Below are 105327 nucleotides of genomic sequence, written 5' to 3' on the forward strand. Positions count from 1 at the left end.
AGAAACCATTCTACTGAACACTGGTCGCCAGCTTTAAATTTCTAGTCGCCAATGGCGACCTGGCGACCGGGAATTTTGCGCCCTGCAATTCATGTTTTCTTCTATTTAAATTTGTGTTACAATACTTTTTATGATAACAAGTGATCGTTTTAGTTTTGAGTTACTTCGTTAACATACAGTTTTAGAGTGGAAATAAAATAAACATGGACATGTACGTATATAGGGTGTTCCGAAAAACTTCAGGAATTGAATACTTAGACGTTAACATGAAAAAAAAAAAATCAACATGGGTACACAAATGTGGTATTTCGGAGTTAACGTGTATAAGATTGGTCAGAACTATAGAATTAAGGACTATAACTTGAGAACGAATTTCGGATCAAAATAGGGTAGAGCATAATCCTTATTAGAATCACTCAACTGAGACTTTCAATATTGTAATGTTAGTAAGTACGTCCGTTACCTAAAATAATAACTCTTGAAAGAAAACCGAATTTTTTAAATCTAATTTTTTGTTAATAAATAACTAGAGTAATTATCTTGGGCGAGTTCGTTAATGGAGCTAATCTGTTAATGAATAATTGTGACTTACGTCCGTCCGTTAATCCACACGATAACTCGTGGTCATGAGCAAAGTTTTGAGGTCTGTTTCTTGCATTAGAGCGACTGTCACGGCGAGTTCGTTAGTGAAATCGATCCGTTTAAATCTGCATGGTAACGGTGACTTTAACTGTAGATATCCATAGCCCATTTTCCACTATTTAAACAAAGGTCACACATCTCGCCGTTAGATGCCAGTAACCATTCTATATGGTTGACATCTACCGGACGGAATTGAAGCTTCTAGTGCGTGATCCTTTTTACTGTCAACCGAGATTCCAGAGTTTATTTCCAGCCGAGATTCCATTAATGTGCCAATGATTAAGATTAGGAAGTAAATTTCTGGGATTTCGTCATCTATGGCCATGTTAGCGATCACAATGCCTGGGGAATGGGTAGGAAGGAAGAAAGCGATCTGGGACCAATATATTAGGTACCACCCTGGCATTTGCCTGGTGTCAATGAGGAAAACCTCCCTCAAGATGGCTGGCCTGAAAAAGCTTGTACACTTTTCCGACCGAGTATCCTCACCTAGAATCAAACCAGGGACCGCAGTGTGTCAGTGATGTTGAACAGAGTTAGCATAGAAGGAAATTCATGAGGTCTTCTAGAAACGAAAATGATGTTAATGAGAAACTGAAAACTGGATCAGATTTCCATAGTCACTGGTACATGAATGGAACCTTGGCACAAAATAATCATTATGTTCTTTTACTTGAGCTTCATCCGACATTTTGTTGTCGATTTACGATTTTTTTTTTTTTTCGTTCTGACCAATTTTCTGGCGGACCATAATTCCGAAATGACGCATTTGTGCACTCATGTTGATCTATAATTTTTGTAAATGTTTTCGTGTGAAGAATTATTTCTCAAACATTTTGTGTGTGTGTGTTTGTTTTTTTGTGTATTGTTCCCGAATACCTAGTGTATACACATGCATGCATCCATGGATCACGTAAGGACAACTAAATTTATATGTAGCACATATACACCATAAGGTACACCATAGGCCTAATTACATTAATACTTGCTTTTAAGAGAGGCATAGGATAGAGCATTTGATAAGTTCGAAATAGACACAAAATAAAGCAAAAACGTAGTAACGCCGAAATAGAATACACAAGACAGTGATGCACATTAAAACTGTGTGATGTTACATATTAAATTCAGCATGTAATACAATAATTTCACCGATAGCAGCCCACTTGGTAGGCGGCGCTCTGTAAGCTAATGGTTGGCACTGTTAAGAATTGATAATTACAGAAACAACGTTGAAAAAAATACATTTGGTCTATGTAGTTTAAAGTTTTCTGTTCGCCAGCCAACATTTGGCCGTCAATTAGCCAATAGTTTCGACCTCACACTCCCAAATCTACTTCTTTCGTAGGGGTTATGTTGGCAGATGATTGATAGTGAGACCAATTACAACATTAGACCAACATTGGCCGTTGGCAGTGACGGATCTAGCCCGGGGTCGGCGGGCCTAAAATAATTTAAATTATTATTTATATATTTTTGAAAGTACAGTATATAGTAAATTAAGATGTACCTATCATAGTCTGGATTGAGTTGATTTTGAGTTTAACGTCCCTTTCAGCAGCTAGGCTATATGAGACCGGACCTACTGATTAACGTAGAATCCGAATCACATGAACTCCCATCGGGAATCAAACCGGGATCTCCCACGCCAAAGGCGCATCTCTAACCGCTTAGCTACGAAGGAGCTCTATCATGATCTGGAGTGTAGCTTTCCTCCCCCCAGTTTTTACCTACTAGATCCGCCTCTGCCCGTTGGCTAATTGCTACTAGGAAATTTTTGAATGATTTTTTAAAAAAAGTTTTACGTCCAACTTTTATGCCGGCTAGGCCAAAGGAGATGGTGATAATGAGGAATGAATAAAATGGTGGAATGAAGAGTGGGAGAACCCCGAGGAAACCCACGCATACGGTGTTTGTCCATCACAAAGTTCACGTGGCGGGAGCAGGGTTTAAACTCGGGACCCATGCACTAGAGGTGAACGCTCTACCACTGAGCCACCGCGTCCCCTTCTGTGCTACTAGGGTACATACTTCCTGATATACCAGTTGTGTTAGAACTATCATTTTAGTAAAGGAAATGAATGAAATATACCGAACTTGACCTCCTACTATACAAGTCCACGGTGTTAGAATGGCGGATTTTAGCAAGCAAAAATTAACTAAATATACTTCACTTTACCTCTCTCTATATAATAGATGAACAGTTTTAAGGGACTTTTCAGGGAAGAAAAATAATTTTGGATACCTTCTTGCATGAAACTACGTTTCCACACAAAGAAAACTAATGGACGTACAAAATAAAAGTACACACTCAAATTGACATATCCTGCGACTCCTTACCACGAACTCAGACGTAGTACTGTCCTAATCACGATTACTTTTAAGTATATGAACGGTTGTTCAATTTATTAAATAGAATGCATCGTGAATGTTTGTATAAAAAGTTGATTCCAGCAAATATTGATATCCATCTTTTGCTTTACAGTCAATACTCCCTCGCCAGCAGCAAGTACGACTGATTCTAGTGATAAACAAGAAGTGGACACTGTCACTGACAATAGTGATGATGACGTCAGAGAAACTAGTTCAGTGTATAATAGGAATCAAAATACAAAAACAACAGCTGAAAAAACAAAGACTACGAGAGAAAAAGAATTAGTTCTAAGTAAATTGTGTAAAACAACAGATTCTAAGGACACACATCAGCCATTTGAAAGACTGGAATATGAGGACGTGCATCAACAGAGTGAAATAGCAGAATCTGAGGACATAGATCAATCGTGTGAAATACCAGAACCGAAGGACGTAGATCAACCGTGTGAAATAGCGGAATCTGAGGACAGAGATCAACCGTGTGAAATACCAGAACCTGAGGACGGAGATCAACCGTGTGAAATACCAGAATCTGAAGACGGAGATCAACCGTGTGAAATACCAGAATCTGAGGACGGAGATCAACCGTGTGAAATATCGGAATATGAGGGTGTAGATCAACCGTGTGAAATATTAGAATCTGAAGACATGGATCAACCGTGTGAGTCTGAAGACATACAGGAAGTTAAAATAGATAATGTAGTGAATGAAGATAGTAGATCGAGTCCAGTGGGTAAAATTTTAAATTCATATTCATTAAGAACCAGTGATAATAGTAACCCAGGTTTTTCTGATAATGAAAATTCAAATCAGTCACAAAACCGTACTAATCATGAGGACAGTGCTGTGAAAGAAAATGAAAGCACTGAGTTTTTTGACTTAAGTGTAGACGACGTCCAAGAATCCTTTAGTGAAGCTGATAATCAATTGACTAGCGATTGGGGATGTCATTTTTTAACTACCAGAGAGAGTGATGATGAAGTAATAGTTTTGGACGACGATTAAATGTGTGTCCATGAGTGTTGTGATGTAAACATAGTGAAATAACACAACTACTCAAGAAGTGTTGCCAGAGAATTCAGTGGCGACCACAGGAAAGGAAGAAGGAATGTCACCAGAAACGACTTTTGTCTAAGAAACACTTTTTGTGTTTTGTTTTGTTTTAAGATCAGTGTTAACCATTGTTTCACAGGTTAATGTTTTTTTTTTTTTTTTTCATTTATCCCAGTCAACAAAAAGATATCCAAAACTGGCACCAGGTGTCAGAATTACCTCAGTTTTCGTAATTTGTGGCATTCTATTCCTTGTTTTATATGTATTTAAAAAGAAAAAGAAATCTTGTTTGAAATAATTTGTAAATAATTGATTTCTTAAAGAACTCGTAAATAATTTAAGGTTCTAATTTGCCATTTTTGAGATTCTGGTATTAGGTTCTCTAATGTTTTTGTATTTATAATTTAAATTATTCTTGCGATATACATCTGTGACTAGCGTATATTTAAATATCATGTTAATATTTAAGTATTCATAAATGTATTGCAGTTTTCTTGTTGTCAATACGAAAAGTAAAATAACAGTTAATTTAATAGAGAATTAAAAAAAAAATATTGGAAACTATATTTGTATTAACCAGTGCAGGAGCGAGTATAGTAGACACTCTACTTCAGTAATTAATTTAAATTATGTATTACTTTTCCTGGCTAATTTGGTATACCTTTCGTCAGTCAATTGTTATTATTAAGGTTTACATTTATTGTATTTGATAACGAACTCACATGTTGCGAATATGTGAGTAATGAAATCGATATTTATCACCAGAAATCAACTTAGAATTATATTTATTTTTATAAGTAAAAAATTATGCATAATTAATTATATGTGTATGTATATATGTGATTGACTGGCTGCGTTGCAGTACATGACAAACAAACAAAAAAGATTGGACGTTAATTAGGATTTAGACTTGCATAATATAATTATTATTCTTAAACCGAAGTTTGTGTTTTGGTTATTTTCATAATAAATATTGAATTCACTTTTTTTTTTTTTGTTGAATTCAATATGGTTTGATTTTATACATTTGGTACATTTCGTATTCCTTTTTATATGGAAGTTAAATCAATTAGATTCATTGAAACACTTCATTGAGCCATTAAGCAGAATTAGCTACAATAACTTGCTTGAGATGTCACTTCAGTTCAATTACGACGAATGATCGGAAAAAAAGGTTACAAAGCCTATTATAGTTTATGTGTGAGATATAGCTGGATTATCAAACACCTGATGATAGAGGGCATTTAACGTGAGTGTTCGATGTAATGTAATCACATTTTTTGTTCATGCACTTGTTAAAACGCTGGATAAAGTTCTCCATACCGGTTGCACAGATATCAGCGTCAAGTTCTCGTAGCCACCGTGAGGCTATGGTTTTGACATCATCATATACCCGGTCATGTTCTGCTTTAGATCAGAGAAAATATGAAAGATACAGGGATTAAATCAGGACCCTAGGGTGCTCTAGTCGTTCCCAACTAAACACTGAATGCACCCAAATTTATTTATTTTTTAATTTTATTTATTTATTTATTTATTTATTTATTTATTTTTTCTGAATGAGGCTGGTATTATCGTTCAGAAGAATCACACCACGGCGGAGGAAACCAGGATATTTTCGTCTGATGGCATCTCACAACTTCAAACGTATCCTGTAATACCTATCAGCATTCGTGGTTTCTCCCTGTTCCAGGTAATCGATCAGAAGCACACCTGATACATCCCAGAATACAGTGTACATAATTTTCCTGAACGAAGTGATCACTTTGAATTTCTCTTTCTGTGAAGAAGATGCCTGCTTCCTTGATGGAGTGAACAAATGCATTATTGTTTCATCACTAGTCAGTACCCAATGAGGAAAATTGTTCCCTTTCAATGCATAACACTGCAGAATATTCAGTGATGTCACCATTCTGGTTGTCTTATGGTTCTCGGATAGTACCTGTGGCACCCATTTTCTCACACTTAACTATACTTAAGGACATTAATCGCAGTGTTCTGCACAACACCATATGGTAATCCCGGCGCAGCTGATTTTGAGCGTAATATATTTCTTCTGTACACAGGTACATGTACTCCTGCACATGTATTAAAAGCGATCCAAAGAATTAAATCTCAAGCCACTGGTACAGATGTTATTTCAATAACCATAATCAGGAAAATCCTACCGCATGTACTTTTAATCCTATCACTGACATATTTAATTACTCTCTTTCCACAGGTACTTTTCCCACAGTATGGAAACTCGCTAAGGTCCGCCCACTGCCAAAAAAGAACAACGCTGACAATGTTGCAGACTACCGTCCTATCAGTGTCCTTCCCGTGCTTTCTCAAGTTTTTGAATATATGGTAAATTATCAAATTCGGGACTACTTAACAACAAATAATTTATTCGATACATTTCAATCTGGTTTTCGAAGCAACCATAGCACATGCACTGCGCTAGTAAACGTAACGGATGATATAAGATCGGCTATTGATAACAGAAAACTGACGCTCCTGACTCTACTTGACTACAGTAAGGCATTTCAAACGATTGATTTTGACATGTTAACTTCAGAAATTATCATTATTGTTTAATTTTTCTGAATCAGCCTTTAAATGGTTTCACTCTTACCTTCACGAACGTAAACAAAAAGTAGTGATCAACCAGGATCACAAATCGACATGGCATTGTATCAACAGTGGAGTGCCGCAAGGTAGCGTACTAGGTCCCCTTCTCTTCGCCCTTTACATTAATGATCTCCCTAAAATTCTGACATATTGTAAATACCATATTTACGCTGACGATTTTCAGTTATATGCATCTCTTTCCCAACAAGATATTAATAATGCGATTGAGAAAATAAATACCGAATTAAACAAAATCAGAGACTGGTTTACGGCTCACGGGTTAAAATTAAATGCAACAAAATCGCAATGCATCGTAATTGGCTCCCCAAGAATTATCTCTTCTATTAATATCTATCAGCTCCCAAATATAAAATTGTCCAATACTGTTATTCCATTCTCTACCACTGTCAAAAATTTGGGAGTCATACTAAATCAAAGTCTCTCCTGGTCAGTTCAAATAAATGGAGTTCGTAAGAGCATTTGGTGCCCTGCATACATTAAATCAACTAAGAAATTTCTTACCAATATCTCTGAAGATCAAACTTGTCAAGGGACTGGTGTTTCCACATCTGGACTATTGTGACTCAGTCTATTCTGATCTACTCGAAAATCAATCAGAGCGCTTGCAAAGAGTGCAAAATGCTTGCATTAGATTCATTTTCAATTTATAGGGAACATCTCACATCATTTTATAAAAAACTGTCGTGGCTGACGTTAGTTGAAAAAAGAAATTTACATAATCTTACCCTACTGTACAAAATAACTACGTCAGAACCATCGGACCTAGCACGAGATTTTTATATTTATCGGACTTTCATACTGGAAGATCACAAGATAATTTCTTGCTCTCCAAACCCAGTCACAATTCTGATTCATACTCAAAATCCTTCCCACGTCTCTGGAACAGTTTACCTCAATTAATACACAATGTTTCAACAGTTGCCAAATTTAAAAAATCTGTAAATTCCCTTCTCTTAAGTAAAGATAAGAATGCCAGTAGCACGTGAGGCATCTTCGTCTTACCATAATTACCTGTATATGAACACACAACCAATTAGTAATCCATGTTAAGTTGTACAGATTATTTATTCATACCTCTAGTACCATTATATGCTATATTTAATTTAGGTTTTTCCATGTTATTTTATTTCAGATCGTATTCCTACATAGACGTCTTTCTTGTTCCCTCTCTTGTATATTTTCATTTTTTTGCTTTGAAGTGTTTTTTCTTTTTACTTAAGTAGTGTATTCTTTTTTATGTAGTTCAATACATTTTTTTTAGTTGTTAATGTTTTCTATGTATTGGTGTCTTTAAAAAAAGAAACAATGTATGCATGTGGTTAAGTGCTCGTAGAAGGCTGCAGAACCTTAACTTCGCCACGTAAAAGAAGTCATAAATAAATAAATAAATAATGTATACACTCATTCACACAAGCACAGTTCACGTCATTGGTTGAGGGACTGGTACTACTGCCGTGTCCAGGGTTGGCGTTAACAATACTTGTCCGTTCTTCTGTGAAAGCATATCACTACTTCGCCACATGTTGCCTTGAAATTTGTCAATCAGTTGGTTTAGTTTTCCGCCGACAAAAACCGTACCACTGACGTCACTTCTACTTTTGACCAATTTTCCAGATGAGTCACTATTTTAAATGTCCAGTTCTCCAGTATACATGGTCAGAATGCGAAGTCCTCAAACTTAGAACAAGAAAAACATGTTATTGATCTACAAAGCATTTTCACTAAGTTTTTATTAACAATAACAACAGTTATAGGCTTTGTAACTTTTTTTTCAATCATCCCCCGTATTATCAGAGTAAATAAAAGTTACATCAGGGTGTTCACATTCTGGAAAGTCAGGGAAAGTCAGGGTAAAATCAGTCCATTATGCAGTTATTGAATTCATCAAATACTAGTAAGTGTAATATCGGCGTAATGCATATACTTATAAATTTACATTCTTTTGGATTAAAAAGGGGGCTGCGGTGGTTCAGTGGTGGCCCACCAAGTGAACTTTGTGGTGGACAAACACTGTGTGCGTGGATTTCCTCAGGGTTCTCCGGTTTCCTCCCACTTTCTTCATTTCATTCATTTATCATCATCACCGTCTCCTTTAGCCTAGCCGGCATAACCGTGGGACGTAGAACTCAAAGATTGCATTTCATTTTTTTTCTTTTGGATTAAAGAAAATTGTAAAAAGAAAGAAATACAAGAGGATAGAACACAAGGCCAGCTATGGGGAAGGTGGAAACTGAGGTTTCTTTCTTTTTTCTTATTTTTAAATTACACAATGGTCAGGGAAATCTGAAACTTTGGTCATGGAAAGTCACGGAATTTATTTGGCCCAATTATGTGAACACACTGTTACATAGCAGTCATCTTGGGGGGTATCTGGGAATTGTTTCGAACATCTTGGTTGGATAATCGTCAGTTTTAGCGTTCTTTAGTGGCCAGCCTTACTCGTACGACTTCCAATTTACTCCGGAGGTGATCACACATATTTTACTTTTAATCAACATGAAGTACCTATAGCACCGAATAAAACTTTTTAATGATTTCTGCAACACCTTGCGTCTCAAAAGCGACTAGTAAATTTCATGATTATGGAGGAAATATTCATTAACAAACCTTTTATTACTAGTACGCACCTCATTTCCTTGAAGTTTATTTTCAGATTTACTGTTTAGCATGATTATTCCATGTACAGGGTGATCCGTAATTATGTATGTGATGTTTCAAAGACTGTGGTAAAGAAACTAGCAACATTACTTGAAAATAAAATTAAACAAATACACATTACTCTCATACCTTCCCTTACAAGAATTTTAATCTTTGTTCTCCATGCATGGCCCACCAATGCATCATCTAAACCGATACATGCCTGGAGACGAAGAACAACGTTGTCACAAGCAGTTTGGCAGACGTACTGGTATCCTGTGGAACTCTTCTGTTACAGCTTCTCGTAGTTCGGCCAAATTGCTCATATGATGTTGATACACTTTCTCCTTTAAAACACTTAATAAGAAAAAGTCAGGTGGTGGCAAATCGGGAAGACGAACCTCCGGGTAATTGTTCGTTGCTGAATACAAACGCAAACAACACACACATGTTGTTTCAGAGACAACTGTTCCGCCATCTGTCTGGCATAGTGATGTCAACCGGCTCGGCCCGAGCCCTGAGCCACCGGCTCAGCTCGAGCTCCGGCTCGTCTCGGGTGAGCCATCGGCTCGAACCGGTTCGGTTGCGATGAGCCACCGGCTCGGTCCAAATGAGCCGAGGGCTCGAGCCGGCTCGATTTGGTGAGCTGTTGGCTCGGCTCGGTGGTGACTTGAGCCGTGAGTCGAGCCGTCGACAACACTAGTCTGGCATACACTAACGGTTCTAAGTCCAGTGACCGTTATCCCCACTCTCAAGCTACACAGTGTTGCCATATCGAAATTTTTGTCCAGAATTACAAATACTACAGTCAATCAAACGTCATGTACATAATTATGAGTCACGCTATATTTCTCCCTAATTCTTGTTTTAAATTGCTTTATTTTGTATTTGACTAAGTCTGAACCCCAACTTCGATGGGCCTTCTCGGAAACCAGATGCCTGTATAGGAAAATATTTCACACTCACTAAGAAAGTTATGGCATAACTTCATGCCAGGGATGGTCAGGATCGATTGATTACTGTAGAGCGCGTACTGCGAGGTGCATTCAAGTTATAATACTCCATTTTTTCCCTTAGACTGTTAACAGATAGAAACGTGCTGTTCATTTTAAGAACGCGAGCACTCGTTGTCAATGCGTGAGAGACATGATAACACCGTACGGCACACAATTCTAACGGCAGCGGTGAGAGTGTTGACTGTTTTTGATACAATACTCGTAAAATGGCGACGTTTTCATCATAAGAACAGCGTGTAATCATTCGTTTTCTCTGTTTACGTGATGTGACACTGCTTGAAATTCATCGCCAGTTGAGTGAGATATGTGATGATGGTATCATGGATGTGTCTGATGTGCGTTCGTGGGTGCGACAGATCAAAGAAGGCATAACGTCGTTTTACAACAAACCAAGACAATCTTGGCCTCGCACAAGCCGGTCTAACACCATGATCAAACGAGTGGAGAAAGTTGTTTTGGAGTATCGCCAAATGTATGGTGAACACATTCGCCTTCGAAGTTGACATTTCTGTAGGATCTATGCACACATTGCTACATAAAGACGAAAACTGTCCTCCAGGTGGGTGCTACGAATGCAAACGAACAACTGCATGACATTTCAGGCAATGTTGACGTGTGATGATGACATGAATGAAAGTTTCTTTTCATCGTTTGTGACAATGGGTAAGACATGGATGCCGGTTTTAATCCTAAAATGAAGCGCCAGTTGCTTAATAGAAACAGATTCACCGCCCTTCCCCCCCAAACAGCGGGTAAGTACCAGTGCTGAAAAAATGATGGTGACTAAGTCCTGGGACACCGATGGAGTAATCCTTACTCATTGCGTTTCAAAAGACACTACGGTGAGACCGGTGCATCCTACGAAGATGTTTTGAAGATGATGCTCCTTCCAGCATTGCGTGAAAAACTGCCGGAAAAGGCTTCACATGTGCTCTTCCACCAAGACAGCACATCGGGCAAACGTGACGCCGTAGTTTCTTCGTGAACAATTTCGAAGTGATTTTTCTCAAGCTCCCTACTCACATGACCTGGCTCCTAACGATTTTTGGCTGTTTTCAATTGTGAAAGACACTCTTCGCGGTCGCACATTCACTATCCTCGTTTTTTCATTTTCCATCCCCACAGCGATTTTCCAGTGGTCGAAACGGGCACCTAAAGAAGCGTTCGCTGCAGTCATGGAATCATGGCGTCGACGTTGTGAAAAATGTGTACGGCTGCAGGAACATTACGTCGAGTCCTATTAGTACATGAGTTATTAATTAAAGGTTAATATCTTATCAAACAGCCAAATTTCAGAACACAAAAAGGCGTAAATCAAGTTACATATGTCATCTTGAAAATTGTCTCTCGAAAGTGTGTGAATTGATTTTTTATGACTTGTACCATTTTCATTTCTGAATACAATGAAATCATCGCGTAATAATACAAGAAATGTATTGTTTATATACAGGGCCGACAGCACATTAAGCGATTTTGCAACACTGTTTTTTAAAGGATAGGGTTGAATGAGGATACTATTGCCAACTTGTAGCATATTGAGAAGTATTTATTTGTAATGGAGCAGTGGATTGGAGAATAACGTGCTTTTACTGTGGATGCGTTTTACAAGAACTGTGATAGTTACATAATTGCTCAGCGTGGATTTCGAAAACATTACGCAATAGATAGGAATTGCGCTGTTCTATCTGCGCATGCCATTAAGATTTCAGCTCGAAACATACAAGATGGCAGTAGTGGTTTCAGTCCCACTGAACTCCACTCTTAAAAAAGCAGTGTTGCAAAATTGACCGATTTAATGCAGCACCCTGTATAATAGACTATTTTGAAATAATCTTTTCCTCTATGTTTATTATTATTATTATTATTATTATTATTATTACGTATTATCATTATTATTCATCAAACAAGAGTTTTAAAAGAGACGAGTAAAGATTGGCTTTTTACCACCTATGATAGACATAAAAAGTAAAATTTCATAATAGCAGTATCGTATGAAGTTGAGGCATTACATCTATGCAAGGTGCATGCGACACATATAGTAGCAAATCACTTAAAGTACCCTGGGAGCAAAGCATAGTGGTTGTATTTTGCCAATTTGGACGTTTTTGTATTTGCGACAATTTCAGCATGAGGCGCTTCCATCAACTATTATACTTCCTGTTTTCGTGCAAACTAAATTAATAAGAATATAAACAAGCATTCGCGTAATATGGTTAATAAGTTAAATACATGTCTTAAATAAATAAAAACAGTAAATAGGCGCCTTAAATTTACTACAGTATTTGTTTGTCAGCTACATCTACAGGGTGGCCCAAAAGTAGGTATACAGTCCTACAAAGTATGACATTTTAGTTTATTAAGATAATTAGTTTAATTGCTTCTATTCCAAGCTTAAGGTATGAGTGAAAAGAGATTAAAAATAAATAAATAATAAAGTGTAAGTCAGTGTTTGTATGGATAACATTAAGTAAATTATATGAAATGCCATGAGCTGATCAGTACGGGACTGTATGAGCAGGAAGAAAATAATGACGGAGAATCAAAAACTAACGTTACAAGGCCGATATTCTTAGAGTTTCGTTTGTTATAGAGGAATGAGGAGTATGCGGTAATTTTAATATATGGAGTTGACAACTGTGAAAAGTTTCAGGCATCCACCACCTACAGCGCTAGTTGTAGGTAAAAACAAATGGCGACTCGTTTGTTAAACTGGTCTCGCGAAGAAGTCCGCTCAGTTATTCAATTTCTGTGGGCGAAACATGTAACCGCGGCTGAAATTCACCAGCAGCTGGTAGATTTACGGAAAGATTAACGTCCCGTCAGCACGTCGCAAAATGGTGTCGAAAGTTTGCGGCTGGTAGAGAAAACGTCACCGACGAGGAGGGCATACAGCTCAGAAGACCAACACGCTGTTGAAGCAATTTCGCTGGGATATCATCGACCAACCTCTTTTCAGCTCGGACCTCGCTTTCACCTGTTTCCGCACTTGAAGAAACACGTAAGAGGTCGTCACTTCGCTTCAGACGAGGAGGTGAAACACTTCGTGACAACATGGCTGAACGCTGAAGAACAAGATTTTTACCATCGGGAAATTTTCAAACTCATCTCACAATGCGACAAGTGTCTCAGCCGATATGGAGACTATGTCGAAAAATAATGTTTATAATATGTGTTGGCTGTGTTGGTTGTATGAAATAATATATATACACGTTTGTAAATTTACATTCTGATTTCGCCTCGTAGTTTCAAATGTCGAAATCAAAAATTACTTTTATACAAAGAGAAAACTAACTAGCCTTCTCGTTAACTTGCTTCGTTACTGTATGTAATTATTTCATGGTACGGAAATCACTCTTGAAAAAATGAACGTAGGAAATTCAGGAAGGCTGTAGGTGCCATGTTCTCTGTACTCCCTGTTCCTGGGATGAACAATTTGCCCTTCTTTGAAAGTGCACCTGGAGAAGTTGAAAAGGTCAACAGAAAAAGGGTAAATTAATAAAAGACCGCACAACAATGCCGATTATCTGGAGAGGCACACATGAAGCCTAATACAGTGAAACCTCTGAATAACGGACACCAATGGGACATGAATTTTTGTCCGTTACTGAGAGGTGTCCATTACAGAGAGGTTACAGAAATTTAATTTCTCACAACGGTAATTGCGTGCTGTAGTAAACAGTAAATACATTATATATGAGAAAAAATACGTAAAATTCAATATGAAAATACTCTATTTAGTACGTATTTGAATTACTGAGAGGGATGGAGAAATTCATTTCTGTTAAATAATATTGCTGGAGTTGTGTTAATATATTCGTATACTGCAAAAGATAATGCGTGTATGGTAATTTTCTTAAGTACATGTCATCACGCTGTAAAAAATCCATTAATTCACCTGTTACCTATGAAATTGTCGGGAAAGATGCAAGGTCCAGAGGAAAAAGGATTAATTGTTAGAGAAGGGAAAATCTTTCGCATAGAATTCTCGGCCTTACGACTAACGCTGTATCAGTGTTATTGCTTGTTGAAGGTTTTCTAGGATTTCCTCCAGAAAGAGTTCATTGCGGGTAGAAAATAATAATAATAATAATAATTTCAAGTTCAGCTTGAAGCTGTTCTGTTTGATGGTTCACCAGGTCTAGACTCATCATGATAGATACACTTGTGGGAAAAAGACTTTTCTGTCTACTGTAATATATCGCAAAACCGAGAATAGTTTCTGTCCGTTATGAAGAGGTTATTGAAACGTTTTGGGTGGAAAAAGGACTGTCCGCGTCCGTATCTGAGTGTGTTCGTAAAAGAGAGGGTTTTGTTCCGTAAGAGAACATATATTTTTGCCGGGACAAAAAAATCTGTCCATATTATAGAGGTGTCCGTTAAGGGAGGTTTCACTGTACAATGAAATTACCGCCACGAAGACTTCGAAACGCAATGTAATGGAAAATTTTGCCAAAAAACATCAGAAAGTGTTCTTTCATCTACGAACAACGGGACGAAATATTATGCACATTCTATGGTCTGGGAGATCTGCAATTTCAAAGAGAATATATTACTTCTAATCCAAACAGAAGATAGCAAATCAGAAAACCAGTTGGATACATCTTTATCTGTATATATTGAAATATTTTACATTTCTAGTAATTAGCAAATTTGATTTCTTTTGTTTTTATTCGCATAAGTAAAAGCTGCGCTTGTTATATATACAAAAGACGTTTAGGCATTCTATAACGAAACTGATCACTAAAGGACTACTTTTGAACTTCAGTAAAGTGAAATTGTTGTTATGGTTACGAACAAAAGTTTGGAAGTGATTTTTTGTAAGACCAATGCATTATGTATGACAACAGTAGTGTGTACTACAATCTTACATGTTATTATTGTCATGAAATTACACAAAGTTATGTAAATACAGCCTAGAAAATTATTTTATTTCTTACATGTATCTTAATAAAACATGTAATAAAGTCAGATCAAAAAGATTACAAAACGAGCGTAATCTAAAATACCATCATTTTAAATAGATAGATAAAATAAAAGAGAAAATAAAGTGTGAAATAATCAATTATGAATAGTCAAAATAATCAATGAAGAAATAATTACTAATTTATTGTTACTTAAAACTGTTCCTCTATTAATAACGAAATCTCCAGCTGAGGCAAAATTTTATTTTGTTCTTCTGAAAATAGCTAAAATTGAGATGTGTTCTGTCGTAATCACTTAAAAAAAAAAAAAAAAAAAAAAAAAAAAAAAAAAAAAAAAAAAGCTATTGATTAACCCGTCTTTACAGTTAGGACTATTCCTTCGTTTTACCTGGCCATTTCAATATGGCTAGGCAATTGAATCTATTTTGGGGTAGGAGAGTTAACTTGTATGAAGGACTGAAATAATTCTTGAAAAATGTACTTCAGATTCGGAATTAGCACATGCGATTTACTAAACCGTTCCTATTACCGCTTCCTGTCTAGAAGTGACGTTGCCAGAAATATATTCCCAGTGGTGCTATTCTAATTTGTTAACAACCGGTTCTCTATATACCTAAGTGTATATATATATATATATATATATATATATATATATATATATATATATCGGGTGTTTTAAAAATGGCGCCCACGGACTACGGAGCACTATTTTACAAGTCAAAACGAAGCAAAAATATATATAATTGTATACCTTTCGGGTCCTCGTTTGGAGATGACTTTCACTATGTGGCAACGTCACAGATAAAGAACCACAGAGAAGATCTACCAATCTGTCAAATAGTTACACCGGTTCTTTCCAGATGGAAGTTAAAGTTGACACGAGAAGCACTTACTAGCATAACAATCGATGTAACTGTATGGTGGATTCGTAGAGCAATGCTAATGGCAACGTTGTCTCATAGTGAAATTTTGATTCACTATATCGGCTGAAAGAGACCTTGGAAAGTATGCCATTATATAGGATTTTCGCTTTTTTTTGACCTGAAGAATAGCTGTCTGTTGTTCGTGGGCGCCATTTTTGGACATATATATTGTCCTTATATATGTTGTTCGTGGACATATATATTGTCCTTATTTTTCGAACTAAGAACTATTTCTATTGTATTTTGTAGCGTCACGTTCAAACTAAACCGCATTTAGGATGGGGAAACATATGACAGAATATACAATAGTATATTATTGTTAGTGAGATTTAGTCAAAGTTTTACCAAAACCAGTCTGTTAATATCTGGAAATTTCAAACGTTTATTCTACAAATATGGAGCATTCAAAAGAATTAACAATTAAGATCTGGAAACCTTTTGTTGACATGACTGGAAAACTTTATCAGTCGCATCAGATAAAAAAAAAATCTTGGCGCCCGCCCATTCAAATTTCTGTTTGCCCATTGAATTGAAACAAATCAAAGTTGCTCGTTTTCACAACAACGCAAGAGAGCGGGAAAAACACAGAAATGTTTTCTCAAATTTCGCTTCTTTATTTCACTCTTGGTTAGGTCATGCATTATGTATATATGTGTGTGTGTGGGTATAACAAACGGTTCTGCGAACTCGAAATATTTTAACAACCGGTTCTCGCAAACCGGCTGAATAGCACCACTGTATATTCCGTACAGTTGCTTTGCATGTCGTTACATTTGCTATTTGTAACACCCAGTATCTTATTCGTAAACGAGCAGCTTCAACTAGAGACTACTTTGGATCTATGTGTCTTAAAATATTGGGTATATACGTATATACATACAAAGGGAAGTTTTACAATACTTCTTTTATGATTATTATTATTATTATTATTCAAAATAATTTACACACAGATAATACAGTTCTACATCCTCCGATATCAGTCTTCAAAGAAACCTTGCCAAGCTTTGTCGGAGATCTGGGCGCATTTATCGTCCCAGCACCTTCAGAAGTTATTATCTCTCAAACGCCTGCTTTTCAGTTTATTCTTCACCTGGTGAAACAACGCAAAGTCCTGTGGAGCACGATCAAGACTGTAGAGAGAGTGCTCTGACAGTCCTGGATAAATACTCGAATCAAACTTTGGAGCGTTATCATGGTGAATGATCTATTTATCCATCCTTGAGTTTAGGCGCAGCTTTTTAAGAGCTTCAACTTAAGACAGGAGTTCCTCAGTGTACCACTTCGGTGTGTGGCTGATATCTTTTGTTCGCTCGCCCTAGAACTCCCCTACACTGAAGAACATGGCCAACATTCTTTTCCTCAGCCGTGGTCGGAATATCATAATAGTGCAGCTACTCCCGTTTTCTCCCACTTTCTCATTCCACCAATTCTTCGATCATCATTCACTTGCCTTAGTAATCCGTCTCTCTCAGCCTATCAGGCATAATCGTGCGACGTTAAACTGAAAGATTTAATTTCAGTTTTTCACGTTTTGGTTCGGAATCCACGTTAAGAGTAAGTCATGTCTTTCTCAACGTATAAGAACAACGTAATCGACTTCAAAAGAACGTACAACAAAAACTCAACTTCTATATAAATTCTACTCAAAAACCAAAATGCTTGGGAGACCAATTTGGAGACGTCTCTTGATTTGTAGAAGAAATATTTTATCAAGCTTTTGTACTGTGGCAACTTGAAATGGATGAAGGTGATAGGATGAAATGATTATGGATAAATCGAACAAATAAATTAGCTTTAATGTATTACAAGATTTTTCATAGTATTATTTTCATAGTAGATATTTCATAGTATTTTACGCACTAGTGTTATGTAATAAAATGTAAGTTATTTTACGTAGTTTTTCTTAAGTTCTGTCTTCACATATTTCACTTCGTCACTAGACGTGTTTTCTGTGCAAACTCAAGCTATTCCTTTATCACATTCTTGTATGTTCTTAATGCAGAATATTTTTATTTTCTCGTATAAGAATTCCTGTTTTACTTGATATCCACATCCACTGGATTTTATAGTTCTACAAGTACATCCCACAGTTCTGCTTTTCAAAATAATGGAGACGATAAGGAATGAATGATTGGTAATGTAATGAATGCTGAAAGGACGTATCATCTATGCCCTGGGAGGGAAATGAATCCGCGAGAGACATCCTATGATCGCCAGTCTAATACCCTAGGCCAGTGATGGCCAGTTGATAATATACTGCAGGCCAGATTAAAAAACATACTTTGCGACCATATACCATTATTTTTGCCGCCACCCTTGGGGTAACGATTCACTTAACGAGCGCTGGTACCAACGTGAGAATAGGTTTGGTAACGGCAAGTTAAAGAAAATATTCTCTCAATTAAAATGTTGATTCAAGTATATTATGATGGTCAACTTCCCTCTTCCTATCATACACAGAGTTCAAAACAGAATAATATATTTTTAACTTTTTTAAGTTTAACATCTCACGATTATGCTCCGAGGCTGAGAACGAAATAGTGGAATGAAAAAGTGAGAGGAAAAGAGAACCCGAGAAAACTTACGCACAAGATATTACATCAGAAGTAAGCACTCTACTAATGAGCCACGTGGGCCCATTTTTCAATTTTATTGACTGGTCGGGTAAAACAAGCTCACAGGTCAGACGCGGGCCGTATTCCATACCAGCTGGCTACCCACTACTTTCGGGATAGCTCGCAAATGGGCAAGTAATGTATCTCCTTGTATCCGGGAGATGATGTTTGGCTCCATACGTGGTACCACTGCACTGACTACTAAGTTTGTACGTTCAAAAGTAGAAAGGGACGGGAATTAGCATCTCCTCCTCCTGGAATTTCTGGTTCCCGGATTTGGGTTTGTTTCTGCCGGCCTGAGGTCATAACCTTGAGATTTGCTAACCTGGAGAGACTGTACACATGGGGGAGATAAGCGTGCCCGATAACGCTCGGGTGTCAAGATTGCTTATGCTGGTAGACTTCTTGCCCTCTAGGGAAGTCCCCTTGATCAGTAGTTGGGAAAGACAGGGGCAGTATAGACGAATAACTAGAGATTATGGTCGGTCAAGCTTGATGGGCTTAACCCATTACTTTCTTTGGAGGTTGAAGATTGATTGGAAAATTGTAAGAACAGCACATACTGGGAAATCACAGACATGCCATACCTTGACCGGGAACACACGAGTGAGGTGGACACTATAGTACATATCCGTTCCCTTACGTTCTCATTACAAAATAGACAACTGTTGAAGCAGATACTTCGTAATATTGGTTTTCCTTAATGGTTAATTTTTGTTCTATGTAGCAACAGCTAAAACCGTTATCAAGAATGGGGAGCTCAGTAACACAGCGCTTACTCCTGGTGCGCGGGGACATTTAATTCGATTTCAGGACAGGTGGGTTTGTAACGGATAATATCGTATTCGTGGGTCTTTCGGCGTTCTTACTTTTTAATTATACGAGGGTCACTATGAAAGTTTTGAGATACGCATTGTTGTGGCACAGTATTTGAATTCCAACAATTGCGTTCGGTAGTGGTATCCAGAGCGAAGAAAGTTTCAACTCGCCTCGCTTATCGGCGTGGCCGTATCGCCTTCGCTTGTTTGTTGATGTGAGCAGTATTCGGCTGTCTAGAATGGAGCCCGAAATGGAACATTTTCGGGCAATGATCCTTTACGATTTCAAAAGTGGTTTGAACGAGACACAAAGCCTTGACCGTTTGCAGGGGGCATTTGAGGACCTTGCTCCTTCCCGTACTACAATTTTTCGGTGGTTTGGTGAATTCAGAAGAGGCCGGACATCGCTTAAAGATGAAGAGAGAGCTGGACGTCCGGCAACAGCTGTGTCAGATGAAAACATTGCCGCTGTGGAACAAATGATTCGAGAAAATCCTCGAACAACTTTCAAGGACATTGAATCTACATTGAACATTGGATCGCCAGCAGTAACAACAATTCTTCATAATCATCTTCGGATCAGGAAGGTTTCATCTCGTTGGGTGCCTCACACTTTGACTGAACAGCAGAAGCGCACGCGTGTGGAATGGTGTAAAGAAATGCTTGCACGATTTGATGGAGGCAATTCTCGACGCGTATCTGACATTGTTACTGGTGATGAGACTTGAATCTATCAATTTGACCCTGAAAATAAAGGTCAGTCTACAGTTTGGATCTTTCCAGACGAAAATCCACCCACGAAAGTGAAGCGACCGCGAAGTGTGCGGAAGAAGATGGTCGCAACTTTCTTCTCCAAATCTCGCCATGTTGCAACTGTTCCACTTGAAGAACAAAGGACTGTTACTGCTCAGTGGTACACCACTGTTTGCCTAACAAAAGTGTTCCAGAAGCTTCAGGAACGGCGTCCAATAACTGGATTGCGTGGGATCCTGCTTCATCATGACAACGCGTCCGCACACACGGCCAACATCACAATTCAGTTTTTAGATTCTACGGAGGTCAAACTTATGACTCATTCGCCGTATAGCCCTGACCTGGTTCCGTGTGATTTTTTTCTGTCCCCAGGATCAAAGATCGTATGCGTGGGAAGAGATTTTGCAGCCCTGAAGAAGCTGTAGTGGCTTACGAGAATGAACTTTCAACACTTGAAGACAAAGATTGGCAACACTGCTTCCAAAAGTGGTTTTCGAGGATGCAAAGTGTGTACAGTGTAATGGTGAATACTTTGAGAAAATGTAAGGGTTAAATTGATTTTAAGTGTGTAAGTTATTTCACATTTCATAACTTTAGTAGTGACCCTCGTATCAGTTCTTTTTCTAATATTCGTAACTTTAATTGAAGAATTAAATAAAAGATCTTAACCTTTAATGCGAAAGTAGAAATTTCACAAGTTTTTAGCCAAAAAGTTACGTTATTTCGCAGTATACCAAATTAATTGATGAAATAAATAAGCTAACACATGAACTATAAATAATCTTGAGTCGTAATCGGATATCGAAGTCTGCCACACTGATTAAGAATTTTGCTCAGCTTAATCAGACAAACGCTATTAACACATCTTGAAATATGCAGAACCAGATAGACTTCCTTGCAAAAATTCCATCTTTCACTGTAAATCCAATACAAAAACCCATATCTTGAATAATTTTAATCATATAAACTTAAAAAAAAAAAAAAATACATGAAAGCTTTGTAAAATGATCAATAAAAAAGTACTTTTTTTTTGGAAAATACATGTATTTTCAAATAAAATATAATACATGATTTGAAATGACGAAACTGACAATATTCTACTATGCGATTACGTAGTAGGCATAATATTATTACAAAACATCTCGACGGGATAATCTACTTACTGTATGTATTACAATAATATTTACAACATTCGTGAGCTGTGAAATGGCGCCAATTATGCTATCCTTCAGATTGCGTGAAGTAGTGTTTCATTTTTTCTTTAAATTTCAAAAACAAAAAAATACTGTCTTTCTGTACAAAGACGATGACTACGTTACAGTCAGCATATTGTATCTACTTCACCCATTTTCTGTTTCATTCAGATAAATGGAATACAGGGGAAGCAACATCTTACTTTCATTATATTCTTATTACTTCTTAAGTTCATTGAGAAAACTAATTTACATCAGTCCAACTGCAGCCGAACATCCCCATTAGAATCTTAAATGAGGTTTGTTCTTGATCATGTGTCTGAAAAGAAGGGGGAAAAGGAAACCATTAATTCATATCACTTTCATATGAAACCAAGCTTAAATACAATACTAAATTAACAGCAAATGTAGACATATAAAATTATTTAGTTCGTTCAATAATGATTGGCACTCCCCCCTATAACTGGTGCCAAGTAGCAATTTGAAATGTTTGTTGATATATGCATTAAGATAGACTACAGTACTATCAAACCCCAGTAAATGGTTTTGTTTCTTTCAGTAGGTAGCACATTTTATCAGCATTTGCTCCAACTTGCGAGGGCGCTGGTGGACAGCGAAAAGACAGCATGGAAGCCGACACACATGGGCAACGGTGGACAGTATGGTTTTTCTGGAGGGAAGGAGTGAATACTTCAGACACCCACAACATAGTATAAGCCTATGTGGGGACACAGCACCAAGTCGCAGATCCGTGTTTCGTTGGGTATCCGAATACAAAGAAGGCAAAGACAGTGCTGTAAAAAACAAAAGCACTGGGCGTCCTGCAACTGCACGCAGACCAAGCAATGCCGCGCGAGTGAATGATTTAATAATGGAGCACAGGAGAATCACGTTTAATGAACTAGAGAAAGAAATAGGTCTATCACGGGGTTCCCTCTACACTATCATTCATAAAGATTTGAAGCTGCACAAGGTGTGTGCACAATGGGTGCCTCATGACCTCACCGTTGCACAGAAACAAAAGCGTGTGGAGATTTGCCAGCAGTTGATGCAACAGTACAGTGAAAATCCGACCGACGAAACTTGGTTCCTCTACGAGACTCCAGAAAAGAAACACCAGTCCATGGAATGGAGGCATACTGGAAGCTCTCGTCCCAAGAAGGCACGGATGGGACTATTCGTGCGGAAACAAATGGCGACCGTTTTCAGGGATCAGGAAGGGATACTGCTGGTGGATTGGCTCCCTCCCAATACGTTTATCGACAGTGAGAGCTACTGCAGTTCATTGCACAGACTCTGCCGACGCATCCAACAACGCCGACAAGGAAAATAGGGCCGTGGCGTTCTTCTGCAACACGACAATGCACGGCCACATCTCAATCGCCAGACAATTGCCACAGTGCATGAACTAGGGTTTAGTGTACTGCCGCATCCTCCATATTCGCCGGATCTGGCTCCTAGCGACTATGCTTTATTCGACACAATGAAAGAGGGCATGAGAGGTAAAAAGTTCAACACAAATTATGAACTCCACGCATTTGTCCGCCAGTGGCAGAAAGAGAGCCCCAAATAATGGTTTGCTACACAAATAAGGAAGTTTCCAGAACGGTGGCAAAGGTGCATAGACATTGCCGGGGAATACCTCTAAAATAAACTGTAATCGTTTGTTCAATAAATGATTCCTGTGAAAACAAAAATATTGTAGTGCCAATCATTTCTGAACGCCCCAAGTATTTAAATTATTATTTTTGAATATATATATATATACGTGGGTGGTTCAGAAAATAATACCTTCCAGCCAACTACTTAGCCAATAGTACTACAAACATTCTACACTGTTTATCATTAATGTACTAATGTTTAAGCTATAGAATGTCATTTGCTTCACCTTCCTATCTCTTCTTCCTCCAGAATAATGGAGCAATCCATGGCATCCAGTGGTGACGTCCCATTGAATTTCTGATTGCGGAAGGTTGTACGCCCAGGAACATTCATCGCCGGCGACAAGTGGCGGATTCTCCGTTACGACCCGGAAACGAAGCGTCAGTCGATGGAGTACTCCCACACGTTCCCCTTCGCCACAAACATTCCAAGTTATCCCCTCTGTTAGCAAAGTGTTGTTGACATTCTGCCTCATCTGTCTATAGTTTGCGTCTTGCGCCCTGCGACTTGTGGCTCTTCCCCAAACTTAACGATCACCTTAAGGGCCAAACCTACAGTTGTGACGCGGAGGTGGAAACAGCAGTTCGGCAATAGTGTCGCCAGCAGCCACCACAATTCTTCGCCAACGGCATGAAAAACCTTGTTTCGCGTTGGCGCAAGTGTGTTGCCCGTAATGGGGGACCATGTTGAAAAATGATGCCACCATTTGTAGCTGACATTGCAAGCTTTCCTCTGATACCTGTATCGGTGCTATCTGTCAAACACAAATAAAGGTATCACCTTGGAGGCATTACTTTCTAAATCACCTTCGTATATATATATATTTGGTCTAGGAATTAATTCGTGCGGGTGGACAAGAGATGGCGCAACGAACGGAGCGTCCCACAGTTCCGTGTATCCACACATGTGTTGCAAACCCCTGTCATCGCGTATCGTTCGTAGTATAGGGCAGTGGATTAAAGCGTCAACAACACCAGTTTGTAGTTAAGTGAACATGGCGAAATTTGTGCCTGATAAAGTGTTTTTGCGGGGTGTCCTGCTGCATTACTTTAACATGCAGAAAAGTGCGACTGAAAGTCATCGTATTTTGGTGGAAGTGTATGGTGACCATGCTCTAGCTGAGCGAACGTGTCAGAAGTGGTTTGCACGGTTTAGAAGTGGTGATTTCGGCTTGGCAGACCAAGAGCGAACTGGACAGCCAAAAAAATTTCAAGACGAAGAATTGACAGCATTGCTCGAGCAGGATTCGTGTCAAACGCAGGAACAACTTGCAGCAGCATTAGGCGTTGATCAAACAACAGTCTCCAAACACTTGAAAGCCATGGGAATGATTCAAAAGATGTCACATTGGGTTCCACATGAATTGAAAGACAGAGAAGTTGAAAGACGAAAAACCATTTGCGAATTGCTGCTTCAACGACAGAGCAGAAAGGGGTTTCTGCATCGAATTATTACGGGTGATGAGAAGTGGATCCATTACGAGAACCCTAAACGAAAAAAGGCCTGGGTGAAACCAGGTGAACCAGGTCCATCACAACCAAAACGAGATATTCATTGTGCAAAGGTTATGCTGTGCATATGGTGGGATATGAAAGGTGTGGTGTACTATGAGCTGCTGCAACCGGGTGAAACTATGAATGGAGAACGTTATCGACAATTAATGCGTTTGAAGCAAGCTCTGGCCAGAACACGACCAGAATGGGAGAACAGACATGATAAACTTATTGTTCAACATGATAACGCTCGCCCACATGTCGCAAAACCGGTCAAAACCTATTTAAAAAATGTCGGATGGGAAGTTTTACCCCACCCGCCGTATTCACCAGACGTTGCTCCTTCGGACTACTACTTGTTCGATTGCATGAACAACGATTTGATTGGACAGCGGTTTACTTCTTCAGAAGATATCGAAACATGGGTCTCTGACTGGATCGCTTCCAAGGATGAGGACTTCTTTCGCCACGGAATCCGTACATTGCCTGACAGATGGGCGAAAGTGGTGGCTAGCGATGGACAATATTTTTCTTAAGGTATTTATGTATTTTGTGTTTGTACTACAGCTTCAATGTGTGCGTACCAACCGCACGAATTAATTCCTAGACCAAATATATCAGGACCTTATGCACTATACTGATCTCGCATACCTGTGAATATTTTAAGTCACATCAGAAGGACAAGATACTTAACTATACAAGTGAAATCACTGTACAGAGTTATACACATTATTAAAATAAATGCAATTTCAAAAGACTGCAGAGTATCGATGTAATTTAGTCCAAGTTAGTTCAGTGAGTCAGTGAGGCAACTTACTTTATTGATATGCAAATTAAGTGAATGAAAATACGACTCATTTGAGTTCACTCTGGCTCAACCATTCATACATATACAGAACATACTTTTGATTTCAATAAATCACTTATATTCATATTTCCTGGGTTTGTAATATATGAGGAAAGATCTTGAAAATAGTTTGAGATACGCGGGAACATCACCATGAAGTTCACATAATCTGTAGGGGTTTTGCCTTTAAATTTAATTTTATTATTATTATTATTATTATTATTTAAACCCTTTTCTAATACTTGCTTTAAACCAGCGAACGCTGCTTTTAAAATCTTTTCGTATGCAACGAAAAATATATGAAATAAATAAGCATAGAAGTCCAATTCAACGCAATTTTATTAATGCACTAATTTTTATTATTATTCAATACATTATTTAAGCTTACAGTACGTGAGGATCCTTATAAAAGTCGACAAACACATCCAAGCATATTACGATTCGCGCAATAGATGGCATAAGCGAATGAATTTCTGCCACCGGAGTCGACGGCGACATTTTTACTGTTTGATCGATTAGTACAGAGAATACTTTGAAAATTCGTTACCATCAACTGTTCGAGGAGTTCATATAATCTGTGATTGAGTTTAGCGTCCATTTCAGCAGCGAAGCTATATGAGACGTGAATATATAGCTTAACGTGGGATTCGAACCATATGAGCTCCTGCCGGGAATCCAACCCGGGTCTCCCACACCAAACACGAAAGGTGCATACACTAACTGCTTAGCCAGAGGGAGCTCTCAACAAGTTCATAATTACGGCCTCTGCTTATCTAAGAACTTGTTCATTTTTCTCATGTATATACTGAACTAGAATACATATTTTAAATCACGAAATGTATGAAACATAGTGTGTCGTAAAATACTTACTTGTCTAGATGTTCCCAGAAGACCATAAGAGCAGCTCTGTCCAGATGCCTTTTGGTTCGAGAGAGATTTATAACAGTCACAGCCCATCGTCCGACGTTAGAATCTAACTTCATTTCATCGTACTTCAAGTGAAACGCACATACTTGAAAAAGAACAAAGAAATATGTAGAACAAAGGAATACCAGAAATAAATAGTTCATATGAAAATCGAAATGAAAGGAACTTTGAAATGATTTTTACTAAAAAATCCTTGTGTCCTGGGAAGACAAATACACTAAGTATATTCATGCGTAATACGTGATACAATACTACTTTAGCATCAAGAAAGTTAAACACCTCTCCATCTTCAAGAAGCTATGTTTACTCTATTTTTGAAGTAAGGATTAAATTTATTTATTTCTCTTGAGAAAACCAACTCCGAGGAAATGAAAGAACTCACTATATATGACCAGTCTAAAAACGAAGTTCATCACAATGATAAAGCTACCAGGGAGCAACATAACCGTATGGAAAAGCACTTTTGTCCCCGAGATACAAGGTAAGGTCTTAAAATCTCTTTTAAGTATTCAACAGGTATCTTATAGCTACCATTTGTAAACATACTTACATAATCATAATGAACAAAAACACAGAGGAAACAACGATTGTGTAGAAATAAGTGATGAAAAACAATACTAGAGACGAAAATTTGGTCATGGTCAATGTTAGTCGTATTCAATATAATCCACTGCCCTATACGAGACGTTAAAAAAAATGTTATAAAATCTGTATTACTCATTTCACAACATTTTAAGTACTAGTCCCCTCTACTGGCAATACACAATTACCAACTTTTATTATTATTATTATTATTATTATTATTATAAGCCTCCTGGAACACACTTTCTCGGATGGTGAGAAGTCTCTTGATGTCCTGGAACTCCTCTATGATTTGAAAATGACGTGCTTTCAAAGTGATTTTAAGTTCGGGAAACAGGAAAAAAAAGCCCGCTGGGGCTAGGTTCGAAGAATAGGATGAAGGGGGCACAACGGCAGTTTGAAGTTTTGCCAGGTAATTGCGGATGAGGAGGGAAGCGTGAGTAGGCGCATTGGCACGGTGTACCATCCAAGTCTGGTTCTTCCACAATTCAGGCCTCTTCCTAAGCATAACATCCCTCAATCGCGCTAAAATGTCCTAGTACAATTTGTTTGATTACCATCTGACCAAGTGATAAGATAATGCCTTTCCAATCAAAAACCACAACCATCATCATCTTGATCTTTGACCGACTTTTTTTTTTTTTTGTGAGGGAAGGGGGGGGATGAAGAGACCCTGAATGAATTGAAAAGCAACTCAAATATGTAAATGTTTTGCCAAGTTTGAAGCAAAATTTCACACACACATGTTGTTCTTCACGCTTCTGCATTGTCAGTATATCATTAATCCGACGAACAGCTAATGCACGTGCTCGGTAACTAATGGTCAGAGCGAAACGAAACAAATGGTAATTTGTTGTCTAAATCTGCCGCTAGATGCATTCAGTAGCCGCAGCGCGCTCCCTCTGCGGTTAGCGCGCTATTTCAAAAGTTCTGTTTCTTTTTGAACATACACCGTATATTGGGGAAACCTAACTTCTCTATTTATATGCACCATCATTGTTACTCCTATCTGCCCAAATTCCCTAATTATTTGAAAATATAGATCATTAGAACTCTTATCTTTTCCCGTCACTCACTGATAAGAATCCATATATTGTTTCCATTATATCAACTGTGAGCCCGAATTAAACCGCCTGCAACCTTCTTCCTTATCCTCTCTCCTTTCTATTTGTCACATGCGAGTAATAGTCACAAGAACAATTAAATCAATATCACAAGTAGTATGAGGGTTATCGTTAAGAGTATGTGTCACACAATTAGGAGAAAACAAGTAACAATATATACAAAATCTGCTACTAAACACTATTTTATGTATACATAGTAGATGCATAATCAATCTGTATCAACAGAATACAAGCCATCAATAGTATGACAACGAACGATATATTTTTAGCGCCTCAAAAAACCCCTTTTTCAGGGTTTTCTCAAAAACTGCTCATTAGAATTTACTCTGAGGTATGTCATTCTCTTCAGCTCGATGTGATGTATTAATTGGTATAGTTCTGATATTTGGATTTTTCTTCGTTATGCGTTAACGTCCTGTAGAACTACTGTGGCACCTGTTTTGAATGAAATCCCACGCTATTTCGCAATCGATAAGTTTCTGCCTAACATACGTTCCATTAAACTTTAACAATAAAACCTATGTATAGTACTAACCACGGTATTCTACAGTTCGATAATTATTTCAGCAGTTGAATATTGTATACTCTAGTATGGTATTACGAGGAGTGATCAGAAAGTAATGTTACAAAGCCTGCAGTGAAACGTGTATATATTGTTTCATACAGCCAACAGGCAGTACACACACTAAGTTATTTTTCGAGACATAGTCTCCATATTGGCTAAGATACTTGTCGCATTGTGGGATCAGTTTGAAGATTTCTTCCTTGCGTGTTCAGATACATTGTCACGAAGTGCTTCACTTTATCGTCTGAAGTGAAACGACGGCCTCCTAGGTGTACCTTCAAGTGCGGAAACAGGTGAAAGTCGCTTGCAGCCAGGTCCGGAATGTAGGAGGGTGGACCATGATGTGCTCACACAAACTGTGTTCAAGTCTGTTGATGCCGTGCTCGGTCGGCCACTGTGCTCCTCGTCGGTGAAGTTTTCCCTATCAGCTACCAATGAATTTTAGCCGCGGTTACACGTTTCGCGCACAGAAACAGAATAACTGGTGGACTTCTTCGCGAGACCAGTTTTCCAAAGGAGTCGCTATTTGTATTTACATACAACTAGCGCCCTAGATAGTCTGAAACCCTTCACAGTTGCCAACTCCATGTATTAAAATTACCTCAGGGGGTCGCGATGGCTCAGTGGTAGAGCGTTCACCTCTGGTGCTTGGCTTCCCGGGTTCGATCCCAGTCCCCGCCAAGTAAACTGTGGTGGTGGATAAACACCGTGTGCGTGAGTTTCATTGGGGTTCTCCCGTTTCCTCCCACTTTCTTCATTCCACCATTTCATTCATTTCTCATAATCACCGTCTCCTTTAGCCTAGCCGGCATAACTGTGGGACGTAAAGCTTAAAGATTTTATTTATAAAATTACCTCAGACTCTTCATTTCTCTCTAACAGACGGAACTCCAGAAACATCAGCCTTGTAACCTTAGTTTCTGAACCTCCCTCGTATAACCCTATAGTTAATCATCTCCATACTTTGTATTTACTATGCTTGCTTATCAATTATTATTATTATTATTATTATTATTATTGGTGTTGTTGTTTAACAAATACACCACATACATATCTAAGAATTTAAACTTGCAACGTCACGGCGACTTTTTTTTCCAAAGAAAAATTCTCATCCAAAATGTGTTTACGGGTATGTAAATGCAGTATCACTTTTACTACTAATTTATGGATGCTATTTTGATGTTCACTATGCATTGCTAATGCTCGTGTACTATTTTGAACGTTAATTACTAAGATATCTAAGCACTAGTGTTTTCATTAAACTTCGTAAATTATACTACTAGCAGATTATAAACTATTTGCCTTCTAAAGTACAAAATGTAAATTTCCGTATGGAGTAATGTTCGTCAATTCTTCCAACTCTTGTTTCACTTAATGTCATGTTAACTTTGACTTTCCTTCACGATGTCGCGAAGCAATTCATCTTATAATGTGTTATGTGCGATAAATTCCAAGTTTAAAGTTTGATCTTAGAGAATGAAATTCTAACACAGATACTACCACCACTGACTATTGCAGAAGAACATTAGTACTTGCTACGCACAGGGTCGGATCAAGGATTTTCTTACGGGGGAGTGCACCATAAATACCAAAATAACCAGTCTCTTTGAAACTCTTCAAAGTGACATATGACAATATTATTTACACCTAAATGGGGGGGGGGGGGGTTAAAGAGGGTTGCAAGTGATATGTAAGAAAAATTGTTCTCTCTTCCTGGCTTCTGTTTTCTTCCCTACTTGACAAATGTTATATAGCTTGGTGAAACCTTTTCCTTCAACCTTCAGAAAATCAACTTAAAACTATTGCTTTTGCAAAACCCCTCTTTCTTTTACGCCCCAAACGGAAACATGACGGGAAAAAGTTTCGGAAAATGTTACTATTTTCAGTGCTAGCTTCCCATTTTAGATAATGTACATTTACAACGAAGAAAGGGGGTACACGTGCACCCCCTCTAAATCCGGCCCTGGCTACGCATATTTCATATCAATTGCTACGTATAATATAAAAAAACCATGTCAATCAAAGGCATTTCCTGTAAGTGTGGAACGTAAATAATGAGGAATAAGAATTAATCTACTTCTGAATAACGTTCTGAAATCACAGATTGAATGCAATGTGTACTTATAAAATCAATAAAGAACGAACGATCTTTTTCGCAACAGGAAAGCTTATTAGTTTTATACTTTCTTAGTGTGGATCAATAATTCTTTAAAGACTGACTACACTCATACTCCCATCTTATTTCTGGATGTTAAGAACCAACATCTATTGAGTAACAATTACTCGTGAATGCGCTATGAGTTAGCAATTGCACTCCAAGAAACTTCATTCTATCGTAATTAAAGCATAAAGACTTGGCAGGAACTATGAAATATTTGTCACCAGTGATAAGCATGCTTGCAAAAATAAATATTGTCAGTGTATGTGAAAAATAGATTGCAAAATTTAACTTAAACAAAAATAGCAAAGTTATAAACCTTAATTGTGACAAAATTACGTATAACACCCAAGTCAAAAATTACGAGTGCCGTTATCCAAGATAAGTATGACCGCAGATTTGATCCACAAACACAAAGGGAACAAGTAAGGTAAGGTAAATAAAATCGTGGAAAAATGAAAGAAAAACATCAATACTTACTCTTTGAGAATATATCTACAGGGTTACCGTCCCAAGGCCATCCTTTGAACTGCCACGCTGGCCCCATAACGAATACTGCAACGACTCTATCCCAATCGGCATTAGTTAATTTCAAAGGATTGTCGATAACTCTATAGGGTACGGTCAAGGCACCCTCTTTACGTCGCTGAAGAAGTATTTCGTTCTCCCTCTTCGCGCCTTGAGTTTTTTTCTCCTCAGTACTTACAAACCTACAAAACAATTGTTGATACTTGATAAATGTGTTAACAACACTTTGATTAAACGTTGAATACAATTATGGCAGTTACAAACTAAATATGATCTTGGATGATACGGTATAAACATCAGATTTGGAATAGCTATGTTATTTAATAGGATGCATATTCATTATTTGTTAAAACTGTACTTGCCCAGAAACACCAAATCTATAACTGAACTGTCAACTTTTTGGCAAGAAAATGTATTACAAGCTTCAGCACAGATCCTTTCAGAAAACTAACGTTGCTTGTAGAGTTTTAACGTCAGTATAGCACATGATTTTTCTTTGCTATGATTAAGACTCGCATGATTTCCAAGGATTCTATCGTCGGAACAAGCTACCAAGGCCTTAAAATTCTAATGGGACAAGATCATGTGCAAAGCTTATTAGTTTTATATTTTCTTAGTGTGGATCAAATAATTCTTTAAAGACTGACTACACTCATACTCCCATCAGATTAAAAAGTTGTCGGACTGAATTTGTATAATAAATGTTCTATGTACCTAATAAGAAACAGTATGTAAGTAAACGTTTTCCACAATCTGAAGGTTATAGTGTGTGAGAACGGGAAAGCTGAAGGCACAGATTTAAAATCTGTTGGCTGATTCAAGTTTGATAATTCAAGGCACAGTTTTAAGTTTTCTCAGCATATGTTCTAATGAACTAATGGAACAGTGTTTTAAATTTGTAATTCAGAAGAAAGCAAGGTTCTCTAGGAAGAGATTAAGTTTCGTCATTTTTTTTTCGACCAATTTAATTTACTAGTGAATGGAATGAATGAAGTCGGTGAAACTAAAATTACTCCAAAACAATGTTTCACTAACCGAATGACTGAAAACCATAACGATATAATTAACACTAGAAGACGAAGAGATCTAAGCAGAATAATGATATTTCCTAGAGATATAGTTGTTTATAATCGCACTTTTCTTAAGACACTTACGGGATCAACCAACTTTAAACTTGTTTTGCTCGGAAGCAAGATTTCTGTACTTATATGTTATGGTTTTAAAACATTCATTTATCAGTCCCCGGTTTCATATGATGACGGTTAATGCATAAAAAAAGAGGAATCTTAAAGGATCTGTGTTGAGGATGGTAACCAATTTTTGCCGAAACGCTCATCCTGTTGAAATATTTTTGGTTGTATTTATCCAAAAACACCCAGATTTAGTAAGTACATGGAAATTCTCTGTGACCGTAATACTGCAAATGATGGATACGTAAAAATTTCAAGTAACACTTTCGACAAAGTGGACACTTTTAAATATCTAGGATCAACATCAACAGACCAAAACTATATTCACGAAGAAATTAAATGTCGAGGAAAGCAGGGAATTCGTGTTATTATTCAGTTCAAACTCTCTTTATCTTCACATCGAAGAATTTGAAGCTTAAAATATATCAAATTATAATTATGCCTGTTGTGATGTGTGGCTGCGAAGCATGGTTGCTTGCCTTGAGGTAAGAACGCAGACTGAAAGTATTTGAAAATAAAATCCTGAGGCGAATATTCAGACCTAAGACGGACGGACGGAATAGGGAATGGCGAAAACTTCATAATTTATACTATTGACCTAATTCTGTTAGGCCATTAAGTCTAGGAGGCTCACATGGACAGGTTTTGTAGTCAGACTTGATGAAAGTAGAAACTAGAAACGCTACAATTAAAATTGTAACTGGAAACCCAATCGGAAACAAGAGATCATTAGAAAGTCCTAAGCGCAGATGGGAGGATTTAATATGAAACTCCAAGCAATAAGAATAGAAAGTACAAATGGATCAAGTTCGCTAGCGGAGAGATTTTCAATGGAGAGATTTTGAGAGTGCGGCACTAAACCTGAGAGTTCCATAAGCCATAGAGTTAGTTCACAGTTTTAATAAATTAAAGCATTACACTTCTTTCAAATAAGAACTAGTATTCTTCACTGTAAATTTTCTATATGTAACTCTCTTCAGGAATTAGAATAACAGTTAGCAACAAATATGCCAGCCACATTTAAAGCCATTATCCCAACATTTGTCTGTTGAAAGAAGAAAATCATCTTACGAAAAAAAAAAAAAAAAAAAAAAAAAAAGTCGGGATAGTTGGCCATTTGATTAAAACGTAGGACCAACAACTACGAATCAAGAAAACAAAAATCATTTATTTTTTTATACATACCTTAAGTCCTGCAAGATATCCTTAGCATTGTACATGGTAATTAACGAGGTAGTGGCTGACGGTATGACAATGATTGGCGTCCTGGATGGACGCTTGCCTTGTGGGGTATTTGTTCGAGCCTGGAAAAATAAAACAATTACACATATATTAGTTACCATTTGTGCAGAGATTACGCAAATAAAGCAATGACAATACGTAGAAAGCTAACTAAATTATCGCTCGACATCTCAATTGCCTTCTAAATGTTGCCGAATGAGATCTGCAGTTGCACGGATATTGAAACGAGGAAAATATTTCGTAAGACGATGGATGTATGTTCACTGTAGTATGTTTGGATAAGCGAAACGTACGTATATTTTGATTATAATCCAATATGTTCCCCATTATGCTTCTTCCAAACCACTGATGGACAAATGGCGGCCAGCATGATCATCGTAATATAACATGGTGGTCGTAGCGTTTTACATGTGATTAGCATCTTGAAATTAGGACACTTAAATCACAGTGTACAAATGGAAAAACTAAGATGTGTATATATAAGAAGTTGCACAAATATGCAAAATGTAACTGATTTTCTGTAAGATGTCATGTTTCATTGACAGCAATGATGGCCAAAGTAAGATCAGAGATGGTACTTTTACAGTCTAGGCTTGCACATGCTGAGGCCCACTAGCCTCAACGAAACTCATGCTCACACTTGCTGGTCCTCGCACTCACTAGTCTCATACACGTTCCTGTTTGCTCGGATTCAGGGTCTGATTCACTATCAACTTATAGGGTTCGCGTTCAATTACCGAGCCGAACTCACCAGCTTGCACATCTCTACGTTTCACTTAAGGCTATACCGATACTAAAGAGGCCGATTCCGATACTTCTGGATACATTTCTTACATATTATCAGGAATTTTCAGAATAATGAAATGGTCAACATTGTAATAGGGTATATTAGATATAGGCCAAAATTTGACATACAAAGACAAAAAACAATTTCATATTAGGTTCCTTTAAATTTAATCCAGCTCACACAAAATGAACTAAAAAGCAGCAAATACTTATATAGTGTAAACTTAATTCTAAGAGTCAGTGATTAATATTTAGAGTGACAATGTACTTTGATAGTTACATTGTATTTACTAGTCTGTATTACGTACATATAATGCAAACGGATCCTACCGTTACGAATTTTTATTGTTTACAAAATTATGCGTGCTGAACCAGATGTTGCTGTGTATACCATAAAAAAATAAGAGGGTTATTTAAGCGAAGTCGAAAACGATAAAACTTGTATTAACTTTAGAACTAACTGTTTTCAACCAGCAAGTAGGAGAAAATAATGACAAAGCGACCGTCTTGTGTGTTTTTTCCATAGCATTTTTTTCTGAATCGAAACCTCTGTCTCGTTTGGGATTCAAATTACGGGTCTGCTATCCTGACCATAGGCGCCCGAAGGGGGAGGGCGGGGTGGAACCCTTCTGGCTCACGAAAATGTACACGTAATACCGTGAACCACGTATATAAAATACCCGACTAATATAGCAACCATGGAATGCTGCTCCCCAGAAAATTTTCTTCGGGCGACCATGATCCTGACTAAGGACATTTGGTTATTTTGGCATCGAGAGATTAAAAATATCAGTTGGGTACGAGTACTGCAAATCAAAGGTGTACACGTACATAAAGAAATCGATTGTACGATTGATAATTTAGATCAACTTTAAGTCTAACAGAAACCGATGAAATATAAGTGTCACTATTAATATTAAACAAATTGAAAATAGTACGGAACATGTGTCGGTGTCCTTTTGCCGATACCGTTACTCCCAAAAGTGGCCGATACCGATACATCGATACACCCTAGTTTCACTGTACCTCTATGTAGTGTTTCCTTGAATGCAGTACCATTTGTCAACGAACAAGATCACACTAGTGGGTCTTATATAACTGTAATCTTCGTATGTCCGTTAATTCACACGATAGCCCTTAATCGAAACCGAATTTTTGAATTCAGTTTTTTGCAATAGACACCTAGAGTGATTAGATCGGCCGGCTTTGTTAATGGAATCAATCCGTTACCGTTTTCACGGGTAATGGTGGTTATTCATATCCCCTACATGGAAATATGTGCTGACGTTAATTTTTTTTTCTTATTTTTTTAAGATTAAAACATAAGATATTTTACTTTAGGTTAAAGTTTATTAGAGATAACTTTTTATTTTTTTGGTTAAACCTCAAAAATATTGGCGGTTAAAATTTGACATCCTTGGGGTATGAGAAAATATATAAAGTTTGAAGTGTTTTTGTTGTCTAAACTGATATTAAAAAAAAAAAAAAAAAAAGTCCTTCGCAGACTTTAAGACATATAAAAATCATTGGTGAGGCGTATGAGCATATATTTACTCTTACTATAAATATATAAACAGCATATTAAAAAAAAGACTTTCTTACTTGGATAGTGTTCGTTGGTGGAGGAGCTGGACTAGGCGTTGGGACTACCGGTTTCTTTGGCTGCGTTCCTTCCGTCACTGACTTCAACGTCATTCCGTGATATGTTCCCATAGTGTCGATTTTGAAACCTTCAGTCTCTGTAACGAAAACACAAAACAACTATCACAATCCAATATCAAATCAATCCGCTAACTTTAAATCATATTGACAGGCAGTGGAGGAAGTCACTTGTAGGCCCTGTTCAAATTTCTAGCTTCTAAATTTAGCGGTTTGGCCTGAGCGTTGATCAGTCAGTTAGTTACTCATTCAGTTAGAACCTCTTTCATACACAGAGGCTTACTTTGCGGGTAAAACTGCGGATATCAATGGCAGATTAACAATTTTCGTGATCATTCTAAGAAGCAACATTAATTATTATTAACTTTTTGTAATTGAGTGTAATTACCTATTTGGGCAGGAAGATGTGAACAATGGGCCTTTATGTTCAAGATCATACTTGTTATTTATTTATTTGTGATGATTAATCCGAGAAACATTTATACTTATTCAGAACAAACAAGGATCAAGAGTTTGGGGAAACAGAAAACACAACAAGGATGTAATCCATTGTAAAATATTATTTTGGTCGAAGTTTTCATTCCTCGCAAAAGGTAACAGAATAGTTACTGAAATATAAAGTATATTAAAAACTAAAGAAGACGTATAGTTAAATAAAAATCAATACTTCATCGTTTTTATACCAACATACCTTCTTTTCCGCGAATGAATCTTTCTTGATCGTATCTGTTATATACAGCTGGTTGTGGAATTGAACGCATGGGAGTGGCACGAGGCGTTTGTACTGGAGTTGGCTGTGGAGGCTTGTGTCTGCCCTCTTCGCGGGCTTTGATGGATTGCAGAATGGCAAAAATATTTTTAGCGAAAATCTGAAAAATACAATAAAATAAGAACATACAAATTACTAGAAATGTCTTGTGGATAACTGCAGTCAATAGTTTCACCTCCTCCTCTTCCTCCCTTTTGCGCATCGGTTATTATTGGATTAGTTTAACAGCTGGGACACAAAAGTCTATGCACCAAATTTCTTGCGTTTGTACCCAGTGGTGGTAAAGAAATGTGCGAGATCAAATTTTCACTATGCCTTCCCCATTTCACGAGCATCTGATCTGCTTAGCTGCTAATGTTGCTAAGTACTCGGTTTTACTCCTTATAAGTTACCCTCATACCCATATCTACTAAATAACCATCTATGTAGTGCAGTATACCAAAATTATAACTCGCTTATTTTATTCTTCCAAACACGCGTAATATAAAAGTTATGCTGACGGGGACGCCCGAAGGAGTTTTCCCAGGAGGGGAGAAAAATATCGATACCAACCGCAGTCGCGAATATATGTACACTTTGATGCATGCGTACACATAATACACTCATGTCCGAAACTTAAAGGAATGCTAATTTCGAAAAGTAACTCTTACGTCATATTGACCATGTGAATAGTAGACATCAAGCTGGTACGTCTGACTGAAATGAATTGTAGTTTTACGGGTGCTCAATAAATAATAAATATTAGTCTCTTCACAGTAGGTATCAGTCCGATGGGCGATACACGTGGCAACTACGGCTGCGATAACACGAAGAACGTCCGTAACAGAAGAAACACGTAATGGTTAACGGTTATAATGAACGTGTCCTATGAACACATGATGGCCCAGAGAACAAGTGTGAATGCTGTAATGCGCGGTAGAATCATCAGCAGATTAAAAACTGGGCAAGTCAACTGCGTGTTGTAGTACTTGAATGCTTCTCTAGTGTTCTCTAGACAATGGAATCGTTTCCTTGCTGATGAAAACACCGAAAGGCAGTATGGTGGAAACTGTCAGTGTGCAACAACGCTGCGTGAGAATCGTTATCAGACCAACGAGCTCAGCAGGTATACTACCTCCAAAGACTTGCAGCTACCTCTGAGACCCACGTATTATGTCAAACTATATACCAGCGGTTACATGAATGCATACTGTATGCACGCTGTCCTGCCAGGTACATTTCCCACACAGCAGTAGCGCTAGGCACGCCTACAGTGGTGTACAGCCCACAGTGAGTACAGCTCAGAACAGTGAAATGGTGCACTCTTCAGTGACAAAGAAGGGCACCAGGAAGACGTTACCACCACCATTTGTTATTGAAAGGGACAGGTATGGAGGCCTTGGTGTCATGGTATGGAACGGGGTCATATTAGAGGCCTGTAGACCACTTCATTTGTTCCAGTAGCGGAGAAAACAGTTGAGACCTACAAGAACGCCATCCTTAAACAGTACATCCGACTGTCCCGTCGTGCATACGGTCTCGATTTTCGTTTTGTGGATAATAATTCCTTAGGGAACAGTTGGTGGGGGATTACCTGCAGCATGAAAACATCACGCAACTCGAGTGACCACGGCCAACTGCTGAACTGTGCAGGTTGCGTATGCAAGAATGGAATACTTTACCACGGAGCTGCTTCATGGCCTAATCCGTAGTATGGGAGAACGCTGTGCAGCCTGCATAGCTATTCACAGTAACCGCACAGTATTGAACACTTCTGGTAACAAAAACTTTTTTTTTTTTTTTTTTTTTTAATGGTCAGCAGATAGACTCGTATGACGTAAGTGCACCCAGTCAGATTTTTCAGTGTTCATATGTCACCACAGGCGTTTGTTTTCACAGGTATATGTTCCACGCTTCTGAGTACGCAGAAACATTTTTTGTAACAATTGTCCAAAATGTCAGTTATTGCCACATTCTCTTAAGTTTCGGACATCAATGTACTTAATATAAAATAACAGCTATTTACGCAATATCCTTATTAACTACAGTAAAGAAACTATAGTACTATAGTATTTAATGTAAATATATTAAGGATGTAAGTAAGCAAATAAATATTTCTTGACATGTATTTCCAAGAGCTCAACACCCTTCGAACATCCAGGGAGGGCAACTGCCTCCCTTCTCACATCACGGGCGGCTATTCATGCAGAACACATTCCAATATTTCTTACAAACGAACATACTGGATTGAACATATCATCAGTCATTCGTTCCTTCGACTCCGGAGGATTTGCTATTTGTCTACAGGCGACGCAAGTCTCAGTGCCGCCTTCAAACGTCTAGAACAGCTGCTAGTGAATCGCAATTTAAGTGACTTTACGTATTACCTTTTCGGATTGCTTTTCAATCCCACATCTCGTATATATGAACACCAATTATATTCATTACGCTGCGAATAGTTATGGCATTAAAACTTCCTTAGCAATCTATTATTAGACGAACTTTCTTCATTACACTTTGTCTCTATTTCTCAAAAGATTCTGAAAGTAATTTAAAATAAGTTTAAAGGAGCGTTAATCATCAACAGATGACAGCACAATTTAAAATAAGTTTAAAGGAGCGTTAATCATCAACAGATGACAGCACATTTTCCGTTATCTTTCCAATTTATTTTGTAGGGAAAGACTGTATTCACAATAACTGAATCAAGTTTACGAAATAAATATTCGAACTTTATCCAAAGACAGACTGAATAAATAATTAAAATAAGCCGTGCACTTTTCTTGACACATTCGTTACTTTCATTGTTGAGAGTGTTTTATTGTTGGAATCATAGTTCCGTAAGTAAAATTAAGTACTCTATACAATGAATAAAATAAAATAATCAAAACGTACACATATTACACAGTCACTCTCTCTCACACACATACACACACACAAATGTTCATTTTTTTTACCTGGAATCGAAATTTCGAAACCCCAGGAAGATTTATCGTGTCAATTTTTTTATGGGCGAAAAGCTTGAGCAATTTTGGAGACGGAGGACATACATTTTTCGCCCATTAAAAAAACATGATCAATCGTCCTAAGGTTTCGAAATTTGGATTTCGGGTAACACAATACATCGAATCCATGACCTGGGGCCCGCTGCACAGTTTTTATTATTATTATTATTATTATTATGGCTGTGTTACGTATATCTTGACTATCCAAAATGGCTCAAGTTTTTCGCCCATTAAAATGACAGTCAATCGGTTTTTATTATTATTATCATTATTATTATTATTATTCTGTGTAACAAAATACATCGAACTCATATCCGGGGCCCGCTGCACGTAACTTTTTTGTATGGTTTTGTTATTCTCTAATTACTGACTCGGTATCATTGTCTCTCGAAGTTGATTCAATTATTGTGAATACTGTCACGCCCTACAGAATACAATGGAAAGATAGGAGATACTTGCTACCATCTGTTGCCAACGGTCTATAGCCTTTACACCTACCTTAATATGATATACCTATTAGACAGATCGAAGACCGACAGTTAGGAGTTCTAGTCTCGGCTGAAGATCTAGTTATTTTCACAGGATTTCAATAGTACAGTTTCCAAAATTAACTTGGTCATAATACTGTTGCTTTCTCGTTTCTGTGGGGGAACGAAAGATTTGGAACTTCTCGTAACGCTTAAATTTGGTTTGTATAATATTTTCCTCTATTGAGAAGTCGGCCATAATAACTGACTCAGTTAACATTTACGCTAAAGCTCACTTTCGTGCATCTCTACAGTTACCGGTACATGTAACTTAAAGACAACCAGTGAGAGTAGTCTTTTCATTATCAAAATAAAAAGTGTTGTTATAGCCTTTTTAATAGAAGTCATTAAAGATGTATGGTATTGTATTGTTAGATTTCATATGTAAGTAATGATACAGTACAGTAGCCAAGTTCATAAAGTAAGAATTAATAATACGTTAAGATATGCATTTCAACTTGCTATTCTCTCAAAGTTTACAAGTTTACCTGAATGGTGCGTCGTGGCAATTGATGTTTTTTTTATTTTATTATATATATATATATATATATATATATATATATATATATATATATATATAAATCAAACCCCACGACACGATGCACCACTCGGAAAAACAACTTCTTGGATTTTTAGTAAGAGTTGATATTCACAATTGCCGGCCCGAAGTCATTTCGAAGAATATGAAATTAACTTGATTTTCATCTAGTGAAATCTTGGGATTTCCACGAAGAGAAATTTCAGTGAAACCATAATGACTGACTACTGAGATAGTAAAATGAAATGAAATCTTTTAGTTTTACGTCCCACGGTTATGCCGGTCATGATAAGAATTACGCCCCACGGTTATCAAGGAGACGGTCACAAGGAGGAATGAAATGGTGGAATGAATGAAGAGAGAATCTTGAGAAAAACCACACACACGGTGTTTGTACACACAATGCCCACTTAGCGCGAACTGGGATCGAGCCAGAGATCCCACGCAACAGAGGTGAACATTCTACTACTAAGTTGCGTGGCCCTTAGTGAGACAGTAATTACGTTATTAGGAAGGATATGTTCTTACAAGAATCTCGTCATTTAGTACGCTAATTACTTAGTTATGATAATGTTTAAGTGCAAATGTAGTTACCCAAATATACTTTTGATTTATTCACCTACTCAGAGTGTATCAAATATAAGAAGGTAAGAAGTGAATTTCATATTATCATGTTTCTTGAAGTGAGTGAATTCAAAAAATGAGAATCTCCCCTACTGTTGCACTCAGGTGCGGCTTTCGGATTTTAATTTTGGGTAGGCCCGCTCCCTTGCGTATGGATCATATACATATTTGATTGATTAATGACAATAGGAAATTACTTTCACAATAGTGGTTGATGCTGCTTATTATATAATTATTTACCATTAATATAAAAAGTGGAAAATATATTTACTATTTATTTATCTTTTAGTGTTTATATATTTGTCAAAATTTTTGGATAAGTCCGTGCCTACCCGCTAAAACCGCCACTGGTTGCACTACGAAGGAACATTCGTAATCAGGGAATCTAAGATGTTGCTTCCATTTCTTATTCTGCTTTCTTGACGACAGATGATAAATCCTGATAAAAAGTGCACCGAAAGAACTTTCCAGTTATTCTGAAGCAATTAAAGGAACGCGAAGTAAAGGGACTACGTGAATTTGTGCAGAGAAGTTACATGGTGAGTATTATAGGTGGAAAGTTGTTAAAATTGTAACATGCTGCTTATATTGTTATACTTTCACCAAGCTAATTACATACAAAACGGTAAGTCATATTCTGTATTATTTTCTTCTTCCACGTATCACAATAGATGGATATAATTCTGTAAGTTCTAGAAAAAACAGGCACATCCTTGTAATTATCTCATCCTTACTGGCTCTTAGTTCTTTTTTTTTTTTTTTTAAAAAAACTTTGTAACTTGAATTCGATTGTCGTTTGTTATAAATTTCTTGCAAGTTTTCCAGAAGACGACGACTTCGAACACGTGAAGGACCAAATCGGTCAAGCCGGTTTTACGTAACAAACTGAATTTCAAGTCCCCTTTTTTGTGGCAACCTTTTTGACTTTCGCGTTAATATGAATATGTATTCCTCTGAACTTTCCTCAGACTAAAGATTTACTCTTGTACCAGGAATGTTCAAACCGTCGAACGTATTTTGCATAACACTGTTGAATTTGTATTTTAAGCTTCCTCATTTACGTTCTCCTCTGTTTCTAGCTCTGGAATGAATATCACATTTGAATTTTGCTACAAATATACACCTTTCTTCGTCATCCGTCTGCACTAAAATAAGCATAAGTAATTTTTCCAAATCCGAAGGACTAACCTTGTGACAATATAAACATCCATCATTATATCAATTTGTTCTTCACCTCACTGTTAAAAAAAAAAAAATCGTATATTCAGAATTTGACAAAGGTATTAGTGTTAAATGTTGTTACACGGCATATATAATACCATGTAAAAGTGTCTAATCCGCCCAAAAGAAGTGAAAACAAGTCCAAAGAACCGCGATGAATCAGTGGTAGAGTGCTCAATTCTGACGTGTGAGGTCCCTGAGTCGACCCCAGCTCCCGCCAAGTTGGCTTTGCGATGGAAACACATCATGTGCGGGAATTTTCTCGAGGTTCTTCCGTTTCCTTCCACTTTCGTCACTTCACCATTATAATCCATCTCATTGTCATAGTCTTCCTTAGCCTCGGTGCATAATCGTGGGAGGCTAAGCTCAAAAATAAAATTTAAAAATGTAAGTCTAAAATCTCGTTTTAAAAAATTCAATGTGATAAATGCAGCGTGCTTGTACTAATAATATACTAATGAAAAGATACCATTGGGTTTTCAAGCTTGCTTTAATTTTTTATTTTTTCCAGCCGTGTCTACGGATTGAGCCAGTCAAGCAAACGCTGCAGTGATGCTGATGATGGTAAAGAAAATTCCGCTAAGAAAAATTGGTGATACATATCAATTAGTGATATACAGGGTGGCCCAAAAGTAGGTATACAGTACCGTACTGATCAGCTCATTGCATTTTATACCATTTCTTATCGTTATCCATCAAGTAGACTTAGTTTCTTCATTGTTTGTTCTTAATGTCCTTTTACTTATATCTTAAACTCTGAAGAGCCGAAGCAAATAAACCCATAAACTGTCATACTTGATCAATGCAGGGGTGTATACCTACTTTTGGGCCACCCTATATATATATATATATATGAAAAAAAACTTCAGTTAAGTTTATTTGAAAACAGGCTTTTTACATTAAGTCAACAAATATAGTTTATTTCACTCGCAGTTAAGTAAAACAAAGCCATTACTTCAATGACAACAGGGTTGAAGACCCTGCCACTCTAATTTTGTGTGAGAATGCTGACGCCAACTGTCTCAGTCATTATTTTCTCCTTTTAAAAGAAGGCCAACATCAAACTTATCTACTCAATTCAAGATTCTCCTCATACTGAGCAATTTCTGCTCATGTTTATTTATTTATTTATACATATTTCTGAGTGCTAGCAGCATCTATGGCCTTAAGCCCGTCACGTATGATGGATGACGCCCATCGGCGAGCACATTATCCAGGAAAGGAGGAAGTAGCCCTGGACCTGTATGTTAGGTAACAAGGTGGAATTTGCCTGATGAGAATGAGGAAAACCCAGAAAAAAACCGCAGTCAAGATGACAGTCCTGAAAAAGATCTTACACCTTTTTCAATCGAGTTTCCCCACCGGGAATCGAACTCGAGACTGTTCGTACCAAAGCGAGCGTTAGCGACTGCGCTACAAATGGCCAATGCTCATGATCATCAGAAGAAAAGCTAAATTTTGTTTTACGTCCTACGGTTATGCCCTTTAGGCTAAATGAAAACATGATTAATTAAAGCGAATGATAATGGAAGAACACGATGCTGTCCACCACGAACTCACTTGACCTGAGATCGAATCAGAGACCCTTAGCGCCGAAGGTTAGCGTTCTATCACGGACACACCGATCTTCCACCACCCACCCACTTTCCTCGTTTATCAGGAACTTCTCCAACTTAAGCGAATCACAGTTAAGTATTAGATCGAACTATGAAACTAATGTTTTACTATTATTTTCAAGAGCTGAACACGCGATGGAGTAACAACACAGCAACACCATTTAACCATATTACACAGAAACTTGCTACTGTTCGAGTTTCCTGGTTAAAGAATGAATATTTTTTTTCTTTTTTATTTTTCTATATCTAGTATTACTTCTTACTTGTTTCTTTGGATTACCCCCTAAATTGAAATTTCAGTGTCTAGGAAATGAATCTCAATAATAATAATAATAATAATAATAATAATAATAATAATAATAATAATAATAATAATAATAATAATAATAATAATAATACAAGTACGCTATGCTTTACAGTGAACTCTTGCCTAGTGTCCCTAGATTCGGTGCTCCGAGAGACAAGTGAACCTTTGTAATACATATACTGTAACAGATAAAGACCAATAATGCCATCTTGAATTCTTATACACCCTGAAACATTAACCAAGCGTTAAAAAAAGAAGAAAGAAAAGAAAAAAGAAAAACTGCACAGAATATTTCAAAGATTTATTACTTTAACAATAAATTTATAATGACTGCATAAGAACTATGTAAACAGTTTTCAATTTCTTAACAACAATAAACTATTAAAATAGCATTTGTTTTATTAATGGGACATGGCCTGTCAAATAAACTATATAGGAAAATAGTATTAACGGTACTGTTTCAGTAACATAAGCGTACAAAATTACAATAAAACAATTAGTAAGACAATCGTTACTTGGCATTCATATACTTTTTTTTTCTGCCTATCAAGAACAACAAGTATCACAAGTATTTTATAAACAAAGCATTTACAAAAGAATTTTACTTTTGTATACTTTCCATAGAAACAATAAATATATATATATATATATATATATATAAAGAAAAGCAGAAAGAAGACATAAAACTATGTTCTTTTAAGAACTTTTGTTCCTCACCCTGCTATTTTATGGTACAAGTTTGTACTAGTAAAGGTGTAGGTGTTAAAACTAGGTCTAACGTTTAAGAGCCTGACATACTAAAAATAATGAAAAAAATTACCATTTTTCTTTTGCTTGTTTTTCATACGTGAAAGGAGATAATGAAATGCAACTTACCACAATCATAGATAATGTTATTCTACAACAGAAAATATGAACCTGAAGAATTTTTAGTGTTGCCATCCATAGAAATTACAGTGTTGTCAGAACAATATTTCTACGTATTATGTTTTGGTATCCTGTGAACTAAAAATTAAATAATGATGTTATTTAAAAAGCAGTTCACAGGACACCAAAACTACATGATACGTAATCAAACGCAGTTGAGTCCGTTCCTCTAGTCGCTGCCTTAACTTAGATTTTGGGGGAAATATTATTCTGACAACGCTGTAATTTCTATGGATGGCGACACTTAAAATTCTTCAGGTCTAATTTTCTGTTATAGAATAACATTATCTATGATTGTGATAAGTTGCATTTCAATGTCTCCTTTCACTTATGAAAAACAAGCAAAGAATTTTTTAAAACTATTTTTAGTATGTCAGGCTCTTAACATACACGCCACAGTTTTATTCACCTTCAAGACAACTCACAAGGGAGCGCATCAAAACATTCGTCCCTGGTGATGTCACATTACATCCAACTGATACATTCATCTCTGACAATCGGAGAATCAAAAAGAAGCAACACATACGTTTAACGTTCTCTCACGCACGTTCTCTTACTTTGCACACTGGAAATCACCGTAACGTGCCACACAATGTTTACTCTTTACAAGATACATGTTTATTCAAAATAAACGAGTCTCCTCGACCGTATAATTGGTCACTTTATACTTTTAAACAACTAGAAAACAAACGGTAATCTTGAAATTTGGTGAAAACATACAGTATACTATAAAGTACGGTGAAAAGAATTTTGGACATTTTTTCAAAGAAATAAGTCATGGTATCTTTCTGACGTCAAAGCAAAAATAAAATATTTCTCCCCTGCAAACAACTTATCCAAAACTCTTTTCATTCAGTTCCATATTTTAAATATTCTAAAGAACTATGTTCTTCAAATTTTAAAGTTCGTCTTGTATTTCAATCACATTTGAATAAATATATAAATAAGGAATTGTATGTATTTATTTGATACAATTTTTACGTCTACTATCTTCACAACTAAAAGAAAGAAGAATGCCTTCAATAGAAATTAACTGAAATGGAAATCGTGTAGTTGTGAAAATAGAACTAAGTCATACAATTGTGAAAATAACTAAGAAATACAGTTCATATACAAGAAATCAAAATGTATAATACTTATATACTTCGGTAACAAAGACGTAAAATAAAAAGTAAATTAAAGCTTTCTATCAACTGTATTGCCATCAGAATATAGGAATATATAAATAAATAAATAAATTAATTAATTAATTAATTAATAGGGAAACTCGGAGAACCGGGATCAAACAGCCCGTTAGTTTAATATTGTTGTTGATCTATTTATTACGACAGCACAATGTATAACAATAAAGAATTAAATACCGTACATATCATTAAATTATCGGTTACGTGCTGTGCCTCAAAACCTCCAACAGGATGTACATGAAATAAGGGAGCTTTAACATACAAACAGAAAATTGCATTTAAAAAAGTGTGATTTTGATTTGGCCCAACTACACCTTGCTGGGCTCTCTTCTCAGGGAAAATTTTGAGTTGTAGATCCATCATCCTTGTGAAAGGTGAAGAGCATACTAGACATACGATAATTCAACATCCCTTTTGAGCGATTTCAATACTGAACATGTACCTTCTATTTAACTGTGTAAAATCAAATAGAGTATTAAAAGAATACTCTGAAAATTGCAGTACTCTACGCTTTTTTAGTGAGTATTGAAACAAACAAAAACTTGTAAAGCCCCCATTATCACACTATTACTCTGAATACATGAACACACATACTAGGTTGGAACCATGTCCCACAATCAGACTGTAGTATCCTTATGTGTAACTACTTGTTTGTTTGCTTCATAAAGAATATCTTGAATTTTGCGTTTGGTGTTTAGATGTAGAAGCGGATCTGTTATGTGTTCCATTTCATTAGCTACATAATTTCCGAAAGCTGAATGACACCGATTCTCGCTATTGTTATTAGAAACTATAATCTGAAAGCAGGGAATAGTATATCGCCCTGCTGCATCAACTGAACATGGAAACGGGAACGAAGTGTGTGCGTCAAATGCTTCAATAGTTGTTTGAGTTGTTTCGTCTATGGTCTCGACAGAAGAATTACAGTCTGTAATGTCAATTTCGGTTTGAGATTCACTATTCACGGTTTTAAATACAGATTTACCATAAATCTCAGTCTGGGTAGCATCTTCTGTACGTTGAAATGAACAGCTAACTGCCACACTAGTTTGATTTGTATTTGAGTTTATATTTGTACAACCAGTGTCTTCTTTGATTTTTATTTTTATGTCACAAAAATCACTGGACTCTGATCTCTTGTCCGTGGGTATAGTGTCGGATTCAGAAATCAACTTCTCAAGATCTCGCTCTTCATGAGGCTCATGAGAATAAAATTCAGGGCTCAAGGGAATCTCACTCTGACCGTAGAAAGATCTATTACTATCACTATCATCATCAATTGCTTCTGCCTTAATGTGAATAGGAAACCTCGGATTTGGGATATCTAGTGGTCCTTTATCTTTTGCTTGTCTCTCATACGTGTTTGTACTATACAATGATGGATCTTCATCTGCTGGATTGGAGGCACTGTAATAAGGCACATTTGACTGTTTCGAGAAATGAAGTTGAAACCCACCAGATTCTTCCTCGTTAGAATTCATGACCAATGAGTCATTGACACAATGCTCTTGAACATTGTTCTCTAAAGCACAAAGGGGAATAGATATTCTCATATCATAGTCACCAAAGTCAGTCCTCTCGACGTTTGAATTTTCCCTATAAAATCCCTTTTCAACAATGGCTGCTTTGGTGATCTTCGCAGAGTTATCACGTTTAATTTCCAGTCCTTTATTTAAAACACTTTCTGCGTTCCCTTGAGATAAATCACTCGCAATGGACTTTTCAGGACTTAAACTGCTATCTTCTTCAGAGATATTGCATGTATTAAACCATTTGTGATTACTTTTAGGTAAAGACGACGATTCGGATATCTTGGAAGCAACAGCGTTTTCTGTTCTATTCTGTTCGGATGTACACCACTTCGTATCTAAAACAGAAAGGTTTGTCTTGAATTTAAGATTCTTTTTTACTATAAGATGTTGATATGGTCCATGTTGCTGCATCTGAAATGAAAAGAAGATAATTATGTATATACATTAATACACTCCATTAGTATTTTATTTATTTATTTAAATATAAAATATCTAATTATAGAGTCAAAGCTACATACAAAGTGTGTTCAAAAAGTATCAAACCTTTAGTTGGCACAAATATATTTATTGATATGGAAATCCGTAACACTAATTCCCTTCAAAGTAGTTCCTTGGTAATGCACACACTTCTCCCAGCGGTCCCACCATTGTTTGAAACACTTCTGGAACGCAGTTTTTGGAATGGTGAGCAACAATGCCGTCGCATTCCGCATGATGTCTTCTCTTGACTCAAATTGGGTCCCTTTTAGTAGCATTTCCAGCTGGAGAAATAACCAAAAATCACACGAAGCTATGTCGGGTGAGGCCAGGAATGTCGTGTTTGATGATGAAAGCCTGAATCAAATTTCACGGACACTCTCCTCATGCACAACTTCTCGTTCAAAATTAAATGTACCGATCTGATTAAATGGTTTCCGCTTGGGTATCGCCAAGCTTTTGGCGAAATTTGATGCAATATCGCTACTCAAGTTTTTTTTTTTTTTTTTTGTCATTTTACAAAAAAAAAAAAAAAAAAAGGAAAAAAAAAAAAGAAATCCGACAACCATTCACTATACATCTTCATTCGTTAGCCGATTGCCAGTATCTGACGCTTTCTGTGAGTAAGGAAAAAAAAATTCACGACTGTGCATGACTGTCCCCTCTACATCTACACTGAAGGAAGTCTCCCGCGTTTCATTGGTTTAAGCGAGAAAAAAAATAAAGTTCGATACTTCCTGAACACACCTCGTATTATCGCCTACAGCGTGGAACTGGGTTATCTATAAAAAAATGTCTAAAAGTTTTAAGAGGAAGGGAAAATCGTGTACCGCATGATATAGCGGAATCATGAGTTTGCAGCGGAATAGCGCGATCCTTACTCTCGAACAAAAATAGTGAGACATGTGCTTTTTATGTTATTCCTTTTTACAAACAGTACAATGGAGAGGCAGAAAGGCCTTTCGCTGCAACTAAGGCTTTGTTTAAGGTAAAGACTGATACTCTTTCCTTTAACCTGAACGTTTCCCTGACAAACTTCTCCAAGGACTCCTCATTATCGCAATTATCTTCTGTAGCATCTGTTTGTACAATCCGCAGCAAAAAACCGGCAACATGAGAATGTATTGTGAAACGACGAAGTCTTTTGCTCCAAAATAAGTGCGCAGGGGAGGAAGTCGAAGTATCTCCTGGCGTGATTCGTGCCACTTAGACGTTATGTTGATTCCCTGCGCTGTTAGGCATAGTTTCACAATAAACTGTACATTTCCCCTCTCAGTGATTTTAACGTCACACGTAGCCTAGGCCTAAGATTTCTTTCATATCGCATTATCGTAAAACTGATCCAGGATTTGGGGTGACTGATCACAGAACATATTGCATATGCCCATACCACTTGAAAACTTGTGTTTTGTTCTTCCTGACAATATACCACAGAAAATATCTCTGATTTCATCTATTTTCAGACCTGAAAAGATAGGATGTCAAAGCGCTGTATTCCCTAAATCTACTTCTATGAATTTTAACTTGTAGCAGAACCGTACAAGTAGTTTGAAACAATAATAAAGAGTGGGGTAAAGACAGTGTGAACGAATTATGTTGTGGGTTTTGTATGTAGTTCTGATGCTGGCGAAGACGATGACTATCACCGAAGCAGATTCGCGGCAAACGACGCAAGAATTTGCGGATGAAATGAAGGTTGATCATTGGATCTTCGAATTACATTTGTAATAGAATGGTGAAAAAGACGGAAAAATGAAAGCCACAATAATCAACAGTCAATCACGAAAATCAGATTTTGAATTTTGTATTCAACAAAACCGAACCATATCTCGATTGCACGGTTCACTACAGTTTCTTCAGTCTGGGCAAATCTATCACAATCAAGAAGTACTGTCAGAAAATTAGCAGAATGAATAAAGATACTGTAACACCTATGTCAAGCATTGGTCTACAGGAATGGTCCAATTGTTAGACGATAAATAATGCTGCAAAGGTATATGCATTGAGAAACTCTCCCTTATGCACCATGTTCACTAGAACTCTCGAACTGAGAATTACCTTTTCTAGCATTCAGACAAGCTCTCTTGTCAACGTGTTTTCAGCAATCAATCCAGTGTTCAAAACGTCTTCGAAGACTATTTGCTCCAGAACCGTAATAGACTTTCATGTTACAGAGGTATAATACCTTGTTTTTGGTTTGCAGAACTGTGTTCATATTATTGAGTTTTATTAAAATTAATTTCATTCATATTCAGCAAGTTACTTAAGTTTGTACTTGCGCTGGAGTGCCTGCATTATTCTGCAACCCAATCAGGGTGTCTACTAAAATTGCAGAGTGAAATTTCGTGACTTTTTCATGACCTTTTCTTTACTAAACCATAACATTTTCTACCATTCTCAAGAGCGAATTTGGGTGCGAATTAGGCCGAAGTTTCACGCACGCGATAGAAGCATGCTTTGCCTGTGATTTGCTAGCATCTAAAGCTGACCATAGACATTTCTGGTGGTGAATTTTGACGTTTTATAGAACAAAATTTTCTAGTCTGTACTTATATTTGAACAGATAAAAAAAAAAAAAAAAAAAAAATCATGACCGAGAAGCTAAATTTCTTAACTTTCATGACCATTTTCTGATTTCGTGACTTTTTCATGACTTTCGTGACCGATAGACACCCTGCCAATATTTTAAGAAAATGCCTTATCGAAGAATCATTGTTTGATATAGACCCTTTAAATTATCCTGTTTCCTGTCTCTATGGGAAGGATTTATTTTGTTTAACGTCCCACGATTATGCTCCCCTCCCCGATTAACACCACCTTTACGAAGACATTTACTTCTCGGGTGGAGAGGATCGGGTGCTACAGTGAAATTTAGAGCTATGTTGGCGGTAGTTTACTACCAGAAGGGCCACTCCTAGTAAATTGATCTAAATGGAGTAGCCAGACGAAGAGTGTTTTGGGAGAAGGCTGCAGTTCTCCAGTAGCCAAGTTGGCAGAAATCATAGTGATAGGTACAGCAACTTCAACATTAATCCCAGACGTGGTCAGACTGACTTTAACGACTGGGGTACTGTAGGGTGGAAAGCAACGGAAAACCACCACTCTATTTTCCCTAGTTTGCTGATAGCAGGAAGAGAACATTTGTGTAATGGTCTTTTGCAGGTCAAAATATAGTTCCACAGGTAAAATATCGCCCCAACCGGATCTCAGGGAGGGGGATATTTTAGGAAGGACTATTGGAAGAGAAAGTAACAATGTGGGGACGCTAGATAGAGCAAGAAGGACAAGCACGAGCAAAAGGTTTAGCATAAGGATATGGAACGTACGTACCTGTTACAGGGAGGAAAATTAGAAAATCTTATAAGAAATGAAACAAAAAATCTAGATTTGGTAGGAGATTGTGAAGTTAGATAGGAAGGTAAAGGGATATTGAACAGTGAAGGATATAGAATGTTTTACTCAGGTAATGAAAAGGGTAGTCATAATGGTATAGGAATAATTCCTGGTAAGCGCTTAAAAGAGAAGGTAGTGAAAATAGAATCTGTTGATGATAGAGTTTGAAAAAAAAATCTAGTGGTGATATAGACATACACACTGACGACTTCGCATACAACTGAAGAAATAAAGGCAGATTACAATAAAATTGAATTATAGATAGAGAGAAGAGGGGTGCATATGTAATTGTAATGTAATGGGAAATGTCAATGCAGCTGTGGAAGAAAAACAGGATTGTAATATAGGCAAATATGGTTTAGACGAAATAAATACAAGGGGAAAAGAACTGGTCAATTTCTGTCGACAGAATTCACTAATAATTGGGAACACTTGGTTCAACCAGCACAAGAGAAGATATATCTGAGAAACCTCAACAAACGGCTGAAGATATCACATAGACTCTGTTATGATTGAGGACAGGTATCGGAATAGTTTGAAGAACGCGACGACCCTCCCTGGGGCCGACATTTTCTCTGATCACCTCAACGTATCTTCTTCCGCTACTGTACAAAAACATGGTGACGCGTTCTTTCCTTCCATAAAAGAAAGGTAAAGAGAAAAAGAAAGAAAAACTCCGTAAAAAGGAAATACGTTCAACGAACCCCGAAATCGTCTTATTATTTCCAAGATGCAGGGTAAGGAGTGTTTATTTTTTTCTCCTCTATATAATCAATATGTCCTATAAAAAAAAATGAAATCTTCCCATTTTACGTCCCATGGTTATGCCAGCTAGGCTAAAGGAGACGGTGATGGTGAGAAATCAAGGCAATGGTGGAACGAATAAAGTAAGAGGAAACGGGAGAACTCACTTCCTGTACACGGTATTTGTCCACCACGAAGTCCACTTGGCACGAGCTGGGATTGAATCAGGGACCTCGCGCACCAGAGATACAATACAAGTTTAAGTAATTGGACACACTTCTCATACTCAACAGCACGTACTTGCTACTCAACAGCACGTGAGTCGTTCCGATATCAACGCTCAACGATAGTACACATAAAGCACTGAATAGTGGAACTGTTAAAATGGAAATTTGTCCAACTTGAAAAGGACATAATATTAGATTATTTCAAGTGAAAGAACCCATAGAATGTGCTTTTGACGGCTCGATTACGATAGTTTTGACATCAATAGGGATGACGAAACGACACTGGAAAAATGCAATATCTTAAAAGACGCAAAAGAAAAATAACTTTCTGACCAGAGTAACACACTTATTTAGTAACACTGAAATAATGTATTATAAATACAATTTTAACAACTTAACGCTGACTCCCTCACTCAATTCGTACCTGTCTGTCTAAGGAAGAATCAAGTTGGTGAAATTGTGAAACATTTTAGCTTTAATAAATAAGAGTATTACCCTGGTCAGAAGAAAATATGGATAACATGAAGTCATCATTTACATTTCACACCGGCCGGTGTGAAAAATTTGAAATTAATCAGAGAACATTTGTTATATAAGAGTGGCTTCATTGTGAAGCATAAATCAGATGATGATACACCATGAAGTCATTTTGGGGTAGATTCAATAATTGTACTTCAGTTGCTTGAACAGTGCGTTTGTTACGCTACTTATGCCCCTTATCTGAAAGGATAAACTCGAATAATAAGCAGAAAATTTACGGTTACTTAAACTTACTCATGCGCGCTGAATTTACACGTTTACCCAATCGAAATTGGCTAGAGGGAGAGAAAATCAAAGACGTTAAGACATTTCCCATTTAGTTAGTCTAATATCCTCGGAAAAAGAAGTGAAAAAGACGGAGGTTCAAGAATAAAGCAAGCTAAACAAGCATTCAATAAGAAAATAATATTACTAACATAGAACATTGCTAGTATCGTTGGATATTCGAAAACGATTTACTAAAAACTCTTGGATTGAGCGTGGCGCTTTACGGATCAGAGATATGGACATCGAGAAAAACTGAAATATCCAAGCTGGAAGCATTTGAAATGTGGTGTTGGCGCAGAATGCTGCGCATATCATGGACCGAAAAGAAAAGGAATGAAGACGTACTAAAGGAAGCTAACGAAGGACAACAGGTCATGAAGATGATAGGAAAAAGAAGAAACAGCATGCTTGGCCATCTTATTCGGCACTCCTATTCATAGAGGGAAAGGCGGAAGGAAAATCAAGAAGACCAAAGGTAGATGCAGTTACGAAGAAGAGAGTTTATCAAAATATCAAACAGCTCTCTCAAAGGAGAGAAAAGTTTTAAAATTTCCATGTTGCCCACCAACCTATGGTTGAGGAGAGAGAGAAAAGGATCCAATCGAAATTTCCGTGAGGAACTAGAACGACATATACAATACAAATCGAGTAGCTTTCGTTACCCGTAGAAAAGGCCTGTTTCACGAACTATATAGTAACAACATGCTCACCGTACTACAGGAACTTATGGGCAATTTACCGAATTATAACTGTTACATACATACAGTCTACCAAAGTAAATGCGACTAACCAATTTCTATAGGTGTTCAACTACTTTCCCCACATAATGTATATGAATATATCAACAAAGTATCATCTTAAAACAAGACATTACCTTAGCAACAGCGGCAGCAGCAGTAACGCTCATTGGAATATGAAGAGATTGTGTCTTCTGTAGGTTTTCTTCCTCATCCTAGAACAAGAATGTATAACTTAACACTAATATAGACGTTAAGAAATTAATTCAAGAGAATGAGAAATAAAAAATTACGTCATCTTTTTTAAATATATAATTATTAAGGATTTCTGAATGATTTTTTTTTCTTATATCGCACCTAATCTCAAAATTAATTATGATTGGTATCTAGGCAAGTAATTATTCGCATTCAACCCGTAGCAGAATCAAATACTGCAGTGGTATAAACTAATGAAAAGCATAGTTGATCACTATTGTGTTTCTGAATTATGTATTTTGTAATTCATAGCACACGTGTTATTAGTACACGTAAAAGTAAAATCAATACCATTAAAAGGAAGTTTCACCATAAAATTTTACTCAAAACACTACAACAGTTGGCTATTATTACAAAATCAAAATAAGACAAAACATACAATCTACAATCCTAGTTGATTATACATGCACTGACAAATAAATGCATCTTTCAAAATATACTTGAGCTAATAATGGAAAAATACAATAAATTGTTAATAACAATAAAAAAAGGATTCTATTTTGTCCTTTAATCACTATTTTTACACAAGACAACACGAAGACCCAAATTTATCAATAATTTTAAACGAACTTCCGCTGTTGGCTGCCTATTGGTGCTTATTTCAACTGACAGTCTACGGAGCAGAACCATGAATTTCAAAATTAAGCTTTGTTTTCAGCTGAAGACAACTGCAGTGGAATCCATCGAATGCTGATTAAGATTTTTGGTGTCATAAGGCTTTAATCCAAACAAGAACATTTGCGTGGTTTAAGCATTTCAAAGATTAATAATAAAATAAACAAATACCAACTCACAACCGTACCACCAACCACAAATACCAACCGTATATATATTTTTTTTCGTACAAGCACGACGACAAGGAGCCGTTGAAAGGTATGCGAAAAAGTTATTAATACAAGTACTTAACAGAGTTTAACACTTGTTCATTGTATTATTAGATATACACGTTATCAATGACTCCAAAGAGATTGCCTGGAGGTCTGTGAAGGATGCGTAACATTCGGGTAGACCATCATCATACACAACTTCGAAAACGAACGCGAAACCACCTGAAGTGATCCTTGAGGACAGAACGCAGGCAATCAAGATGTTTACACTGTAGTACTGCCAAAATGTCTTCATCCGTGGCAAAAATGCGAACTCAAGCTCACACCCTCGACATTCCCACGCGTTAAGCCAATAAGGGTTCAGCTGCTGCTAAGCGAGCGAGCTCTACAGCCGTCTACGCTATTGCGATAGCAGCGCTTGGGACGGAAGACTAGATGTCAAGTCAATGTAGTATATCTATACAGTAGGAGTATTAGTCAGGACATTTTAACACATTCTAACGAGTCATGAGACGAATTCCAACGAAGTTTAATCCTCTTCTTCTGAACAACGATCAACGAATCCATGGGCTCAGATCAAAGAACATGACCACTGTCCCCACTCACCCTACTCACCTGTCCTAGCTCTTTGCATTTTCTACTTCTTTAGTAAAAATAAATTCTAGGTGTAAGGTCAGTTTTAACTACTGAAGAGATCCAAGTGGAATCGCAATGGTTCTTCAACACACTAGAGCACGAGAACTTCCAGTACTGCTCTCAACAACGGGAAAATCGCTGAAATCGTTCCACACAAGCCCAAAGCGAGGATGGAAATTAGGATTTAAGGGGTTTTCTGATTTTTACGTGAAAATTCTCGGAGATTTGGGCAGTACCTCGTATTTTGAAAAATGTAAAGACGATGACGAAGAAGAAGAAGGAAAAATGATGGAGTTAATGAGAACCTCTGAATGACAAAGAACGTTATTCTCAATAATTTACCGAAATCCAAACTCAAATCGATCAATCCGTTTTTAAGTCCACAGAAGAAAAGGCGTCAGGTGATAATTCAGTTACGACCTTGTTACTGAAAATCTAGGAATTATATAACTTTCTGCATTGGTAGGTACTCCAATTATGTAAAATCTATGCGAACTCTCCTAATAATAATAATAATAATAATAACCCCTTTAGTTCAATTATATACACATAATTAGCAAGAAAAACTGTAAATTCTATAATGAATCAAATAAGAAGCTACATTAAGAGCATTTCTAGTTTCTTCTACATATCAAATTCTAAATTTTCTACATACACTGATACTAACATAACACTAGCTAAAGGTTAGTAATTTATAACAGAAATCAAAACATGCAAGAGAGGAAATATTAGCTTACCTTCTTACTGTTGTGCAAGTCCCCTTCAGGAGTCCAAATTCCAAAGCTTCTCGAAGTTCTTCAATTAACACACTCACGCATGATGATACCAAACTCGCTCTCAAATTATGATTTACGTTTTTGGCAGGAAAATACAACGAAACTGACCGGCAAGTTTACAGCGTATCTATCATTTTATAATTAAAATGACAAATATATATTATATATATAAAATGTATAAGTTTTATTTTCGTAAACTTATATTTTTGTTTACATAAAATCAAATTTAACAAAATCCAAATAATGGCACGAAATTCCGAACTATACTGTCAGTTAAAGTAATGCAGAAGAAAAACTATTTTAATCCAATTATTTTCTCACTTACCCTTGATCACATTTCTAGGGGAAAAAAACGTGGTTCTCGCATTCAATTTTGGTTAAGTAAAGTCCTTCTTTTCGTAATGTTTCTTATGTGGTTAGCGTCGCGTCTTCGAAACGAAAGACTCGGGTTCAATTACTGACCCAAGTTCATATGATTCGGACTTCATATTAAGCTGTATCTACATCTTATATACAGCCTCTGTGCTGACAGGAAGCTAAACTTCAATATAGAACCTACCATCAAATGATGGTTTCTTTGTACTTTTCATTATGAGCGAAGATAAATACGTGCTTGTTTTTCATTCTACGATTATCGTGTTATTTTGCGTGTGATAACTATTACCTGCGTAATGAAAACTGTGTGCACAGTATCAATAACTTTAAAAAAGTAATAATCTCTCTGCATAACAATGAAGACAGATTACAGTACGTACTTTTATTAAGTAAAATGAATAAATAAAATCCCTTAAAAAGGCATGAATTTACTTCATTGTTACTAACAAAAAATATTTAAATAATTTCCGTTTCAATTTCTTTGAAAAATTTAACCTGCATTAAAATTACATTAAATTTTATCAAAAATCAACCTTTCCTACCCACAGACCAAAATTCTCGCCCTCTGACAGACATGTTGAATGCTTCTATTGTACAGATAGTTATCAAAATAACTGCAACACGCGATCTCTGAGCTTTAGTAACATAAATTATAGTGCACTGCAAGTGTCTTGTAGTGGTCCTATGCTGGACGACAGAGAGTAGCATACGAGGACTGTGGTACAGATTCATGTATGCAACAGGCCTTTTATTGATGCTGTGCAGGATGATAGTGAGTAACACATGAGAAAGTGGACACCGTCGTGAGACAAATTGGGAAGCCACGTGAATAAAAGACGTGACGGTCAATAGGTCTAGAAAGTTCCTGATATGCCTGTTACCAGAGACAGGGAGACGCAGCGAGCTGATCACGCGTTCGTCTCTGAGCTAGACGTAGTTCAACCAATCGCTAACAGATGGCGTTGGAGTGGCTCAGGCCCGCAAAGAGCTGTTACGTTAAATGGTTTGCTTTGGTACAGGCCACATTTCGTGATGAAAAACGGGAGACCTCTCTGAATTTCAAAGAGGGTAAATTGTAGATATGCGAATAGTTGGAGCAAATATGTACAATATTGCCAACACATAAGATGTATCGAGAGCAACAGGTATGCCGGCAGATACCGCAGTACTTGCCGAAAGAGTAAAAGTGAGCAGAAACCAAGCTTGTGTGAGAAGATTTGCCGAACATTGAGCAGCATTTTCACACACACACACAAAAGTACAGCAAATGCGGTAACACTTCGCATAGAATTCAATCAATATCTGGAACGACCTGCTTCTACAATCACAGACTGACGAAAAATAAGATGAAATGGAACTTTTACGCTCCGCAGTTATGCCCTTTAGGATAAAGATGACGGATGATTAACGAAAGTGAACGATTATGAACAAATTGGTGGAGTATAAATGTGGGAGAATCCACAGAAGGCCTACGAACATGATCATGATGTTCAAGAACAGAAACTAGTATGGTCTCGCATCGAATCGAATCCCCTCGCGCCAAAAGTAAGAGCTCTACCACTATATATATATAGGGTAGACCATGTCCTTGTAACTTGGACCATGGGTAAAAAGACGCTGAAATTTTGTACCAGTCAAATATCAGCAAGGAGACAGTTTGGCATACTCTGTGATACCACAAGATTAACAACAGTGTTGTTAAATCAACAAAGTTTCATTTTTTCAAATGGAACAGTGTCAGGTTATTACACATTTCCAATTTACATGTAAAACGTAAACACACAATACCATAGTTGTCGTGCAGTGTTGCAAACTAAGGACACTAAAATATCACAAATATCGAAAAACATCCCAATTCTACAACAACAATAACGCAATTGAGATGCACAAAGTAATGCCACATCCAAAGTGCCTTAATGTTGAATACTACGGGTCATCATATGACGTATTTCGATTAAGTAGAAACAAAGTTAGAAAGAACTGAAAATTCGACTTTTCTTAAAAGACTCCACTTGAAAAGGTGTTTAGATAAGTATCACATCGAATTACCAACATGATTTCCAATAGCCATAAAGAAAATAATGTTGTTTACAGCAATTTGATATCCCTAACTATTTGCACGGCTCATAGTGCCCTGGTCTCTTGTAAATAGTTGAAAAGTGACCAAAAGCACACGAAAAAGTGACCAAAATCTCATCATGCCCCTTTTTTCCTTTGTCAATTTCTCTATCACCTCTCTCTTTGTTTGTTGTTTTGTTTTCTTCTTTACTTCTTTTTGAGCTTCCTTCTTTCTTAGGTTTTCTAAGTATGCTTTGTAGTTATGGTAAGCAGACTTAGCAGATGTAAGAAGCTTCTGAGTAAGTGGAACCAGTTATGGCCTATTTCCGAACTACTTCATCCCAGACATTACATTTAACTTAGCATTGAGAATTCTCAAAGCCATGAACTATTCAAATTCATCACTTACTCTTAAGAAGAACATACAAGAAGCATAACACAAGACAGTTGAGTTGACTGTGAGTTTAACGACCCGTTCAGCACCAAGGCTGTATGAGACGTGGACCTACTGATTAACGTGGAATCCAAACATGAGCTCCCGCAGAGAATCGAACCTGGGTCTCCCACGCCATAGGCGCGTACGCTAACCGCTTAGACACGAAGGAACTCCAAATTTTAAACAGTGTTGCTAACATTAACAGTTTTTACTATATCTCCAGAATGGTTTGGGTTATCAAATCGCTGTAAATGGCAATGTGATCTTGACATCTCTTGAAAACCATCTATGCAATTGGATGGGTACTTTTTCGAAATAAAGCAATTTTTTGAAATAAAGGCTTTTGAAATACCCATACCCTTGTAAGTATCTTCATATTCATTCGAAAACCATCATATTACGACCATAGTATTAGATCATAGCAGGCTGTTTCAATTGCGTTATTATTGCAGTAGACACCACAAAAATTTGGATGTTTGTGATACTGTACCATCGTTAGTTTACAACACTGAAAATGAAATGAAATCTTTGAGTTTTACGTCCCACGGTTATGCCGGTTGGGCTAAAGGAGACGGTGATTATGAGAAATGAATGAAATGGTGGAATGAAGAAAGTGGGAGGAAACGGGAGAACCCCGAGAAAACCCACGCACACGGTGTTTGTCCACCACAAAGTTCACTTGGCGGGAGCAGGTTTACAACACTGAATAATAAATGTAATATTGTAAGTTTTCGATTAACATGTAATAAGCTGATGCACTACCATTCGAAAAAAATGAAACTATGTGTTGGATTGACAACACTGTTAACCTTGTGGTATCTCAGAGTATGCCAAACAATGTCCTCTGCCGATATTTGCACGATACAAAAGAAGTGAATGACCTCTGCTGTGTTGCCAATTTGTCATTCAGTCGTTTGGTCTTGGCGAGTGAAGATTGTTGGCTATCTTAGGATGACTACCAAGAAAGTGTACAGCGAAGTCCGTGAAATAATTAATTGTGGCAACCGTGTCCGCATGCAACTATTGAGGGATCTCGTTCACAGCACCTTGTTCCTCCTCTTTCGAAGGAAGTACAGGAAAAACAAACTGACAGAAGCGCCAGCAAGGGTACACCTGAAATAGAAAGTCTCTAGTACTTATTTCTTCATTTACATATAATCATAATGCCGCAGTTGAGAATCTGCGCGCTCACGAAGGATCTCTGTATGGAAGCATCGCCACATTTTTTTCTTTTTCTTTTCCTTTTTTTTTTTTTTTATGTACAAACCACCTACTGGAAAAAATGTCCGATAATCAGCTGAGCATGGCCAGAGTTTATAGTAACACAAAGAATTCTGAATCTGAATAATATTCAACCATTCTATGTGATACTTGACCCGACTTCCATTTTAGAATTGAAGATTTCTACTGCGTTTTAATACCACAACCACACTATATTACGATGGAGTATGTATACGGATCCGAAAAACGAGTATCCAAATCAGAACCTAGAATCGGGTACCCACATCCACTATTACTCAGCTGTTTCAGGATCCGGTTCTGGTAATCCTGAGTCTGCAGCTGACAGATTTTTTGCCCAAAGAAATCTTACCACTCCGTGTAACTCACATTTTGCGGGATTTTCTATGGCAGAACACATTTTGTCACGTTATAACCAGCACACGTGCGGCAGTTCGATGCTTTCCCTAGCATAGCTAGAAGCTCACTCACATCATAAATTGAGTGATCTAAAAACGGTGGCTTTCCCCCAAGGATGTTATAAAATAGAGGATCTGCCCATACGTATCTTTATCATATGAACTCATTGAAGCCAAAAAAACAATCGAGCATCGTCTGAGCCGGCAGGTTTAATTGACTATTCTCGTTTCCGCCATGATTGTTGGCTCGAAACACTGCGATCTTAGTGGCGCGGAGTGGGCAGAGTAGGTGTGGCGAAGCTGTGACGTATGGCTTCACGATTTTGTTGTATGGGCACATCCTCTATTTTATAACATCCTTGCTTTCCGCCCACTACTATTAGCGCCACGCCACAATGGCTGTTACTTTCAGAATTACCCACGTGTTGTCATAAAATCACCACTTTTGAAGGATTTAGATTTTTGGGCTTTCGGTGTCTATGACCATTTTGTCCGTTATATGAGGGATGACGTCTTTCGGCGAGCACATTATCCGGGGAAAGGGAAGGAAGCAAGCAGCCTGGGGCCTATAAGTTAGGTACCACCCCGGCATTTGCCTAGCGTGAATGAGAAAACCCTTCTTACACTGAAAAAGCTTTTTACACTTTTTTGACCGAGTGTCCCCACCGGGAATCGAACCCGGGACTGCTCACATTTACCAATTTTGAAGTACGAACACACGTTCATCCTTTGATAACGTTCTATTCACTCTAAGTGTATTTAATTACAAATGCAACTAGGTTTAAAATAACGTCTTACAACGTATTATTCACAAACCACATTTTGTCTCGAACTACACAATAACGAATTCTTTACGTTAGTCAGCTGCTCTACTCAATCTCTTCTCTATAGTCAATTGAGAACTGAACAGTTGGTAGTGTCAAGAGACTTAAGGCCCACCCTGTACTCATGTATCTTCGTAACTCGCTTTTTTATATTTAATGAGTCAATGTGAGTTTCTGCCAAATATATACATATATTTTTCATTATCGGAATTTAACAGAGTCATCTTCTACTTGTAATGGGAGTGGCATTACTCAAAAACGGAACATATGAGACAAAAATACTGCTAACAGGTTGGGACACTACTTAGCCAAACCCATGTACGAGCATACAGAAGTTATTTCAAAACAAATGCCGACGAAAGGACGAAATTATTACACAGTGCGAAAGGAAAATACACATACTATATTTGATTTGTCAGAAGTTAGACTTGCTATGCTGCTATGAAGTTAGCATCTACGTTTGCTACCTACAATAACAGCGAAACTTCCTTTAACTAAGTATATATAAAATTTTCCATTACTACATATACACCAAGAAAAAGAAATTGTCTCGTTATTAAAATAAATCGACAGGCCCATATACACGAAAGCAGTAAACACAGAGATAATCTGACACTTATATATCTCTTACAATATATATAAAATAACACATACATAGAAAATTCACACAACAAAACAACCTCAAATTTATTTTTTTACTTAGGTCTACATATAGTTAAATGTCACTGTACAGTCGCAGCAAAAGTATACACCTACTAGAAAATAAAACTAATTTTCTGTAATACTAAAAATAGTACGCAAGGTAAGTAACATGTTATCGTGGGTACTTCCGAAAGTTCCTTCCTTACTTGGCTCATCAAATTTTCGGAGTCCACCTAACCAACGAGGTGACTGATATAGTTAGACCATGAAATGAAAAGGAATCTTTACGTCCCACGCTTATGCCGGCTAGATTAAAGAAGACGGTGATGATACAAATGAAGAAAATGGTGGAATAAAGAAAGTGGGAGAACCCCGAGAAAACTTACGCATACGGTGTTTGTCCACCACAAGGATCATTGGCAAGAGCTGGGAATGAACCAAGGACATGCACCAGAAATGAACGCTCTACCACTGAGCAACCGCGGCCCCTATAGTTATATCAATCTTGAGAACAAAAATAAGAGCAAAACAATTATTCCTAAAATGAAAATTAACAAATACAACCACTTCCTCCACTACTCAAATTGGATTATTACAGTTTTTACTTTCTTTCTTCTTTTATAACTGGGCACGCTCTTAAAATGTTTTACTGAAGTTCGTTCTCATTATAATACAGTCAGTTATTACTCTTCTTTGTCACGTAATAATTTTGATTAAGAACATACATCATTTTTTCTACCTAAAAGAACACGTAATTTAGAAATCAAACCTACTAGTAGAATTTAATAAAAGTACAATGTATTTTTTGATAAAGATTTCCAGTCTGGAAGCAAAATGTTCCTAATATATGAATAGTTCCTTGAGGACTAGTAGCTTTTATTTAAATTTATCTTCGATATCACGAGTGTTCACATCGTTTCAATATCTGAGTACACTGATCTAATGGCTATAGACATAATAAACTTTGGTCGTCTTCAAATGGGAGGTACTCTTGGCGCAAACTTTTCAGACTTCCATTCAAACTTTCGACACTAACCTACCTAAGTATTACAATGAAGATAGTTCTTAAGAGTACAGACCGGGAATGAGAAATCAAGAGGGGAGCGTTGCTTATTATTGTTGAAACTAGGAACATATCCTCAGTAACCTACCTTTCACTCATTTATTTCTACCTCGCCTCAAACAAACATTCGTGAATGGAAAAATGAAATGAAATAATTGATTTACATTCCAACTGTAATGCCCTTTAAGCTAGAGGAGGCTGATGATCTAATAAAAGTGAATGATCACGAAAAAAGTAGTGGAATGACGATGTTCGAGGAAACAGGAGAACCATGGACATGATGTCGTCCACTCTAAACTTTCTTGGCCTCTGACCGAGCCACGGACCCCTAACACCAACGGTGAGCACTCTACCACCAAGCCCACACTGCTCCCTACATATATGAATAGTTCTGTTCTGTGGTCATTCCTAAATTGGTATCGAATAGGTGTTTGAAGTAAAAATGTGTATTATTCTCTAAGCTTCAATTTATCTGCAGGCCAACCCCGCTGATCTAGCGCCTAGCGCGTGCCTTTGGTGATCATGATTCCAGGTTCGATTCCCAAGGTTTCGAAATCATTCATTACCATTAATCATCAGTCTTCTTTAGGCTAAAGGGAATGATCGTCGGGTGTTAACTAAAAAAATCATATATTAAAAACTAATGTGTATAATTCCTTTTTAAGAAAATTTTAACCGATAATTGCAGTACGTCCCACGGGTATTTTTCTTCGGGGCTAAGACTTAAAGAATACTCTCTATGCCAGTAATGTGCAACAACCGGCCAGAAGGCTGGCTGCTGCCCGCTGAGCCCTATTATCCGGCCAACCTGATCCATTACTGGAAATATATTTTTTTACGTAACCTCCTAACCTGAGCGGATTTTTTCCCCTGGATAACTGATGTCCATCTTTAAAATTTCTTTCGCATTGGAACATTCAATTTATCACCGAAAATTGAAAGACGATTTCAAAACATGAAGGATCAAGTTCCCCACTAAAATAGTAAGTAAACAGAGTTTTCTGCGTTTCTTTAGTAAGTAAGCATTTTGGTTACCGTGATAGCAGTTTTTCTCTTTCTGTGATATTGCTATACGATGAACAAATTTCTCCATTGAATATGACTATTCAGTTATTGTGAAAATGTTATACATTGTCTTGTACGGCCCTCGACAGTGGTAAGGCCTTTGTGATTGGCCCACTCTTTGTTCAAACTTGCACATGCCTGCTCTATGCTGTTCTTCACATGTGTACATTACACCAAACAATGATGTAAGAATATATACAGACTCTTAGTATTAAAACAGTCATCTCTTAGAGTTGGTACACTATTACAATATTAAGAGTTTGTATGTATCCTCACCCAACTGTTTGTTGTGTAAAGATAAGCACAAAGAGTATTCTTAAGCCTTAGCCCCGAAAAAAGAGTAGCAGTGGAACGTACTGGAAATCTCGACTAACTACTGAAGAAAAAGGAACATTATACAAGTTTTTTTTTTTTTTTTTTTTTTTTTTTTTTTTTTTTTTTTTTTTTTTTTTTTAAAGTATATAATGTATTCCATACGCTCAATTAGCAGTTAAAAATTTTCATTTCACTTTCACTTGATGTCCGAATTCTAACGACAATGTATAATTTGAATATATTAATCAGCTTCCAAGCAGAAGTTAGTTCTGTGAAATGGCGGTTATTGATCTCGCACCCAAGCAACAGTATACAACCAGAACTAACTGAATGTGATTCTACACATATTTTATGACGGAGGCAAAATGAACGTCGGAAACTAACGCACTTAAGAGCATTCTGAAATAAACACATATTATTTGAAAATGTATTTCCTTTTTAAATCAAAGATTAAGCGTAAACTATTTATTCGCATCGTAATAAAAAGGTTCCAATGCTGTTGCTTGCGACTTTTATCAATTTCCCAACGTTTTGCAGTACTTAGGCCATTGCAGTGGGTGACAAAATGATAAGAAGAAGAAAGCAAACTGTTATTAAAAACATTTAAGCAGTTATATTCCAAACAAAAAGCTGTGTCTATTCTGTTGCTTCTGTTACCTGTTCACATCCTCATATACAGGGTTGCCACGTATGGTTATCCGTTATTTCGATCTTATTCTGAATCTTTTTGCAGTTATCTGAAATTGGCTTTACGGATCGCGGTCCTCCACCTCTTTCTATCTTGTGTCACATCCACTGTGACACCACATAGAAGAAAAAGCGAAACGCTCCGAAACAGCGTGAAAATGATAATGGTAAATAAATAGAATTCCTACCTTTAGTACGCGATTCAACATATTATTACACATTAGACTCATTAAAAAGATTTTCCACATTTTGGACTATCCTAGAGGAGTTATAAGACGTAAATAATTGAAAACAAATTTTACAAAAACTGATGATCACTTTTTGAACTGCACAATAAAACAAGAGATGTCATTATTTGTTAAGTTTACGCTTAATCAGAAAAATTTATCTCTGGATTAGTTAGTCCATTGCAATTCTGGAACATTAATTATCATACACTGATCACCAGCTTAGCATAGGTATATTCGTTTCTACATATTTTTAAAGAAGTTGTGATTAATAGATTTCTTGTTACAATGTAGGTATAGTCTAATGCTTTCGTGGAAAGTTAACTTCCAGCTCTACAATAATTTTCTACTATTAATATTAGCAACACTCTACAATTCATCTGGATTAATGAGGACAAAAAAAAAAAAAAAAAAAAAATTAAGTGCAGAAAGCGATTATAACTTTTTCTGGTAATTTTGTACTAAATTGAAACGGGCTTTTCACATATGCTTTAATGCAGAAAATTATCATTACTTCTTTACTTTGTAAAAATTTCAACGCATTTAGTCTAAATCTAGTTAAATCACTAGAAGATAACATGTTAAGTAACCTACCTTTCCCGCACTTTGCAAGATGGTTGATCTAGTTCTCCACTGTCTTTCCCTTGAAATAATATCCTTCGTGACATCAACATCAAAATCCAGCATACCTCGCAGATCCGATCCTAGTCCGACATCATCCTGTCTGATTGTGGTTCTCTTTTTCGCTAAACGTTTTGCTTTGATTGCTGCGATTTTTTCTACTGACATAGCCTCTGATAAAGACCTAGAAACGCTAAAAAAAATGAATTACAGTATAGCAAAAGGCCATGTTTTAACACGTGTACAATGTGGCCAAACCTGCACAGAGGCCAACAGCGCGTTTTAAAGATTAAAATTAAAATGCTAGGACAAAATGCAAAAGTGACATGTTAATAAACTAATAATTTAGTTAACACATTCCGGACGGACTGCGAGCATAGCTCGCAGTGAATGTTTTGTCCCTGTAGACGGGCTGTGAGCTATGCTCGCACTGTACTATTCTTTTTTGTAGCAATGAAACGATGGGCGACGCTCACACCTCGTTTCGTGTATTTGTTAATCGTGAGTACGTGGTTCAGATTCCAAGCGCTAGGTGGCGTGTGTGTTCAGTTTTTGTCACAACTGAGCTGTAATTACACCTTTGTAGGAATGCGCGGTTTTTGCCTTTACTTGTGAAAATGGCGAAGTTGTTGAACTTTTTCATACAAAGGCTAATTACCTGTGATTTTCGAATTTCCATGTTCACATAACAAGCATCATTGTTGAAACTCTCACATTGTGTATTTTGTGGCTCTTTTCCAACTATAGCTTACATATTACATGCGTATAGGATATTTTTGTAGTTTTTGTTACATTGTAAAAATTTTTCTCGCTTTGCGTAATTGATATATGTATATATGCAGTAAAAAGTTAGAAAATATATACCAAGTGTTGAATGTTACACAACTGTGTAAAGGGGAAGTTTTGTAGTTTATAAAATGGTATAATAAATAGCATTGTGTTGAAAACTGTATTTTCTATGAATTTTTAAAATATGCCAAAAAAAACCGTCGTCTACAGGGAAAAATCAGGTATTAAAAGGTCCGTCCGGAATGGGTTAATATCGTATTTACTCGAATACAAGCGCTTCGTTAAGTACTCCCTACAAGATCACTAAGCAACTATCAAACTAATGGCTCCTCTTTATACGTAAAATTAGAGTTTGTTCAAAGAGAAATACTTTTCAAGGTAAGAGTTACCGGTAATACCTCTCTACATTCTGAAAAATATAATCTTGAACTTACAGACGAACAGTATTGAGTTGAGGTGATTTTGAGTTTAACGTCCCTTTTAGCAGCGATGCTATATGAGACGGAACCTATTGATTAACGTGGAATCCGAACCCACTGAGCTCCCGCCGGGAATTGAACCCGGGTCTCCCACGCCAAGACACACAGTATTGTGAACTTAAAAATTAAACAATAGACAATCAAAATTTACATTGTCAACATTCTCAAATTAGTTTTTCTTTACAAAATTTAATTGAATAAAGCAAATTAAAAAGTATCTATAATGGTACCAACCGGTAAATCTTACTTTTTGTCCAAAAACGTATTGTGTGATTAAAGAGCTCCTCAAGCATTTTAGGAGCTCTATATTTCGGAAAAAGATGGCGCACATATTTGAGTAAATACGGTAATTAAATTATTGACGGGGCCGAGTTTTATAATCATACCTAAGCACACAACCCAATAACTGATATTGTTTGTAGGAGAGTACAAAAAACAAGTTTTCATTGTATGCTTATTGATATAACTGACAATAAAATGCTAAAAAATAGTTTTTGTACTCGATTTAAATTTATAAAATTTGAAGTGTAAAGGGGAGTGTATCAGAGCTTATATGGTCCCTCATGATTTATATATATAAAACGAATTTTACAGTTACTACTTAAGCGAATCCACACATTCAAGAATTTACAAATAAAAAGAAATTTTCGGAAATGCTATAATATGTGTTTCCTTACTTTAATTTAAAAGTTTATATATCGACTTTTAGATCTCCAGCTTAAGCGAATCCTCACATTCGGAACTTTCTTATTAAACAAACGGCAATTTCGGCATTTTAAAAATGTTCCATTGTACCTTAGGGGTGAAATTCTCAAAATTCTGAAACACTTGCATCTTATTTTAATTAACAGTTTATATGCCGAGTTTTATCCCTCTAACTTCAGAGATTCGTGATATATATTATTCTTGATTTAAAAAATAATCCCTCTCTTGGTAGGCGGAAAGTACTACACGAAAGTAATATTAATGGGTTATAAGACAAAGCCTTCTTTAGACTATTATCAGCAATTGTTAGTGATTTAATGTTAGAATACAGTTACTTATTAGTGTAATAGCACATTATAGGTAATACGTAAATATGAATGAATTGCTAAGATTAATGTGCAGCAAATATAACCACTGTTGTTAAAAATACTTTTTTTTTTTTTTTAAAATCACAAAACCCCCTTTAGGATACGTACTTCCAAAAATCCTTCCTTATTCCTTGCTGTTGTGACGAAAGTATTATTATTCTGTAAAAATTCGACGTTTCTACCTATAGCAGTACCGCCTAGGTGACGATGTCACTCACTCTTATTCTTTTATATAATACTATATAGGTAATGGTTACAAACAAGGATCAAGCATCGAGTCTTGCAATATTTCCACAACCCAAGCAGCAGAAGCGTGTATACGCCGTGATTAAGTACAAGGTAGAACTGGCTCAAGAAGTAGTGATAGTGACGACGAGTGCTGAACAATGTCTAATACGAGAACTGTAACAGTATAAGTTTGAACGCTGCGGCAGCAACCAAAAACATTCGTCATGCGAAAGACGAAGGTGTAGTGAATTACAACAAAACAACTCGTTGATTCCTGAAATTTCGTACAGGCTATATAAATGTCAAAGGACAGCTAACGTCCGGCCGCTCCAAAAATAAAAGATTCTGAGGTCATACGACACGCCATTGAGGTAAATTCATCCAGCTGAACACGACGACTGTCAAACCAATTCAGCATGTTATAGTCCACTGTAAGCGTCGTCACCTTTACGAACTCGAGAAAATCATCAGAATTTGCCGTATTCACGACTCGTAGTGGTCTGGTCTCTTCTAAATAGTTAAAAAAGTGACCAAAATCTCATCAAAAAACAACTTTAAACCTTGATGCAAAACTTGGGCATAAATTGAATTTTACTTTTTTTCCCCCCAACCAAAATAGAGCCGGCTGGATCATAGCTGAAATACGTAATGTTTTAACATGTTAAGATTAAAAATTATTTAAGTTTGCCAGCTAATGAAAGAAATGGGTTACTTACGTTTAAAGGTTCATTATTAATTACATACTTTACACAGTTTTGTATTTTAAGAGGGCTCTCAAGCCCACCTTGAGAGCTTAAGCACCCACCAACTACCCACTGTGCTTTAGAAAGAATAAAGGCTGAAGTGAGAATAAAGCTGAATTGGTTCACATGTGGCAGTAAGTACTGAAGTTTTCGGAAGAGTAATAAGTAACAAATTTTTACCTTTTCCCATTTATTTTTATAATATTTTTCTTAGAAAACTGTCAATGCAAAACATAAATTGCACAAATTAAAAAAAAAGTAACTTTTAGCACATGCTCCCAATTTTGCCGCTTCAGATTACTATCTGTTTCGGTCCATGGCGCACTTCTTGAAACTACGATGCTTCACAACACCAGGGGATGGAAACGCCAGTGACTGACCTCTCTGTCTCTAAGAATAAGACGTGGAATCAAGGAATGGCATGACGGTAGTTGCACACAGTCCAACACGAGGGCTTTCGAATATTAATCTGCTTTCATTGTACCGTAATAAATACAGGTATGTCGCGTACCAGAATATTTGCAAGACTTATGACTTACCTTGTATTCAATAATTTACTAAATCACTAATTATAATTTCCTTTCTGCATATATATTTAACACCTATCTAAGTTACAGCATTTTTTAATTGATAATCGTTAAAAATTAACTATAAAGCTAGCTTTAGCTTTCCCGGGTTAAGTTCCAAAGACAAAAAAGAATACTGAGCAATCTTGCTAAATTTAATCCAATGCCCGTGATTGTAAACGCACAGCTTCTTGTTGAGAAACGAAAATTATTTGCACATTATTATAACAAATTCTTTTTATTTCCTTTGTCTAACAAGGGACATCACCCAATTGTCCGGCTCCGATTTCATTTTTTTTTTCCTGATAGAGGACATGTATGCATTATTTGTGATGACAGAAATTTTTGACATGGTGTGTTTTTTTATATATATATATATATATATATATAATTTTTAAGTTTTGATGTGGTTATTAGAGATTGCTGCAGAAGTCCCTTACTACCCTTTGTAAACGAAGTGTTAATGAAAGAACAACCATGTAGATATATATAAGGCCTAGGGAGAAGTCGTATGGTAGGTATTACCTTGACGATAGCCATCTTGAAATCCGCCATTTTGAATTAAGGTCAAGTTTCTTAAATGGAAATAGGGTAATATGATACATAATTTCGGGCTAGAATTTAATCAGGAAGACAATGGTGAAGTTAGTATTTAGATACGCCCATTTGAGGAAAAGTTACAGGCATATTAATTGCCTATACTTACATGTGCGTAAGTCCCTTACCTCCGCTTCTAACCCGCGTATTAATGATAATAAGTGCATAAAAGCTTCGGTAATATATATACCTAGAGGCAAGTGATACGGTAAGGGTAACCTTGACGGCGGCCATTTTGAATTAAAGTGAAGTTTTGAAAATGAAAACCATAGCATGTGACACACCATTTTAATAGCAAATTTTCCCAAAAAGCCAATGGTATGCTTATTTTTTTCTCTATAGTTAACCAGTATGAATTTACGACTCTTTCTAATGTGCACCAAACGTCCATTATTTGGTCTTTCAAATTAGCAACACTCCTAATTTTCACCGCATGTTTTAAGATTCCAACTGGCACTTTGCAATTGTTGCCATGGCTCATGTTATCTAAATTTATTACTTTTTTTTTTTTTTTTTTTTTTTAGTTACGATTTATCAATTCATGAATAGTGTTGTGATATGCATCCAGCAATTTTTCTGAATTTTGAAGACTTGCAATGTAACTATTTATTTCCTATATCTGCCCTTCAAAACCTCGTTTACTGACATGAATCAAATCACAACGAAACAATTCCAACTTCGCATCCAGGTAACACCCAAGACCTAGCTTGTAAGGATAGTAGATGAGATGAGAAATCAAATGAAAATTCATTTCAAAAAGAAAACCGAAATATGATTGTTGAGTAAATCAATCGTCTTTTGTTTTGTTTTATATTTATGTCTTTACTGTTTATTTATTTATTTTTATGGCAATTTTTTAGCAAATCAGACAAAAATGTCATTCGTTTGCTAGCGATTGTTGTCGAAGGTTCATATTTGTAAGATTTATAATCACTTTTGATTGGGAACTCCATTAAGTTACACCTCTTTATAAACAAGTTCCCTGTTTTCATATCATGTTCATGGTACAAACAGCGTGTTGGAAAGTCATATTATGCCTCTTTGATATTTTCTATCATTGGTGCTGTCCCTTTAAAGTTGTATTTATTAAAAATATTTTATTGTTTGGCGTTTCGCAACTTGTAGGCTACATTTTCTGATAGTTTAGTGTTGATATAACAACAATTTGTTATAATTTCATTTGTATTTCTTTATTTCACATAGGTCCATATAGGCTTCTCATGTATTCTGGTTTAAAATAAATAATTCTTCAAACTCAGAAAGATTGCTGTATGCTTATCACAACACTATTCATGAACTGACAAATCGCAACTGCGTATCTTAAAAATAACTTCACCACTGTCTTCCTGATTAAATTCTAGCCCGAAATTATGTATCATATTACCCCACCCCCATTTCAAAAACTTGACCTTAATTCAAAATGGCGGATTTCAAGATGGCTATCGTCAAGTTAATACCTACCATACGACTTCCCCCTAGGCCTTATATGTATCTACATTGTTGTTCTTTCATTAACACTCTGTTTACAAAGGGTAGTAAGGGACTTCTGCAGTAATATTTAATAACCACATCACAACTCTTAAAAAAGAAAAGAAAAGAAAGAAATCGGAGCCGGACAATTGGGTGATGTCCCTTGTAAGTTAGTAATGCAGTTTCGCCTTTAACGAACGTCTAAACTAAACCCTATTCTTTTACTATGCGGTTATTTCCCGATATAGAGTTTTCCGCGATTTTTAGTATTATTTTGATTTTAACAATCTTTCTGAAAACTGCGAATCATATTGCATAAAATTAAAAGAATATACAAAAAAAATATATATATATATTTACTTTATGTTATCAACTGTCACGGACGCTTCTTTGGGAGCATCAAATCGTGCAGCCAACTGTTCTTTCACCTTCTGGACTTGGGTCTCCTCAAAACGAGGTTTCTTGGCAAGTGACTCCAAAGTATCTTCGGCTGTTCGCTTCACTTGCGTTGGGATTTCCAACGGCGCAGCCTTATCAATACTGGCAGACGAAGAGGTTTCGCCATTCAAATAGGCCAACAGATCTTTCCGGTCAGGTCTTCGAACGACAGGAATGTTGACAGCCTGAAATATACACATAATATTAATATTTTAATTAACATGTCTTACGAACCACCAATTATACTTTAAAATACAAAACCATCGATATTCTGCATTCGTTCAATAAAGCTTCATACACCTAGAGTACAAGACTTATGATAGAGATGTTGGATTACTTTGATTTAATGAATAAGTGCTCTTAGGCAGAGAATCAAACTCAATATCTACCTTATCATGTCATTGCACTAATCACTAACTATTCAGTTCATCCTTAGATCATCTCGTGTTCTTACTCTTTAGGTCAGTGCTGGCATTTCAGGGTTTCTATGATATATTAGTTTTAATTTTCTTAACTTTCCCTAACTTTTCTTCGTCGGTCTTCTTCTCCCCTTATAACCAACCATACTTTGCCTTATGTTCTGTCTTTTCAAGATATTTCTAATACTAGATTAGAATGTAATGCTTAGTTACAAAAAGTTTTCCTTCCTACAAATGTTTATATCATATACAGGGTGTCTACTGAGTTTCAATTTCAAAATTCCAGTGTATTTCCAGTATATTCAGTATAAATATCAACAAAATTCTAGTACCTAATACAATGATTTTTTAAAAGTTTTTTAGGAATAATCTCACTCTTGATGATTTCAGGTTTGTAATTGTTTCACCATCAAATGAATATTTTATTTTTAATAAATTAGGTAGCCTTGATTTCTTTGAAATACAAATGATTAGATATATGTAGCTGCTTACGAAAGCGCTGAAATCTACACAAGCAATGTGCCACATCCATACCAAACATTAAAACTGGCCCTCAGTTTCCCATCGTTGGGCATATTTTTACTGACTTTACTGACTAGTTTGCAACCTATATACTGTACTTGAAGCATTGCATATTCATTGTTATTATACGTGAGGTATTGAAGAAAGAAAGAAAGAAAAAAAAAAAAAAAAGCGGAAACTGAACACAATATTAGCAGAAAGGGGGAAGTTAATGACTATTTGCAACCCCAAGAGAGATGGCGTCACGTCTTAACGCCGGATCATAAGGGAAAATCATAATCTATTATTTCAGTAACTGTACTGTATAACATAAGTCTTGTTGTTCTATAAAATCACTTCTATTTTTCTCATAAATTTCACTACTTTCCTTTGACCAACAACCTCAATTCATGACTTTCATATCCCGTAGATAGTCTGCTCGCAGGCCTGATACAGTAAGCCAAGGGCATTACTTGAATTATCTAAATGTATTATTAAGTTATATCATTTGTATAAATAATTGAACATTATTCTATTCTTGTTATAATACAAGATTATTATTATCCTGGACTTTCGGAGTTCAAAAATACAAGGTAGATTATAAAGAATGATAATTTTTGTATATTTCATAATTTTTTCAGCATGTGGATCAAAATTCTAGTATATTTTCAGTATTTCCAGTATCAAAATTAAATTCCAGTATATTTCAAGTATTTCCAGTATTAGTAGACACCCTGATATATTTTAATATTCTTGTCCCAATTTCTATGGTTTTAATTCCACCTGCTTCGTGAACTATAACAATATACGTCATCCACAAAATTACATTTGACTCTTCAAAGAAATTACCGGTAAATGAAATTTTAGTTAAGGTTCCACACGTATGCCGAATGATGAATGAAAGTGAATATACAATTAAAATATTTGTTCTTCCCCAATGAGAATCGAACCCGCGACCACGTGTACTAAAGGCGCATGCATTAGCCAAAACCAACGGGAAGGGCAAATGAATGTTCAGTTACATATTAACAACTCGACTGATACTAACTACTTACGAAATTAATAACACCTAAAATTTTACATGCTACTTTTGTTTACTTTTCTTTCCATTTTTCCCTTTTTCTTTTTCAGTTCCTGCACTACTATAGTATCAATGTCTAATTCCACTGATATGGATGGAATTTTCTAATTTTCTTTATGAAACATACAGACAATAAGAAATTTTACTTATGTTTAACTGTCTTAAGAAGTTCTTGTACTTTGTTTTCAATGTCTAACTGCATGCAGTCTGCTTCTCTCTTACTAATTTGTTTTGCTGTTCAAGCCGTTTAATCCTCAAGTTTCTATTACTTGCTATATCTTTAGTTTTTGTTGTTCCCCAGGCCCGAGATTTGCGGCCTAGTTAAAAGAAAGAAAAAAAAAACTCCTCCTACATCCACCGGGAATAGAATACGGATAACCGGATTGGCAGTCTCACACTCTACTGACTGAGTTCATCTCAATTTATCCAGTAATTTAAAAATATTATTATTTTAATATGTAACTTCTGCGTACTAGTAGTCTTCTGTAATCTATTTTCAGTTTCTTTATTTGTAAGATATATGTTTGGCAAAATTTGCCTGACTAGTTATTTGCGTCCCTGACTTTTCCTGATCAAATGTCGTTTCTCTGATTCCCCCTGATTTTCCAGGTTTATAGGAACCCTGCATTTGGCCTTGTTTAATGAACTATATCAAAACTATTAATGTCTCTAAATATTTCAGTGCCTTATATGAATCAACACTTTTGACGGTGAGGTTCTTCATGCTGGTCTAGTGACTCAAGAGCACGCGGTCCTGGATTTTATTCCCTGTGGGAGAGATTTGAACTTACTGCGATGGTTCGGATTCCCAGCACAACAGTAGTTGTGGCAGACAGTTTATGTGGCCCGAATGCTAGAAAAGTAGAATTGTATTGCAGAGTGTTTAGCGCACTGGTATGTTAAGCCAGATTCTTGGTCCTCTAAGACATCCTCAATATTCAAATTTTACTGAATAAGCACGAATATATATATGTTCTATATAACAACTACATAAGAGGATAGAAAATGCTGAATCGGTGAATTGTATTTGATTAAAATTAGAATTAGGAATTAGATTTCTGGGCTTTCAGCACCTGTGGCCATGTTAGTACGTCATCACGTATGAGGGATGACGTACCTCGGCGATCAAACTGTCCGGGGAATTGGGGAGGAAGGAAGCAGCCTAGGACTTGTATGTTAGGTACCATCCCGGCATTTGCCTGTTGTGAATGAGAAAACCCCCACTCAGGATGACTGGCCCTGGAAAAGTTTGACACCTTTTCGACCGAGTCTCCCCACCAGAAATCGAACCTGGCACCGCTCGCACCAAAGGCGAAAGCGTTAACGCTACGCGAGGTCACGCGAACTCTATTCGATATCTTGGTAATATTACTAGTCATGAAAGTGAGAACGATAAATAAAAGCAAAGATATGAATTACGATAGATAACTTTAAAATATGGAAGAAAAAAAAAAACTTATTTCTTAGCTTCAATGTCAGGCTGTCGAAGACAATGATTGGTTACTCAAATCATCCAGGAATATAATCATCCAATTAAAATTCCCGGGGCATGGGAGTATTTGAGTAAGAGTTAAGAAAAAGTTTCACATGCCTCGTGTAGAGAATTTCCTCTTTTTTCCGCATATTATTTCGATTTAAATAGAATTTTAAAAAATAAATAATAGATTGAATAAAAAAAGCTAGGGGAATAATACGGGATGAAAATAAAGTTAGAATGACACAAATAATAGTGACTGGACAGAAGCATCGGTCCATACAAACTGTATAAAAATGAAAAGTAGAACTGGTGAAGTTTCCGATATCTAGTAGTATTAGTATTAGTAGTGAGAAATAAAAACAAAAGTATGAATGGCGAAAGACCTTCACAACAAGAAAAGCTTATAAAGAGCAAATATTGTTACCTATGTGGTGAGTCACGCGTTGTTATTTTTATACTATATATTTCGCAACCCCTACAGTTTGCTTAATCATAGTCCTCCGGAATACACCTTGAAATGTTGTTTAATTATTTTTCTCTTCTTTCTTCTCCTTGACCTTAGCATTCTTTGTGGGTTTTTGAATAAGAGTGAAGATAGCATTCAGAAAACGATTCCTATAGGATACTGTAGACGTAGATCCATATACTACCACGGTATACTAAAACGATTACAAACATGTGGATATGAAAAAGACTTAAGAAAATCGGCTCAGAGCTAGAAATAGTATGGAAAAAAATAAAGTATTAGAGTTTGTACAACATTCTTTTATTTACTCCGTCCAATATTTAATGCCCTGTTAGAAGTGATCAAAGTTTCTAAAAACTAACAGAAAATTACGGAAGTCTTCGACATACGTTTTTCACAGCAATAAACGATTTCAAAGCATGAGGATTTTAGCGCAAGGGAATTAACATTGTCATATTAACAAAAGAGCAAGAGTAAATGCTGAAAGATAGATTGCCAGTGAGTTTCCTGATCTGCTCAGGAAGGTGTCAGCCAACATCGAAACAGAACAGTTATTAGTACAGTAAATATTAAAGGCAGTAAAAAATTAGGGCACGTATACAAACTATTAACATCAATTTATATCCTTAAACACTGAACACCGTTAAAAAGAGGGAAAGAAACAGCATTGATAAGACGATTTATAACATATGATGGAAAGAAAACAACTGATCAACGATATGACCACGGATAATCGAAATCAAAACAGAAGCTGATGATTGGGGTGTCATCGATGTGATTACAATGTTTCGAATAATCCACATAAAGATTAGTCTACTTTTCTAATTTCACAATTATCTTGCCATTTCGTTCCTAATGGAAATATTTGAAAACTAAAGCTATGATACACACACACAATTCTCTCATATATATATCAGGTGTTCAAAACAACACCGACAACGTTTGGGAGGTGATTCCTACACCAAGATAAGCAAAAAGTATAGACTAACAAATCTGGGTGTACAAATGCTTTCTTTCGGAATTATAGGCTGCCGAAAACATGAAAAAAAAAAAAAAAAAAGTTAAAGGGTTCATAGCTCCGAAAGTATGGGACCTACCGACGTCGGGTCAAGACTTTATTTAGGAACTAGTATGGGCTCTATCCAAATATCCATGTTTCAGAATCCTGCGGTATTTCCGCAACCATTTTTATAAAAATAGTTGGTGAGTACTTCAAATCATATGCCTGTAGCCAAACTGCCTCTATAAAAATTGTCGCGCGAGTACCTTAGGATTCTGAGACATATATTTTTGGATAGCGCACATGTTAGCTCCTAAGTGAAGTCTTGACCCGACTACGGTAGGTCCCATAGTTTTGGAGCTTTGGGCCTTTAAACTTCATTTTTCATGTTTCCGGCAGCTTATAACCCCGAAAGGAAGCATTTGTACACTTCGGTTGGTCCATACTTTTCGTCTTATCTTAGTATCAGGAATCATCTTCCAAACGTTGTCGGTGTTGTTTCGAAACACCCCTCAAAACAACGCCGACAACGTTTCGAAGGTGATCCCTGACATTAAGATAACACGAAAAGTATAGACTAACCTGAATGCAGAAATTCGTGATTTCGGAGTTACAGGCTGCCGATGAACTTTAAATGTATATAGCTCCAATGCTATGGGACCTACCGTAGTTGGGTTAAAACCTCACTTAGGAACTACAGTATATGCACTATCCAAAAATACGTGTTCCAGAATCCTAAGGTACTTACATAGGTCCCATAACATTGGAGCTATGAACTTCTAAAGTTTTTTTTTTTTTTTTTTTTTTTTTTTTTTTTTTTTTTTTTTTTTTTTTTTTTAATGTTTTTGGTTGCCTGTAACTCGAAAATGACGAATTTCTGCACCCGTTGGTCTATACTTTTTGTCTTATCTTGGTGTCAGAATCAACTCCCTGTAAAATCAGCTGATCAAATGAGTTGGAAACATTGCAGTGTTCTAAAGTTCAATGCTATTTATAGCTATGTTTGATTATTCGTGACATCTAGCGGCGAATTTACGTATGTCATGTTAACTCTATGCTATGTGTAGTGTTTGATGGTACGAGATGTCAAAAAATCCCTGTCATGTGAATAAGAATAAATGGTGCCGAAAATTCTTATGTAACTACAAAAGTAATGAAGTGTAATAGGGATTTGAATAATGACAAGAATTGAAACACTTTGCGCATTTAATATTTAATGTAAATTTTGTTTTAATTTTTCTTTCTGTAATATAAAACTTAAGTTTGCACATTTGTGATTCTTGTTAACAAAAGGAACACAAATTTAATCTCAAAATTAACATAAATTACCATGCAAATTTGGAAGAAATAATTGGATATTTGTGCACCAAAGAAAATGTTTCAATTCTCTTATTCACTAAGTAAAATAATTAATGCTTCTTGTACAATATGATTGTTCAAAATTTCAATTATATAATAAATTGTTAATTTTCTCGAAATTATGTTCTCATCCTAACCCCCATAGCAGAACATGCCGCGATCTGCGATGTGGTCGCAGAAAATTTGCAGCACCTGTGCAGAAAAATTGCCAGAGGGGAAAAAATAGACAAAAAGAAGTGGAAAAACATGCCTGTTATGTGTAGATGTCTTAAATACAAGGACGACTCGCATAAATATAGTTTGAACTGGTTTTTTACGTCGCGTAAAGCGTATTTTTAACAATCACAAGTGTTTCTTCTGTAGAAAATTCTTGCAGAAATTTTTGACTTACAACACCTTATTGCAGAAAGTTCTGCCATTGGGATTCTTACTGCTACTTCCTAAAGCTAAGAAAGTGTATTATAAAAACCTAACTCAATGATAATGTACGCTGAAATACCGCAATTGCTGTTACAAGTCTGCTATTTACTAAAATAACTGTATACACTGCTCTTACTAACTCCTAAACGAAAACAAACAATATCATAGATACGATCCTATTTCCAATTATATTTCCATTATTATCGGTGTATTTAGATTAAATTAAAGTTTACGGTAGTTTACTTGAGTGTCCTTTGAAAAACGTACTGTAGTTGAACGGACAATGTAGTAGGTCTTTTATACACCGTGTTCCAAAAGTCCGGTAACATTTACCTTAATTTATTACACAAAAACTACAAGTGACATAGCTGTCGTGTATGTGTCACATGAAAGACTATCTCAAAGAGCATCTCTGATTTTATTATTATTATTCAGGCAATGCTCGTAGTTCCCACATTCACCGCAGTTGGCGTTGGCGTGTCGTGAACATGGCGGCTTCTGGTGCTGAGCGTGCTTTCTGTGTGTTGGAGTTCGATAAAAACAAGAGTGCTACAGACGTACAACGGAAGTTTAGAACAAGGTACAAGAAAGAAGCATTAAGCAGGAAGTCTATTTATGCCTGGCATGATAAATTTGAGACAACTGGTTGCCTGTGTTCTAACAAAAGAAGTGGCCGTCCTACAGTGAGTAAGGAGGCCGCTGACCATGTGAGAGAGTCATTTGTAAGAAGTCCAAAATAGTCTGTCCGTAGAGCATCCCGCGAACTACAAATACCAAGGACGAGTGCGGAGAACGCTAAGTAAGACTGTGTATGAAGCCCTATAAACTGCAGCTCTTGCATCAATTAAAGCAAAAGCATTATGAGTTTTGTACCTGAGTGCAACGATTCATGGAAGAGGAAGAGAACTTCGTGGATTGTACTATCTTTAGTGATGAGGAGACTTTCCACACAAATGGCAGAGTGAACAGACATAACTGTCGAATATGGGGCACACAAAATCCCCGCGAATTCGTCGAATATGAACGTGATTCGCCCAAAGTAAACGTTGTCTGCGCAGTGTCATCGAGGAAACTTTACGGGCCATTCTTTTTCGCAGAAAACACTAACTGGCCATACGTACCTTGATATGTTTCAGCATTGCTTGTTCCACAAATGCAAGAAGATGTTGACCATTTCCTGTTCCAGCAGGATGGGGTCCCACCCCATTATCATCACGACGTTCTTGAATTCCTGAACAATGAGTTACCTCAATGCTGGATAGGGCGAGCAGGGAAAATGATCAGTGTTTCGACAAGTGGCCTCAAAGATCCCCAGATCTAACTCCTTGTTATTACTTCTTATGGGGATAAACAAAAGATATTGTGTATGTGTCACCGTTACCAGATAATGTAGAAGAGCTCAAGAGCAGGATTGAAGAAGCTGCTACCAATGTCTCTCAGGATATGTTCCAACGAGCATGGCAAAAATTTGATTACCGTCTAGCCATATGTCGTGTTACACATGGTTCCCATACTGAGGCATTGTAAACTCATACATACATTAAAAAAAAAAAAAAAAAAAAAAACCTTTCATATGACATATAAGCGACAGTTAAAAAAAAAAAAAATTGCAGTCTATAAAAAGTGTACATTTAATGTATTAGGCTATTTCACTTTACTTTCAGGTCCGAAATGCTAATTTTAACTGCTGATTTTTAAAACATCCACTTTTGCTGCTTGAGAGATATTCTATACTCCCAAACCCCTGGTGTAAAGGGTTCCATCATTCAGTCTTGCATAAAACACCATTTAGATCTTAGGCCAACACTATATATATATATATATAGTTAGTAATCGATCGACTTACTGCCCGATTGTATGTCGACCAGATGGTCGATTCTTATTCAGTATAGTCTAAAAATACTACTTTGATCAATCGTCGACCGACGATTTTACTGCGTTTGCACTAGACCAGAATTCGTACAAAAATTGGTTGCACGAACATTCTCGATTAAACTAACTATCTTACGTTTATAGACGCGGTTACATTACTTTTGCCCTATTCCTAAGACTGTTAATATTTGTATAATCTTACACTAGCTTTTCTACATTAGTGATATATCTTATTATTAGTAGTAGTAATGTTTTCTTGTTGAAAGTCAGTGATAAAAGTAGTAGTTAACCTTTATAACCGACTCTAAGTCACCAACTATATTATACAGGGTGGCCCAAAAGTAGGTATACACCCCTGCACTGATGAAATATAACATTCTAGTTTATGGGTTTATTTGTTCCGGCTGTTCCAAGCTTAAAGTACTGAATATGTAAGAACAAATTATAAAGAAACTAAGCCTACCTGCTGGATAACAATAAGAAATGATATAAAAAGCAATGAGTTGATCAGTATGGGACTGTATACCTAGTTTTGGGCCATCCTGTATATATAAAAGAAATTGAATACGTATACTTACTGCAGCCTGTCGCACATATACTGGATGCGAGAGCTGGATATTCTTGAGAAGGAACAATAGACACTCCAGTGTGTAATAATCCTTCTGAGCTCCATCTTTCCCCGACCTAATGATGGGGAAAAAAAGTATTAGAACAATTTTGTGCAAATACGCAACGAAATGTAAGTGCAAACTTAACAGAAATTTTATATTTTTTTATTTTCGTAGTGATTTATTCCCTCGTATATTTCGTTCACCTTCTCTCTACAAGTATTATCAGAGAAACGAATTGGCCTAAATCTTGAGCTGCTTCTCTTGCTGCGTCCTAGATTTTGATTTTCTATACATAGAAGTAATTACAAACATTATTCTTTTAATCCTACATTAATGTAGAATATCATTTCTTGATTAAATTGTTGCAAAAACCGTACTCGTGTCGGTATTACTGATAAGAATATCACAAAGATAGGTGAACAAAATATAAACGGAAAAAAAATAAATACTACATGACAAAAAAGGTAAATGCTTAATTTAAACAAAGATGAAATCTATAAATATTAATAATTTCATATATATATATATATATATATATATATATATATATATATATATACAGGGTTTTCATAAAGTCTGGACGGATTTAATTTGCTTATAATTTTCATAAAAATGCTCATAATGAAATCAAATAAAGTGCAAAAGGTAGCGGAAGGATTAAATTTTTAGTTGGCAACACTGTTACCGTATCAAAGATGGCGTCAATGAAAGAGAAAGCGCAATGTATTCTGTGGTACGCAGAGCTAAAAATCACCAATTCTGGTGTGTCGAAAGTTCACCAAAGAGTTCAAAAAGCCGGCACCGACTGAGAGTGCAATCCGAAAGTGGCATGCTAAGTTCTTGGAGACAGGAAGCGTCCTGGACCGTCCTCGAAGTGGGAGGCCGCCAACATCGCCTGCAACAGTGAGCAGGGTAAGGGAAGGCATCATCAACAGCCCACAGAAGTCGATTCCTAGTGGCGCCCAGTTGGAGGTGTGGCGGTGAAGGAACTGAGCTGGTGCAGATTACAGGTAAAAATTTAATCCTTCCGCTACCGTTTACACTTTATTTGATTTCAATATCAGCATTTTTATGCAAATTATAAGCGAATTAAATCCGTCAATACTTTATGAAAACCCTGTATACATATATATATATATATATAAGTAGTACCTGTCATGTATCATAGTTAGAATTACTGTAAAATTAATAAGTAAAACATCCATTCATAGCATGGCATGGTGGTATGATTCCCTTTCAATCATAGAATTCGTTATTAGTTGCGTAAAGAGTAACATTTACTCTATAACCAAGAGAGATTGCATTTTTCAGAGTGGGCGACAGAACTGGATTTTTGGCCCTTAATCACATATTTCTGAAAGTTTTCCTTACGTTGATCGCACATACAGTTGCCAGTTGGCCGGCCTGGCCAGAAATATTGCTGTTATTCTGATTAAAGCCGGTGACCGGTACAAACTTCTTACTAACACCTTTATGTTTTTTTTTTTCTTTCTTTCTTTCCTTCTTCAAATTTGTATCTAGTTCGAGGCAATTTAATCTAGTTCGAAGTATAGATTTAAAAAGTAACTTTCATTCTGTAAATCCAAAACCGTCACCTTTCACCATCTATCAACGATTAATAATATACTTTGTTCATCTGTTTAGATGATTTTAAAGAAATGACACCGACTGTATCAGGGAAAATTTGGAATTTACTTGTAAGGAATTTTATACATTTATTGAGAGTGAAAAAGGACTTCTTAAAGCAGTTTCTTGTAGTTGAAGTGTAAAGAATCAATTTGATTTTCCAAATCGCAAAATTGCCACGTAAAGATTAATATATTTTTGCTCCTCTGTTTCGATAATTTTAAAGAAGTAGGAGTTACTAGTAGATACAAAAAATGATCAGTACAGATTTCAGTTTCTCATTGCTTACGATAGTACAGTTTCTTCCCATGGACGGGTACGAACAGATATACTTCACACTTAGACCTATATCATAAGGAATTTTGAGGGTTTTTTTTAGACTTGGCAATCCTCTCGCACAATAAATATTTTCTTCACTTGGAGGTAGTGTGTTAGAACAAATATACTGAAATACAAGTAACAGAGAGAGGGCATTATCATTTTTAAGTGGCGTTGATAACCCTACAGCTTAGTGCTAAATATATATATATATATATATATAAAGTTTGGAAAATAAATGCACCAATATCCATATAAAACAAGCATTAAAAAATGTTAAGGTGTGTGTTTCAACGCATTATTTAGTTTACGCATTATTTATCAATGTTAGTTTACCTTAGTGGTGCATTGTGACGTTTGTAAAAAAGCTGCACTATTTCGTTGACTTTTTATTCCTGCCAACATTTTAAAGTATTTTATTACTTTGAGATTATTTCACTCATATGCTTGTGAACGTTAACAACAATAAAGGGAATTAAATACCGGGAATTCTTTTTAAATGTCACGACGCACTACTCAGATAAACAGACTTTTTTCCTAATCGTTTTCTTAACATCATAAACGCGCCAACTCCTGTGACCGCATTTCTGCGTGGATCCCGAACTTCGACAAGCTGAGAACGGATTAAATCCAAACCAGTCTGCAGTAACAAAATTAGAAGGTGACTTATGCATTTGGCGGCCGATATTTAGTATTTCCCCCAATCTTGCACATATAAGACTTACAGTGTGTTACTTACTTCACAAAACATAGCTGAGCTAGGGACAGCTAGCGAAGGGAGTTAGAAGTCCTCAGGGCCCTTGTACTTCAACTTTTATCACAATTAAACAAAAACAAGATACTCGGTTCTGGAACCATGAAACGAGTTGGGAGAGATACTAAATGCCATCCCATTTGGCTTTTAATACGTCTCTTCAGATATAACATGTAGAATAAATATAATTTAGTTACCACACACCTTCTTTAATAATCACACATTTTGCTTCTAATTCATATCCCATGACAAGTCTATAAACATATCTCTCCCCCCCTAGATATCCTAAAGCAATGGGTCAAGCAAACCATCGGTCTATCGCAAGAGCCACCCACACATCACTTGTTGATGTACGACTAACATCCTCCAGATGGCTCTATACTGTAATAACAATTAGGTCTGTAACTACAGCTGAATAAAAATGCAGAATAATAAGCCTAAAAATATAAAAATATTTCAAGAAGGCACGGAGCATGTTGAAGCTAGAGAAAGACCAAGATTATTGGGGTTCACTCGAGCAGACTGTTCTACCAAATGGAAAATTTATAGGTATATACGAAGTGAAACATATTTCGCGAAGGAATGAGTGTGTGAATATAGGTAACTACTACCAGTACACAGCATATTGAAATGAATTTTGAGTGATAGTGAAAGTATTTTAGGCCTATGTGTAAGTATACTCTCCCACTATCCTTGTTTATACGTAAACCATCCATCGCTGACGCGCCTGCTCCGATTGGGTTAGATAGCATTCATATTTGTTAGAGGCCACTTAGCACATGTTGGTTCGTGTTTTATGCACTGTAATTTTTATGCAGCACGTCCACACTGTATTGAGGTGAGCTGATTTTGAGTTTAACGTCCCGTTCAGCAGCGAGGCTATATGAGACATGTACCTACTGATTAACGTGGAATCCGAACCACATAAGCTCCCACGGCAAAGGCGTGTACGCTAACCGCTTAGCCACGAAGGAGCTCCGAAAAAGTCAATCTGCATGTAGTAATGAATCTCATGTAATACATGCTTTCCTGAAAGAAATACAAACCTCTATCCTGACCTGAAAATATAAGAAATTTGGTAGAACTGTCTGCTAGAGTAACGCCGACTATTGCTTGGGAGCTTAGTCACCTTCCATGGCAAATACGTTTTCGGAGAAAAGTTTTCTGAATTCACAAAAGGGCAACGTGCTAGGCATTCCGACTCTGACTATATGGTACTGTGAAAGTTCAGTAATTAAATCATTTCGAGCACTGAATTACGCTTGCAATACACAGTAATTGTTCTCGCAGTGTAAATTCTAAAATCAGAGAAGGTAGGTCTATAGCAAACAATACTATTTTTTAATTGCTAATTTCATCAACTGCGATTTCAATAGTATTGTTTTTTTTTTTATTATTATTATTAATGCAAGTATCATGTTGAAAGTCGCCAGATGGCAATACGAAGGACAATAATTGCGTAATATATTTAGTGAAGGTACTAACAATTTACAGAAGTATTTTCAAATTGACCATAATCACCCGAGATTACATGACAACCCACTAAAACGCACATGTACGAAAATAATGCTCTTTATGTTACTAATATGTCGAAAATATTTAGACATAGACTACTCCTTTGCTGCAAGCAATGAATACGTGGAGCTAAATTAAGGCATAAACAAATATATCTTAATATTATACAAAAGATTAACTTTTCTAATATTACTATCAGTTTCCAATTATAACATCATTTTTTCTTTCTTTTCGAGGTCTTATCGAATGTTATAGTAAATACACGACATGAAATTGTCAACTATATCATACCGATTCCCTGTTTAGTTCCACGTATGTAGCCTAAATTAAAATGACTCAATGTATGTAATTTGTTCCTTAACACAAAAAATATAATATAGTACATAACGCATAGAAATATTTCCTGATGTACTAATTTACAAGTGATTATCTACTAATTACAATCGATTTAAAACAAATGATTAGCCAACATTATGAATTAAAAGGCGAAGTGAAGGGGTCACAACTTCCATTCTCACTAAAAATTACAAAAGCGAGTACTTACCCATACATAAGATAATTCGTTTTGACATTTTTTGGCCATGAGAATTCACCAAAAATAATCTGGTTTTCTCTTTCAATAATTTCCTTTTTGCTTACATTGTACTGCCGTAGGAGACTCAGCGGGTCCGCCATCTTGAACACTCACCATCAATGAAACCAACCATTGCTGCCAGCTCTTATTGATAAAATGGAGCTAAACTCAAATCCAAAAGTTGCTAAAAATGTCACTACAACAGAAGCTTTTAAAAAATATGCTTCTTTCTTTTCGATGATCTTTTTGATACTGGGGTATACCTAGGTTTAATAAATAAATAATAAAAAACGACGGGGTATGTTTAGTACAAGGGGTCCAGCAGCACGTCAAAACCACAAAATTTACAGGAGAAATGAGCGATGCAAGTACTACGTAACATAACGTAACCGAATCTTACCTAACTTAACATAAACTAACGTAAGCTAACCTGAACTAAACTAAACTAACGTAATATTAGTAGAAATAAGCGAAATTCTATCATTTTTTGGAAAATTATGCGGGACTCCTATAGTAATATAACATAAACTAAACTAACCTAACGTAACCTAAACTAGCCTAACCTAACTTAAACTAACCAACCCTACCCTACACTAACCGAATGTGAACAGAAATTACCAAAATTGTAACATTTTTTAGAGAAAAGAGCTGGACCACTTCTGCTAAACATAGGCCAAAACGACACTTATAAGAGGGAGTAAGAATTCTCACAGGTCGCACAATCTAATCGTTTCAATTTGTCAATGACACAACACTATGCAACACACTGGCATAGAGACCTGCACGGGCCGAATTTTTCGGTCCGAGCCCAATCCAGCCCAAGTTTTGGAGATTTTCGGCCCGAGCCCGGCCCGGCCCGATAAGTTTTTTAAAATTCTTGGCCCAAGCCCACCCGGGCCCGATAAGTTTTAAAAGTTTTTGGCCCGATAAATTAAAAAAAAAATAGCTCGAGCCTGAATCTCTCAAAATTTAGAACTAAATTTGTCCTAACCCTCAGAAACATTTTCTAAACTTTGGTTCACTTCCTGACGCTTGCCTCCCGAATGGTACCATTGCCTCCTAGAACTTTGCTTGTCATCGAGAGAACAAAAACTTCATTCCCTGTAACAAAAATCTAACTTAATTGATTTTTAGCATAAAGTGAAGATGGCAATATTGTTTAGCGACAGGCAAAACATTCCCGCCAATTCTTTTTATATTTTGAGTTCAGTCAAGGTCAAGGTCAGAGCTCAATTTACCGCATAATGCCTGCAATCCTCTTTAGTGAAAGTGGAGCCGCTAATCAACACAAACTGTAAATAGCTATTGCATTCTTTGTAACATTTTTTTACGGACACACTTCTTTAACGTTGGGCTTTATTCCAATTATCGTTTAACGAAAGTCAATAATTATTAAAGAATTGCAATTGATCGGCCCCAGCCCGGCCCGACCTCAAGATAAATCAGTGTCAGCCAGCCCAAGTCCCGTTCAAGCCCTTTTTTTCTCGCATACTCCTAGACACACTACGCCATCCAATTGTGTTCCCCTGAAGCTGTTTAAAAGAAATTAAATTAAAATGAACTTAATACACATGTTCTGTTGATTAAAAAGGGGGACAAATAGAGACACAACAAAAATACAATCAGTGTGCCAATCAAAAGACTATTTACAGGGGATAAAGTGCACATCCGGAATAAATTAACATGGGAAAATTCAAGACATATGGGAGACACTCAGTTCTACTGAGGGGAATTTTCCCCTCATCCTCCCTGATAAATTACAAATTGAGGACAATGTTGAAAATTCAGAAACTAAAAGTAACCTTAGAACTTACTACACGTATTTTCTCCAACTATGATCATTCAATAAATATCGGAAACCAGAGATGGAGTGGGGCAGTGGGTCGGTTGGTCAAGTTTTCTGAGTGGGTCGTGGGTCAACTGCACGTGACCCACTATGACCCACCACCCACCGTAACCCACTGCGACCCACCACCCACCATGACCCACTGCGACCCACCACCCATCATGACCCACTGCGACCCACCGACTCAGTCTGATCTACGGATCCAATCTGCTCACTGCATTGTAGACAGTATCTTCTGAAGATTGGTAAATTTGCCTTTGTTTTACTTTCAAGACCTTCATTTCCCTTCCTTTTCCATCTGTTTCTGTGTACTTACCTGAGGTGAGTATATTTAACCAAGTGAAAAAAGAACTTCAGGCACTTTTGGATATTGATATTTGTAATTGTAATAATAGCAATATTGCTTATATTACTACTTGGCTTTCGAGACCTGTGAGTTTTTAGAGGAGCTAACTACTGGAAAAAATACATTTTTGAATCACTGTAATATATAAATTATTAGATAAACAATTGAATCTAACTATATGTGCCTGATCATCACGGTCAAATTGCAAAATCAAATGAAATTACTTTTGGTATATAGTTAGGCCTTAATCCAAACTGCGATGTTATATTACTTTCATTATAATACATAATATACTAAGGAGGTAGTGAGGATCCAAATTTTTGCGGAAAAAAAATGAGTATCTCGCAAGCCGTTAATCTTACGGAGCTGAAATTCAGTGTATTAACTCTTTATTGAAAATAAACAGAATGTGTCCTAGCATTTTTTTTTAAACTCCTTTATGGAGGGGGCACTTTCTATATATGAAAAATTGGTAGTGATTTGGTTTGTAAAAATGATCGAAAACGATCGACATTAGTTGAACCACTGATTGGAAAAAGGGAATAAGTACAATTTTTTGCGATTTTAACCTGAGATAGCAGATGTGTTCCTTTAAGATAGTTGCATCGTTGAGTAGAAAATTGGAATGTTTGGGCAACTCTATGTGACCAATGTAGGAGGCAAAATCTCTTGCTGATTTGAAAAAGGGAATAACTACGTTTCTTATTTCCTTCTTACAGTCACTACAGGACACGACCACAACTGTGAGACTGTGTGTAAGTAGACAACCACCAGAGCCCTCTGCTTTCGTTACGATACTTTGCCTTCTTTTTGCATTGCACAATCTATGGAGAACTTTTTGCCCCAATCAGTTACAGATTTACATGTTTTCAGTGATACAAGTGGTGGTCAAAACTGCAATCATAAAATGACATGAATGCTTTTCAGCCTGACCCTATCATAACGGTTCCCACTATACACCAATATTTGCCTGTCAGAGGTCACAGTTTTTACCATGTGACCGAAATTTTGCTGTAATCAAACCAGAACTCAAACGACACAATCGCATTTATTTACCAGCACAGTATAACCACATGATTACGAATGCAACAAATACTGATCCTCCATTTCAGGTTTACGAAGTTGTCAATGAAGAAATCTTAGATTTTAAACATTGGTGGTAACCGCTTTAGAAATCTTCAGGTAGCATTGTGAACAAAACAGTGAAATTCCAAGTAAGTAAATAGACACACTGTTTACAAAGCAGAATCTCCAGGTTATGTCCAAGCTCATAAGTTTATCAATGGTCTAAGAACTGATATTTTTCGATTACTCAAAAGTAATGTCACAAACGTTGCACTGCCAACGTCAAAGGCATACGATTGGCAAGTCTCGATCAATCAGAAAAAGATCAACGATTCTTCACAAATCATCAAATACATACCTGACCAATACAAACAGGATGATTTGTTCATGGAAAACCACTGATCAAGAAACTGTAGAAGAAGAAGATGCAGACGGATAGGACCCTATGTAAACCCATTCTACTGTGACAACGTATTTTGCTACGTATTTTGTTCAGTTGTCTATTGTATTACTTTTCTTGCTGTACGAATAACATGTGCTGTACAGAAAAACGAACGGTGACAATAAAAGTGTTAGAAGCCTAATATGCGTGATAGTTCGAATACATATATCCAAGATTAACATAAAACATTGCATTCAATATGTACATTTTCATAGCTTTCTATCAAACTGCACATTACATACCCTACACACAATTACAATTGCACCCAACTTTAATTGATTGGAAAAAGGGAATATTTTTTCCATTTTTAAGCTTTTCTAACCAATTCCAGGGCTGCAATACAAGATTCTTCTTGTTGTCTTAGTGTTTGTTAGTTGTTTTGCTACAAGTAATCAATTATACACTTTTTGCAACAAATACAAACAACGCCTCTAGAAGGTTTTTTAGCGTTATTGAAAACTTAGGTCTGATGCACTTATTCCCTTTTTCCAATCAGTGATTCAGTTAAGAAGAAAAATCAGAAACAAAATAATACAGTGCTTTGCTTCATATATCCATTGCTTTCTACTGCAGATTGTCGATGAGGAGTTGCAGAATCGAGTAGAAGTATTATCAGTTTCCACGACAGAGTGCGAACGGGGATTTCCCCTTATGAATTTACAGATGACTGATATTAGAAATAGACTAAGTGCTTAAACATTGTCTAACTTGTTGTTCATCAATGTTAATGGTCCACCGCTAGACAAGCTCAAAGTAGATGAGCTAGTTATTCCTTGGTTGAAGGATGGACATCATTCCGCTGCGGATGATTTACCACGAAAAAGTTCTGGAAGCCAACAGGAAATATAAACCCGATTTCAGATTTGTTTTAAGGTGGCAAATTACGAGTTATGGAAAATGTATACTTGTATTACTAATGGTTTATCTGTGTTATTCAACTTTGTACCTAATTTTTAATAAGTCTCTCCTTTGCTTTAGGTAAATTACTTTGAATAAATATTCATAATAATTGCAATTATGCATATTTGTAGCTTAAATTTAACGTGGTGTTTTAGTGATTACACAAATTACAATTATGAGCATACTTTATGGAGATGCTCTCACGGAGGGTAAACGAGCACCTTTATACACTATGAAAAACTGAGTTTTCAAGTGTTTTGTGACAAAAATACTGTGAACTGAGAAACCATAACCTTTTCCATATTGTACAGGGGTATTTTCATGTGAATAGAAGTTTCTTTTGGAATGCGTTGAGAAATTAACACTTGCAAGAATACTCTCTTAGTACAAGTATATTTTAGGCACACACTAATTTTCTCCCACCTCGAAGTGCTTCAATTTCTTCACTGATAAACACTTTACCATTTGATATTTTAAAGGTCAGATCCACCGTTATTGTAACAGAGTAGCGCTTGAGCGATTGACTAGAAATTCAAACTCCGATTAGTGAAAATTTCAGTCTTGTTTTATTACAAGTGTTAACACTTTAGTCACTACAGAAGAGGCCGTGGATCGAGTTCAGAGTTGATGACGATGGATTTTGGTGAGTCAGAGTAGGTCATAGTGGATGAGAGTGGTTCATGGTGGGTGGTAGATCAGTGGGTCTTGGGTCACAGTGGGTGGTGGGTCGTGGGTCACAGTGGGTGGTGGGTCAGTAGGTCGTAAGTCAAGTTTTCATTGGCCCACGCCAACTCTGCTAGAAACATCTTCGCGTATCCCCAGGGGTACGCATACCCCCGGTTGAATAGCATTGCCGTATACAGTACACTTTCGGTTAACCACGTCCCGATTATCCGAGACTCCGGATGGTCCGAAGTGGTTATTGCTTATAAACATTTATTTTTATCTTCAGCTTGAACGTAATAAAACCTTGTTTTTTAAGAACTTAAACTAATATATAATTTTCAGAATTTTATCCTATAATTCATTGAATTTCATACTGTAATAACTGGATATAAACAAACAGTATTAATATTATACTTCGATACAAAACACTACTCGGGGAAAAATAGATTTAGTTCTACTTTATGGAAGATAAGTAAATCTTCTCGAGTATCTGACTTCTGTTATCCGAGATAGGTTTGGTCCGATGACCTCGGATAATCGCGAGTATACTGTAATCGAAAATGCATTCGAAATATCCAGTGGTGTTATTCTATTTTTTTTTATCAGTTCTGTATATATATCATCGAGGTAGACAGAACCATTTTTTTTTTTTTTTTACTGGATACCACACGTGATAAGTAGCGACCTACACAGCATTCTAATACAGAAGGTAATGTAAATGCCGGTGCGTTGCAATCACAGTCACCAAATTTTAGCTCTTTCGGACCCACATGACCAAAGTGGCACAATGAGGTGTGTCACTTGTTTAATCCGCTCCTGTGTGGTCACTAATTAAGATATTGGGATTCTTTTGGTCAAATATGGTTGGGCCATAGTTTATCATATTAGTTTCTTTTTTTTCTGGGTGTCGAATTTCCTTCTCAAATTTCAGCCCAAAGTAAAAAATTCGAGAAATTTCGAATTTTCTTTTTTCTTTTTCCCTATAGCTTCCTTCGTTGGAGAGATATCCTTAAGACTTGCCAGGTAGGTACCTCGGATAAATACCTAATTGTTGATATCAATTGGAGTGGCCTGCGTGCAGTGTTGCAACTAGAAAAATTAAAATTTCCCTACATTTGAGCAAAAAATTCTAAGTTTTCGAAATTTTTGTTTATAAATCCGTACCCATACGTCCCAGCGCAAAGTCAACTTACGCCAGTCGCACATTGGTCCTTACTGAACAAAAGCGAGTAGAAATCGTTACAATGAGTTAATTAGGTAGCGCACGAAAAAATTCGAATTTAGGTTCTAAATCTTGATTTTTCTTTTCTGTTTATCATAATTTATTTTAAGTACGAGCTTTGTTTTATAGATATCGACACGACACTTGTAGGATATCTTAGTGGTATACGAAAGTTAATTTTAAGATAGTCTGTGTCTGTCTGGTAGCAGTGTTTCCAGCCACGAAAAAAATTAATTCCCTATCTAGGGGCAAAATTCGGAAATATCCCTTTTCCCTCTTGTTGGTTAGATTGAAAAAAATGTACTGGTGTCTGAAAGCCTCGTACTTAGCCTACACAGCACACCATAAAATGTTTCAGTAGGATAATTAGGGGAAGTACAGTTTAGGTTAATAATAAATCATGTTCTGTAAATGGTAAGAAAATGGCGAATTTCTGAGGTACAGAGCGAGAGAGATAGTATGAGCTATGAGAAGCGGGTTGCTAACAAGAACGCTATCCACTGCGAGGGGGACAGTGGAGAGAGAGGGAAGATTTTTTGGTAGTGTTTCTATTCCATGCCGATACTAACCTCCAATGTAAGTAAAAACAATGGATAATAACTACTTAACGAAATTTATATATATTATGATAGGCTTACCTGAAGCTTCAGGTACTTATAAAGGCTCAATATCGTCCATACCATCCATCTCATCATCATCGTTTTTCGTCTCGTGGTCACTTTCTTCTGAGGAATCACTATTACTTTCACTGTCCTAGGCCAAGTTTATTGTAATGTTTTCAGTAAGAACGTCTAACTGAGGTTCTATTTGCAAATATTCTTGTTCAAATCTTCGTTCTTTATCACACGTAGCCTTCCACTGTTCCGCTGTTATCATTGTAAATTTCTCTTCGACGCGTTTCATCGCATTGTTAATGGAAAAAGTGGTATTTCTTGTTGCTATATATTCTTTGATTGCAGCCCAAATAAACTCTATCCTGTTTAGATCAGGATGGTACGAGGGCAAACGAAGCACTGAATGTTCATATTCAGCAAGGAGCGAATCTACTTTAAGTGTCCGAAAACGAGCTTTATTGGCTTTCATTAAATTATAAAGTTCTGGTTTGTACATATTTAAAGGTCATATGCAGAGTGCTCCTGACGTGTGATTAGTGCCATACTAAAGCGTTCGACTTACATATGCTTCCTGCAGAAGTCGGGCGTTTAGAATGACGCTAATCATTCGTCAAAACGACTCTGCATAAGGCGGAAAATGTCGAAAAAGACACATCGTACGAATGTATAAGCTATGTTCAATATGACTACCTTAAAGTCAAAATGAAACTATAGGCGAATTTTCATATTTCTTGGCATAAGAAATAGAATTAATGGTGTTATGATATGGCACTTGTCCTCATTCTTTTCTGATGTGCACATGATAACGTCTGTAAATTTAATATAAACTTGTTAATTCAGACATTTCTCAGAGGCTTTATTCTCGATCAGTCGTCAGTCGCTCACGATTTTAACTTCCTTGTTATCCGGCTTTTCGTGACCAGAGCTAAAATATTATTCTGTACATATAAAGGTAAGCAAGAAAGTTCTTTCGCTTTTTCACCCACCACCTTCGAACATCGATATCTTACCTAAGAAGTAACTGAAAGATCAAAAATAGTCCTCCTCAGCATCGACGACCTTCCGCCAACGTTCTGGAAGGCTATGGATTCCATCGCGGTAATACTTGGTAGGCCGTGAAGCGAAGAAGGTATCAAGTGCATTTTCAACCTCTACTAGGAATTTGAACTGGCCTTCTCTGAGGTGGTTATCCAAGGAATGGAACAGGTGATAATTGGACGATGCAATGTCCAGGGAATATGGCGAATGCAATAGTTTTTCCCATCCAAACGTAGAATGGTGTGCCGAGTTATCCTGGCCACGTAAAGCTTAGCATTGTCCTGTAACAGGAGGATCCCTTTGCGATCCAGAAGTACTGGCTCCAGAATTTGAGTTTTTCATGAATAGCTTTTTGTTCTTTTCACTATTTTTAGTGTTTGCATGCTACATTTGGTTCGTGGTTTTCATATATTGGTTTTTGTGATGTTTTCTTACAACAAACTAAAACAAATCTAGCACACAAAGTTCACTTTTTGGCGGTTACAGAGCAATTTCCCCAGTATATTCACACTGGACAAACAAGTGTTACATGCTGTTGGGAAAAAATACAAATACTAACCGTATATATATTGCAAGGGGTCCTTCGCATGTATTGTAGACTCTAAAGGGGACTGCAGTGTGTAAAAGGTTGGGAAAAGCTACTATAGAATGGTTGTGAAGCATTCATCCCTTCCACTTCGACGTCCTATCTCCCAGTACTACTCTTCTATAAGGTAACCAAAGAAGTTCTGTGCTTTTTGTGGAGGTCTGTATTCAGTTGGCCCTAACACCGTGAGGAATGCCAATGGAGATAAGGCGAAGGTCAGTTGTTGGTGTGGGTATATCCAACATACTACCTGGGTGTGGAAGTTCAGTTACACCATGAACTGTGTAAGGTCAGAGCGAACATGGGACCTCCACAGTGTCATAAGGGCGTGTAAACTGTACGAGTTCAAACTGAGGTCAAACGCGCTGCAGCGGGGCGGAAGATATGCCAGGCGTTTAGTCAGGGTGTCGTGACTGCGCGGACAGGGTAGTGTGACTGGAGAAACCATTCGGCAGCACCTCCATCTACCACAAATTGGGAAGAAAAGAAATTGGGTGGATGGGTCCCACATGATTTGACTCCGGGCCAGAGGCAACGCGAGCAGATATCTGTGTTTATTTGCTGTCTCGTCTCAGGAGGGACCCATTTCTGGACAGGGCATTGACATGCGATGAGCCTGTTCGAAGCACCGCGTCGCCGTCATCATTGGTTAGCATCAGTGGCGGCTTTAGTGGGTAGGCCGGGTAGAAACAAGTCTATCCCAAAAATTTTTAAAATATATAAACACAAAACGATACAATAAAAAGTAAATATATTTCCACTATTTATATTAATAGTACAACACCTTTTTTTCGTCCAACATGCTTTTAGACGTGAGTTTGCTAATAGGCATCTGAATGACAATCAAGAATTTTGGGATAGTGTCATCTGGTCAGATGAGACAACAATAAATTTATTTGGTTCAAATGGCATCACAACAGTGTGGAGAAAGGCGATGGCCACACATGGGTCATTCAAATGCCTCTTAGCGAACTCACTTCTAAGAACACGATTTTTCTTCCTAACATAATGGCCTTTTCCTTACTCTTCTACCATGGTAGCCGTTTTTCCACAGCATTCTACGGATTGTGGTTGGACACTACTTTCCCACGCACACTTTCTTGTTGGACGAAGTTGTACACTAATTTTAAAATTCCTTTTTATTTCATTCACCATTATTCGTTCATCTCTCTCATTTAGTTTGTTTCCTGGTGCCCCGCGCGGTATTTTTTGGTTGAGACGTTGTATTTAAATTTGTTCACAATATACTGTGTACTTTAATGGAATTTGCTCACAATTTATCCTATTTTTCTAAATGACTTAACTTTTCAGGCAAGGTTTACAATAACTTTTTTCAAATCACTACTTAACTCTTTTCGATACCCCATTTTCTTCAAAGCAGTTTCAGAGCATTCTCGTCTTTCGTAATGCACCCTGTGCCTCTAGAGGGTGACAACGTAGCAAGCTTAGAGACATCGACTAAAGGTCTCTATACCTTTCTGAAAGCATAGTTGGTGTACGAACAAGTATTTTGCACGAAAAAACGTAGCTTTTTTGTTTTTCACTATTTTTTTTTAGGATTTGCATACATCTGGTTCGTGGTTTTCATATATTGGTGCTTTTTTTTCAGCGTTTCTTCCAGACATGTCTTTTGGGAGGGGGCTTTGAGCCCCGAGCTCTGAGAGTACTACCGGAGGAGACAAAAATTATACTTCTATAATTTAATTACAAATAAAATAGTTCCGAATATTAAGTGTGCCCCGCACCGGAACATTTTTCTGAAAGAAACACTGGTTGTGATGTTTATTACAACAAACTAAAACAAAAATCGTACACAAAGTTAACTTTTTGACAGTTACAGAGCAATTTCCCCAGTATTTTCATACTGTACGAACAAGTGTATTACATACTGTATATAGGGTCTATGGGTGTGTGTTTTTCTTTGCAGAGGTATAATCATGTTAGAGTGGTAGGCCTATATGCAGTGGTAGTGGACTGTAATCGAGTGGTCCTGAATTTCAAACATGGGGCTGGACACCTTGACTAAGATGTTGCAAATGTACACTCATGTCCAAAATTATTGTCGCATGTCTATAAATGTTGTAGGAATATAATTTGATAACGAATTCGGCCGGTATTTCTTATAATGTTAATATGTGTATAATCGGCAAAGACATGTACGTGGTAAATTTCATGTCAAAAGAGCAGTAAATAAGAACAATAAAACGAAGATAGAACTTTTCTGTCCATTTAGTAACATTTCGTTACTCATTATAATTTTCGTATTTATAATGCTTTTCCTATGAAACTTACCACAAATATACATTTCTCGATTATATGCATAGTATCAGTATTAAAACTATTCTGCAAAATTATTATCAAATTATATTCTTATAAGCAGTTATAGATATATGACAATCATTTTGGACATGGGTGTACATATAAATAAATCCAGTACATCAACAAACTAACTACAATAGCCTTCCCATCAGGTATAGAAAAAAGTACTTTCTAAAAAAATGTATTAACTTCAACAAGTTAATATGGTAAGAAGTACATGATTCACCGAGGCGCATAACTTCAGTCAATATGATGTTTGGTGTTGTCTTTCGGTCACTAGCTTGGAAATGTCTGGATCAAACGAATAAACATTTAAGCGAAGACCCGCCTCAGCATCAACTCTATTCCTGTACTTATTCTTCAGATAAGAAAACGTTGATTCACAAAGGTATGTCGTGGCAAACGGCGTTAAGCATCGTAGTGCCCTTTTCAAGATATCGGGATACACTGATCGCGCATACAATCTGAAATCAGTCAGTGTGGAAGATGAATACTTCATTTTTATAATGGAGTCACACGAAAGTTCCAAAAACAGATCTTCTCCGTTGTTTGGGAACTCATTTTCCATCATTAGGAAGATTTTTTTTTACCTATCCTTGCTACCTATCCCAGTTTTTCCTTGTTTAATGACAAATACTCTCGGGATTTTAAGGCCACGGTTTCTAAATGTTTCATGTTCATAACATAAGAAGGAAGATATTCAGTCGTTGACAAGAAATTGCTAAGGGAAGAGATAGAATCGTATTCTTTTTTGTCTAGGCAGCAGTACCAAACGTTAAGTTTCTTGATTGTCGCTTGAATCTTGTCTTGTGTGCCCTTTTCAGATTGGCTTGCGGATTCCAGGTTGGGAAAGGCTGTTCTATAGAGATACAGTTTAAAAATAGAAACCCAAATACAAGTGCATCATATGAAGAGTAGTTTTAATATTGCTGATACGTTAAACGTTAATATCTTACATGATTAAGGTCTACATAAAGAAGTTTCTTAAAATGATTTCAGCTTTCAGAATAGGTGTACCAACAGAAAATTACTACGCATATTATAGCTTTTGAATAAAATCAACACTTGTTACCTTAACAATATTATTATTTTATAACCGATGTTCGTCCCCTAGTTCAGATTTACTTTAGTAAGAGTATATCCATTATACCTGTGAATTTAGTTTTTTCTTCTAAATTAGATTCGTGGTTTTAAGAAGTTATATTCTACTAGGTTGCTTCCACGATGGGATTTGTTTGGTCACGAAGCGAGAATTGTAGAAGCTTTAATAAGGAAAGACAGCCGAATAACACAGAGATGGGCGCTATATACAGTTTGCCTCTTTAACTTGTATATACTCTTTATCTAACCTACTTTGTGCTTACATGAGTTTTGCCGGTACTTACTTTTTTCGATCTTTTCTTGATGCACTCGCTCACTTTATTTCACTTCTTGTCACCAGTATCATCCATTCGTTACAGCTATCAGATTTCACGTGGTCTTTTCCTACTGGTTGACTGGTTCACACTTCGCGTATTTCAAGATAAATAACACTTTGAAACAAAACTAAGTAACATATCTTCAGCCCTAGAATACACAGTGCCTATGTTATGGGAGAAATGTAATAGGTCATCATGTTTTCCTGAAATTATTCGCTATTACCTTACAGGCAAATCTTATCTATACAAGAGTTATCAAAAAGTTATGATTATCATAAAGAAGTTATATATATATATATATATATATATATATATATATATATATATATATGGTGATCAGAAAAATGGAAACATCTGCAGTTGAAAAAAGTCAGATGTGTGGGTTGGCAGTGGTGTCGTGGCGCCCGCAGCGCCGCACTGCTGGTGGTGGTATGTTAGGTCGGTCTCCATAGCACGTCAGGCGCAGTGGAACAGCAGTGTCCAGTGGCTGCAGCAGACGGAGGTAGTGTAAACTGGGAGACCTCTTAGATTTTCAAAGAGGGCAAATTGTTGGTGCGCGGTTATGTGGAGTGAGTGTGATGGCAGTGGCTACTGTGTTAGGTGTGTCGTGTGGGACAGTGTCGAAGGTGATGACGGCCTACACAACACACGGGAAAACCACATTGGGGAAGCGGAACAGTGGGCGGAAGAAAATCATGAGTGACAGGTCACGCCGGGTATTAAAGCGCATTGTCACGCAGAACCGTCGTGCCACTGCGGAGCAAGTGACGGAGGAACTCAATCAGCACCTCCCCCACCCTGTTTCGACAATCACAGTCCGCCGCAAATTACATGATATGAACTTACGGGGTCGTGTTGCACGGGCCAAACCGCTCATCAGGGACCATAACGCTTTCGCACGTCGCAAATGGTGCCGCGACTATGCAACTTGGACCGTTGGGGACTGGAAACGTGTGATGTGGTCGGATGAGTCATCCTTCACCCTATTCCCAACCACGAGCCGTGTTTATGTGTGGAGAACGCCCAAAGAAGCTTATGATCTGCAGTGTCTCCGCCCAACTGTGAAACATGGCGGCGGCTCGGTGATGCTGTGGTCCGCCATATCATGGTTTTCATTGGGTCCTGTGGTCACACTTAGCGGACGAATAACTGCCAACGATTATGTTGCAATTTTAGGAGACCACTTGCATCCTATGGTCCGGATGTTGTTCCCGGACAATGACGCCATCTCCCAGGATGATAATGCACCCATTCACACAGCTGGCGTTGTTGCAGCGTGGTTTGAGGAACATCGGGATGAAGTTCAACACCTCCCCTGGACTGATCAATCCCCAGATCTCAACATAATTGAACATCTGTGGTCCGTCTTGGAAACACGATTCCGGCGATGATTTCCACCTCCATCCTCTCTCACAGAACTGGACGATGCCCTGCACGAGGAATGGTGTAAAATTCCACTTGCTACCATTCACGACCTCTATGCCTCTATCCCACGTCGCATCAAGGCTGTTCTGAAGGCGAAAGGTGGCCCGACACCATATTAATCCGCTAAGTTGCAATTTCGTTCAGGTGTTTCCATTCTTCTGATCACCATCTGTATATATATATATATATATATATATATATATATATATATATATATATATATATATATATATATATATACATGAAACTTTTTGTGCATAATCAGTGTTATTTCTATGCATACTTGTGCAAATATCAAATATATATCTAAACTAGTTTTCTTTCCACAGCCTGTAGAAGACATCAACTCGTATGATAAAGAAAATTGAAGCACGAGATGTCATAAAGTTCCTCCATTTGAAGGGCCAAATGAAAGCTGTCTATGGGGATGAAAGCCCATCATATGGCATGATTGTGAGTGGAAGCGGAACTTTCCAAATTATCATATTTTCTTCACAGACGAGCCACGAGCGGATGATCTTGGACATTGTAATTGAATTGGATCTACTGATATTGAAATTGATGATTGGGCACTTATTTATGCTTTATATAATATTATATTAAACACGGACTATATCCAGTTAATTACGGAGTTATTCTTGGAAAAGGATTTCTTTTGTAATTTTTAACTTGTTAGTGAAATAAGTAGAATTGAATGAATGAATGGAAAACTCAAGTAAAAGTTATAAATTGTAAATATATTTATATTGTATATTGCTTAATGGAATTTCAGGATAATTTTTTATAAAATCGTTTACATTTGTGTGTATTGAAAAAATGCAAAATGAAAATAGAATATAACATTCTATATCATTTGATATCATATACTTCATTACATTATTATTCATGATATACGTAATCACTTATCTATACACAATTTTTTAAATTGTACATTATCTGAAAAGTTTTCTTTCGTAAATTATATATTATTCGGTTAAAAGCATTCTCTATTATTATTAAATCATAAAAATGTATTTAACCTTTGTTTAAAATATTTCATTTTCTTTTAAAAAGTAATCTCGTACCAAATGCACTTAGTTTTGTAATCTCGTACCCAGGTGCTTTGAAAATTACGTGGAAATATTTTTTGCAATTTAGTACGAGTAATATTACGAAGTGCGTTAACTATATTACGTTGTAAGAAACATAAACTAATTTTATAAACTTTGCAAAACATTACACAATATGTTGCAAAACTCTGAACGAATCGTTATTCACTTAACAGAGAAACTTTTCAATATCCTAAGTAAATGCATACCAACTTGTATTTTGTTTGGTCGCTTGCATAGCAATTTTAGGCACATGCTTCTTATAGAAGCTCATAAGAACACTCGTAGAATGTGATCCGTCAAATGTTACACAAACTCTTTCTTAAATTTGATTGTTAACTTATAAAATTTCATTTCTAGTAGAAACTATATTCTTTCGTATTATTTACAATACTTTTAGCTTATTTATTTTTTCTTTTATTCTCTTTTAATGATTTTAATGGATCACTTCAATAGGAAGATCATTTTATTTATTGAATCGTATCTTTTAATATATCGTAATAATTTACTCGATGAACAATCTAAGATGTGATTCTACTATAAAGTTGGTTGTTAAAATTGTTCTAAAATAGTATTTCACGGATCGCTTCTTTAAGCTCTAAACAATCCACGATTGTAAACTTCTAAATAATTCGAATTCATTTATGAAAACTATCCTTATTTTGCTTAACAGAACACTCGTAGTGTGACTATTGCATTTGTTTCGCTTCTATATGAAGCTCTGCGAACTTCTAACTAATTCATTTCTTTTGGATACTCATAACATAACTTACAGTGTAAACTGATATATAATTTTAATCTTTTGTAATTTCTTAACAGAACACTCTTTGAGTGTGAATATTTTATTCATTCGTTTGTAACACAAACTCAGAGCAGATTTCATTTGCGTATGAAAAATTGTTACACAATTTTTGTTGGTTCGCTTCATGCATAAGTTCATAAGTACACTCGTAGAGTGTAATCCGTCAAATAATTGTTACACAAACTTAGCATAACTATTCTTTCGTGTCTTAACTTCTCGTAATTTTTTATGGATCGCTTCCATAGCAATTTTAATTAGTTCTTTTTACTACGTAAACTCCTAAGAGCAGCTACGCCGCGAAAGTGAAAACATTTCGTGTTATTTATAATAACATTCGTTAAAATTGTTCAGAAAATACTAAAATGTGTTATCCTACTAAAAAAGCTTGTTTAAAATGGTTGCAAACTGATAAATAATTCAAAATACTAAAATTGACAAAACAAGTTTCAAACATAAGAAAATTATTCTCTTAACCGAACACTCGTAGAGTGTGAACTTTAAAAAAAAATCCTGTTGGAATCTGCTTATTTTTTAACAGACCACTCTGTGAGTGTGAATATATTAACCCTTAATTAGTCGCATGCGGAATTTTGTTCCGCACTTTTACATTTTCCTTTTTGTTTTCCCTACTTTCGATCGTATGCTTTCGAACTTTCGTCTAGCTGTCTTTTAATGTTTCATGATTAAACAACAATGCATATTTGAATTGTTTTCCAAACCACTAGTGAATATTTTGTTATTTATTTTGGAGTGATGCATTTTGCGGAGCAAAGTTCCGCGCGCGACTAAATAAGTTACCTTTTTTTCTCCTACAAATTTTACGCTATCTTTCAGTTTATTGTTTTTAGCCGACAACAATTAAGCGATTCGGTGACTACAAAACATATCACAAGCAAGCGCCACCACCATTATTTTTTAAAATTTATTTTACAAAAATATATTTTCAGGTGCAGTTCGTTTGTAAGCAACTGAACTTATAAGCGGTTCATATGCGCATTGTGCGCTCTGAAAATAACACATAGAGAAGAGAGTCAGTCTTTTCTTTCAAAATGGATCATTATGAACGTGATGTGGACAGAATTAGAAACATGTTGCTGGAAGTTCTGGCTGAAGACGACAATTTAGATGTTCCGGATATGGAAGATGGCGATGAAGAAGATACCATCGAAGAAAGCGACCATATCTCTGCCAGTGAAGAATCAGCAGATGAAGGTGAAGTGTTGCCACATGCAGATCATGTGGAACCACTCTCAAATACTACTTCACGGGGACCATATCTTCTAGGAAAGGGCAATGTCACTAAATGGTACGCACATGCTCCACGATAAAATATACCAAGAAGAAGTCAGAATATTTTGACCCATTTACCAGGAGTCAAAGGACATGCTAAAGAAGCAAAAACGCCGAGCGAATATTGGAGTTTGTTCCTTAGTATGTCTGTGCTGGAGAGAATCGTTGAATTTACAAACCGGTGGATTGAAACACATAGGGACGCTTATAGCAGAGAAAGAGATGCTTAGGTATTTATGTCTAACGTATTTTTATATTAGTTAAATAGCACAAAATAAATTAAGACGCCTATTAAAACAAATATTTTAACTTAAAATTAAATAAAATTAAAAAAAAACAAATATATCACGAATTTTACTATGTAGTTATTATGCGGAACAAAATTCCGCACGCGACTAATTAAGTAACTTTTTTCACGCGACTAGTTAAGGGTTAAAATTCTGGAAGCACTTCGTTGTCAAAATTGAGTGTAAATTTATAAAATTTC

At 36.6% G+C, this 105327-nt stretch overlaps 2 protein-coding genes across 7 annotated transcripts in view; one reads left to right on the forward strand and one right to left on the reverse strand.

Moving 5' to 3' along the window:
- The window catches only part of Daxx (Daxx-like protein), a 63165-nt gene extending 58097 nt beyond the window's left edge, over positions 1 to 5068 (forward strand). For all 4 annotated transcript variants that reach the window (XM_081764193.1, XM_081764191.1, XM_081764190.1 and 1 more), the window contains one exon: positions 3125 to 5068. In XM_081764193.1, the coding sequence (XP_081620319.1) occupies positions 3125 to 4017 (893 nt within the window). In that variant the 3' untranslated portion in view covers positions 4018 to 5068. The remainder of the gene's footprint in view (positions 1 to 3124) is intronic.
- A 16492-nt stretch (positions 5069 to 21560) lies between these two features.
- hyx (cell division cycle 73 hyrax) lies at positions 21561 to 87931 on the reverse strand. 3 transcript variants are annotated; one of them, XM_081764196.1, is made up of 10 exons: positions 87744 to 87906; positions 82954 to 83059; positions 73703 to 73965; positions 67371 to 67590; positions 37031 to 37208; positions 36283 to 36419; positions 33838 to 33956; positions 31415 to 31644; positions 26449 to 26590; positions 21561 to 21895 (listed from the first exon to the last, which is right to left on the reverse strand). In XM_081764196.1, the coding sequence occupies exons 1-10, from the start codon at positions 87872 to 87874 to the stop codon at positions 21859 to 21861; spliced, it is 1563 nt and encodes a 520-aa protein (XP_081620322.1). In that variant the 5' UTR covers positions 87875 to 87906; the 3' UTR covers positions 21561 to 21858. The 3 variants fall into 3 exon arrangements, with proteins under 3 accessions (XP_081620322.1, XP_081620323.1, XP_081620321.1); XM_081764195.1 differs by lacking the exons at positions 21561 to 21895; positions 26449 to 26590; positions 31415 to 31644; ... (1 more) ...; positions 36283 to 36419; positions 37031 to 37208 and adding exons at positions 45252 to 48979; positions 55091 to 55168 and having other exon boundaries at positions 87744 to 87931; XM_081764197.1 differs by lacking the exons at positions 21561 to 21895; positions 26449 to 26590; positions 31415 to 31644; ... (5 more) ...; positions 82954 to 83059; positions 87744 to 87906 and adding exons at positions 37224 to 48979; positions 55091 to 55168; positions 57409 to 67345.
- Between the last annotated feature and the right edge of the window lie 17396 nt (positions 87932 to 105327).

The sequence above is a fragment of the Thermobia domestica genome, chromosome 7, assembly GCF_964235325.1.
Source record: "Thermobia domestica chromosome 7, izTheDome1.hap1.1, whole genome shotgun sequence".
Lineage (NCBI taxonomy): Eukaryota > Metazoa > Arthropoda > Insecta > Zygentoma > Lepismatidae > Thermobia > Thermobia domestica.

Excerpts from the sequence above, each read along its gene's own strand:
- hyx (XM_081764195.1), bottom strand. The coding sequence starts at position 87,874 with ATGGCGGACCCGCTGAGTCTCCTACGGCAGTACAATGTAAGCAAAAAG. Across the intron at positions 73,966-82,953 it reads TATATGTGCGACAGGCTGCA|GCTGTCAACATTCCTGTCGT; the intron begins GTAAGTATACGT and ends TGTATATTTCAG. Across the intron at positions 55,169-67,370 it reads TCTTGCAAAGTGCGGGAAAG|GATGAGGAAGAAAACCTACA; the intron begins GTAGGTTACTTA and ends TTCTTGTTCTAG.